At 44.1% G+C, this 144,179-nt stretch overlaps 2 protein-coding genes across 3 annotated transcripts in view; both read right to left on the minus strand.

Annotated features, from left to right (window-relative positions):
• Positions 1-1,046: 1,046 nt before the first annotated feature.
• On the minus strand, positions 1,047-99,399 carry TBC1D8B (TBC1 domain family member 8B). The gene is made up of 21 exons (XM_040323819.1): positions 99,209-99,399; positions 89,498-89,608; positions 74,057-74,175; positions 73,034-73,259; positions 68,573-68,813; positions 55,863-56,070; positions 52,895-53,059; positions 51,433-51,573; positions 50,747-50,897; positions 43,124-43,338; positions 33,605-33,722; positions 24,396-24,681; positions 20,884-21,013; positions 20,678-20,776; positions 18,997-19,065; positions 16,420-16,663; positions 16,258-16,323; positions 13,425-13,508; positions 8,578-8,634; positions 3,147-3,244; positions 1,047-2,776 (listed from the first exon to the last, which is right to left on the minus strand). Exons 1-21 carry the CDS (start codon positions 99,333-99,335, stop codon positions 2,378-2,380), a joined length of 3,354 nt encoding a protein of 1,117 aa, XP_040179753.1. The 5' UTR covers positions 99,336-99,399; the 3' UTR covers positions 1,047-2,377.
• A 21,710-nt stretch (positions 99,400-121,109) lies between these two features.
• Positions 121,110-144,179, minus strand: part of RNF128 (ring finger protein 128) — a 175,202-nt gene continuing 152,132 nt past the window's right edge. For both annotated transcript variants that reach the window (XM_040323821.1, XM_040323820.1), the window contains exons 4-7: positions 128,872-128,954; positions 126,691-126,787; positions 125,797-125,962; positions 121,110-121,779 (exon numbers count right to left, since the gene is read on the minus strand). In XM_040323821.1, coding sequence (XP_040179755.1) covers positions 121,658-121,779; positions 125,797-125,962; positions 126,691-126,787; positions 128,872-128,954 — 468 coding nt within the window. In that variant the 3' untranslated portion in view covers positions 121,110-121,657. The remainder of the gene's footprint in view (positions 121,780-125,796; positions 125,963-126,690; positions 126,788-128,871; positions 128,955-144,179) is intronic.

Genomic DNA, 144,179 nt, shown 5'->3' on the forward strand with positions numbered 1-144,179 from the left:
GTTTGATATCAGTACAATCACATCCCCCGCTGAGCTATTCTGTTTTGAAAGGGGGGGGCTGACTGATCCCCCTACCAGAAGACACCATCAGTTAATTCAGTGCCGAATGACAGACCTTTTTCGCTCATGCCCTTATAACAGAAGCCGGCCAAACAGCTGGCTTATGTCGAACCGGCTGCCGTAAACATGGGCCAAATGTCAGTGTGTATGGCCCTTTACAGTACCAGCAATATCTAAAAAAAAACAGCTGGCCAAAACATGCAGCATTCAGATACTGCTGTAAGTAAACTATTGAATCTTTTAAATAGAAAATCATATTGTATACTTGTATCTGTTCAGCCAAATCTATATAAGCAGTGAAACATATGTTAAAAACAAAGCAGAATAAAATACAATACATCACCAACACAAAGGCTGCACAAACAGGTCTAAAATCAACAGCAGCTCTGAATACTGGCAAAAATTGTCCTTTGCACTCAACATTCCACGTTATTAATATATGCTAGCTGTACACATAACAATATGTAATCAATCATATACACAACAAAGAGAAGATACATTTAGTTAAAGCGGTGGTTCACCCTCCATAGCAACATTTTAGCATAAAATTAGGCATAGTAGCGCGAGCTACAGTATGCCTGTCTTGATTTTTTTTAGCCCGGTACTCACAGTGCAATCGTACATTGAAGATTCCGACTCCCCGCGGGGAATGGGCGTTCCTATCCAGACGGAGGATGATTGACGGCCGGCTCTGGCACGTCACGCTCCCCGAAGACAGCCGGGGTAGGTCTCGGCTCTTCACGGCGCTATACGGCGCCTGCGCACAGACTATGCGCAGGCGCCGTGAAGAGCCAAGCCTATTTCGGCTATTTCCGGAGAAGCGTGACGTGCCAGAGCCGGCCGTCAATCATCCTCCGTCTGGATAGGAACACCCATTCCCCGCGGGGAGTCGGTATCTTCAATGTATGATTGCACTGTGAGTACCGGGCTAAAAAAATCAAGACAGGCATTCTGTAGCTCGCGCTACTATGCCTAATTTTATGCTAGAAGAATTTTTTTTTTGTTTATAGGGTGAACCCCCGCTTTAAGTTCAAATGGATTTTTTAAGTCTTTTGATCGAATAGATTTGATTGAAGTGCAACAGATTTGTAAAACATTCTAACAATTGTTATACTGAATAATTGTATTGTTATGTGTACAGGTAGCTTTACAAATACTGGAAAGAAAAAGTGTGAGTAGGATGTGGTCAATTTATGGGAATGATAATCCCAGTGTTCCTAGGGCTAAACCAGGCAGGTGTAAAAAAGGCTAATTTAATAACTGAAGGTTCAATAAACCCTTTGCAGATGTCCCATCAGTCTCTAGAACAATAAAGATACAAGGATTTTACGTATGATAAATGCCAGCTCATCACCATATGGCCTGCCATGACCTGACCCATTCAGTATACAATCCAAGATAAATTGTGCACAGAAAGCCCCAGCACATGGGGTAAAAGTTGAGAACAGGAAACTGCCACTGCAGTTCCTGTTTTTACCAAAATTATGCACCAGTGAACTGCCATTATTCACTATGATGTCTCTCTCTCTCTCTCTCTCTCTCTCTCTCTCTATGTCATGTGCAAAGCTTACTGTGAACTGAGTACAGTTAGGACTGAATTCACAGAAAAAATTATAATTTACCAACATGTAAGAGATGGAATCCTACTATCTGTATTGTAACTGAAACCCATGGGACAGCATTAGTGACGTTATTAAAAATGCACTTGGCCCTGAAAGCATAATAACACAAAACTTGCTAGCAAGACAGTGATATTATCATTATAGTGATATTTTGTACAGAGAATTCATTACCTATGTTTTTCCAGGTGTCCGAATTATCCAGTGCATCAAGTAATACATTACACTTGTTGCCCTCAGGGGAATGTAGACACCTCTAATACGTTTTCTACAGCAGGTAAAGGAATGCTCACATCAAATCACAATTCATGCATCTGCATTTCACCTTAACATCAAGCAGAATTCAGTATTTCCATCAAGACTATTGGCTATTTTCTGTCTTAATGTACAGCATTAATTGTGCCAAAAAGATTGGGAGTTAAACATGGTAATTTTTTTTTAAATAATCACTTTCCTATACAACAACAACATAATACAATATTAACATTATACTAGAATGCATCAATAAATTCCCTTTCTTGGAATGCAAATTTCTAGATATAGTGCATTGGAAGTGCAGGCTCCACCCAAGTAAATAAACTGCATTGTAGCCCTAAAAATGTAAAAAAGTGATTATGAACTTCAAAACATCTGAGAACAGAATGTAACAGGAAATGTGGCATCTTCATGTCTGTGTAACTGATCGACAGTCAAAATACTCACACTCGTTTGCTAGCTCGAATTTGTGAGGTCTTCGCAGATTGTAACTTGGCTTTCAGCTCAGTAGGTTTTTCAAAGAATCTAACAAGGGAAGGTTCATTTAGCAGTGAGGCAAGGATCTGTTCAAAAGCAAAAGACCATTCTGTGTTTTCTTTGGGAGGCTGGGAAATAGTGCTGTCCAATTGTTTTGGTGATCCATCACCCTGAGTGATGTCTTTTGTACTGGTCTCTGGCGATGGAGTCTTGACTGGAGATGTAGAGTTCTGCAGCTTCCTGCCCACTTCTTCCATTCGCAGGAGAAGGCTGGTCACAGCAGCAATGGCACGATACAACAGTTCTTCTTCAGGATCCCCATGAAATAAGTTGTATAAAGTCTTTGAAAATTGGATAAACTGGGACTGGGGAGAGATTTATAAGAACACAATAGTTCAATCACAGGGATTGATTTTTAGCAAAACAGATAAGCCTCCTCCTTAGTTTGGGTGGCCAAAATACTAATATAAATGAGTTCCCTGAAGTTCCCATGTGTGATTTTAATTGCTGGTAGTATAGTAAGAAATGTCGGCATACAACAAACTAAGGCATCTCCATATCAGATTTAGATGGACAAAGTCCTAAGTTATACTTTCTCATATCTCTCTGCATTGTACATCTATGTGCCAAAAAGGTTCAATTCAGTTCAGTCAAACGATGGACAATAAATAGTACATGTCAATCGATGGAAAGTAGTAGTATAACTATTTTCCACAAGGTTTGCACACTCCTTACCTGGTTCATTCTGGGCAAATCTTTAATGCTTTCCTCTTTACGCACCAGTTCATCTTGCCATTGCTTTAGATATGCCTGGATGTCAATTTTACCTTTTCCTTTAAATAAGAAATAAATGAAAACAAATATCAAAACTGCCAACTTGCTGCCCCTTAAAATCCCACACACTGGCCCAGATTCAAGAAGCAGTTGCGCGGCGCAATAGCTGTTTTGCTCCCGCGTAGCGAATGCCCCTGATTCAGGAACATCGCTACGCGGACTGCAGCCTAGGATATGACAGACATAAGCCTCCTTATGCCTTCATATCTCAGGCTGCATTCTTGCGTTGTCCGCTAGGGGGAGCGGCCATTGTGATCGGCGTATAGTATGCAAATTGCATACTACCACCGATTCACAAAAGTTGCGCGGGCCCTGCCCACGCAAGGTACGGAGTTTCCGTACGGCGACTTTAGCGCAAGGTTGCTCCTGCTATAGCAGGGGCAGCCAATGCTAAAGTATAGCCGCCCTTCCCGCTCGTGAAATTTAAATTTCACGTCGTTTACGTAAGTGATTCGTGAATGGCGCTGGACGCCATTCACGTTCACTTAGAAGCAAATGACGTCCTTGCGACGTCATTTGCCGCAATGCACGTCCGGAAAGTTTCCCGACGGAGCATGCGATGTTTTCTCGGCGCGGGAGCACGCCTAATTTAAATGATTCCCGCCCCCGGCGGGATCATTTACATTAGGCGCCCTTACGCCGGGCTATTTAGCATATCGCCCGCGCAATTTACGGAGCTACTGCTCCGTGAATCGCGGGCATATCAAAATATTTGCGTGGGCGCAGAGCAAAAATCGTTGCCCTTTGCCCACGCAAATATTGCGCGGATCTAGCTGAATCTGGCCCACTATTTTTTATGAAGTAACCACAGAAAAGTCTCTTTACTTGCACTGAAACTATCTGTATGTGAGGAATCCATGACATCAAGCCACTTCATAAATCAATGTTTTTACTGGATAGCAACTCCTAAATTGATTTTGTGTAAAGATGGAAATTATGCTTGTAAACTATAGTTTCATTTAATTTGAAAATGTAAATATGCACGTGGCTAAATCATTAAAAGAAGGTAATCGCTGCTGAATTGGATAATAATCTCAAGTCTATGGGCTCAAGCAGACCAGTACTCCAGTAAGTCAGCCAATTTCAAGGAAGAAAGATTGATTGGACAAACTGAAAAACAGTGGCCCAGATTCAGGTAGATTTGCCCATTAGTTGCACATGTGAAGAGCAGCTGATTTGCTCTGCGCTGGGGCAAATTGGAAAGATTGCCACCTGATTCAGGATTCCTTTTGTCTGCTAACTTGCTCCTTTGTAAGGCAAAAATCAGGGCGTAAGGCAGCGCAAGTGAAAGTGGGTGTGCCCTATGCAAATGATCTTTTTTCCACTCAGCAGTGGTTTGCTCTTATTTTCAGGGCAAATTTTGCCCACCTGCTTGCACTGAGCAAATAAATAGGGGCAGACCTGCGCAGGTCCTGTGCAAAATTACATCCTGCTTTTCCCACCACCCCCCCCCCCCCCCCCCCCGAGCAAGGTAATTTTGCCCTTTTTGCTGATATGGCACCTCCTCATGAAAAAAAAAAAAAAAAAAAGCTAATTTTATAGCTTCAGAGATGGAGATACTTCTTGCGGCACTCACGCGCCATAGTGATGTGCTGTATGGTGCCCAGCGGTAGCACTCCACTGTAGCCCAAAAGAGGGCTATCTATGATGGCATTACCCTGGACATAAATGCCCTGGGTAATGAAGAAAGGACGTGGGAGGACATTCAAAAGAAGTCGAATGACATGCGGCGTAGGGTCCGGGATAAGCTTGTGCTTATCCGTAAGCATATGAGTGGCACGGGAGGAGGACCACCCTGCAAGATCCGTCTAAATCCTGATGAGGAGGTGATCGCGCAAAGTCTAGCGCTGGAGCAGGTGGAGGGAGTCCCAGGCTACGACTCCACTGTTGGGGACTGGGAAGTTTTTTGTTTTCATATTTGCTGTGTATCATGGGAGGGGGTAGAAGTGAACATATGAGGGGGTAGAAGGGAAGATGTAAAAAGTTTTTATTTCTCATATTTGCTGTGTATCATGGGAGGGGGTAGAAGGGAACATATGAGGGGGTAGAAGGGAAGATGTAAAAAGTTTTTATTTCTCATATTTGCTGTGTATCATGGGAGGGGGTAGAAGGGAACATATGAGGGGGTAGAAGGGAAGATGTAAAAAGTTTTTATTTCTCATATTTGCTGTGTATCATGGGAGGGGTAGAAGGGAACATATGAGGGGGTAGAAGGGAACATGTAACAAGTTTTTGTTTCTCATATCTGCTGTGTATCATGGGAGGGGGTAGAAGGGAACATATGAGGGGGTAGAAGGGAAGATGTAAAAAGTTTTATTTCTCATATTTGCTGTGTATCATGGGAGGGGGTAGAAGGGAACATGTGATAAGTGTGTTGCTCCAGCAACATATTTTTTTTGTGTCATCCACAGATGTTGATGATGAGGCTGGGCCATCGTCGGCTGTAGGGCGACCCACGCGATCCCCAGAACATCATGGGGTCCAGTCAGGCCCCCTGCAGATACTGGGCATGTTGGTGGAGGAGGATATCGGCCAGAGTCCATCTAGGGAGGAGGAAGTGGTGGAGGAGTCCCTTATCCTCAACCTGGATGAATCTGTGTACCTCCAGGAGGATCCTACCATCCCTGACCTCCCCACCACCCCCCGACCATAACGTCATCCCCCTCCAGGGCAAGCCCCTCCAGTGTCCCCCCCTCCAGTGTCCCTCCCTCCAGTGTGGCCCACTCCCCTTCTTCTCCCTCAGTTCGTGCCCCAGCCTCTCCTCCAAGGAAGGCTCTATGTAAAACGAGGGGTGTACCCTCCAGCCTCCGTGAAGGTCTGCAGGAGGAGCAGGCCCGGCAGACCCGCCATATAGGGGACATGGTGGGAGACTTGAGGCGGGTGGCGGACAGCCTGGCATCCTCCTCCTCCTCTCTGCAGCAGGCCCTCACCCTGCATGCTGACCGGGGGATACGGGATACTGAGAGCTTGGAGGAAGTCAGTGCCAACTGTGGAGCCATGGTCACCTGCATGGTCGAGAAGCAGGGCGCCATCGCTTTGCTAACAGCGGAGGTGAGCAGGTTGGCAGGTGCGGTGGAGGCCAACACTGATGCTGTGCGGGAGGAGGGGAGATTAACCCGGCGGCAGCAGAGGACCAATACCACCCGGCAGATGCGGATGTTGGCCCAAACCAACAGCGTGCTCACCCGCCTGGCCAACGCCATGGAGGGCATGCAGGCACCACCTGCCAGGAGTGAGGAAGTAGGGGTTGATGCTCCTCCCCCCCCTCCATCCCCACCCCATGCTCCATCCCCACCACAGGCTCAACCACGCAGACTGAGGAGCCAGAGCCGGGGCACCCTTGGCACAAGGATGTCCAAAAAAAAATAATGATTTTCCTTTTATTTTTTGTATTTTTTACCTATCCCTTGGTGCTCAAATAATTAGCTTTTTCTATTTATTTTGATTATGCTTATATTTTCTTTTTTTGGGGATATTTTTTTTTTGCTCAGATTAGGAGCTTTTCTATATTTAGTTTATGCTCAAAGTTTTTTTTTTTTTTGTTTGTTTGTAGTCCCTACACACGGTGAGGAGTGCTGTAGTTGCTCTCCAGCTGACCTGTGGCCATCTGTTGCTAACTTGCCCCTGCTTTTATAAAGTGCAAATTTGCCCCGGCCAAACAGCTTGCGCGCTTTGGGAGCAAAATGCTCCTCACACACGCAAGTTTATGAATCAGTGGCAGTTCCTCATTTGCATATTTGCTGAGGGAAAACCATGAGAGCGCAAGTTGCTCCCTGAGCAAAATTGCCCCTTAATTGCGCCGGGGCAGAGAAACTGCCTCCGTGCAAAAATAGCACATTTCAGGCTTAGCTTGCTTTCTGGGTCACCCGCAAATTTGCCTGGGAGCAAATCCGTACTTGCGCGGCGCAAATCACACTTGCTCCCGCGCAAGTCGTACCTGAATCTGGGCCACTGTATCTAAAGATTTGCTGTGAAGGCTTCTGATTGTGCTCCCTGCTTGATTCACATCTGTTCACTTCAAAATACATCTGTTCACTTCCAAATGCTAACAAATTTTCTGCTCCCCTTCTACAATTTTCTCAGAAATAACATGAAACTGAAAATAGTAATTTGTATTCATTGTTTATTATATATTTATTAAAAATCTGATTTGCTTTTGATTTAACAGAATATTTTATATAATAAAACAAATGAATACTACATTGACAAAAATGACAGATCTGTTAACCTAATATTTTGTTGCACAACCTTTAGGCTCCATTCACACCTCAGCGTAGGTGATCTGCCGCGTATTGCGGCGACCTCAAATAGGCGTTTTGTCCCACGATTTGCGGCGACAAAACGCGACGTTTTAAACATTGTTTTTTGCTGGGGGGGTGATTTTTTACATGGTCGGCTATGCCCGAACGCCGAAGCCGCCCGAAAAAAAGGGTCCGGGACTTCTTTTGAGCTTCAGGCGTCTCGGCGTTCGGCGTGGAGATGTGAACCATCTCCATAGCCGACCATGTAAAATCACCCCTCCAGCGTATTAGGGGCGGCTGCGGCGTCGCGCTTCAGGCGTATATACGCCTAGGTGTGAATGCAGCCTTAGGGCCGATCTACACCAAAACGTGGTGCAGGACAGACATGTTCCATGTGCATTTCCCACACCATTCTGGAACACACTGCCTGTGCAATCTGCTGCAGGTGCCAATGTACTCCATTTAGGCTTTCGCGTCTTGAAGCAATGCCGGTGTAATCTTGAGGTCTATGAACCTTAAGTCATATCAAAGTTGGACCAAAGTAGTACGGGACTACTTTGAAGTCGTTGCAACCTAAAGACGCACATATATGAATGGTACTCATTGGAAATCATGGGGTACGACCTGTCATGCGACTTTGCAGTACAAATTTGCACGACAAGTCGCAAAAGTGTGAAAGGGGCCTTAGACAGATTGTGCCTTAAAGCGGAGCTCCACTCAAAAGGTACCTGCCCCCACTTTCACTTTCCGACTACCTAGAATATCAGAAGTTCTCCCCCCCCCTCCCTGCCTAAGTCTTCTGGGACACATGACAAGTCTCAGAAGACTGTGGGCCATTCACAGTGCGCAGCACCGCTCACGCATATGCAGTAGTCACCCAACTGTGAAGCTGCAAGCTGTCACAGCCGGGTGCCAATAGTAAAGATGCCGGCGAGAGAGGACACAGGGAGAAAATGGCTGGGATGGGTGAGTGGCTGTTTATTAAAAGTCAGCAGCTACAGCTATTGAGAGACTGGAACTGCTCTCTCATATTTTCCATGGCCAGCTTTAGACTTTCATGCTATACATGGATGGTACATGTACAAGCGTACCTTTTTCTGGGCTCTTTGTTTTGTCATCAGGACTGTGATTTTCTGTAGGAGAGGTTACTGTTAGGGAAAAAAACACAGAAAATGTTTTGGTACTTCATCTAGAAAATTCACAAAACTTTTTTGTAGTAGAGTGTCAATAGTTTTATTCATTGTCCTTTTAAATATCCATTTTGTATATAACAGCACTGTCCAAGTGTCTTTATAAAGATACACGGGCACTACCCAACATCAAAATATGGAGTGAAATTAGACTGTTCAACTGCAATATCTTTATTACTGATACATAAGCTACTAAACTAGTCCAAACACAGCCAATACATGACGGTTATAAAGCCAGTTCCAGCCAATGTCTTTTGTTTTGTATTAGATTTTTAATCAGGGCTGGAACTTTTCACAGGTTTTTACTGCCATTTTTGTCTACACTCGGGAGATTTTTCCTTTCTCCTATTAATGACAGAAGTACAGAGGAAAAAGAAGTTCTAAAAAGTCTACAAAATGAAAAAAATTCAGCATCAAAAAACTTTAGTGTGGGGGAAGCTTAGACGTTTTTATTGCTGCTGGTGCGATTATGTCCCAGTGACCCCAATTCCCTTTGTCCTAGTGTCATAAAGATAAAAACAAGAACAGCAATAAAACCAGACTTAAAGAGGTTCACTCTGTGTATGTTAATTGAATTAGGCTCCCTTCTCATGGGGCAGATTCCACCAAGAGTCTGCTTGCTCAGCGGGGAAACCTGTTTGTTGATCCCTGCTGAGCAGGAGGATGACTGTTCCGTGTCCGCTTCTCTTATGCAGAGCAGACACAGCCCCTTATACTCTATAGGTGGTGTTTAAATGCTGTCCATGTTTCTGTTCCTGTGCTACAGTAGGTGTTTGTGATATTGTGTTTTTAGCACGACAGCATCGCGCTGATTCTCGGCGACATGGTGCCGAGATCTCGCCGACATCTCGCACTCACTGGAATAGTGACAGCACATTCCAACGTGCGCGTCATAGAAGCGACGGGAGATCCGACTTGGATTCCCGCCAATTCTACACATGTGCAGCGTTTGTTATGAATCCTGAGGGGGGAAGTCCCCGCCGGATTTGAAATAAAAATTCGGCATGGGTTCCCCCCTCAGGAGCATACCGGGCCCTTAGGTCTGTTATGGGTTGTAAGGAGAGCCCCCCTACGCCGAAAAAAACGGCGTAGGGGGTCCCCCTACAATCCATACCAGACCCGTATGCAAAGCACGCTACCCGGCCGGTCAGGAAAGGAGTGGGGACGAGCGAGCGCCCCCCTCCTGAGCCGTACCAGGCTGCATGCCCTCAACATGGGGGGGTTGGGTGCTCTGGGGCAGGGGGGCGCACTGCGGGGCCCCCCCACCCCAGAGCACCCTGTCCCCATGTTGATGAGGACAGGGCCCCTTCCCGACAACCCTGGCCGTTGGTTGTCGGGGTATGCGGGCGGGAGGCTTATCGGAATCTGGGAGCCCCCTTTAATAAGGGGGCCCCCAGATACCGGCCCCCCACCCTAAGTGAATGGATATGGGGTACATCGTACCCCTACCCATTCACCTGGAGGAAAAGTGGTAAAAACACAAATAAAAAACACAGGGTATTAAAATATTTTATTAGTCTGCTCCGGAGGCTCCCCCTGTCTTCTTTAGCTCTTTTACCAGGGGGAGCTTCTTCTTCCGATTTCCGGGGGTCTTCTCCTGCTCTCCGGGGTCTTCACCGCTCTTCTGTGACGTCTTCTCCGCTCCGGGGGTCTTCTTCTATGTTCGCCGCTCTCCGCTCTTGACTCGGCGCACCCCGGTTCTTCCTCCCGCTGTCCGGTGCCTTCTCCTTCTTCCGCTGTTCTGTGACGTCTTCTACTTCTCCCTTCAGGCCGCTGTGCTGTGACGTCTTCTCTTCTTCTCTTCTCCCGATGCTGACACGTCGCCTCTTCTCGCTGCAATGGCGGGTGCGTGGCTTGCATCGGATTTATATAGGCCTCACAGTCCCATCATGCTCTGGTACCTACCCATGTGATACCTACCCACGTGGTACCTACCGGAGCATGATGGGACTGTGAGGCCTATATAAATCCGATGCAAGCCACGCACCCGCCATTGCAGCGAGAAGAGGCGACGTGTCAGCATCGGGAGAAGAGAAGACGTCACAGCACAGCGGCCTGAAGGGAGAAGTAGAAGACGTCACAGAACAGCGGAAGAAGAGTAGACGTCACAGAACAGCGGAAGAAGGAGAAGGCACCGGACAGCGGGAGGAAGAACCGGGGTGCGCCGAGTCAGGAGCGGGGAGCGGCGAACATAGAAGACGACCCCCGGAGTGGAGAAGTCGTCACAGAAGAGCGTTGAAGACCCCGGAGAGCAGGAGAAGACCCCCGGAAATCGGAAGAAGAAGCTCCCCCTGGTAAAAGAGCTAAAGAAGACAGGGGGAGCCTCCGGAGCAGACTAATAAAATATTTTAATACCCTGTGTTTTTTATTTGTGTTTTTACCACTTTTCCTCCAGGTGAATGGGTAGGGGTATGATGTACCCCATATCCATTCACTTAGGGTGGGGGGCCGGTATCTGGGGGCCCCCTTATTAAAGGGGGCTCCCAGATTCCGATAAGCCTCCCGCCCGCATACCCCGACAACCAACGGCCAGGGTTGTCGGGAAGGGGCCCTGTCCTCATCAACATGGGGACAGGGTGCTCTGGGGTGGGGGGGCCCCGCAGTGCGCCCCCCTGCCCCAGAGCACCCAACCCCCCCATGTTGAGGGCATGCAGCCCGGTACGGCTCAGGAGGGGGGGGCGCTCGCTCGTCCCCACTCCTTTCCTGACCGGCCGGGTAGCGTGCTTTGGATACGGGTCTGGTATGGATTGTAGGGGGACCCCCTACGCCGTTTTTTTCGGCGTAGGGGGGCTCTCCTTACAACCCATAACAGACCTAAGGGCCCGGTATGCTCCTGAGGGGGGAACCCATGCCAAATTTTTATTTAAAATCCGGCGGGGACTTCCCCCTCAGGATTCATAACAAACGCCGCACACGTGTAGAATTGGCGGGAATCCAAGTCGGATCTCCCGCCGCTTCTATGACGGCTCTGTCTCCATCGCGGCAAGCCAGCTCGGCGCTGGCTCCCGCGATGGGGCTCGTAGGTGCTCAATCTCGCCGAGAAAGGGAGCGAGATTGACACAATATCGCGTGCACCTACTGTATCAGTCTTTGAAGCTGCTGTCTGTTTGCAGTGACACCAAAGCCCCCCATGTTGTCACTTAACCCCTCCTACTATCCTCTGCCTTTGATTGGTGATGTGGTAGGAGGGAGTGAAGCACAATAGCAGAGCTCTGTATGATCTCTCATGTGAGGACTCAAAGAGACAGCGGTGTCAAAGGCTGATAGAAAAGTAACAGAAACACGGACAGCAGTCAAACTTTCAGGGGTGCATTTGGATAGGTACTAGAATTTCTTTGCTGTTTATAACTCAAATAATATGCACAGGGTAAACTTCCCCTAACTGCTAAACAAGCCCATATCTTTGTTTTTTTTTTTTTAATGCTCTAGTTAGGGTTGGACTTTCAATGCCCCACTACAAAAAACAAAAAATTGTGACTGAAGTGACCATCGCATTTTTCCCGGAGAAGCAGGTTACTTCTGGAGGCCTGTCCCGTGTTCAATGGTGTAGCAATGGTCACAAAAAGACTGATGCTAGATAGAATCAGCCAAATAGCAGAACTGTCCAAACATGGGTCTTACAGATGCCTGTGTCATATGACAGGTCTCCAGAGGAAAATACATTTTTCTTCCAACTAAAAGAACCAATTATAATAGAACTTCCCTTTTAAATGAAAGGGGTTGTAAATGTACATTTTTTTCCTTAAATAGCTTCTTTTTTCCTTAGTGCAGTCCTCCTGCACTTACCTCATCCTTCGATTTTGCTTTTAAATGTCCTTATTTCTTCTGAGAAATCCTCACTTCCTGTTCTTCTGTCTGTAACTACACACAGTAATGCAAGGCTTTCTCCCTGGTCGTGCTCCCCCTCCCTTGAGGGGGGAGGGGGCGAGCAGGAGAGTCAGGACCCTCTCTACGTTGCAGATAGAGAAAGGAGCTGTGTGTTAGTGGGCATCCTGACTCTCCTGCTCGTCCCCTCCCCCCTCAAAGGAGGGGGCGAGCACGACACTCCACACCAGGGAGAAAGCCTTGCATTACTGTGTGGAGTTACAGACAGAAGAACAGGAAGTGAGGATTTCTCAGAAGAAATAAGGACATTTAAAAGCAAAAGCGAAGGATGAGGTAAGTGAAGGAGCACTGCACTAAGGTAAAAGAAGCTATTTAAGGAAAAAAATGTTACCTTTACAAACCCTTTAATGCGGTTTTGGAGGTAAATTTCAAAATCAGAAAACCTTTGACCATATACCTCCGACATTTAAACTGGTAATAAACATAACTAGCATTAAACAGCCATATATTACATTTGTATAAAATAACTAAGGCACTAAAGCATATCCAAAATAAAATCAGCACAAGCTAATTAATTACTTTATGGTGGCATGGGCAGGCAAGTCACACTATGGTGGCATGGGCAGGCAAGTCACACTAAACTTAAAAGTTAAATTTGGAAGCTAACAATCAATATAAGTAGAATAGATTCACGGGACAAGTGAAGTAAAATGCAGATTTGATGACCAGTTTATTAAAATACAGAGATAAAGGGTTTCTCCAATTTGTCATTATATCTGTGTAGTGGCATTTTTTGGGTGTGTTCACACGCCATAGGCTTTTCAAAAAAAAAAAAAAAAAAAAATCTGTGTAGTGGCATCCTTTGACAAGGATAAGTACCTTAAAGCCTCATCTCCGCACCACAAGAATATAATTATATTTACCATGAAGGTGACTGAAATGCATAAGTTCTTCTTTGGAAAGCTTGGCTTCTTCTGAAGGGCTTAAAGTATTCACTTCAGTAAAAGCTAATACATGAAAATGCAGAGCAGAGAATAAAAAAAACATTACTGAAAATGCAACAGATTTTACAAAAAAGTAGAATGGTAAATGTATTGTCTAAACATTTGAAAGTATTTGTTACATAAGTAATAGTAAATAAAAAAAAACATATCCTTATTTACTTTGTAATGTTGCAAATAAAAAAAATAATAATAAAAGGCATTTTCTTACATATTTTATTATCTGTAATCTACTGTCCAAATACCAGATTTCCCCAAATGGAAGTGCTGTAGATGAGTGTTTTTTAATCGGGGTGCCATGGCAAAATAACATAAAACTGCCCCACCCCATAACAGTCTGATAAGAGCGACCTGTATTAACTCCTGTGTACAGACAGGAGAGAGAGAGCACAACGCACACCTCTTTCAGGCTCTCTCCTCCTGCCTGCTCCTATCTGTAATCCTGTCGGCAACTTAGGAAGCTGTGTGGGCCGCCCGCCTACGTCCTACAAACTTATGTCATCATTTACTAAGAACAGGTCAGGCAGCCCCGTACAGCTTCCCGAGTTGTTGACACGAGTACAAATAGGTGCAGAGTGCAGGAGAAAGCCTGGAGGCGGTGCGGGCTGTGCTCTGTCCCTCCTCTCTGTACACAAGAGTGAACATGGGATCACTCTCTGATCAGACTGTAGATTACCTTCCCCATCTCCTCCCCACACCGTTCCTGCTCCGGCAGTAGAAATTGTGAGTAGAGGGAAGTAATCAAACCCTGCAAAGTCCATGTTTAGCGTTATCTCAAGCATACAGACAGGTGGGAGAGGAGCTGGAAGAGAGGAAGGGGGAGGGGTGGGTGGGAAGCACAGCTGACTTCCCCAGGCTCACTCCTCCTATTTCCCACCATCACTACTACAGTAGTGATTAAAGGGATGTGGTGGGATGAGAGGTTTTGTGATAGGAGGGGGGGGATTTGGAGGTGGGAGGAGAAACATAATTTGAGCTAGGAGGGAGAATTTGGGAGGGGGTGAGAGGGGTGTATTTAAAACCGACAGACCACTTAACTCTGCCTTATAAGCTACATTTCAGGGAGTGCAGTGTGGTAACACGTGCAAAATCAGCCATTTACCCGCACAAACGTGCTACTTTTTGCAGACGTGGGCAGGTGCCAAAAATTCTTTATGGCACCCCCACACATCTAGCAAATATGCATACGATGCCACCCGCTAAAAGGTATGTACCCAAGTACCAGGAGTTAAAAAAACATGCCAGCAACTTTTTTTGCGCGATTCACAAGCATAGAGAAGCCCATTAAGAAACACGATGTGGGGAACATTAAAAAAAAAAAAAACATGTGTAGCGCCTGTGTACTTATCAGTACAGGTGCTATTTAAAATCTAGTGGGATGAGGGACTTACTTGCTCTCATCTGTGTTTGATTTAGTTAAATTTGGCTGTCGCCAACCCCGAGCTGTCCTGTGGGTCACTCTGTTCTCCAGAGGTGCGGTCTCATCTCTGGACGGTAGGTGGCGCCAGAGGGGTTCGGGCGGAGCCGCTTTTCCCCAGCAGCCAATTAGAGGAGTTTCCCTCGTGGAGCATGCTGGGGAAGAGTATTTCTGTGGCGGAGGCCTGGGCTAGGGGTTCTTCGCAAGTTCCGGGTGCGGCACCTACCTTTAGGGTGTGCGCACATAACGGGCCCCGGCGATATGACCTACCGGGCCGGGGCGCACGTGCTACGCGGAGTAACTGATGCTACAAAGGGGCCCCAGTGACTTACTGGGTCCCCCATCTCTATTGAGAAGATCCCAAGCTGGGTGCTGTTTCGGTGGGGGATCGGTCTGAGGAGAACCCGGAGGCAGGTGATCCAATAGGGCTTGAACTAACCACCGGGATCTGGGTGACCGGACACTGACAGGTTATATGCGGCAAACTGTCGGTCGGTAACCCTAAAAATATATACTGGGAGGATTTGCTCTACTATTTAAACTTTACACTAGGCCTGTGGCAGAGGTCTCATCTTTAAGTCTTATACTAGGCCTGTGGCAGAGGTCTCATCTTTAAACCTAAAATCCTATTAGAGCCAAGTCTGTGGCAGAGACTTGTTCCTTTCCCAGAAGTTTAAGTGGGGCTCTGGCTGCCAGGCCTGTGAGAGAGGTCTGTCCGGTGGCACTTTACCCACTCCGGCTGGAGTGGCGACGTGAGAAAGTATAGCTATTGAAGGCAGGATTGCTTTCCTCATCCAAGGCCTGAATCTGTGAAGTTCTTCTTCTTTCACCAACCTATACTGTCTTCCTCAAGTTGACTGTTGGTCGTGTTGACCAGGATTAATAAAAGCATTGAAAACGTCAGTCAACTGTTTGGACATTCTGTCATTGTTCTCACTACCGTCATCACCCCTAGACACATCACAGAGGTAACTTAAATACGCCGATCCCAAATCTAATCAGCGGCTCCTCCGGGGGTAGTGCTACACATGCTTGGATGCATCTCCTGATGTGATCAAGCCCTCAGACTAGTGAGAGCTCTGGGATTGAGCATAATTTTAAAGGGTGCCTTGACTGGGAAAAGGTTGAAAAGCACTGCTGTAGACCATATCTGTCATTCAATCTCAATAGTGGACCACAGAGCAGCAAAAATGAAAGACCAAAAGGCACCAACATTGGTAATTTAAGATGGCCATTAAACATGAAAACAAAAATGGGCAGACCCGATGGACTACTCGGTCTTTATTCTGCCATCACTTTTCTATGTTTTATGTAAACAGGATAGTTTAGTGAACTTACCTGGAGGTATGTGCAGTTTAAAAAGTAACTTGAGTCTGTCAGTAAAGCTGCCATTGAATATCACATCTAGGGCAATTAAATGAGAAATGCAGAGAATGATACCTTTGTACAATTTACTAAAAAGAGAATTATGTTGTAATAGATTATACATTATGCTCTCACCAAAAGCAAAAGCAAATTCCTTAAAATTGATGAGACCATCTGAGTTTTCATCCAACAGACGGAAAGTCCACAGTGCAAGAGAGTCTACACTAGGAGAATAAGCCCAGGGGCTGAGCAGATGGTAGAGGGTACGGAATTGTTGGCAGTCTATGTGATACTGTTCCAAATATGGCAGACTTGGGTCATGGTGACTAAGGGTTCTGCTGTTGTTAAAACTCCAGTAACAAGACAAGAAATGTTCCCTCTAATAGATAAAAGCATATAAAATGGTCATAGCAAAATATAAATCTGTATGTCGTTATTCAATTAAACATGAATGTGTATTAGTGGACAAAGATGTACTTTTTGATTTTAATAAAATACTAATTAATGTAAACTCATTCCCTTGTTACATTAAACAAAATAGAGCCAACATGGTGACCATTAGCCGTCGCTTTGAGCTTTAGTTAACCACGTGACCTCCAGAACATTCACCCTCTTCATGACCAGGCCACTTTTTGCGAATTGGCACTGCATTACTTTAACTGACAATTGCACGGCCGTGCGACACTGTACCCAAATAAAATTTGTATTTTTTTCCCACAAATAGAGCTTTCTTTTGGTGGTATTTGACCATATAAACATAAAAAGACCGAATATATATTATACATATACACACATTATATTATATTATATATATATAAAGATAAACACACACACATTTTTTTTTTTTTTTTTTACTTTCTGCTACTAAACATATCCAATAAAAAAAAGTTGAAAAAAATAGAATTTTTTCATAAATGTAGGCCAATATGTATTCTGCTAAAATTCCTAATAAACCTGTATGGATTGGTTTACAACATGTTATAGCGTCTAGAAATTATGGCATATATACTGGAATTTTTTTTATGTACTGGTAATGGCGGTGATCAGCGACTTATAGCAGGACTGCGATATTGCGGTGAACAATTAGACACTAACTGACACTTTCCGGCAACCAGTGAAACTAATACAGTGATCAGTGCCAAGAAATATCCACGGTCTCTGTCCTAATGATATTGCCTGGGAAGAGGTTAAACATCTAGGATGATCAAAGGGTTAACTGTGTGCCTAACCAGTGTTTGTGTTTACTAGGGGAAGAGATGGATCCGAGTCCCTGCTTTGCAGGAACACAGAATCCATCCCTTCCCCATCAGAACAGAACGGAACTCTGCCTTGTTTACATGGGCAGAACTCCGTTCTGAGTCTTAGCCCAATGATCATTGGGTGCCGACGGACATAGTGTCTATACCCGCAGATTGACTTCTTCTGCGCATGTGCCCCCTGCATGCGAAAGTGCAGGATTACGTATCTATACACGTGATCTGGAACACAGCTGCCACCCTGTAGCAGTAAAACTGCTATAGGGTGGGTAAAGTGACATTAAACACTGGTTTAATTTTTTTATTCTACACAAGTAGGTATTCTTAAATCAAAAGAGTTTTTTTTTCTGCTGATGGAGACTATGTTTGTTCTCCATGGTCCCACTGTATGTAGGAATATAGCTACCCTCTCTTGCTTGCTCTGAGATGTATTAGGGACTACGGGAAGTGTAGCGTGCATACAGCAGTGCACATGACCACAGCTAAAACACTACTGCTTTTTTTAAACTAACAGAAGTGAGGTGGGAAATGGAGGTGTGTGAGATCACAGGGGACATTACAAGGAGGCAGAAAAACACAGTAAGAAACAAGTTATTGGAAAATAGACTATAGGGCCATTAAGTAGTGGATGTGTATGTCTTTGAAAAATGTGGATATTAATTAGTGTAACTTTAATTAAAAGTTTTATATAAACAACAGATAAGTAAATTGATGTAGAGAAATCACACCTGATTACTTAAATTAATTTGGAAAAACACAGTCATCATTAATTAGCTAAATAGATTTGACCAAGCTGTTATGATGACGTACAAATACAAAAAAATATTTATTGATTGTAAGGTTTACTGCATGGCACAATATTTTGTGTCACCTTAGACCGTACATTCCAACTTTTTAAAATCACAGATTTGGAACAATTAGGCGGACGAACGGTCCGTTTTTTACAAGTCCGTTTGTAATGCTTCCCTATGGGATTGCAGACGTTAGCGGATGATGCATCCGCTAACGTCCGTAAAGATCCGCCTCCACAAAGATCCGCTTTTTCAGACGGAAGAAAACCCTATTTTTCTTCCGTCTGGCGGAACGGATCGGATGAATACGGACACACGGTCCGTATTCATCCGATTCCCCATAGGGGAGAGCGGAGGAAAGACAGGGCGGTCTCAGCACAGTGTGCGGGGCCCGCCCTGTCCGCCGACAGCTCAGCAGGGATTTACGGATGATCCACGCTGAGCAGACGGACACATGCGGGGCGGATCAATTCGGATCTGCTCCGTGTGAAAGAGCCCTTACCCTTATCCCAATTTCTCCAAAAAGCTCATCCTATTTCGACCATATTTGTACAATGCGTAGTTCTGAAAGACCTGTCTAAAATCTACAAAAAATGTCACCGTCATAAGAAGAACTGCTATTTTCCCTATTACACCATAAAAAAAATAAAAAAATCTGGAAATACCTTAAATAAATAATAGAGCTCCTCTAAGTCAGCAGAACTGAATTTGACATCCTGCAACACAACTCGAACCTATAGGGGGGGAAAAAAAATAAATCATGTTTTTTATACATATATGTTAAATTTATAATCAGTAATAGACTTTTCCTAAATAATAGGTCTAAGTAGTGTGGGCAACAAGAAATAAGTGCTTGCAGCAATTTTGCAGAAAGAAAACGTATGCTAAAAGGTCATACTTCATGGAAATGCCTTCCAGAATCACACAGGATATTGCTGTTCCAATGAAGGGGTGCTCCCAATTTTACATAAAGTGCAAACCCCTAATAAGTTGGCCACATACTCTTGCCGATACAGGGATTACAAACAGCATATGAATAAATCATCAAGTATACGCATTTACCTTGTTTTATTATGTTTTTTGCTACTCTGTATTCAATTTCCTCAACAACTGTTTAAAGGACAGTTCACCTTTAACCAGTTAAGGACCGCCTCCTGCACATTTACATCGGCAGAATGGCACGGCTGGGCACAGGCACATACCTGATCATCCCCTTTAAGTGCCCAGTCGAAAAAATCACTGAAAAAAACGCTGATTGCCGCCATTAGTAGTTAAAAAAAAAATAATAATTTGCGCAAACCAATCGTTAAACGCTTATTGCGAATTTCTTTTCCAAAAATATGTAGAAGACGTATCGGCCTAAACTGAAAAAAACAAATGTTTTTTATATATTTTTTGGGGGTAATTAATATAGCAAAAAGTAAAAAATATTGTTTTTTTTTCAAAATTGTCGCTCTATTTTTGTTTATATCGCAAAAAATAAAAACCGCAGAGGTGATCAAATACCACCAAAAGAAAGCTCTATTTGTGGGAAACAAAGGACGCCAATTTTGTTTGGGAGCCACATCGCACGACCACACAATTGTCAGTTAAAGCGACGCAGTGCTGAATCGCAAAAACTGCCCAGGTCCTTTACCTGTATAATGGTCCGGGTCTTAAGTGGTTAATGTGTTACATAATACACCTGTATTTAGGGTGTAATAGGTACATGTTACCAAAAAGGACCTGCCTGTGCCCCTCTTATCCCCTCCTATGACAGTGGGTGGTGGATTCTCTGCATCATTCATTTACAGTGATCTGTGAATGAATGAACTATGACTATCATCTGCCACCATGTCAGATGGATTGTAGTCAATGAGCACTCTCATAGTTCATTCCCCTTGTTTTATTCCACGACTAGGGCAGGCAGATAAGCAATCAGTGAGGAAAATAGAAAGGGTGTGTTTGTTTTGCTATAAAAGGCATATCACTTCTTAAGGAAGATTTAGATTCTTAAATATAATTATATATATATATATATATATATATATATATATATATATATATATATATATATATATATATATATATATATATATATATATATATACACACACACACACATACATATATTTAAAAAAAAATACTGTAAAAATTCTTAAAAATTACAAGATCTCCAGAACGAAAACCATGTAATAATTTACAAAAAAAAAATAAAAAATTCTAAAATATTTACAACACACATAGTAGACCTGAGTGTTTAACTTTAAAGGTGTAACTGAGTTTATGAACGCATTACCCAATTACATTGTTTAACACAAATGTACAACACTCTCTATTACATGTGCTAAGCTATACAGTACATACCACATTTTGTTTAGTTGTCATTTCTAAAGTCTGGATGACATATAGGCGGTTTCTGGTCCGCATGCTTTCTACATCCTCATAACGAATAGCTCCAAACCTCTACAAAAGTAAAACAAATTACCAATGGTCAAAACCATCCTGTTAATGGCATACCTTAATAAATGTACCAACAATGTTTGTTCAGCAATAAACTGAAGAAAACATACCTCGTTTGACTCCTTAATAAGATCCGTGATATCCACTTTCAAACTGTTGCCTTTTCGTTCACAGGCAGAAGACGCTTGCTGCACAGATGAAGGAAGAGGGCTGTCTTTGTTGACAACATTATCAAAAAACCTGCAGACAATTGTACGTTATTTCCATAAGCCATCCTACTTATCATATTCAAACATTCTAAATCAGTTTACCAGAGGCATTCCACATTTAGATCAAAATTATAAAAAGATGTTTCAACACTATGGCTTAACCACTTAAGGACCTTGCCTGTTTTTCAGATTTTGCTAGAAAGGGACTTAAAACCCCCAAACATTATATATATTTTTTTCTAACACCCTAGAGAATAAAATGGCGGTCATTGCAATACTTTGGTCACACCAGTCTTACAAGCGCACTTTTTTTAATTAAAAAATAAGACAACAGTAAAGTTAGCCCAATTTTTTTTTATATTGTGAAAGATAATGTTACGCCAAGTAAAATGATACCCAACATGTCACGCTTCAAAATTGCGCCTGCTTGTCAAACTTTTACCCTTAAAAATCTCCATAGACGAAGTTTAAAAAATTCTATAGGTTGCATCTTTTGAGGAGGGGGTCTATGGCTAGAATTATTGCTCTCGCTCTAACGATCGCGGTGATACCTCACTTGTGTGGTTTAAACACAGTTTTCATATGCGGGCGCTACTCACATATGCGTTCGCTTCTGCGCGCTAGCTTGTCGGGACGGAGCGCTTTAAAAACATTTTTTTGTTTGTTTTCTTATTTATTTTATGATTTTTTACACTAAAAATGGGTCACTTTGACCGCGAACGCAGGGTGGGATGGCATTTCCGGACTGCTACAAATATTATCTCGCCGCCCAGCTGGTTACGGCGGCTTGGTGGCTGCGGCCGGATGGTACGAACACCTCCACTGCCCTTGAGGCGTCGGTGGTGGGCTCGTTAGAGGCCCTTCAGTGTCTGCTGTTTCGGGGCCCCCGCGCGCCTTACCCTCTGACCCCCTCTATGCTCACCACCCTGCGGGCGTGGCGAACTGGCCTGGCCATTGAAAAATGTAAGCCCACCGAAATCTCACCAAATGCCCCGATCTGGAATAACCCTACCTTAGATCAAATATACAAACTGACGGATCCCCTTGCGTGGACAAAATACGGCGTGAAATTAATCTCCCATATTGTTTCGCAAAATGCGCTGAGGCCCTTCACTGAGCTATCGTCCGACTTTAATCTGCCCGTTCACTATTATTTCAGGTACCACCAACTGTCACATGCATTTTCGGCGCAGTTTCCTTTGTCCTCCTGTATTGTGGCCCAGTCGGAGTTGGAGAGGACACTCAGATTCCACTGTGATGTGAAGCCCACTTCGCACTTATACTCTTACCTACTCTTTGTGTCCCTCCCTCCCCTTGACGGGCTGCGGGCCAGGTGGCAAACTGACATTCCCACACTAGACGCAGACGACTGGGATGACGTATGGGACCTACCCTTCACTACGCTTGTGTCGGTTCGGGACAGACTGGTGCAATACAAAATAGTACACAGGGCATACTTCACCCCCTACAGGTTACACAAAATGAACCCCACACATTCACAGGAGTGCTGGCGGTGTGGCGACTCCCCGGGGGACTTTTCGCACATTTTCTGGCTGTGCCCAGGGGTGACACATTACTGGGAGGCGGTCCTAGAACTGACTAACAGAATTGCTGGGACTCACTTGCCTCTAACTATGGAGATATGCCTTTTGGGCATAATTGAAAACCTGGTTCGGACCTCAGCAAAACGCACTTTAGTTAGCCTACTACTTTTCTACGCCCGCAAGAATGTGGCCATGCATTGGAAAAAACCCTCGCCCCCATCCCTGGTGCAGTGGCGACGCCTGGTGAATACCAGTCTTCCCCTATATAAAGACACATACGCCAACCGTGGGTGTCCACAAAAATATGAAAAGATTTGGCGGGTCTGGGTGGAGGAACCAGAAACCGCTAGTTAAAACATGATCTCGGAGGTGACACCTCCCCATACCTTCCGGTCTCCCCCCCCCCCCATTCTGTTTGTATATGTTAGTCACCGCAGATCTTAACCAGACCTCGTATCTGCACTGCAGAAGTTGCTATCCTTGATGTATCAGCTTTTTTCTCCTGAAGTGTTTTAGGACGTTGAGCTGTTTTTTTGTCTAGTTCTGTCTAATTGTACTATGTACTGTGTTTGAAATCTTTCAATAAAAATATTTTTCAAAAAAAAAAAAAAAAAATGGGTCACTTTTATTCCTATTACAAAGAACGTAAACATCCGTTGTAATAGAAAAAAGCATGACAGGTCCTATGTAAAAAAAAAATGTCCCTTTAAGAAGCATGGGCGGACGTATTGACGTTGCTTCAGTCCTGCTATGCTATGGAGACAGGTAGGGACCATCTTGCCCTTACTCGTATCCCAGACGAGCCGGAGGAAGGACCCGATAGCCTCCGCCTCTGGCGACGGCGACGGCTCCGGCAAGCGGCGGAGGGCGTGGGAGAGAGGGCCCTCTACCACCGCCGATAACGGTGATCTTGTGGCGAATCCACCGCGGAGACCACCATTATCATTTAAAGGACTGTTGTGGCAGCGGCTTCTGACGTTACCAAGATATCCATCTTTAAAAAATGACGTATATATACAGTGAGCGGTCCTTAAGTGGTTAATAAAAACCACCACTAGGTGGAGATGGGGAGAAAAAAAAAAAAACAATAGGACCATATCAAGTCAGTCCCTGTGTGCAGTGGTCGCTCCCCTGACTCTTCACCTGTTCACTAGAGCACTGCACTGCCCTACTCCCTCTCTGGTCAACTAGCAAGGTATGACAAATGGACATGGGGAGATACTGACTAAATACAAAGAGCTGGGAATGGAGAATAACCCCCAGGTCCACAATTAGAAATGATATATAGAAAGCAAAAGGATCCGGGAACGTAGATTTAGGAAGGGGTGGTAATCAAGGTTTAGGGGTGGTAATCAAAGTTTAGGGGCCCCGGCTCTTCAGAAGACAAGAAGCTTCAACACTGAATGGCCAGGAAGGGCCTAACACAAACACACACAATTCCTCTTTGCGAAGAGTTTTGAATAGGCATTCTCCACCCCAGTGCTCCAGGGATCAGCACAATCCAGTAAGTCTTCTGACAATACCCCCAAGGCCGACATTCAAAATGATGGGCTGAAATTTTTTTAGGTCCAAATCAGATGCAGTAGCTGTATGGGTATTTTGACAGAATGTGGGCCCTGCTGTCAAAATACAATAGCCACAGCAGGAGATTCGTTCATCCGCATTGTATAGTGTGGCAGTTATTTTTTTCCATTTGGACTGCAGGCTGGATGAAAAAAAAAAACACCCAGCACTATCAGTGTATGGCTAGCTTAAACTTGAAAAATTCTAATTCATGCCCACATCCACAAGGACTGCTATGCTGCAATATATTAACATTTTTGTGTTTAGCTTTAGATATGCTTTAAGCATGATTTATGACATTCATACCGATTAAGTATAGTGACGGCCTCCGCATCATCTTTACAGACCAGCAGCTTGTCGATGTTAAAGTGCAGAACAGTCAGCCCCAGCTGAAGGATGGCTTTGATCCCATCATAAAAGAAACAGTCCACCACATTGACAGCACTCTCAATAGGTAGAACACTAATAAACAGGGTAAGAAACCATGAGAGGGACACAGATGAGAAAAAGGTCATGTCCATCATGTGATCAGTCAACTGGGGCAAATAATCCCTGATAAGTTCTTCAAATACTGCCTGATCCACCAAGGCACCTAGATAATAATGAACATTTGTTAATACTAGTTAAGAAAACAAAAGTAATAAAAACAGATACATTCTATGTTAGTATGGTCAACACAAACCTCACTAAAGTAAATCTGGAAGACTAAATGTTATGAAGTGGCTACCATATACATAAAAACTACAAGTTACATGTGTATGTAATGTAACCTGTGAAAATCTGTGAGGTTGATGCTACACAGGGATGCAAGCATCAGTCCCACAGATTTGATACAGGATACATTACCCACAAAAATGAAAAAGGGAATTCTCACTTAACTGTAAATTATTGTACAATACAGGAGCTAGGCTGGCTATTCATAGACCCTGGTTTATAGGCTGCTACCTTCTGGTGATTGGGAACAGGCAAAGCTTTCGAACATGCCCCCTTGGTGTACACCTATAACCTTACCCCACTCAGTGGGACCACAGTATTTTAGCAAGCAATGCAGAGTAACAGAAGGGAGGATGCCCTGTGTCCTGTCCTGTACTCAAGATATGCAACATACAGGCAAGTTAAAATTCCCTTTATCTTAAAAATACAGAACAGGACACAGGCTGGATATTGATAGACCCTGGGACATTCCCAAGCATTGAATCATAGGTATGGGCAAAAACAAGGCAAACGCAACTGTGACAGTGGCTCAACAAAGTAGGCAAGGGTCAAAGACCCGACTAACAGTGCTGCTGAAGGAACCTTGCATCAGAAGGCTGCCTTTACAGAATCCTGGACATCTGGAGATAGTATGAACTGAAGACCAGGTGGTAGCCTTACAAAGCTGCGTAACAGACACTTGATTTTGGAATTTCCAGGAAACTCCCAGCGATTTGATGAGCTGAGCATATACGAATACTGTAGGTACCTTATCTTTTGGAGTGCAAGCTCCTAAAACTAGTTGTCCTAGCCAGCTTGTAAAAATGGACTTGAAAGCAGGTTGTCCATTTCGAGATCCTGTTGGCAAAAAAGTGTATAGAGGCTGCCGCTTTCAAATAGTCCAGACAATGGAGAGCAATTTTTTCAGGATGCTTAGGAGCAGGGCACAAGGAAGGAAGGACAATGTCTTCATTGATGTAGAGAGCTGATACTAATCTAGGTTGAAAGGAGGGTCTTGTGAAGACTAAGGAATGGCTTCTTAAAAGAGAGTCGCTAGCTTTCAAAACATGTCCGACATACATGATGGCCACTTTGCAGTAAAAAGCATCCAAGGGGAGTTCCCTAATGAGTTCAAAGGGTGCTTTCTGCAGAGCAGAGAGAACCAAACACAGGGTGCTGCAATGGGGTTTGTTCCGTGAGAAATCTTAAAAAAAGGTTTGATTAAATGAACATGAAGCTCAAGGTTCCTGAAAGAGAATGGACAAGGCCCTTAGACGCACTTAAGGCTAAATATTGGTAAGTCCCAATCACATGAAGGCCAGAATATTAAGTACCAATTAATCTCTAGGGTTAAAATGCCTGTCTTAACACCAGGCAAAAAAAGAATTTCCAGGTACAGTAGTATCTGTAGTGAATCAGATATACCCTAATCCTTCAAAAAAATCTGGGTTTCGGAGGCGCATGCGTGAGGCTGACTAGGCAGATTATGGCCGCCTAGTGCTCCGCATCTACTGTAACTTGGCAGCCATGACACGACGAGTCAAAGCCGCAAACCACTTTAAAACGGTAACCAGCAGATAGATAACATTCCCAGGCTCAAAACTATATAATGTATAGTGGGAGGAAATCCAAGCTTAAATTGGTAAAGTGCCCTGAATGCAGACAAAAGCTGCAGCTAAGAGGGCCGCGGCTTCATCCTCCCGCTCTGCTTTACCTCACACACAGAAACAGAATAGAAATTCTCCATCTTATCAACAAAATGAGCCTGAATTTGATTATGTATTTGGGATGACTATGAATTTGAAATGACTCCCGGTATTTTACAGAATCTCCCACCAGGTACTGACCTTATTAATCAATTTGAAAGGGTCTTACAAAAAGCACTTCAAAATACCTCAGACACTATTACTGAGATGCTGATGCGGGAGATCCATAAAGTAGGCAGTCGCACATTAGTACTAGAACAAAGAATGGATGAACTGGATGGCATTACTACAAATCGTAATGACGAACTCGAAGCACTCAAAGAAAATTCTTCCCTCTACATCCGACTGCAGAAATTTATAAACAGAACCAGAAGATCTAATCTTCGTGGCCGTGGCATTCCTATAATGGAACTCCACTCCACCATTACGAAGGAACAATTAATGTAAGCAGCCCGCAATAAAGAGTCTTTGATCTTTCAGGGACATCGCTATTCGATCTTTGGAGACCTTTCACAGCAAACTCTTATCAAGAGGAAAATGATGAAACCACATCTATCGATCCTCCAACATAACCACATTTCATACCGCTGGGGTTTCCCCTTTGCCCTCCATTTTTCCTACAAAGATACCACATATACCTGCAAATCGGTGGACGTCCTCATTACCACAATCCATGATCTCTGCCTGAAAATACTACAGAAGGATCCAAACGTCGAGCTACATCTGGCTCCCTTACAAGCCAACAAGATGTTTCAACACTTCAAGCCCACTCTATCAACCATAAAAGCTGCTTTGCCTCTACACCACCAGTTATAGAAGACCAAATGGACTGATGTTCCTCCTATTGGTGATATGATGCCTTAAAGACTTCTATATTTAGACACTTCATATATAAAAATCCCCTAAATTTGTAACCCCCTAGGACAGACTCCCTCTCTGTCATAGGATGGGTTCCCCTTTATGTTGATTCTTTCACAGTTTAAGTTTAAAAAATGGCAAACTATCCCAAACAAATGGGTGTATGTTAACACATTTATCTATTCCCTGTCTGGTTAAGTAGTGTACTGAAACCTAGATATACTACAAACTAGGTTGTACAGATTTAAAGAAATTAAACGCAAAAATTAATCTCAAACTATTTATAGCCTCCTACAAATGAGCTAGATACTTCTTTTACTTTACCATATACTAGCAGACTTCTCATTCACACCCACCAATCCTCTTCTCCTAAATTTTACCTAGCTCACATGTAGGATGCTAAGCCACTACTCTAATACAGGTTATATTATATATTTTACTCTGTAGCTGTTTTACACATTAATACTTTCTTAGAGACTTGTTTAGTTTTATAAGTTTATATGTTTTAAGGTTTTTATAAAGCCTGTCAACGTCTCGTATTGTTTACCAGACATCCTTTGGACAAAATTGTACCCACTGGCTTGTGATTATTCACCACACCTTGGACACTAGCTCCACATATGAGATAATCTTACTACTCTTCAGCATAAGCTTCTCTTTTTCCTAAGGCCCCATACACACGGGAGGATTTATCCGCGGATACGGTCCAGCGGACCGTTTCCGCGGATAAATCCTCTCGAGGATTTCAGCAGATTTTAATGCGATGGAGTGTACTCACCATCGCATTGAAATCCGCGCCGAAATCCTCTGGCGATGGCGAGTCGCGCTGCGATTATGACGCGGCGACGTGCGCGACGCTGTCATATAAGGAATTCCACGCATGCGTCGAATCATTACGACGCATGCGGGGGATCCCTTCGGACGGATGGATCCGGTGAGTCTATACAGACCAGTGGATCCATCCGTTGGGATGGACTCCAGCAGATGGATATGTTCTGCATGTCAGCGAATATTCGATCTGCTGGAATCCATCCCAGGGGAGATATATGGCGTGTACACACCATAGGATCTATCCGCTGAAACCCATTTGCTGGGATTTATCTGCGGATGGATTCTATGGTGTGTACGGGGCCTAAGTCTTTAGATTTTATTTTCTCTTCCCAATCCTCATCTGAACTGCCCTTGGTATTCTTATCCCCCTTCTATTCATCTCACCAATTCCTCATTTCTCCAGAACACAATCACAAATGCCCACTATCAAATTCTAAACCTTCTGACTACCATTATACATAACCATGACTTCCCTGAATGTACTGACACTCAATGTACAAGGACTCAATTCACCCCCAAAATGAACAAAAGCTTTCCACTCCTTTTCTTCTCTCTCAGCACATGTGGTGTGCTTACAAGAAATGCATTTTACTACTCAATCCTCCCCTAAATTTTGTAGCTGCCAATATCCTCAAGTATTTAAAGCCTCCACCAAACAAAGAGGAGTCCTGATTGCATTTCACCACACTACACCTTTTATACTCCATGCGGAGATCAAGGATCCGAAAGGTCGATACCTATTACTTAAAGGTTTATTATTAGATACTGAAATCACTGTTGTCTCCTACTATGCCCCCAACAAAAATCCACTTTCTTTCCTCTCTCACCTGTTTACCATAGTGGATTCTCACAAAAAAGGCACCCTCATAATGCGTGGGGACTCTAATCAAGTACTTTACCCAATCTTAGACAAATCCCCTACACCCTCAACGCCTCACCTCCTCAACCAACATTCCCTTCTTGACACATGGCGTGAACAACACCCTAGGAAAAAACAATACACTCACTATTCCCACCCTCACAAGCAATTTTCCTGTATTGATCATCTGCTCGCAAATATCAACTCCTCACCCCTCATACTTAATTCACAAATTATCCCATGTGCTTGGTCTGACCACAATGCAATATTGACAACCTTCTCTTCCCTATCCCAAAACCCAATTACCAAATCTGGAACATAAATGACAGCTTATTAGCAATTCCGACTTATAAACAAGACACAGAAAAAGCCATTTGAGAATATATAACAAATAATACCTCAACAGACATAAGCCCCATGACACTTTGGGAAGCCCTCAAACCATCCATAAGAGGAGTTTGTATCAGCCAGACTGCCTACCATTGAAAACAAAACAAACTAATTCAAAAACAATTTGATGAAGCATTCTATAATACTTCAGAACATTTTTAAACTACGCCCTCCCCAACAAATAAACTAGCATATGATGACGCAAAATTAGAACTAGACCTTTTTCTAACAGAGTCAGCGGAAAAAAATATTCACAAAACTAAATACACTCTATACACGAAAGCAAATAAGCCAACCTCTTCTTTAGCCTTGACACTACGTAGGACCGATCATCTACGTAAACGAATCAGATTACAAATCACAAAAAATACTTATTCTAGTAATCCACAAAAGATCGTAAATGAATTTTGCATAAAACTCCCATATGCGCATGCTCGAAATTAATCAGCAACAAGCCAATGCTTACGACGTGAACGTCATTCTATGCAAAGCCCTATTCGCAAACGACTTACGCAAACGACGCAAAATTTTCAAACCTCGACGCGGGAACGACGTCCATACTTAACAATGAGTACGCCTCATATAGCAGGGGTAACTTTACGCCGAAAAAAGCCTTACGGAAACGACGTAAAATAAATGCGCCGGCCGGACGTACGTTTGTGGATTTGCGTATCTAACTAATTTGCATACTCAACGCGGAATTCTGCGGAAGCGCCACCTAGCGGCCAGCGTAAATATGCACCTTAGATCCGACGGCGTACTAAGACGTACGCCAGTCGGATCTAGCCCAGCTTCAGGCGTATCTTGTTTTGTGGATACAAAACAAAGATACGCCGGAGCAAAATAGAAGTTACGCGGCGTATCAATAGATACGCCGTTGTAACTTCTTTGTGGATCTGCCTCCTAGTTTATAATATAAAATAAACTTTCTGACAGTTGGTGTACCTATTTTCATCTCCAGGATATGCCAAGTCACATAGCTGGATCTTGGCCCCTGTTAAAAGGTATATGGACCCCAATTGTCCCGTGATTATTATAATTTACCTCCTTTTCACCCAACCCTTTATCTTAAGTATATAAGGCACAGATGAACATGTATTAATTAAAAACCATTTACAGTACTTTTATTTTTAGTTCTACAGATTTTAGAGAAGACGCAAAGTCTATATATATATATATATATATATATATATATTTATCTGTATTACATTTCAAAACTTTGTATAACTAAAATTTACTGTATTATATTTAATAAATTATTTGAAAAGGAAAACCTGGGTTTCAACAGCAATGCTGTTAATGCCAGTGACTAAGAAGCTGAATGTAGCAGGGGGCCTTAAAACAACAGGTCTGCCTGTTTGAAAGAGGCATAGGGTCACCTGCTAGAAGTTTGAGTATGTCTGTGTATCAGGTTCCTCTGGGCCAGTTTGATGTATTGAGAATCACCGTACATTAACCCTACCGAAGTCCAGGAAATTACCAGAGCATCCAATGCCAGTCGTGGACACAAGCTGGGTTAAAGGGCATACAAGTGAGGTATCTTTTACAAGCAGCTGTAGCTGACCAGACTTTTAACCATAATATTCTGTGCATATGGACAGAAATTTGTATCATGACTTGTTCTAGGGCAGTGGTTCTCAACCTTGTCCTCAAGTACCCACAACAGGCCATGTTTTGGGAATTTCTCTTAGATAAAGTAGCTGTCCAAGATATCAAGCCATTGACTCTGATTTAAAGCACCTGTGCAAGATGAAAGAAAACCTGCAAATATGGCCTGTTGGGTGTACTTGAGCACAGGGTTGACAACCACTTCTCTAGGGCAATAACACAGAAAAGTGAGGTACAAGTCATATCTGTAAGAGTTTCACCAGGGCTTGTTCCTGAAAAACAGGATCCTGTTGATTGTTTATTGCCTTAGTCAAATTAGCTGCAGACTGACAAACAGAAATTGCAGAAACAGCTGGCTAAAAGGCTGGACCTGCAATTGTAAAGAAAGCCTTTAATAAATAAGTTCACCTTCTGAAGCATGTCATCTATATTTGGAGTGTAATGTGAAACATGCTCCAGACCCTACCCCCCCACTAGATATAGCTCGGCAATGATCCTCGGAGGCATGCAAATCTTTTTAGGAGAACCCAAAACATCATAAATTGCCCATTCTATATTTAATGAAGGGGAAAGGTCTTTTTTAGACTTTGCATATCTCTTAGTAGACAGAGGGGTATGGTAAGCCAGAGGAGAATCTAGAGGAACCATACCAAGACTTGTATGTACAGCAGAAGTAATTAAATCTACATTGGCGTGCATATTTTGTAAAGCCATAGCAACGGGTGTATAGGAGCCCGGGGTTGATGCATCTTCTGCGGTCTTCTCCAACACCGTCTCCAGGTCTTCTTCAATATTTATTATGTCTACCTCTTCAAGAGCAGGTAGTTCCACTTATAACTCAGGTAGAGAAGGTAGGGTTGGAGAATAAGCCTGGTACTTTTGAGCTCTGGAAAGGGATGGGTGTATTCAAATTGTTAGCGGTCTGAGAAAATCGGATATAATTGCAGAAAGTTCTCCGTGGTCAGGTAAGGTAATTGTAGCGTGTCCGAGATCGGCTAGAAACAGCTTCTGAGACTGGTATTAAAGTGGTTGTAAAGTGCTGCTACCCCTACTGCGGGCATATACACAGGGATAAAGCCTGCTCCTGCCCTCCTCCTCCACGCCCACTAAACAGCTCTACACTATGGAGCGGGATATTACATTGTGATTAATGGAGACATCGCCCTGTAATTCAAAGTACATAAACACAACAGACTAAAAGCCCATACACACGATCTGACTTTTTGACAACACCGGTCTGACGTACGTGTTTTATCGGACAATCCAACTATCTGTATGCTCCATCTGACAATTGTTTTCGGTTTTTCATCGGACAAATGTTCGCTGTGAATGCTCTCAAACTTTCTGACAACAAATGTTCGATGCAAAATTATCCGGACTAAAATCCAAAGTTCAAACAAGCATGCTCAGAACCAATGCTAAACTTTAGAAAACAATAGCAGAAGTTGCCCAAAGGGTGGCAGTAAAGAGATGAAAAATCACATGGTTTGGTGAACGTTGGCTGAAAAAGTTCTGCCGTGTGTATGCAGAACAAGTTCAACGCCAACGACCCTTTAGACAAAAATCCATGGAAGAGTCAGATGGAAGTCCGATCGTGTGTATGAGGCTTAAGGCTGGAGGGGCATGGAGCAGGCGGAAACTATCAGAACCTCCCCCTAGATATCATTACAGTATACCTTTGTTAACTCAATAGAAGCTTCTCCTGCTGTTGCTTCCCTGAAGAACAGAAAAAGCCAAGGAAAGTCACGTGTCTGCTGTATATTGTAAAAAGGTACTTCGATATCTTTTTTTTTTAAACACAGTGGCATCATCCATAAATGTAATTAGAAGAGATAATGCATATTAAATTGTCTGTGTTTAGTATCACTTTAAATTATATACAGCACTTGATGTGGCATGTGTACTGCAGCTTTCTATCGTCTAATGCAGCCACTCTCTACCAAGGATCTGTGGAACCATGGGGTTCCTCCAGAGGTTAAAGGTTCCTTGAGCTATAGCTGAATGAACTCCTATTTGATAATGCCTGCATAGTTCCAGGGCCAATACCAGTAGGCAGAGACAGAAGCATGACACCAATGATCTTTAAGGGTGGCATTCTTACCACCACTGTAAGCATTTAATTCTCCTGTTCACCAGTGTAAGACATTTTCCTATTTGGTCCCTCAATTAAATGGATTTGGTAAGGATTTGGAGACCTGAAAATTGTTTTAGGCGTTCCTCTGTGATAGAATGGTTGACAAAGGCTTTTATAATGCTTCAGCCCAGCAGAAGGTCTAGTGCTCATTCAGGACAAACCCAAGGTACTGGTAGGTGGTACTGGATGCTACCCACAGTCCTGTTTACATGTTGCCATTTGATCACATACACAGGAGCTTCCAGCTGAAAGGCTCCTCTCCTTCTACTGCATAGAATGATGAGCGCTGTCTTCGCTGTGGTGATATGTCTTAAAATCTGCAGAAATCAATTACTTCTATGTGATAATATAAAACCTTTTCAGCAACACTTTCCCAGCTTTGCACCAGACATAGAAAATGATCTGCTCACACACAACACACAAAGACAAAGCTCACCTATAATTCTCCTGTTGAAGTAATCTGGCAGCATTCGTTCACACACAGCCACTAGCAGCCAAAATGCCTCCTCCTCTTTGGCATACAGAAGTAGGACAGAAGTGAGGATATTCATTGCCTGGGAAAATAAGCAAAGATAAAATAATCATGTTTTACATTTGCTGCCAATTGTTCCGACAATCCGGCTGACAAGCATCAGCTGAAGAAAAATGTAACTCAATCTGTCGGGGATGTAACCTAATCTAAATATGTGAGCAATCATCATTGGAAATTAATAGAGGTGGCTGATATCTCAATATACTGTTCTGAATGATCGAGCTGGATTCAAAAATAGAAAAAAAGAAGACGCAACAACTTAGAAGCATTTACGGGACAGGGCAGGACACCATATATTCTGATAAACATAAATACCAAACAAACAAGCTAAGAGGCAGGACTAAATCTCCAAAGCATAGAAATAAATCCTAAAAATAAATAATGTGTCATAAATAAATGGTGCATTTAGTGTAATGCATGTGCAATATACAAAGAGTGCATCAAAATATAATAAAAAAATAAAACAGCACAAAGGTGCCAATAAAGCTCCAAATAGCAAGAAAGTTAAAATGTTTTAAAGGGGTTGTAAAGGTAAAAAATGTTTCCCCTAAATAGCTTCCTTTACCTTAGTGAAGTCCTCCTTCACTTACCTCATCCTTCGATTTTGCTTTTAAATGTCCTTATTTCTTCTGAGAAATCCTCACTTCCTGTTCTCCACACAGTAATGCAAGGCTTTCTCCCTGGTGTGGAGTGTCGTGCTTGTCAGGGCGCCCACCAACACACAGCTCCTTTCTCTATCTGCAACATAGAGAGCGTCCTGACTCTCCTGCTCGCACCCCTCCCCCCTCAAGGGAGTGGGCGAGAACAACACTCCACACCAGGGAGAAAGCCTTGCATTACTGTGTGGAGTTGCAGACAGAAGAACAGGAAGTGAGGATTTCTCAGAAGACATAAGGACATTTAAAAGCACAAAAGGTAAAGGAAGCGATTTAGGGGATTTTTTTTTTTTTTACCTTTACAACCCCTTTAAAGTTCAGGTTGTGCGTTTGCATAAGTGGCAAAGTTGAAAGATAAGTCCATACCGTCTGTGAAAATACTGATCCAACATAAAATATTCCAAGCAATCCTCTCCCATTGTAAAGTGATCCAAAATGCCCCCCGTGGAAAGACGCTTACACCAGCGCCATGACCTCGATTACAGAGTGTTATAAGCATTTTTGAATCTGTCATACAGTGTAACTCCTCACTGGTACTTCAGATGTTTATCTCCAACTCTCATTTATGGCAACCATATATGGGTAAAGAAAACAAACCTGCAATAGTTTAAATCTGCAAAAATACTTTATTAATAAAAGCAATTAAAAATAAAAAACACTCACATTTAAAAGGCATTTCCAAGTGCTTCACAAGAGTATAAACCAGCTGTGGTTCCAATTGGCAAAGTCGACATGCATGACAACGTCATCAAGTCCTGGCCCCACCCTAAGCGTTTAGTCAGCAGTAACACTAGACGCACAGTTTATTTATAACACATTATTGATTTTTAGGATTTATTTTTATCCTTTGGAGATTTATCGCTGACTCTTATCTTGTTTATCAATCTAAATTATCAGTACTGAAAAAAAAATGGCAGCAACTGAGCAGCTACTACAACTAATCTGCAAAAAGGTATGACTGGCCTTATTGCAAGGTAGGTTAAGCTTTATGATGCTTTAAAGATAAATTACAGATACATACTAAAAAAAAGGGATTTTTAATACAGCTTACCTGTAAAATCCTTTTCTTGGAGTACATCACGGGACACAGAGCGGCATATTCATTACTATGTGGGTTATATGGAGTACCTTCAGGTGATGGACACTGGCAATCTCAAACAGGAAGTGCCCCTCCCTATATAACCCCCTCCCATAGGAGGAGTACCTCAGTTTTGTAGCAAGCAGTATGCCTCCCAAAATGGTCCCCATAAGAGGGGTGGGAGCTCTGTGTCCCGTGATGTACTCCAAGAAAAGGATTTTACAGGTAAGCTGTATTAAAAATCCCTTTTTCTTTCTCGTACATCACGGGACACAGAGCGGCATATTTATTACTATGTGGGATGTCCCAAAGCAATGCTTACAATGAGGGGAGGGAGAACATCTTCCCAAGACAAAAGGATTTCATTTAGAGATACTTAAATCATAATAAATCCAACTTAGTTGAGAAAAAAATAATTTTTTAATTTTACTCAAAAGGGAGCCCCCCGGAATCCGAGGGTCTCAAACTGCAGCCTGCAGCACTGCCTGCCCAAAGGCTGTATCAGTATTCCTTCTTACGTCCAACTGGTAGAACTTTGTAAACGTGTGGACCGAAGACCAGGTTGCCGCCTTGCAAACTTGAGCCATAGAGATCTGGTGGTGTGCTGCCCAGGAGGCGCACATGGCCCTAGTAGAATGAGCCTTTAATAACGGAGGAGGCAACCCTTTCAAGCCGTAGGCCTGAGTGATTAACTGTTTAATCCACCTCGAGATGGTGGATTTTGCAGCTGCCTGCCCCTTTTTGGGCCCATCCGGTAAAATGAACAACACGTCTGTTTTCCGGATCTTCTCTGTAGCTTTAATATAGGCCTTCATGGCCCTGACAATATCCAAGGTATGCAGCAACCCTTCCTTTCTGGAAGTAGGTTTAGGAAAGAAGGATGGTAATACCAAATCCTGGTTTAGATGAAAACTGGATATAACCTTTGGTAGGAAGGAAGGATGAGGGCGGAGAACGACCTTGTCCTTATGAAAAATAAGATATGGTTCCTTACAGGATAAGGCTGCCAGTTCCGATACTCTTCTGGCGGAAACTATGGCGACCAAAAATACTAACTTCCTTGTCAGTAAAACCAAAGGAATTTCAGCCAACGGCTCAAAAGGTTGTTTCTGTAAACTTGACAGAACAAGATTTAAATCCCACGGACAAAGCGGGGATTTAACTGGAGGATTAATACATAAGACCCCTTGAATGAAGGTCTTAACCAGGGAGTGGGTGGCCAGCGGCCGCTGAAACCACACTGACAAAGCTGAAATCTGTCCCTTGATTGTGCTTAATGCCAGTCCTTTATCCACTCCTAGCTGGAGAAAACGTAATACTCTATCGATGGTAAATTTGCGAGAAAGCCATCGCTTGGACTCACACCAGCCTACATAAGCCTTCCAGACCCTGTAATAAATCACCCTAGAGACCGGTTTCCTGGCTCTGATTAGGGTAGAGATTACTTTCTGAGACAGACCTCTACCCCTGAGAATCAGGGATTCAGCTTCCAGGCCGTCAAATTTAGATGCCGTAAGGCAGGGTGGAGGATCGGACCTTGCGATAGCAGGTCTGGCCATAGAGGAAGAGTCCAAGGGTCTCCCACTACCATCTTCAGGATTAGTGAATACCATGCCCTTCTGGGCCATGCTGGAGCTACCAGGATAACTGGTATGTGCTCCACCCTGATCCTGCGCAGCAGGCGGGGTAGTAACTGGAGCGGGGGAAATGCATAAAGAAGTTTGAACTGATGCCAAGGGCAAACTAACGCATCAGTTCCGCAGGCCCTGGGATCCCTTGTGCGGGACATGAACCTGTCTAGCTTCTTGTTCAGTCTCGATGCCATGATATCCACGTCCGGCACTCCCCATTTCTGGCAGAGTGTCTGAAAAACTTGTGGATGCAGAGACCACTCCCCCGGCAACAGAGTCTGGCGACTCAAGAAGTCCGCCTGTAGGTTGTCCACTCCGGGAATGAATATAGCCGATATGCAGGGCACATGGGCTTCTGCCCACAAGAGAATTAAGCTCACTTCTCTCTGAGCGGCTAGACTCTTGGTTCCCCCTTGGTGATTTATATACGCCACCGCCGTGGCATTGTCCGATTGTATTCTCACCGGGAACCCCTGTAGTTTGGACGTCCAAGCCCTGAGGGCCAGTCGAGCAGCTCTGAGCTCCAAGATATTGATGGGCAACTGCTTCTCTGCCGCTGCCCAAGTGCCCTGGCGAGTGCAACCATCCAAAATTGCTCCCCAGCCCATCAGGCTGGCGTCTGTGGTTACTATCTTCCAGGTCACAGGACTGAAAGTCTTTCCCTTCAGGAGATTCTGAGGGTTTAACCACCAAGATAGACTTTGTCGCACCCTTGGTGAGAGTGGCAAAGGAATATCTAAGGCCTGAGGCCTCTTGCTCCATGCTGACAGGATGGCTGCCTGCAGGATGCGAGTGTGGCTTTGAGCGTATGGAACCGCCTCGAATGTGGCCACCATCTTGCCTAGTAGCCGCATACATAGGCGAACAGTTGGCCTTCTCTTGCTTAGAACTATTTGTATTAGCTCCTTGATGGCCTTGACCTTTAATAAGGGCAGAAACACCTTCTGTTGTTCTGTATTCAATCTCATACGGAGGTATTCCAGCTGCCTTGTGGGCAGGAATGCTGACTTGTCTCGATTTAGGACCCAGCCGAACCTTTCGAGGTACTGAACTGTGAGGGCCACTGCTCGCTCCAGGCCAGGAGAGGAGTGGTCTACGACCAAGAGGTCGTCCAGGTAAGCCAGGACCGTGACCCCTTGGGTCCTTAGATTGGCTAGGATTGGAGCTAGGACCTTCGTGAATACCCGGGGGGCCGTAGCCAACCCGAAGGGGAGCGACACAAATTGGAAATGACGTTGAGCCACCGAGAAGCGTAGAAATACTTGATGTGGCTGAAAAATTGGCACATGAAGGTAAGCATCCTTTATGTCTATGGACGCCATGAAGTCGTCCTTCTGGAGCACGGCGACAGCTGACTGAATAGTTTCCATCCGGAATGAGCGGACCTTTAGGTACGCATTTACTCCCTTTAAGTCCAAAATTGGCCTGACATCGCCGTTGGGCTTTGGGATGATAAACAGGTTGGAGTAGAACCCCAATCCCTGTTCCCGGACTGGTACTTCTACTATCACCTTCTGGCATAGCAGATGATTCAATGCCGCTATCAATGCGGCTTTTTTCACAGGGTCGCCTGGTACTCTTGACTCCTGGTAATGAGGAGGGATTTTTAGAAACTCTAGTCTGTAACCTGCGGCCACAGTAGACCGGACCCATTCGTCGGGGATGTTGGCTTCCCAAACCTCTGCAAAGAGGTGAAGCCTTCCCCCCACCCTCATGGGTGGGGGCGCCCCTTCATAAGGCAGACTTAGGGGCTGGCTTAGCTGGTTTGCGATACCAAGGCTTCTTGCCGCCAGAGGCCTGTCCCTGCGATTTGCTGTTAAAGTTTGATCGTACAGGAGGCCGTCGGTACTGCCTGGAATTTGAGGGCCCCGGAGCCGGAGAAAGCTGCCTTTTAAACGTAGGCCCCCGAAACTTCTTTTTGACTGGTAAAAGCGTACTCTTACCACTCGAAATAGTCTGAATGTATTTATCCAGATCTTCTCCGAAGAGTCGTCCTCCATGGAAGGGAAAACCTGCCAGAAGCCTTTTGCATGGGGGCTCGGCCGCCCAGTTCTTTAACCATAAGAGTCTTCTCATATGCACTAAAAATAGTGATAAACGAGACGCCTGCTGAATAGAGTCTTTTATAGCATCCACCGCAAAGCATAGAGCTCTGGGTATATCAGATAGCTCCTCTGCCTGCTGGGCAGGGATGTCCTTAAGCATCTGTTTAGTCTGGTCTTTTAAAGCTTGACAGACTCCAATAGCAGCAACTGCTGGCTGTACCACTGCCCCTGCCGTAGCAAAGGAAGCTTTTAAAAGAGTTTCCAAACGTTTATCAACCGGGTCTTTAAACATTTGTATGTTTTCTACCGGGCAAGTTAGTGATTTATTCACACAAGAGATGGCAGCATCCACAGCTGGGAGCGCCCATCTTTTGGCAAACTTCTCTTCCAACGGGTAGATAACATAACATTTTTTAGGCGGCAGAAAAATTCTGTCTGGTCGTACCCAATCTTGGAAAATTAATTCCTCCAATAGAGGATGGACCGGAAAAACTGCGTTGTTCAAGGGCGCCTTTAAGGAGCCCAAAGAGGAAACTGCCGGACCCCGGAGCTCCGGTAAAGGCAACTTAAATGCTGAGTGAACCATGTCTGTCAAAGACTGGACCCACAGACTCTCCGCTTGGGATCTAGTCCGTTTCTTGCCTGGTAAAGACTTAACGAACATAGCCGCCAATCTTTTCTCTAGCCCTCCTAAAGAGGCAGCTAGCATTTCCTCTGTGACAAACACAGGGTTGGGTGGATCTGGGCCAGCCGCCGCACCAGACCCCCCTACTGGCTCAACCAAGGCGGCCACAACTTGGTTAATAGGTGGGGAGAGTACTGGCATAGCCTGACTCGTATCCTCAGAATCCGAGGGGGAGCCCTTTTGTTTTTTGGCATTTTTTGTCCCCCTTGATCCTGAGCCTTTGGGAGCCATGGTACAATAACGAGGTACCCCTGCATGCAACAACTGACTGTTTGCAGCTAGGAATAGTTAAGAGGTTTAGGGAACAGCAGGATTACTAGTGTCCAAAAACCCCTGGTGAGGCCGGGTATGTTTATCAAAATAAAGGAAAAAATAAAAATCCCCTTTTTTTTTTTCAATATGATATCTTTTTTTTTTTTTCAATATGATATCCTTTTTTTTTTTTTTTTTTTTTTTTACAACATACGGCCCCATCAAATCTCTTTGCCAGCCTCCAACCTGCTGCAAAGGGGAATTTTTTGGCTTAATAGAAAAAAATAGGCCAAGCCTAGGATGTACTACCCCTTTCTTGCCACCGGGGGTCACCGGAGTGCCGCTCTGCGTCCTCTCTCCTCCAGGTCAGCTCAGACTGAGCCAGAACGTAGCCTGTCTGTTCTTTAACAGAGGCGAAGGCACGCCTCTTCCTGCGCGCTATACCGCCCCCCCCCCCTCCCGGACGGCGCGAAAAACTTTCTATTTTGGCGCGCACGCGCGCGCGCGCCTGTCAGGGGAGAGAGACACATGAGACGCGCCCCAGGCGGCCCACAGAAGCAGGGAGAGAGGATCGTGCCGACGGCTGCAGGGCGGCAAATTTGAACCCCCTGACAGGTAGGACACAACAGAGACTCTCAGGACTCAACTAAAGTTTTTTAGTCCAGAATAGGTCTGCAAAAACGACCCTATCTGACCAGCAGGGCAGCAGGTAGCCAGCAAAGGATTCACTTGGACAGGGGAACCAGAGATGGGGGGGGGGGAAATCAGATCATCCTGTCTACACACAGACATAGTGACCAAGGTGCCCATGCAGAGCATACTCAGGCTACCCCCCTTTTTTGATCACCCCTGGGGAGCCCGCTGTCGAACCAAGTTCCGCAGGCTCCCCACTTACCTGCTCCATGCCGCAGGACGTTTGCAAGCAAACACAGTCCAATCTTCTCCCATCTCCGTGGGTAGTGTAGTAGACCATCAGGCACTGGGGTCCTGGAAGGAACCGCTGTCCTGGACCTATATAGCACCCCGGCAAACAGGGTACTTTTGGCTTTGGAAAAAAAAGCTCCAAGTCCTGGGCCCAGGGTCCAGCCCTCCAGAGAGGGCCTTATAGGCGAAACCCCACGGATTTTGGGGCCCGGGTACTGTCCACTTCGGCACTGAGGCACTCTGGACAGATCCGGTTAGCCTGCCAAAATCCTAAGGATATGGAGGCAAGCTATTCCGTGACCAACACCTAAGACACTGGCGAAAAAACTGAGGTACTCCTCCTATGGGAGGGGGTTATATAGGGAGGGGCACTTCCTGTTTGAGATTGCCAGTGTCCATCACCTGAAGGTACTCCATATAACCCACATAGTAATGAATATGCCGCTCTGTGTCCCGTGATGTACGAGAAAGAAAATAAGATTTCTTTTTAAATCCAAACATATATTGACTAAAATTTACAAATAATATACCGTATTTACTTGAGTATAAGCCCACCCAAATATAAGCCGAGGCACCTAATTTTACCACCAAAAAATGGGAAAACCTATTGAGTCGAGTATAAGCCTAGGGTGTCCATCTGCATGCCTCACTGTGTCCATGTTCATGCCTCACTGTGCCCATGCCTCACTGTGCCCATGACTAGACTGAAGTTTAACATGGGAGTCTATGGAAGTGGTGCCCGGGTTTGAAAAATTGGTGCTTCCCGGCCGTAGGTTCCCTGGTCAACAAACTTTGCACACTTGTAGAGGAAGAGTGGGGCTACGTGTGTGCAAAGTTTGGAGTCCATGGGACCTACGGCTGGCCAGTACCGGGGTCCCCAAAGTCTGGGAGATCAGGCGCAAAAAGGTGACTCGTGTATAAGCCGAGGGGGGCATTTTCAGCACAAAAAAATGTGCTGAAAAACTCGGCTTATACTTGAGTATATACGGTATATATTTTTACATAAAAGAAGTATAAGTAATTGTACATGTTATCTTTTTAGTTTCCCACCCCTTTAGAGCACCTGTATCCTTATAAAAAATGTAATATACTTACCCTATTTCTAGAGTGTCTGGTGACATCACAAGTCCTCTTCACTCTTCTTGCTCCTGGAGTGGCCGAATCCTAAATGCTGCAGAAATTAGTGCAATGCATTGATGGTGCTGCTCTCTGCAACATTTGCCTGTTAAGTCCAGAGTGGGTCCTTGACTCTCTGTGCTCACAGGAAATGGGTTGAATGACACTAGGCATAAATCAGCCAAGAATTGAACATTAAAATGGCTAGCCATTTCATTTAAAACAGCAGTGCAGCCAAAACGTGTGTGTATCTGCAATGATTTTTTGAAGAGCACTAGAAATAAAATACAAGTACATGCCATGTTCCTGCACCTTCCGCCTCCACTTTATAAACAATTCATAAGAAACAACACACCTTAAAGCGGGGGTTCACCCTGTTAAAAAAAAAAAAAATGTTTTTTTTTATTAGACCATTACATTCGGCATCGTAGCGCGAGCTACGGTATGCCGGTCTTACATTTTTTATCCCCGTACTCACTGTGCTATGGCTCATTGAAGATTCCGGGGAATGGGCGTTCCTATGGTGAGAGAAGGTGATTGACGGCCGGCCCTGGCACGTCACGCTTCTCCGGAAATAGCCGAAATAGGCTTGGCTATTCACGGCGCCTGCGCATAGCCTGTGCGCAGGCGCCGTGAAGAACCGAGACCTACTCCGGCTGTCTTCGGGGAGCGTGACGTGCCAGAGCCGGCCGTCAATCATCCTCCCTCTCCATAGGCACGCCCATTCCCCGCGGGAGTCGGATTCTTCAATGAGCGATAGCACAGTGAGTACGGGGATTAAAAATTTAAGACCGGCATACCGTAGCTCGCGCTACGATGCCGAATGTAATGGTCTAATGATGTGAAGGAGGGTGAACCACCGCTTTAAAACTGGAGACTTTAGTACTTGTTGGCAGACATATACAGAATTAGCACACAAACAAATGAGCTTCATAGCACATAGTAAATTAGCCTTAAAGAGAAACACAAACAATACTTCTGCAATAAAATGTCCCTTTTACACAACTCAAGAGAATATAAGGGAAAATAAGCTAACCTGACAATATCCAATTTTGGGGTTTCTGTATGCATATGCTGTCAGCACTCTTCTCAATGCAGAGATGCCTGTGTCACTTTGAAACGCTGGATGTTCTGGAAGTGATCTACGCAAGTCTCGCTCAATTTCATCAGTTGCCAAAGTGCATGTGCCAAGAGACTTCTCCACAATTTCTGGGTAGTAGCCTGGGTTATCTGCCATGTCATTAACTGCACCTGCCAATAAGTAATATTAACACAGCTTTCAGTGCACAAGGTGGAAGCAGCTATACGATAGGTAGAATTAATACTGAGAATCTTGTGTATGTGATTATCTGCGCACAGTGTGATAATAATTGGTTTGGATTAGATTACAATTACTTTTGGTTTGGGGGAGGGGGGCAATTCTTTAGACAAATTACTGATGTGGCGATAGGCACAAAATTTAGCTTCTGTGGTTCTCCAAGAGTTAGAATCCGGCTGATTGAGTGGAACTTTACTCTCCAATTCAACATTGATTATCTTTACTCCTCATGCTGCTATCGTTAGTAAATAGGCAGGAAAATATATAAAATATCCAGGGCCGATCCGCCCTATAGGCTCACTATGCAAGGCGCTTAGGGCCCCGCAAAGCTGCGAAGGGCCCCCCAAATTACTAGAGGCCCCGCCTGGTGAGAAGTAATTTTCGCCCCCTCACCCCACTTCTCAACTCGCTGGCTGCATGGGAGAAGAGGTAAGAAGTCAGCACCCCAATTTAATGTAAGATGTAATTTCCGACAGCAGAACACCCGCTTCCGACAGCAGAACACCCGCTTCTCAACTTTCTTTAATGTGACATGTCACTGTCATCAGCGCCCCCCGCTTCTCATTTTTAATCTGCCATGTCATTTTGCTTAGGGGCCCAGGGAGGTCAGGATCGTCACTGCATATATCCCAGGAGTCTTCAGGAGGGGAGGAGAGGAAGAGGGGTTTTCTCAGCTAAGCACACTCTCCTGCATGCATGCTTGAGCTAAGGGCAGATGGATTTCAGGAAGAAAAAGCAACATTAATTATTTTCCCTTACTCAAGATGGCCATGACTAAAAATGCTAAGGGGTTGTTTTTCAAAGCATAGAAACATGGATGAATGGGGGAATTTTCTTTAAATATTAAAAATGTATTCAAGTAGTGTTTTTGGTTTGTGGTGCCCAGATGCAGTAAATATCTCTTTTAAGAAGGAAAGACGCTCTTATTGACCTTGTTATGGGGTCAATATAGAGGTAAGAGCTTGTTCATAAGGGTTTCACCAGGGTGGAGGTGTTTCTGCTTGCAAGTCTTTGCAGCACTTACTTGGGAGTGATATATATCACAAGTTATATGGGACTATTACATTCATGATTATATGGACTGTTGCTGTTTTATTGTTTTTATTTTTTTTGATGATCGCTGAGAATAAATAGAACAAAATTATAAATATTGGTTATTATTCATAGATAAAGTATTGGAGTAAGGGTGCATTTTTTCAAAATCACCACTTATCAATACTAATGCATTCACTGATTGTTTTTCAAGATTTCAATTATTTCCAATTAGCTCTCATATTTACAGTATGTTTCAAAACAAAAAAAAAGCTTCAAGGGATTCTTCGCTTTTAACAAGAAGTTTGAAAACCCTACCTGTGACACTCTGGTGGGGCAATAGCTTGAACTTGAATTATCTATGAACCCCTCCCATTCAGGAAGTACCTCAGTTTTGTAGCAAAGCAATATATGTATCCCATTAAGAGGGGCGGGACCTCTGTGTCCCGTGATGTACTCCAAGAAAAGGATTTTACAGGTAAGCTGTTATAAATATCCTATATTATTTATCGTACATCACAGGACACAGACGTCTTACATCCACTTGATAGAATCGAGTGAATGTCTGCACTGACGACCAAGTTGCGGCCTTAAAAATCTGAGTCAGAGGTTTGGTGATGCACTGCCCATGAAGCACTTACTGCCCTGGTAGTAACTTGAAAAGTCAGAACCTTTCTTTTCAAACCATACCTGAAGAATCCACATTGAAATAGTTAATTTTGAAGCTGCCTGCCCATTCCTGGGGCCCTCCCCTCTCTTCAGCCTGTTCTTGGCTCTTCATTGGAGATTGATAGTAGAGCAGCCATTGGCTCCCGCTGCTGTTAATCTATTCAATGATGCGACAGGCTGGGGGGGGGGGGCAGACCGAGTGATACAGCCGGCGGCTATAGTCGCCGGCTGTATCACGGGATCACGCACGCAAGCTAACCCCCTTCGGAGAGTGCTTCACATGAAGGGGGTTAGCTCTTGCAGGGAGGAGCCGAGACAGACGCCGAGGGACCCCAGATGACCAGGATCGGGGCCACTCTGTGCAAAACGAGCTGCACAGTGGAGGTATGACATGTTTGTTATTTTTTTTTTATATTTGAACCTTTACAACCCCTTTAACCGCTCTCACTACATCTAGAGAGTGCAACAATTTCTCCTCTGCAGAACGTGGTTCTGGAAAAAGGGAAGGTAGGGAAAAATCTTAATTCAGATGAAAACTTAAAACTATGTCAGGCAAAAGGTTGGGTGAGCCGCAAGACCACCCTATCCTTTTGAATAATCAAGTATGGCTCTATACAAGAGAAAGCTACAAACTCTGAAACTCTTCTTGCTGAGGTTTTACTGCAACCAAGAACACCAATTTCCTTGTCAAAAGGATCAAGGGAATATGGTGCATCGGCTCAAAAGGCTGTCCTTGTAAAGCGGACAACACTAGATTCAGATCCCACAGGCACAAGGGTGACCTAACTGGCGGATTTATACGCGTTACTCCTAAAGCCTGGACCAGAGAATGTGAAGCAAGCGGCCTTTGGAAAAATACAGATAAAGCCGATCTGACCCTTGATTGTACTCAAGGCTAGCTTAATTTCTACTCCTAATTGTAGGAAAGTCATAATTCTTCTTATGGCATACTCCCGAGGATGCCATCTTTTGGCTTTACACCAGGAAACATAGGCCTTCCAGATCCTATAATAAATGGTCCTAGAGACCGGCTTTCTTGCATTAATCAGGGTAGTTAACACTGAACCTGAAAGCCCCCAACTCCTTAGAATGTGGGCCTATATAGCCAAACCGTCAAATTTAGCATTTGTAAGGCAGGATGGAATACCGGCCCCTGCGCAAGCAGGTCTGGATGAGATGGAAGCGTCCATGGGACCCCTACTGCCATCCTTACAATCTCTGCATACCAGGATCCTCTGGGCCACACCGGGGCTACCAAGATCACCATAATAAAGCAAAAGTAAGCCACGCAAATAACGTGATGGTTCTAGAATGAAATCAACTAGCATACGTGATATTGTTTAGATTGAAATCACTAGAAATGAATAGGTTGCCCTATTCACAATATATTTTAATGAGTCCCAGTGAAAAAAGATGAAAAAAATCAATCAATGTCTTATATTCAAACAAAGGGCCCATCAGATGGTGGTCTGGTGGCTGAAAATACTGTTCTCCTTCAGATACAATGGTGACATCAAACCAAAAGGAACCATAGAACAGTGAAGAGATGGAAAGGAAATCCTCCACCTTCTAAACAAACTGCCTCTTACCGAAGGGGAAGATCCAAACCAGAGATCTTCTGTTGGCGTGTGGCTTTTCTACCCAGCCTAGGGGTCTATGCAGCAAGATATCATGTATCCAATAGATCTCCCACCGTTCACAGATGATCAATAGTGATTAGAACCAAGGTGAGGAAGGAAAGAAGGCTGATATAGCATAATCCAGTAAAACAATTTAATATAAAAAAGGGTTTAAAATCGCACTTACAATAAATAGATAAAAATTTGCATGTGAAATATGTAGCCGGCCGGCTAACACAGCCCCTTCACTCCGGGACACTGTATGTAGTGATGACGTCAGCACGCCGCTACCCTACGCCGTTTCGTCACAATTGACTTAGTCCTAGGGCACGAGCGGCATGCTGACTCACCACTATTTATATCTCTTATACACAAACGGTACCGCCCCCATCTGAGCTCCCAGCATCTCGGAAGCTGTGGTGGCCATCTTGGATGAGGGATAAAATTAGTACTGATATGGGTAAAAAGATTTTCTGACTACATCCTCCCATCCAATCCTTATGGCTAAGGAGTCAGTGTTATGTAAATGTGAAATAAAAAAATTAAAAAGATTTACTCACATTCCGCTATAAGGATTTTCTATCTGTTTGAAAAGAAATTGGGAAGCATGCTCATCAGTAGCCATCCTATCATATGCCAGGGCTTGCCTATTGCCATGATCCTCTGCTCCATGTCCCTTGATATCAAACTAGGATGGATCTGTTTGCCATCCCTAGGGAGGAGCTGCACTGTGTCACACTTATGGCCAATAACAGACCATCCAGAGCCCCCAGCGCTCTGTTGTGGGGCGGCCGGTCACCTGACCATGTGGCTCCTCCCATATTGATCAGCTGCGCCATAGGCTGGTAGTTCTATTGTAGTTAGTGGGCAAGATTGCCCATACTGTGAATGGAACACCTAGTGTGTGGAGCGCGCGTCCCGCCGTGATGACGCATACTCTGGGCCCCACCGCGGTGACGCACACTACCCATCACAGTATCCGCCCACGTGCGTCCGCGTCATATGACGCTGACGTCCCACCCGGAGAAATGACTACCAAGATTACCGGCATCCGATCCCCCTTGATCCTGTGTAGGAGCCGTGGTAGTGGCGGCACTGGGGGGAAATTCATAGATCAGTGAAAACTGATCCCACAGGGTCACTAACGCATCTGTCCTGTATGCAAGTAAATCATTGTCCTTGACACAAAGCTTTCCAACTTCTTGTTGAACTTGGACAATAGATCTAAGTCTGGGGTGCCCCATCTCTGGCAGATGGTCTAAAAAATGTCAGGATGCAGAGATCATTCTCCCGGGAGGAATTGTCGGCGGCTCAAGAAATCCACCTGCCAATTCTCTACTCCCGGAATGAAGACTGCAGATAGGCAAAGAAAATGCTATTCTGCCCAGGCCAGAATATGGTTCACCTCTGGGCTGTACGACTTCTGGTGCCATCCTGGTGATCGATGTAGGCTGCTGTGGCGTTGTCGGATTAAATCCTGACAGGACATTTCCGTAATTTGAACGTCCAGGCCCCTAGAGCCAGACATGCTGCCCGAATGCCTAGAATGTTGATGGGCCAGCTCTTCTCAGATTCTGACCACTTCCCTTGGATAGTGGTTCTTTCTAGGACTGCTTCCCAGCCCAAGAGGCTGGCATCCGTCGTCACTAGCTTCTGGTAAGAAGGATTTCCCCTTCTGCAGGTTCTGGGTTATCAACCACCATCTGAGGCTCTGGCGTACCCTTGGAACCAGGTTCATAGGGTAATCCAAGGCCTGGATCTTCTTGTTCCAGGCAGACAGGATACTGTTCGGTAACAGTCTTGACTGGGCACAGGGAACAGCTTTGAATGAAGCCACAATTTTCCCTAGCAACATCATGCAAAGGCGAAAGGAAGGGCTCTTCTTTGCCCTGACTACATGAACCAGCTCTTTTATGGCACTGATCTTTGTGTGAGGCAAGAACACTCTTTTTTGGGCTGTGTCTATAACCAGACCCAAATACTGCAGCCTCCTTACTGTTTGCAAGGCTGATTTCTCTAGGATGAGAATCCAACCTAGGCGTTCCAGATACTCGACTGTACTGGTGACACTCTGGTTTAACTGTGCCATGAATTGATCTAAAACCAATAGGTCATCTAGGTATGCCATTACCGATATGCCCCTGGCCCTTAGACCTGCCAGAAGCAGGGCCAAGACCCTTGTAAATACTCGGGGCACAGTAGCCAATCCGAAGGGCAAAACCACAAACTGAAAGTGGCGCTGTTCTACTGCGAATTGCAGGAACCTCTGGTGAACTGGGAAAATTGGCACATGTAGAGATGCATCTGTAATGTCAACTGATGCTAGAAGTTCTCCTCCCCGCAGGGTGGATACTACTGACCGGATTGATTCCATGCGAAAAGAGCTGATGTTTAGGACCTGATTGAGGTCTCTGAGATCTAGAATGGGTTTGACATCTCCATTCCATCTAGGTGCCATGAAGAGATTATAATAAACCCCATGCCCTGCTCTTCTGAAAACCCTGAGACATCAAATCGGTCCAGTGCCTGGATTAAAGATCCTCCTTTCACTGGGTCCTTGGGAACGTTTGATCTTAGAAAGCAAAATGGTGGAAACTCTCGCAGCTCTAGTTTTGTTACCCCAGAGATACTGTGGAAATTACCCAATTGTCCTGAATCTCTCCCTGCCAAGCCCCTGCATGTTGCAGGAGCCTTCCCCCCACTCGATCGTGTGGGAAGCCTCTTCACAGGGAGGCCTTGGGATTCTGCTTTGCAGACTTCTGCCCCCAGGGCTTCTTCTGTCCTTGGGCTTGGCCTTAAAGGGGTTGTAAAGGTAAAAAAAAATTCCCTAAAAAGCTTCCTTTACCTTAGTGCAGTCCTCCTTCACTTACCTCATCCTTCGATTTTGCTTTTAAATGTCCTTATTTCTTCTGAGAAATCCTCACTTCCTGTTCTTCTGTCTGACTCCACACAGTAATGCAAGGCTTTCTCCCTGGTGTGGAGTGTCGTGCTCGCCCCCTCCCTTGAGGGGGGAGGGGGCAAGCAGGAGAGTCAGGACGCCCACTAACACACAGCTCCTTTCTCTATCTGTAAATGTAGAGAGCGTCCCGACTCTCCTGCTCGCCCCCTCCCTCCTCAAGGGAGGGGGCGAGCAGGACACTCCACACCAGGGAGAAAGCCTTGCATTACTGTGTGGATTTACAGGCAGAAGAACAGGAAATGAGGATTTCTCAGAAGAAATAAGGACATTTAAAAGCAAAATCGAAGGATGAGGTAAGTGAAGGAGGACTGAACTAAGGTAAAGGAAGCTATTTAGGGAAAAAATGTTTTACCTTTACAACCCATTTAAGGCTTAGCTCTTGAGCCTGACGGCGGAGGCTGTCGTGACTGCCTAGAGGCTGTCGGCCCTGACGTTGGAGAGGCAGAACATTTGAAGGAAGGACGTCTACTCCTTTTCTTAACTGGCAGAAGGGTACGCTTACTACCTGAAATTTTTGGGATATATTTAATCAAATCATCCTCGAACTACCGTTCCCCATGAAAACGGGAAACCAACCAATAGCTTCTTGCATGGTAACTCAGCTGACCAATGCCACAGAATTCTATGCATATGCACCAGCAGGAGAGTAAGACTGCATGGCCCCACTGATTCTGTGGAGCTCTCTTAGCACTTCTTAACCGTGACCAACACCTTAGACACTGGCCAAAAAAAACTGAGGTACTTCCTGTATGGGAGGGGTTATATAGAGGGGAACTTCCTGTCTTTAATTATGCCAGTGTCCAATCACCTGAAGGTGGCCTATAACCCACATAGTAATTACTATGGCTGCTCTGTGTCCCATGATGTATGATAAAGAAAGGCTCTTTCACATCTAATGTATTGCACATGCAATAATTCTCATTAAAAGAATATCTATGGTAATTACAAGTTAATTACATACATTTTCACAATTTTCAGCAAAAAATTAAGCAATATTAATAAAATCATGTATAGTTCTAAACAGCTAACACATTAAAGTGACATTTAAAAGGTAAACTTTACCTGAGAAAAGTAACCAAAGTTCTCCTCTCAAAGTTTCAGGAATCCCCCTAACAACTAGATTTCTAGTTCTTTTTGTACGAAACATGCTAATGCCACGACCACATTCTGAGAACAGAATATTCCAAGACTGCTCCTTCATTTTTTCTTTTAGCTGCAAAAAAATATATAATTATATACATTATTTTTGATTCAGTTTCTGAGCAGCATCCATATCACTAATATTTCTGAAAGAAGAATCCCAAACTATAATTTTTTGCATACACATAGTGATTTCAAGTACAGAGTCTAGACAAAAATATGTGAATATTAGCATATAGTCAAATATTTTCTATAATTCCAAAAACAAATGCATAAATAACTGGCCATGGGTGTAAAGAAATAAATAGAAAATCTGCAGGTAGACATCTTATACGGCCAGTGTTCAAAAGAATACTTTTCAGACCATGTAACATTTGTTGCAAGTGGAAAGTCAAATATCCTTTAAAAAAAAAAATGGATATTCATAGCAGGTCTAGTTTTGTCATCCCTAACTAGCAGTGATATCTATAAAAGTTGTTTTACGGTAATCATGCTACAAACCCTGTGAATATACTCCATCGTATGCAACCAATTTACTGGTAAAGAAGAGGCCAAGTAATGTTGTACAATATTGGTGAGAAAAACAGGTAATGTAAATGTTTCCATACCATTATTGGATCAAGGTTCTCTGCATCCTGAGGATGAAACACAGTCATTAACGCTTCTGTGCTCACAGTCTTGCTGGTGCCTTTTGGACCCACCATTGGATGCTCTTCTGGGAACTCTGCTGCATTGTGGCTGTAGCTAGTCTGAAAAATGACACTGTATATATACTTATATTGAAACAATCATAAAACATACCATGTGTCATTGAGTCACAGTCAAGCAAGTTCTACATGCTACAAAAATACATTCAGTACTATAACAATGTGCTACTAAAAACACTGCCCTCTCAGATGAAGGTGGCATTAAAACTACACTGAAAATATTCAGCCTTGAAACACACACTAGTTCCTAGTTCAGTTTTTTTTTTTTTTTTTTTTACGAAACATTGCTATACTGCACTAATCCATCCTTTTTGTCTGATCCTGGAACACACCTCCTGGTGAGGTATAAAAAAAATGATGGCTCTAAGAAGTTCCTAGAGAAAGAAAGAAAGAAAAAAGGAGGGTGCACCGACCTAGTGCATTACCACTTAAAAGTTTTATTAAAAATAGAATAAAAGCAATGATCCTACTCACAAAAGGAGCTTAGGTAAGCGCTTTTCAGACAGTTAAGCTGGATCTCATGGCACCCGATAGTAAAACTTGATAACAAGGAGGATCAAATGATACCTCAAACGTCTGGACGGCTAAAGTGTTTCTGGGGCTTGCCCCTTTCTTCAGAGCCTAGGTGGTCCATAAATGGAAAAAGAAAACTAGTCAGCTATGATTAAGCACTAATTTATAGTGCGAAACGGGTCAGCTGTTTTACTTTGTGTAGTGTGCTGTGACTTGTAGTGCATTTTTCCTTCTTTTTAAAAAGACAACCATCAAGGTTTTTTGGAGTGCGGCTGTCCATATTCTCTTTTTCCATTTGTTGCCTTGTGCATTGCCAGCACCCTTGATTTCCTGAGACCATACTGATCATCCTAACACAATCCACCTGGAGCGGTAACTTTCTTTCTTCCTAGGTGGTCCATGGAAGAAGTAAAAAGTTTCTCACAGCCACCAATCAGAATCAAAACTTGCATTGGAAGTTTGAACAGGCGACCTGAACTTTCCAGCAAGGTTGCTGCGTTAGCATTAGTAAAATATTGTTTTACTTGCTGCCTGAAATTGTTCTGGGTGTCCAGTAATAAAGTATTTTTTGCAAGAACTAATGACTGGGACTGACAGAGAATGAGGTTTCAAAATCTTTTACTCAAGGGAAACCATGCACCATGTGCAAAACGTTTGTACAGTTGCCACCCTGAACAAGTGTTAAGATCATAATTAGTTTTACCAGCCCCAATCTTCTGGTTAGTGCGTTCCATCTACTTTTTAACAACACACTATCTTCATACATCATTATTTATTACAATACCAACACTTAATTAATGCTTCTTAGAACAAAAATAGTGCGAGTTGTATTTTATTTTTTTAAGCTTACCTCTGTGTAAATTGTGTGCTGGGGACTTGTTATCGCACATCTGGATCTCAATCTTAACACCAAGGATTCAAAGTCTCGAACATCAGTGAACCGAAATATGTTCTTCCCTTTTGTGCTAATGGTAATGCCCCTTGATATCACATCAGACTTTTCTAATCCAATAATCTGCAAATATAAGTGCAATCTTTAACGTAAAACAATCAAGATAAACAATAAGACAGCACAATGGCACAAAACTTTAAATGTACTTAAAGCCTTTTAGTTTAAAGTAATGGCAAAAACCCCAGACAAGTTACTTCATTGGGGAGATAAGGGAAATCCACTCTAGAGCTGCACATACGTTTGAATGTTGGCCAAATCAAAAGAATTGGTTGAAATTCTAATAGTGGGTGACCCTGCCGGCTCAACAAAAGTCAAATACTCAATCGACTTTTGTCAAAGAAAGCGGACCAAAAACAGCTGCAGGCACTGTTGGGGCATTCTGACAGCCAGCATTAGCAGCTGTCAGAATACAATAGCCAGACAGAGGGGATTTATCCATCCATGTTGTTTGTGTGGATGGTGGAGTCTTATTTCTTTTGTTTAACCAGCAAGCTGTATAAAAAAAAAAAAAGTCTAGTAATATATGGCCAGCTTTAGAACCCACTTGATATACACCTTATATAGTCATAAGCAGTTTAGATTTGATGTAAACAAGCCATAGTGGCTGTGTAAAAAGCTTATGTAAATCAGTCATAAACCTGGGTAATAAAAACAATGAAGTTACTGTCAGACAGAGAAAAAGCATATAGAAAAAATCAGTACATCAGATATGGGCAACTGAACTGGTATGTAGAGTTGAGCGGACACCTGGATGTTCGGGTCCGAACCCGAACTTTAAAAAAAAAAAAGTTTGGGTTCAGGAACCCGAACCCGAACTCCAAACCCCATTGTAGTCAATGAGACACGGACTTTTAGAAAAAAAATGTGCGGAGGTCCCCGTAAATTCAATAACCAGACCCTTTAGATCTGGTATGGATATTATGGGGAACCCCGCCGTCAATTCAAAAAAAAAAAACGACGTGCGGTTCCCCCTAAATATCCATAACCAGACCCTTCAGGTCTGGTTATGGATATTAAGGGGAACCCTGCCATCAATTTAAAAAAAAAAAGACGACGTGCGGTTCCCCCTAAATATCCATAACCAGACCCGTTATCCGAGCACGTTGACCTGGCCGGCCGCAGAAAAGAGGGGGGGACAGAGTGCACCCCCCCTCTCCTGAACCGCACCAGGCCACATGCCCTCAACATTGGGAGGGTGCTTTGGGGTGCCCCCCAAATCACCTTGTCCCCATGTTGATGGGGACAAGGGTTTCATCCCCACAACCCTTGCCCGGTGGTTGTGGGGGTATGCGGGCGGGAGGCTTATCAGAATCTGGAAGACCCCTTAAACAAAGGGGACCCCCAGATCCTGACCCCCCCCCTGTGTGAAATGGTAATGGGGTACACTGTACCCCTACCATTTCACGAAGGAAGTGTAAATTATTGTAAAAAAAAAAAAAAACACAATGTAGAATAAAGTCTCCCTCTTCCTGGGCTTCCCCAGTGACGTAGCAGAGGGTACGTCAGAGGGTGCAGGGTCACGTGACGGGTGGCCCTGCCTCCCCTATATAAGTAATGTCACAGCTTCAGCGCGTCATTCGCTGGGCTGTGTCCAGCAGTGAGAGGAGGTCGGCAATGCTGCTCTCTGGATGGATGGATCTTCTCACCGCTGGAGATCACCCGCACCCGTCGCTCGATCAGGACAACGTTGGAGCAGGAAGCCGGGAACGAGTGGATTATCACCGCTGGAGTTTTTTTCTTTTTATTAATAAAGGACTTTATTCTACGGTGTGTGTTTTTTTTTTTACAAGAATTTACACTTCCTTTGTGAAATGGTAGGGGTACAGTGTACCCCATTACCATTTCACACAGGGGGGGCAGGATCTGGGGGTCCCCTTTGTTAAAGGGGTCTTCCAGATTCTGATAAGTCTCCCGCCCGCATACCCCCACAACCACCGGGCAAGGGTTGTGGGGATGAGACCCTTGTCCCCATCAACATGGGGACGAGGTGCTTTGGGGGGCACCCCAAAGCACCCTCCCAATGTTGAGGGCATGTGGCCTGGTGCGGTTCAGGAGAGGGGGGGGCCGCACTCTGTCCCCCCCTTTTTTCTGCAGCCGGCCAGGTCAACGTGCTCGGATAATGGGTCTGGTTATGGATATTTAGGGGGAACCGCATGTCATTTTTTTTTTTTAAATTGACGGCGGGGTTCCCCTTAATATCCATACCAGACCTAAAGGGTCTGGTTATTGAATTTGCGGGGACCTCCGCGCATTTTTTTTCCCGAACTCCGAACCCGGACCCAAACTTTTTCCAATTATTCGGGTTCGGGAAAAACCCAAAGTCTGTACCAAACCCGAACTTTACAGTTCGGGTTCGCTCAATTCTACTGTTATGCAAATCCTGACTTTTCCTGTAATAGCCACACTTAGTCCTGCCCCCTCACCAATCCGCTCAATTGGTCAATTATTGTTATGGGCAGCCTCTTTACCCAAGAAAAGTTGAGATTTACATACAACTATATTTTTTTAGAAATGCAGGTTTCCTATTGCATTATTATTCACATTCATTTTATATTGCCCAAGACTGCAACAGGTTTGCTTTAAACCCTTGAATATATCAATAGCACTCAGGCATTACCACAGGATTGTGTTCATTTATTAGTCTTCTTAAATGACAGCATTTAGAAGCATTATTAAAATGCTACTAGCATGATGTCATGAAGAGTTTCAAAAGGCTTGCATTTAGTGAAAAAAAAAATGAAATATGTATCCAATGGAAAAACCTTACCTGCATATGTAGGATTTAAAAAAAAATAATTAATGACCGTTTTATACATTATAGTTTTTATTTTATCACTGTAGAAAGATTTCTGAAAATTGATATTACCTCTCGTAAAGGTATGATTGTGCTATAAAGGCTGCCATCGTGGCTAGCGAAGCAAATGTAGTTCTCGGAAACACATATCTTCCCCACAGTATTTAGGTGGCTGAACGGTATCCATAAGAAACATTCATGTACTTCTTTCAATGTCTCTTCTTTTGGCAGTCGAAAGTATGTAGTAAAATGCTCACTGTGTGCACGGCTTTCCAGACCTCTAGTGGGGAATATCAAAAAAGAGTGCGTTATATGATCATTCAGGTTAGTAGGTAGATAAGGCTCTCCTTGCCTACAATGGATAAACACAAATATGTTTTTATGATACTGACAGACATGATTTTACTGTCTTTCTTTCTAGTAAGATAACATATTTGCAGAGGTGAAACTTTTTTTTTTAATAGAGGAATGGTTGGAACAAAAAGTATCTGTGTACGATTAGGTGGAGTCCACCTGGTCTCAGTACTGCACCAAGCTCAAATCACTTGAAGATTAAGGCATCCCATAGAGGAGTCCATTTTTTTTCAACCAACAGGTTGAGCGGAAAACAAAACAAAAACAAAACCTCCCTGCTAAGATATTGTATTCTGTTAAATATCTGGGAGTTCAGATCACAGCTAGGCCACGGGACTTTATCCATCTAAATATCTCCCCCCTATTACTAAGGTTCAGGGACAAGATTAAAACCTGGAAGGCTCTCCTCCTGTCTATGGCAGGCAGGGTGAACTTAATAAAAATGATACTTATGCCACAACTATTATACTTTCTCCACAATACCCCTATGGTCGTACCCCTGAAAATTGTCCGCACGGTGAACAGTATTTTTCGCAGCCTCATATGGAAAGATAGGCCCCCTAGGATTAAATTGGAGCATCTCCAGCGGCCCAAGGACGACGGGGGCTTGGCATTGCCGAACCCCTGGTTGTACTATATAGCAGCCCAGCTACAGCACTTAATTGGTATGTTCCCACCGGCGGGGGAGGGGGCTCTGGTGGCCCAATCTTCGGCTCAGAGGCTTTTGCTTCACACGGTGGGTCGGACCCAGATTCCCGAGGCTTGGCTTTTGCTAAACCACATAAAAAGTATCCCACATATAGCTTAATTCAGAAGGTGTGGAACAAAGCTAAATACATCCAGAATGCGGACGGGTATACCAAATATAGTCCTATATGGCAGAATGGAACGTACACTGAGCTGGCCAAGCTACAGTCGGGGGCTAGATGGAGGAGGTACGGGATTACACATTTGAAACATATATTCCGCCACGGAGTACTTCGCCCGTTTACTGATCTGAGGGAGGCATTTGGCCTTCCGCAGTCGATGCATTATTTGTACATACAGCTGCTTCACGCTGTGGTCGCACAGGGTCGCTCCTTGGAGTGGCACTTGTCGACTGCCCCTGTGTTGGAGCTTCTGGGGGATGCTGAGACGTCAAAAGGCTTTATTTCCCAGTGCTATGCCATTCTGTTACAGTCTGTGATGAAACAGCATCCCCTGAGGATAAGGGAAAAATGGGAGGCGGACGTTGGCCAATTGGATGGAGAACAGTGGGAGGAGATATTACAGGCAGTGGGTAGGTGCTCATTGAATGTTTCCCAAAGGCTCACCCAGTTGTATATAGTTTTGAGAACCTACTATACTCCTCATAGGCTGCATCGGATAAACGCACTACTTGACCCTACCTGTACGAGGTGAAAAAGAGATCACGGAGACTTGATCCATATGCTGTGGAGATGTCCCAAGCTCCACATGTATTGGGCGAGTGTGGTGGCTCAGATCAACGCTGTATTTGATGTTTCTCTCCCACAGGACCCGAGGGCTTGTCTCTTGGGTGCTCTGGAGGAGTATGAGTGGGAGGAGGATGTCAGAGAGGCTATACATAGAGTTCTGTTCCAGGCGCGGAAGCTGATTATGGTTCACTGGAAGGATGAGAATCCCCCGACCATAACAGAATGGGTTACCAATATTGGAGCGGTATTAAGAATGGAAAGGTTGATATACCAACATAGGGGTAATGCATACAAATTCGAGAGGATTTGGGCAAGGTGGCTGGATGTGCTGGGATTGGCCCCGGTGGACTTAGTGACCGATAGACTGCTGGGCATTAATGTTGGGTAAGAAATGGTTTTCATGCTCGGTCAAATGGGAGGAGGTGGAGGAGACAGGGGGGTGGGATGGCCCTGTGGTTAGATGTATTTTGACCTGCATGTGTAAGCTACTGATCGGTTGCTCTCTGTCTTTCCCCGCACTGTTAGGGGGAATAAGTATGACGTGTACCTCTGAGAAACCTAATAAAATTTTGTTGGATAAAAAAAAAAAAAAGATATTGTATTCTGACAGCAGGGAGACTTCCCCAACATCAGAAAACACAGATCATCATTGCAGCACTAATCAAGCAGGGAAAATGTGACAGGGCAGTTGTACAGAAGTGGATCAGTAGGTCAACTTCTGTAAAACCTCCCTGTCCACGATTGGTTTGGAAAATCAGCCAGTGCCTAAACCATTTGAATTTTGATCCATGTATGGCCGTCTTTAGTCTTATCTGCTGTTGCAGGAATCACTGGCCATTATCATGACTTTTAGTAAACTTTAATAGTTTTAACAGAAAAATTTGAGTCTGCAGCTGCTAATGCAGCAATATTTTCTTTCACCAGGAAGGACGGTAAAGAATTATCCAACCAAATCAAAAGACCCAAGGGGTTTGTTTTGGTGTGCATGTGCATTTTGTTTATGCCCAGAAGATACAATTATCCTGGCCACATCTATGTTTACATAAGACAAGGTTTTACACTCTGTGGTGTATGTAAACCATCACTGCACCATAAGTGAAGTACTGCCACAAATGTTTATGCGAGTGCTATAATGCTAGGACCATAATTCAAGGTTAATGCTAAAATGATGAGCTGTAAAAGCTTTTAAAATGTCACTTATGGGGAATTTTGGGTACCATAGTTTTTTGACGATTTCACGGGTGCACGCAAATTTAAGACTTGACATGTCTGGTTTCTATTTGAGCAACTGAACCCCATCTTTTATATTTTGCCAAAAACTGGGTAATACCGTGCCTTAAAAAAGTATTCTTACCACTTGAAATGTTCCACATTTTGTCATGTTACAACAAAAAAAAGGGATTTTTAATACAGCTTACCTGTAAAATCCTTTTCTTGGAGTACATCACGGGACACAGAGCGGCATATTCATTACTATGTGGGTTATATGGAGTACCTTCAGGTGATGGACACTGGCAATCTCAAACAGGAAGTGCCCCTCCCTATATAACCCCCTCCCATAGGAGGAGTACCTCAGTTTTGTAGCAAGCAGTATGCCTCCCAAAATGGTCCCCATAAGAGGGGTGGGAGCTCTGTGTCCTGTGATGTACTCCAAGAAAAGGATTTTACAGGTAAGCTGTATTAAAAATTCCTTTTTCTTTCTCGTACATCACGGGACACAGAGCGGCATATTCATTACTATGTGGGATGTCCCAAAGCAATGCTTACAATGAGGGGAGGGAGACATCTTCCCAAGACAAAAGGATTTAATTTAGAGATATACTTAAATCATAATAAATCCAACTTAGTTGAGAAAAAAATAATTTTAAATTTTACTCAAAAGGGAGCCCCCGGAATCCGAGGGTCTCAAACTGCAGCCCGCAGCACTGCCTGCCCAAAGGCTGTATCAGTATTCCTTCTTACGTCCAACTGGTAGAACTTTGTAAACGTGTGGACAGAAGACCAGGTTGCCGGCTTGCAAACTTGAGCCATAGAGACCTGGTGGTGTGCTGCCCAGGAGGCGCCCATGGCCCTAGTAGAATGAGCCTTTAATGATAACGGAGGAGGCAACCCTTTCAAGCCGTAGGCCTGAATGATTAACTGTTTAATCCACCTCGAGATGGTGGATTTTGCAGCTGCCTGCCCCTTCTTGGGCCCATCCGGTAAAATGAACAACACATCTGTTTTCCGGATCTTCTCTGTAGCTTTAAGATAGGCCTTCATGGCCCTGACAATATCCAAGGTATGCAGCAACCCTTCCTTTCTGGAAGTAGGTTTAGGAAAGAAGGATGGTAATACCAAATCCTGGTTTAGATGAAAACTGGATATAACCTTTGGTAGGAAGGAAGGATGAGGGCGGAGAACGACCTTGTCCTTATGTAAAATAAGATATGGTTCCTTACAGGATAAGGCTGCCAGTTCCGATACTCTTCTGGCGGAAACTATGGCGACCAAAAATACTAACTTCCTTGTCAGTAAAACCAAAGGAATTTCAGCCAACGGCTCAAAAGGTTGTTTCTGTAAACTTGACAGAACAAGATTTAAATCCCACGGGCAAAGCTGGGATTTAACTGGAGGATTAATACGTAAGACCCCCTGCATGAAGGTCTTAACCAGCGAGTGGGTGGCCAGCGGCCGCTGAAACCATACTGACAAAGCTGAAATCTGTCCTTTGATTGTGCTTAATGCCAGTCCTTTATCCACTCCTAGCTGGAGAAAACTTAATACTCTATCGATGGTAAATTTGCGAGAAAGCCATCGCTTGGACTCACACCAGCCTACATAGGCCTTCCAGACCCTTTAATAAATCACCCTAGAGACCGGTTTCCTGGCTCTGATTAGGGTAGAGATTACCTTCTGAGACAGACCTCTACCCCTGAGAATCAGGGATTCAGCTTCCAGGCCGTCAAATTTAGATGCCGTAAGGCAGGGTGGAGGATCGGACCTTGCGATAGCAGGTCTGGCCGTAGAGGAAGAGTCCAAGGGTCTCCCACTACCATCTTCAGGATTAGTGAATACCATGCCCTTCTGGGCCATGCTGGAGCTACCAGGATAACTGGTATGTGCTCCACCCTGATCCTGCGCAGCAGGCGGGGTAGTAACTGGAGCGGGGGAAAAGCATAAAGAAGTTTGAACTGATGCCAAGGGCAAACTAACGCATCGGTTCCGCAGGCCCTGGGATCCCTTGTGCGGGACATGAACCTGTCTAGCTTCTTGTTCAGTCTCGATGCCATGATATCCACGTCCGGCACTCCCCATTTCTGGCAGAGTGTCTGAAAGACCTGTGGATGCAGAGACCACTCCCCCCGGCAACAGAGTCTGGCGACTTAAGAAGTCCGCCTGTAGGTTGTCCACTCCGGGAATGAATATAGCCGATATGCAGGGCACATGGGCTTCTGCCCACAAGAAAATCAAGCTCACTTCTTTCTGAGCGGCTCGACTCTTGGTTCCCCCTTGGTGATTTATATATGCCACCGCCGTGGCATTGTCCGATTGTATTCTCACCGGGAACCCCTGTAGTTTGGACGTCCAAGCCCTGAGGGCTAGTCGAGCAGCTCTGAGCTCCAAGATATTGATGGGCAACTGCTTCTCTGCCGCTGCCCAAGTGCCCTGGCGAGTGCAACCATCCAAAATTGCTCCCCAGCACATCAGGCTGGCGTCTGTGGTTACTATCTTCCAGGTCACAGGACTGAAAGTCTTTCCCTTCAGGAGATTCTGAGGGTTTAACCACCAAGATAGACTTTGCCGCACTCTTGGTGAGAGTGGCAAAGGAATTTCTAAGGCCTGAGGCCTCTTGCTCCATGCTGACAGGATGGCTGCCTGCAGGATGCGAGTGTGGCTCTGAGCGTACGGAACCGCCTCGAATGTGGCCACCATCTTGCCTAGTAGTCGCATACATAGGCGAACAGTTGGCCCTTTCTTTCTTAGAACTATTTGTATTAGCTCCTTGATGGCCTTGACCCTTAATAGGGGTAGGAACACCTTTTGTTGTTCTGTATCCAATCTCATGGCGAGATATTCCAGCTGCCTTGTGGGCAGGAATGCTGACTTGTCTCGATTTAGGACCCAGCCGAACCTCTCGAGGTACTGAACCGTGAGGGCCACTGCTCGTTCCAGGCCAGGAGACGAGTGGTCTACGACCAAGAGGTCGTCCAGGTAAGCCAGGACCGTGACCCCTTGGGTCCTTAGATTGGCTAGGATTGGGGCTAGGACCTTCGTGAATACCCGGGGGGCCGTAGCCAACCCGAAGGGGAGCGCCACAAATTGGAAATGACGCTGAGCCACCGCGAAGCGTAGAAATACTTGATGTGGCTGAAAAATTGGCACATGAAGGTAAGCATCCTTTATGTCTATGGACGCCATGAAGTCGTCCTTCTGGAGCACGGCGACAGCTGACCGAATAGTTTCCATCCGGAATGAGCGGACCTTTAGGTACGCATTTACTCCCTTTAAGTCCAAGATTGGCCTGACATCGCCGTTGGGCTTTGGGATAATAAACAGGTTGGAGTAGAACCCCAATCCCTGTTCCCGGACTGGTACTTCTACTATCACCTTCTGGCATAGCAGATGATTCAATGCCGCCATCAATGCGGCTCTTTTCACAGGGTCGCCTGGTACTCTTGACTCCTGGTAATGAGGAGGAGGGAATTTTAGAAATTCTAGTTTGTAGCCCGTGGTCACGGAAGACCGTACCCAGCAGTCGGGAATGCTGGCCTCCCAAACCTCTGCAAAGAGACGCAGCCTTCCCCCCACCATCGTGGGTGGGGCGCCCCTTCATAAGGCCGAATTGGGGGCTGGCTTCGCAGGCTTGCGGTACCACTGCTTCTTGCCCCCGTGGCTTGGCCCTGCGGCTTATTGTTAAATCCTGATCTTGCAGGAGGCCGTCGATACTGCTTGGTATTAGAGGGCCCCTGCCCCGGGGAGGGCTGGCGCTTAAATGCGGGCCCTCGGGCCTTCTTCTTGACTGGCAAGAGAGTGCTTTTGCCGCTTGATATAGTCTGAATATATCTATCCAGATCTTCTCCGAAGAGACGTCCTCCATGGAAGGGAAACCCTACCAGGAGTTTTTTGCACGGGGGCTCAGCCTCCCAATTCTTCAACCATAAGAGCCTTCTCATATGGATTAGAAATAAGGATAAACGTGACGCCTGCTGGATGGAGTCCTTGATAGCATCCACCGTAAAGCGTATAGCCCTGGGTATATCCGAAAATTCCTCTGCCTGTTGGGCAGGGATCAGTTTAAGCATTTGCTTAGTCTTATCTGATAATGCTTGGGCAACTCCAATAGCAGCCACAGCGGGCTGAACTATCGCCCCTGCTGAAGTAAAGGAGGCCTTAAGTAATGTTTCCAAGCGTTTATCAACCGGATCCTTAAACACCTGTAAGTTTTCTACAGGGCAAGTTAAAGATCTGTTCACACAGGAGATGGCTGCGTCCACCGCCGGGGGCGCCCACCTTTTGGAGAATTTCTCCTCCATAGGATATAAAACAGAGAATTTTTTTTAGGTGGTAAAAAGACTATCTGGCTTGATCCAATCCTGAAATATGACATCCTCGAGTAGAGGATGGACCGGAAAAACTGCGTTGCTTTGAGGCGCTCTTAATGAGCCTAAAGCTGAAACCGCCGATTCTTGAGGTTCTGGTATGGGTAACTTAAATGCCTCATGGACCATGTCCGTTAAAGCTTGAACCCACAAACTTTCCCCTTGGGAGGTTGAACTAGACTCCTCAGTATCCGGATCCTCGATCTCTGAACCACCCTGGTCCAAAACGTCAGGATTATCCAATTCCCCTAGGGAAAGGATCTCTGAGTCTGAGGGTTCCTGCTCGGGTGACGGAGACCTAGTCCGCTTTCTACCCGATATAGCCTTAGCTATTCTTTTTGCCATTCTTTTCTCTAGTTCTCCTAAAGAAACAGCAAGCACCCTCTCAGTGACAAAGCCGGGGTTGGACTGAACTGGACCAGCCCCAGCACCAGATCCCCCAGGTCCCATCAGGGCGTGCCCTGATATGTCCTGTGGGGAGAGCAGCGGCATAGCCGTGTCTGAGCCCTCGGATTTTGCGGGGGAATCCCCACCCTTTGTACCCTCTGACCCAGAAGCCATGGTACAATACCGAGGCACACCTGCTATCACCCAGCCACAGACGTAGCTAAGGGGATCTGCCGGTTTGGGAACGATAGAGACTAACGCCCAAACTGAGAAGGGAGATCAGAAGTACTTTCCCCTTTTTCTTCTTCTTTTTTCTTTTTTTTTTTATATCTTTTTTTTTTTTTTTGAAGAGGAAAATAAAAATACTCTGTCTCCTAATAAGTATTGCCAATAGCCATCTGCTGAAAAAAAGGAAAAGGAAACCTATCTGTAGGTTTGACAGTCTATTCTTTAGAAAACGACTGTAATCTTTCCTTCCGCCACTGGGTGTCCTCAGCGAGCTCCGCTCTGCGTCCTCCTCCTCTGTAACTCAGGAAGACACTGAGCTTTTGGCAGCTACTGGAAGGGCCTCCCCTTCCTATATGTAAATCGCCGCCCACAGGGATGCGCCCCCACCCCAGCCAATGGCGCGAAAAACATTCATATCTCGGGCACGCCCGTCGGCGGGGGCCATCGCACATGGAGGAGGACGGAGCGGCGCAGCACCCAGGCAGGTAAGCCCTCAGGTAGGTCACAGACCTCCTCTTAGCATGGGAAACACGGCTCCTGTATTTCACAGAGATCCCACACCTAGCGCAGCAGACCCAGCTAAACAACACTTACCAGGGAGGACACCTATCACTGGGGGAAAAAGATTTGAATCATCCTGTCTCTGACCATAGACATAGTGATTCCTTGCCAATGCAGAGCATACCCAGGCATGACCCCCTGTGCACCTCCCTCCAGGGAATCTGCTAAGAACCAAGTTCCGCAGGCTCCCCAATACTTACCTGCTCCATGCCGCAGGACTTTTGCACAGCAAGAGGTCCAATCTTCCCCCATCTCCGTGGGTGGCGTCTAGACCTTCAGGCCCTGGGTTCCTATGAAGGAGCCACTGTCCTGGGCCCATATAGCACCCTGGCAAACAGGAGCTTTAGATGCCCAAGGTTCTAAGTCCTGGGCCCAGGGTCCAGCTCTCTAAAAAGAGAAGCGTTATGGGCAAACCCCATGGCTTTGGGGTCCGGATACTGTCCACTTTAGCACTGAGGCCGTTGGACAGATCCGGTTAGCCTGCCTTGATCCCAAGGATGTGGAGGCAAAGCTAAACCATGACCAACACCTAAGACACTGGCGAAAAAACTGAGGTACTCCTCCTATGGGAGGGGGTTATATAGGGAGGGGCACTTCCTGTTTGAGATTGCCAGTGTCCATCACCTGAAGGTACTCCATATAACCCACATAGTAATGAATATGCCGCTCTGTGTCCCGTGATGTACGAGAAAGAAACATAAATTTAGTTTAATGGGACTTTATGTGATAGAGTCTATCAGATAGACCAACACAAAGTGACACATAATTGTGAAGTGGAAGGAAAATGATAAATGGTTTTCAGCATTTTGTTGCAAATAATAATGTGAAAAGTGTGGTGTGCATTTGTATTCAGCACCCCTGAGTCAATACTTTATAGAACCACCTTTCACTGCAATTACAGCTGCAAGTCTTTTTGGGGATGTCTCTACCAGCTTTGCACATCTAGAGTGACATATTTGCCCATACTTTGCAAAAGAGCTCAAGCTCTGTCAGATAGGATGGAGAGAGTCTATGAACAGCAATTCTCAAGTGTTGTTACAAATTTACAACTGGATTTAGAATTCGACTTTGACTGGGCCATTCTAACACATTAATATGCTTTGATCTAAACCAGGGATCAAACTACGGCCCTCCAGCTGTTGCAGAACTACACATCCCATGAGGCATTGTAAAACTCCGACATTCACAGACATGACTAGGCATGATGGGAATTGTAGTTCCTAAACAACTAGAGGGCCATAGTTTGGAGACCCCTGATCCAAACCTATAGCTCTGGCTGTAGGTTTAGGGTCGTTGTCCTGCTGCAAGGTGAACCTCTGCCCCAGTCTCAAGTCTTTTGCAGACTCTTAACAGGTTTTCTTCCAAGATTTCCCTGTATTTGGCTCCATCCATCTTCCCATCAACTCTGACCAGCTTTCATGTCCCTGCTGAAGAAAAGCATCCCCACAACATAATGCTGCCACCACCATGTTTCAAAGTGGGAATGGTGTGTTCAGGGTGATGTGCAGTGTTAGCGTTTTGCTTTTAGGGTAAAAAGGAAATATTTTGGTCTCTTCTGACCAGAGCACCACATGTTTGCCATGACCCCCACATGGCTTCTTGCAAACTGCAAATAGGACTTCTTAATTCTTTCAACAATGGCTTTCTTCTTGCCACTCTTACATAAAGGCCAGATTTGTGGAGTGCACGACTTATGCTGCGTACACACGATAATTTTTCAGGTTCTAGAAAAAACGAAGTTTGTTTCAACTTCATCATCAAAACGGCGTTGCCTACACACGATCGTTAAAAAAAAAAAATGCTCTAGCAAAGAGCGGTGATGGACAACACGTACAACAGCACTATAAAGGGGAAGTTCCATGCGGATGGCGCCACCCTTGGAGCTGCTTTAGCTGATTTTGTGTTAGTAAAAGACGATTCGCGCTTTTCTGTCTGTTACAGCGTGATGAATGTGCTTACTCCATTACGAACGGTAGTTTTACCAGAACGAAAGCTCCCGTCTCATAACTTGCTTCTGAGCATGCGCAGATTTTTCACGTCGTTACAGCCCACACACGACCATTTTTTACAACTCGAAAACCGACAACGTTTAAAACAACGTTAAAAAATAGAGCATGTTCGAAAAAAAAATTGCCCGTTTTTCAGAACCCGAAAAATGCTCTGAAGCCCACACACGATCGTATTAAATGACATTTTTAAAAAACTGTGTTTTTTACAACCCGAAAAATGATCGTGTGTACGCGGCATAATAGTTGCCCTGTGGACAGATTCTCCCACCTGAGCTCTGGATGTCTGCAGCTACTCCAGAGTTACCATGGGCCTCTTGGCTGCTTCTCTGATTAATGCTCTCCTTCCCCCGGCAGGTGAGTTCCCTGGCCTTCAGGATGCCGTTTGTTCGCTAAGGTTCTCTAACAAACTTCTGAGGGCTTCACAGAATAGCTGTATTTATACTGAGATTAAATTACAAACAGGTGGACTCTATTTGCAAATTAGATGACTTCTGAAGGCAATTGGTTCCACTATATTTTAGTTGGGGGGTAGCAGAGTAAAGGGGGCTGAATACAAATGCACACCACACTTTTTACATATTTATTTGTAAAAAAATAGAAAACCATTCATCATTTTCCTTCCACTTCACAATGATGTGCCACTTTGTGTTGGTCTATCAGATACAATCCTAATAAAATACATTTATGTTTTTGGTTGTAACATGACAAAATGTGGAAAATTTCAAGGGGCATGAATACTTTTTCAAGGCACTGTATATTGTGTGCGTTTGATAAACAGTTTCATAAATATTGTGTGACATACAATAAAAATTCTTATTTTACTCTACAAGCCCTCAGCTTTAAGATAATATATCATCTTATGAGGGTTTTAAGTAATTGACCACTTTTATTTTAGGAGTTATGGAATATAAATGAAAGTTAAAGCGGAACTTCTCCGAAGAGGGGAATTTCCGCTTGTTTTTGGGGGGAGTGGGACAGGTACCTGGTTTTGACAGGTATCCGCTCCTACATCTGGTCAGATTCGCTGCGGCAATCTAAGACAGATGTTGGCTACCCACCCTTCCTTCTTTGCAGTCTTTTAGGACACATCAGAGATCCCAGAAGACTACAGGAGCATTCACAAAGGGCACGTGCATTAGGAAACTTCCTGTTCTCTTTACTTACGATGCCAGCGCCTGGACATGAAGCCGATTGAAGCATTGGCTCGGGTGAGGACATCGTTGGATTCTGCACATAAACGTTTATTACCTTAAAGTGGCCAGGACCCTGTATTCATTATATCTGGTCTCCCACACTACACAGAACATGGAAATGCAATTATTTTAGTAAATATAAACTGCCAAATACCCTTTCTCATCAGCAACATATAGCAGTCTTTTTCTATAAGTACCTGGCTGAGGACTGGTTAAAGCTTGTAGGAGGAGTTTTCCTTCTCCACTGACTGTCCTATGAGGTTGCATGACCCCTAACCCTTTGTCCGGACAGTGCCGATCACACGCACCCTCCCAAATAAAAATAATACTTTCTAGCAATACACACCAAACTGAGAATGTACAGAGTGCCTCCAAGGCTCTGTACTATCAGCAGATGGATTGGGCACAGTAAAAGAAGGGGAGGATCACACAGCCTTTTTTTACAAGGCGGCGGATTAACCTCTTAGGTTCCACAGTGAGTATAACAAGCATGCTTTACTGTATATGCAGACTGATTTGACTGTTGTGGGTTTAGTAACACTGTAGAGCCTCATGCACACTGGACGTTATATTTACGTTATAAAAACGGCATTAGCTTTGCAGCGAGTTTTTCAACGTTTTTGCACTAGCATTTTTTTAGGGCTTTTCTTTGTTTTTTATTTTTTTAATGGATCAAAAATGCTGGTGAGCTGATGACGTTAGAGCGTTCTTACAGCTGAAAAACGCCTCTCAGAACCCACTAGATTTGGGGGGTTTGCAGACAAACGCCCCAGACAAAAACAGTTCATAACAGCCTGTACACATAGGATAACATTCTCTAGAGTTTATTGACTGTAGGAAAAAAAAAAAAAACACCTGAAGCTAAAAACAGCAGCTGTAAAAACTTCCAATGTGCATGAGGCCCAATTCTCTCATTCCAAGATTATGATCAAACAATGCAACACTGCAAACAATAGGATGAAGGAATTAGGAATGCAAATCTAGCCTAAAAGTTACAGGTCTCCATGTAGATAATTTAATGGAAAGGCTTACCTTTTTGTGATTTGCAGGGGATCATTCAGTATTGGATCATTTTCAAATGTGTCTTTATCAAAAAGTCTTCGCATAGCATAGCTGGCCAGTTGTTCCATTAGGAGGAATGTTTCATTAATGTGCAAAAGCATAGAGAAATAATGGTCCTCCCCCTGAGAGCAAACATGGATACTCTCTGTGAGCAGAACTGTAGAGGTCTTCTCCAGTCTGGAGATCTCATCCCATGATATGATCAGTTTAACTGGAGTAGAACAATACACATAAATATGAACAGCTTACATTTTTTTGCATATACAATAGTCATTATTATGGATTTTTTTGTGTTTTCCCAAAAAGTATATATTTTTAGATCAGACAGAAGATATCACACCACACAGCGTAATATGTACTTAGCAGGAAACACATTACAGCATGATTGAATATAAAATGGCATCAGTATGGTTACAAGTGTCTAATTTTTTGCAAGATGAAAATGGAATGCACTCAGTAACTTAAAGTGATTGTAAACTTAAAAAAAAAATCCTCCTCTTCTCAGGTCACCTGCTCCTGGTTCCTCCCCCCTGCCAAGTGCCCACCATAGCAAGCCATCATTACACAGCTTGGCCCTGCCCCCCACTGGCTGTGATTGACAGCAGTAGAAGCCAATAGCTCTGGCTGCTGTCTCTGAGCCTATGAGGAGGGAGAGAGATGCTGCTTCCGTGAACAACGATGGATCACGATTGGGTTTAGGTATGTATAAGTGGGGGACTGTGGAAGGGCAACTGCATTCAGAAGGTTTTTTACCTTAATGCAGAGAATGTATTAAAGTGGAGTTCCACCCAAAAGTGGAACTTCTGCTTTAAGTACTCCTCGCCCCCTTACATGCCATTTTTTGGGGGGGGGGGGGTTCTTAGTTTTGAAGGGGACTTCCTGTCCCACTTCCTCCTTCTAACTTTCACACAGACCAAAAAAAATCCACCGATTTGGGTAATTTTTTACCAAAGACTGTATACATTTTGGCCAAAATGTATGAAGAACAATGACTAATTTGCTAAATTGTATAACAAACAAACAAAAATGCATTTTTTCAGTCTTTTTTCATTTATAGCGCTAAAAATAAAAGGCTCGGTGGGGATTAAATACCACCAAAAGAAAGCTCCATTTGTGTGAAAAAAGTACAGTGTTGCGTGACTGAGTAATTGTCATTCAAAACTTGAGAGCATTTAGCCTAGGTTCCCACTAGCGTGATCTTAGCCATCAGATGTGATTTATACCCGTGCTGCAGGTGCTGATCTCATGCGATGTCTGTGAGATGCGAGTTCAGCCATAAACTTGTATGGCTGAACCCGCATTAAATTTGCAGGTAAAAATGTGCAGGCACTTTTTTTTCCCCCCCGCACTGAAATCAGATCGCATGGATGTTCTCACCTATGCGATCTGATTCATGTGCGAGTTCACAGTTCGCAATGCGATCTGTGAATCGATCTGTGGGTGTCATTAACAATGTATTGACACCCATAGCAGTTCACAGAAGGCAGTTCGAACTGCCAGCGGGAGAGGAGCGATGCTAGTCTGAACATAAGCCGAATGCTAAAAAATTGGCCTGGTTAGGAAGGGGGTTAAAGGTGCCCAGTGGGCAAGTGGTTAAACGAATATAAAACAACTACATGTGTATTGAAAGGCCAAACACAATTTTTGTAGGGATTAGAATCCAAACTATGGAGAATCACCCTTTCTATCTATCCTGTTGACCGCTATATCCAAAACAGAAAGTCAGGAAACATCCAACATTTTCAGCTGTCACCAGAACAGGAATCAACTGCATAACTGTTTGGAAAGTATTATTCTCACACCTTGTTGTACGTACAGGGCAGAAAGTGAAGAGTAATCTCACTACTAGGACACAGCGGTATTAAAAAAAACTTGACAGGGATTTTTTTCATTCGCTACACCAGTGTTTTTCAACCAGGGTGCCTTGAGGCTTCTTCAGGGGTGCTTGGCAAAATGTCAAAAAAAAGTTATAAAAAATGGTATACAAGCCAGCAGGTGGATAAAGCCTGCCTTTTAGTTACACAAAGTCACAGGTTTTTATTATGTACCATTAGGACTTTCTAGACACTGGCATCCCAACAACCAATGTCATCAGTTGATAAGGGAGGATGTCTGTCGCCTCCATATCATCCTTGTTTGACCCCCCTCTGCCTCTCTCCCTCAGCAATTAGGTCACATTAGTTGACTGATGAAGAGAAATTGGGGAAGAGGAGAAACATTGGTATACTAGTCAGTACCAGTGTGCAAAAGTGAATTTGGTTTGGAAGAAAAAAAATCATCTGTAATATTGGGTGTACTACGTGTGGCTGTTGCTGAATTATGTAAAATTATTAGAACATTTTTTTACATTTTAGAATGGGGTGCCTTGAGACTGTCCATAATTTTAAAAGGTGCCTTGAGATTGTCTATGATTTTTAAATGGTGCCTTGACTGATAAAAGGTTATCCAAGGAGAAAAAAGTAAAAGTTTGAACTTTAGATACACATGTGTTTTTCTTTCAAGAACTTGATCCATCTCTGATAAAGTAATTTCTGTAATAATTGATCCTGTAATACAATTCCACCCCCATCTCCAGGATCATTGTAATGATTATTATTAGAACATTTCCCCCAGAGATAAAAGCTGGGACAACAGCTGCAATACACATTCATAGCACTTCTCAGTCAAACAAGTTGGGGAAACAACTTTGGCTCAAGGTTTTTTACATTCATGCATTCTCTTCTTTGTGCAGAAGCCCCCCTAACACATACCTGAGCCCCATCGTGATCCAGTTATGTGCACGAGAGCCTCGGCTCTCCATGGACTCTCCCTCCTCATTGGCTGAGGCTCAATCACAGCCAGTGAGCCAATGAGGAGAGAGAGGGGGCTGAGCCGTGGCCCTGTGTGTAAATGGATACGTATAGCAGCGGCTTTGGAGCAGTCCTGCTTGGGTGCACCCATTTCAAAATGCTTGCTCTGGGGGCAGGAGGGGGTGCCAGGAGTGCCGATGGGGGACCGGAGAAAAGGGGGATCAGGGCTGCTTTGTGCAAAACTGCTGCGCAGAGCAGGTAAGTAGAACAAGTTTGTTATTTGAAAAACAAAAGGCAAAACATTAAAACCGTCCGTCTCCCCCCCCACCCCCACCCCAATTATAATTTGTACATACGTCGGAAAACTTATGTACAAGCTTTTAATCTGTAACTGATACAGCAGAACATCAGGGAAATAAGGAAATACACAGTTTAAATAAATATATTAAGCCTGGTCTAGAATCAGCTCCAGCCTCACTTTGCTCTTTCCACCTCTTGGGACACTCTCAATTGGACTGCACTATGCAAAACAGCAGGCCAAGATTTACAGTGTTCTTTCCTCTCCTAGTATTAATATTACTGTGCAAATTATCACAGGGTGCAAAATAACGAGAAATATGTTTTTTAGAATTAAACATTTAAATTAAACTGGACTAAAGAGTATTTTATTTTTTTTATCTGCTCTGAACTTGGCTTTAAACAACCAAGATCTGTCATGTTGTCTAGAAATATTTATGAATGCTTTACCCCACATAGCAACAGGTTGTATTTATTTCCCAGACACTTCCACCATCCCAGCCACATACAGTACATACTTATCAGCAGCACATACTCGCCCTTTCCACTGAATGGAGTAGGAAAGTTTGCCACTGCTCTCCACAATCTTCCTCAATGGTACTTTGATATTAGGTTACCAGGATCAAACAACCTCCATGGCTCCATACAAGCAAGTTGCTGCTCCCCAGTCTGTCCTGCACAGAGATTTGGTTCCAGGGTGGAGCCATTGAAGAGGATCATGGGGAGCAGTGGTGGCCTGGATTAATGATGCACTTAAGTTGAGGTTGTTTTTGGCTTTTTGTTAATAATGATTTAATGGCATTAATGTCCCCATTCTCATGTTGATGGGGACAAGGGTCTCTTCCTCACAACTCTGGGTAGTGGTTGTGGGGGTCTGCAGGCAGGGGCCTTATCAGAATCTGGAAGCTCCCTTTAACAAGGGGGCCCTTAGGTCCTAGCCCTCCCCTATGTGAATGAGTATGGGGTACATAGTGGCCCCACCCCTTGTGACGGCACACAGAAGGTTTCCACCTTAATGCAGAATTGTTAAAAAAAATAAAAAATCTATCTTTATAACCACTTTAGGTGTTAACAAAATTATAAAAAACTTTCAGAATTAAAATTGCTCTAAAAACAGTTCTATCTTCTCTTTAACTGAATAAGTACAGCAGGTGAGGATCCCACTGGGGAAATCTAAGCCTACAGCACAGTAATTCTACAAAAATGACCTTTTTCTAGAACCATTATTAATTTTATGAGCTATCTAGCTTATAAACTCGTTGCTACTGCACACATACTACAAGCTTCCCAACAAATACACACAAATTCAGTTAGCAGCTTGTTCTTTCTCAGTGCGAGTACTTACTTTCGGATCCAAGCAGAAAGGAGTAGAAGCTTAGGAAGTTGGTACTGAGGTATAACCATCCCTGACAAGGTACTCTCCCTCTCCAGTAACTGCAAGAATAGTAAGTCACCAGCTTCTCTTGGTCTGGCAATCCAAAGCATTTTTCAAACTTCATCAGCACTTCCCGAAATTTTTCAGGATCCTCTTCTTTTACAAATGAGCTCTTTCCTTCTTCAGCAATGAGCCCCTGGAGGATAAACAGTAAATTGCATTTGTTAATTTCCCAGAATTTGAAAGCCTATTTTTACCTTCTCTAAATCCTATTTTTGTCAAAATATTTTTTCTAATACATGCACATTGCCCTTATTGAAAGTAAACTTTTCCGTTCCATAAAACTTGTAAACATAGTGGAACTTTCGTAATCTGCTCTATCAGATTTTTCATGTGCATCCCTTTCCCCAAAATATTCAACAGGCTTTAATGGGCAACAGCAGCATTCTTTTGACATTGTTTTGAGAGACATCAGTTCACTTACATATTGAATATATAGCAGATGCATTTGGCCTGAAATTGACCTGCATTTGGCCTGCTTCAAGCTAATTTTCTATAGACTTTTAGGGGGAGACAGCGAAAGCCCATCAACAATGATCCTTACTAATATGCAAATATTGACTCCCTCACTCCCAGCTCTAAACACTATCCTTGGTTGATGATGTATGCAGAAGGTAGTAAAGCATGAGTGCCATAGTAAAGAGTCATTGAAGTGTGGTCTATGATTGATTGCCCGATTTTATTGTCTTCATGCTATGTGAAAGGTAAGATGGTGGCACTCAACGGTAAAGGAAAGGGTTGCTTTAAATTCACTGTAAACTCTTATTGAGGTTATTTGCAAAAGGTTATCGGGGTAATATTGCAAGAGATACTCAAACTCAAAACAAAAGCATAATTATTCGACTTTATTGTGATCTGTACTGTGTGATACATATGCCATCAGTAACCTCTAGTAATTGTAATGGAACAAATATGAATTAAAACTATACCTACCCTGATTTTGCCTTGCACAAAACTGGTTACGTCATCACTTGAGTCAAATACTGACAACGTCTTCATAACAGTCTGTTCCAGCCATTGCCAGTGTTTTAAAATCTCATCTCGGCTAGCCCCTTGAAAAAAAAAAGAACGATGTTGCCAAAAATGAATTTATATTCGGCTGCAATAAATCGGTACATAAAATCCTGCAATGTTTGGTGTCCTGACATACCTAGATAGTTACAGTTATTATTACAAGGGTGTGTGGTGTCTTTTTTTTAATTCTCAATTGTTTTTGTGAATGAGAAACAAAGGATACACATTCACGTGTGGGGAGATACCTAGGCCCCCCTATCTTTAGAGGGGGCTTCCAGATTATAACATTTAACAGGGTAGACTGGGATTATGTGGATTGGACTACGCTCCTTGGACATCTGCTCTCAGATATTATACCTGTATGCCTCTCCGCATTCCAAAGTAAGAGTCAATGGCCACTTGTCAGATGCCTTCTGTATCTGTAATGTAACAAGACAACGTGCCTCTTATTGCCCATTATATATATTATTATGTTGGAACCCTTTCTCAGGAAACTCGCAGCCAATCCGGCGGTCAAGAGGGTTCGAATGAAGGGGAAAGATTGTGGATTTGGGGCTTTCATGAGCTGTAGGCCATAATCATCACAATTATGACAAATCATGGCTTGAACTATGTTGCTTTGCATGTAATGAGTCTATCTCATATATTAGTTTCACCTTTTAAGTTGCATTAGTGAAATAAATGAACTTTTGCACGATATTCACATTTTTGGAGTTTCACCTGTATAAGTTGTCAGCCTTTGCTGACAGGGTTTTGCTGTCCTTGACTAAACTGCGGTCATCACTGCTGGCTTTATTGGACTATTTCAAGTCCCTTTCCAATTTAAAGGTTAACTACTCTCCAAATCAAACACACTCAATATATCTTTGCCATTCAATGAGGTGTCTTATTGTAAGCGTCAGCATCCCTTTTCCAGGAAAGAAGACACCATTGCTTATTTGAGGATCCAGCTACTATCTGCTCAGTCAAACCTATACTGTCGCAACTACCAACCCCTGCTAGCCCGAATTAATAAAGATCTTAAAGCCTGGGACAAAGTGTGTTATTCTTGGCTTGGAAGAGCAGCCATATTAAAAATGAATCTATTGTTTTAACAGGTATACATACTCCAAACGGTCCCTGTATCTCTGTCAAGTTAAAACCCACAGACTCTGCTTTGCCCACCTGGCTTTCTCTAAAACGCAAAGAGGGTATTGACCTCCCAAATATCAAACAGTACTATTGGGCCTGTTTTCTGTCTAGAATTGTTGACTGGTCTGTCCACAAATTAGTGAAGGATATTGTGTTGGTGGAACAAATGTGCTCTGTTCCTCTGGATATTGGGAAATTAGTGATGTTGCAGGCATGTGCAGGTAACGTAAGGTGCCTGCACTTTATACTTGCTAGCAGCTTACCCTTTTTAAGATGAAAGTCACTTTAAGTTCGAATTTCTGAGTGCAGTAACCTATAGCAACTAACCAGCCCATGTTTTACTTGTTTGGTTTTGGAAGGCTGGATGCTACTCAAGTATAAAAACATTATAATAAATAAATAAAACTAAACATATCGATTACTGTCAATTTAAACCCATAGTCACTCTCTAGAGAGGATGCTGTTGTCGCTGAATGTAAATAAGGCTTTCAACACCATGTCATGGCCTTATCTTAGGACTGTAGTCCATCACTATGGTTTTGATACCTAATTTTAAGCTGGCTGGCAGCACTATACGATGCCCCCAGGCTAAAATAAAATATTATGGTTTTAATCTTCTATCTTCCCGATAAGGAGTGGCACTCAACAGGCCTGCCCACTTTCGCCCGCTCCCATTTGCCTTGGCTATGGAGCCTTTGGCAGAGGTGATTTGTTCACATCCAGATATAAAAGGCATAGAGGTTGCGGGTTCTGCCCATAAGATCTCCTTATTTGCAGATGACATTCTGCTGACTCTGCCAACACCCAGAATCTTGTTGCCCAACTTATTACCCCTTTTGGATGCTTTTGCATCTCTTTCGGTCCTGAATGTTAATCCTACTGAGTGTAAGGCGATGTCAGTAAATCTTTCCCCTTCTGAACTGGCTTCTCTAAAAACAACCTTTCCGTTTCAATGGCTTTCCTCATTGCCTTATCTGGGTATCTGACTTACCCCCAAGTATGAAGGGCTATGCCAGGCCAAGTTCCCCCTCTTTTTAGAAAACTTACTGACATGCTCTCCTCCTGGTCTCACTTTCTGTTATCCAGGTTTGGCAGGATATCTGCAGTTCTTGGGCCAGATTCACGTAGCGCAGCGGATCTATAGATCCGCTCGTTCTACGTGAATTAAGATCCGCTCCCGCAAGTTTAGGAGGCAAGTGGCTAATTCACAAACAACTTGCCTCCAAACTTGCGACGGCGGATCCTAAATCCCCCGGCGGAATTCAAATTCCGCGGCTAGGGGAGTGTACTATTTAAATCAGGCGCGTTCCCGCACCGATTTAAATGCGCAGGCGCCGTCCGCGAAATTTCCCGGCGTGCATTGCTCCCACTGACGTCGCTAGGACGTCAGTGGTTGCGACGCTTACGTAAACGACGTCCGTCCGTATTCGAGAACGACTTACGCAAACGACGTTAAAAAATTTAAATTCGACGCGGGAACGTCGGCTATACTTAACATTGGCTGCGCCTGATGAAAGCAGGGGTAAGTATACGACGGGTACGCCGCTACGGAAACGTCGTAAGAAGACTGCGTCGGGTCCGCGTACGTTCGTGAATTTGCGTATCTCGCTGATTTACATATAATTTATCGTAAATCAGCGGGAACGCCCCCGGCGCCATTTTTAAATTGAAAAAAAGATCCGACAGTGTAACACATTGTAACACTGTCGGATCTAGCCCTATCTATGCGTAACTGATTCTATGAATCAGGCGCATAGATAGGACCCGTTTACGTCAGAGATACGATGGTGTATCTGTAGATACACCGTCGTATCTCTTTGTGAATCTGGCCCCTTATGTCTTATCTTTCAAAACTGCTATATTTCTATAAAGTATTGCCAGTCCCAATTACCTTGTATATTTTGCAAATTCAAATACAAACTCTTGAAATTTATCTAGGGCCCAACTTGGCCCGAATCAATAAACGGGTCTTTTATGCTTGGCGGATCAATGGGGGCTTTTCGGTCCCCAATCTCCAACCATAATATACGGCAGCGAACATAGCCCCATTATCTCACCTCAATGACACATACCAAATGCCACTATGGGCCACTATTGACTTAGTTGAATTCCACCCTAATCCCGTTTCTTCTTTACCCTGGCTCCTCCCCTATATATCACCCCGACCAGGTTCAGGCTGCGTTTGACCTGTTCTCTCAGCCTGTGGGACTCCAGTAAATTTTCGACAGGTTTAATTTCCCCCCACTTACCATTACTGTGCCTTACTCATTGCCCGCTACTTCCTCCCGGTTGTGAAAACTCTAAGCAATTCTCGTGGTGGACAGATAATGGGTTTACTGACATATATTCTCTGTTCACCCCTATGAAAATATTAACTTTTGAAACCCTTAGATCTTTCCATGATTTTCCCTTACGGGAACATTATAGTTACCTACAAATTAGACACTTCCTCAAACCACTTATTAAAGCCCGACCCACTCCATATACATTGACCCCTTTTGAAAGCCTCTGCAGGGCACAACCCCATTCTCCAGGATTAATATCTTTACTTCACTCATCAATTATTTCATTCAGGAAACCCCCAGTGAAATCTTACCACCTGGGAGAAGGATTTGGGAAGACAATTAGATCCAGAGGATTTGAAGATCATGACAATAGCCTTTTCTAAGAGCTCCAAGAATGTCCTCATTTTGGAGAATGCCTACAAGGTGTTCTATAGATGGTTCTATACACCAGCTAGACTAGCTCACTTCATTCCATCCTATCCCCCTCTTTGTTTCCAGGGTTGCTCACAGGAGAGAACTATGGCCCTTATTTGGTGGGTAATGTCCTAAGGTACGTAGACTATTGGTCAGGGTTTATACCCTTCTTCGTAACATATTTTATTCCATGTATTGCTCTGCACCTTTTTACCGCAACTAAGTTGACCATTGCGAGAGCTTGGAAAACTCCTGTGCTTAGCTTTGAAGCAGTTAAAAATCACATAAATGACATCATGATGGCCCTTGCCTCATACATTTCTCAGGGTTTGGCAGCCGTGGATAATATGCAACCAACCATGTTCAATAATATACAGTACTTCTTTCAATAGTCTTCTACTGCACCCCCCGTTGGACTCCTCCCCTCTCTTTCTCCTTTTTCTTTTCTCTCTTCTTTCCCTCTTATTTCCCACCTTTTGTTCAAACACTTTTCTTTTTATGCATAATTGTCTATATGACACTCCTGGCCTCCATGGGTTGGTCTAGTGAACATGGTTACAGTGAGTAAAATTTTGCAACTTGTATACAGTTCATCTATGTACGTATGCCCCCTCTTTTTATCACTAAAGCCTCGTACACACGATCTGAAAATCGTACGAAAAATGCCGCTTTCGAAACAATCGTACAATAATCGGATCGTTAGTACAGAGCTTCCGAGAGCCGATCAGGACAGTTCATGCGATTTTATTCTATCGGACATGCACGGAAATTTTTTCCGTACGATGCCAGATCGTACGATTTTCGTTAAATCAGTACAGCTGTCGAAAATGCAATACAAATGCATTACAACACATGACATCACTTCCAATTTTTTATTCTGCCGTCCGAGAATTTTTGTGACTTTAGTAAACTCATCAGATTCGACGTGAGATTAGCATACAAAAAAAAAAAAAAACGACCATCATTCGTCCGATAATCGGATCGTGTGTACCGGGCATTAGCGTCTCTAGGTTTTAGTCCACCATAAAGGTATAGTTCAAAGCATTGAATGTTCATTATGGACTTAAAATGACAATTTCGATTGTATTGGAGAACTATGCACCATTTTTATTGTATCCCTCTGTTGAGATCTTTTCCCTTATGTTACGTATGATGTAATCATCACAATGTCAAGCTAATCTGTTGAATTATTTTTTTTTCTGCTAATAAAATACATTTTGTAAAAGACGTTGGCAAGGGGCTAAAAATAATTAAAATACATACAGCGATTGACTGGCTTATACAAAATATACAATACTACACATTTAAAGAACACTGATAAGATTACTTAAATTAAGTTAATCTTATTCACAGGTACAGTATATCAGAAAACATTTAGTAATTAGAATATAGATTCCTTACAGGTGGTGACAGGTACTTTTATTTGAGATATCAATATTAACAGATCCATGATGCCTGCACTGTGCCCTGTAGATGGAGACAGGTGACAAGAGTTGCTGATCCCTAGCTAGCTAAGAACAGGCATTCTGATCTTTTACCAACAGACGCTCAGTATTGAGTAAATCCTGGTTCAGTTCATTCAGAAGATTAGTAAACTAGAGTTCACCAAGTCTCCTTTACTGGCCGGATAAATTCATGATTGCACTACTGAGTGGCAGACAGGCTGCAGTGTTAAGAAGCTTTCCAGATTATGCAATTAAACTGTTAGTGGATATAGATAACTCCTTTAGTAGTTCACTCTGGGAGTGGGGTTAAAGAGTATATAACTAAATTACAATAGCAAAGATAAAGGACAAGGTTCACGTTTCAATTTACACGCAGCTGATCTGATACCTGTGCACCTTTGACACTTAATTAACCAGCACTCTCATATAATTGATTAAAACAGATAGCCAATCATTGTCATATTAGTACTTATTACTAATAAGTATTTCTGAATTCCAAATGGTGCCATTTGTTAAAAGGGAAACTGTAATGGAGATAATTATATGTATATATACTGTAGCAGGGTGACCCTGTGCTACTCTGTAAAGTGGTGGTTTACGCCAGGTTTTCTGGGTAGCAAGTCCATGAGGCACAGAACAGCTAGTAATCTGCAAGTAAGATGCAGAGCTGAGGTGCAGAATCTGTGCATAAACACTGGGACGTTTTTCATTGTCAGGAGGACTAAAAAGGTACCGATGTTCGGGGGGACCCTGAAGAGGCTACCACAGGAGTGTCAGGAGGCTGAATGTTATGTTTTTGCAGTGATGGTGAGGAACCCCTTGTGTTGGAAGAAATACCTGTGTGAGTTTTGATGTTCGTTTAAATAAAAATACTTGATTTTTCTGTGCTTTTACTTGCATTTGTTTAAATTTGGTGTCAGGGTCTCTTGTGTGCCAGAATTATAACGTGTGCGTCTGTTTATATATTTATAGATTTTACAAATATACATTTAATATAGAGTTCACCCTTGGCAAAGGATTCCCATGGGAAAGCACACAAGAAAAAGTCGCCTTAAAGTTACTGTCTCTGATTAAAACCTCAGATGATGCATTATGCGTAACTAAAAATATATAGATTTTTAGTAAACAGAGCCTCACATATGTTACCAAATATAGGAAAAATTTACAAAAAACTTTCAAGAATAGGTAAAAACCACTGATCAGTCCAATCCTTCAGATCATAGTGGAGAATTTGCCAATATTTAAATATGCACACATCACAGACAAGTAGACATGAAGATCCCTTAAAGTAAATTGTCTTTAAAGGGATAACAGGGCATTTAAAAAAGAAGTATGGACTTTCCAAAAAAAAAAGAAAGAAAACCATTTATACTCACCTAGGTGGATGCAGCATCGATCCGATGCTCCATCTGTCCCCTGCCGGCTCTGCACTGAGAACTGAGCAATCAAAGACTGCTGATCGCTCAAGTCTCAGCATTCTGTGACCAGAGAGCCGGGACTGTCAGCCACCAGCTCTTTGCTCTGCCACCCCTGTGTTTACTAAAGCTCTGAGTTGTGGAGGGGCTGGCTCAGGCTCTCGGCAAATTGCTGAGAGGCTGTGCTAGCTGTCGGTCCAGGCTTATGGGTGGATCCAGACCTTATGGTTGGATCTTTTCAGAGCCTGAACCAGCTCTGTGACATCAGTCGACAGCAGGCTTCAACCCGCTGTCTGTTAAAAACGGATCACAGGAGTGCAGAACAAACTGTACTCCTGTCATCTATAGGAGAAGTATAGCCAAAATAGCTTATGCTATACTTCTGCTTTAACTGAACAGTAAAGAAATGTAAATTATAAGCTATTTCACCTTATCTATAATATCAGCATTTATGCAGACATACCTGTGAATTGTATTAATAAAACATACACTTAAAAGTAACCTGTAAAGTTACCGACCCTTTAAACCTGTTACTGAGTAAGGGTGTCCAGCCTAATGTAAAGTGGCTCATATTGTACCCCATATAAATAGACTGTAAATCAAGCTGAAACAAACAAGGATACTACAGGGAAGATTCATTTCAGCATTCCCTTATTAGAGGAAACCCCCGCCCACTCACGTCTAAGAAGATGCTTTTCCACAGCAAGCAGGACTAGATGCTGCAATGTGTGGGTGAGTTCTGCGGAGGGAAGACCAGTGCAAGTGCCAAGAATTATATGAAGAATTTCTTCTATACTGTAAGAGCATCCCAGAAATAATTCAATAATTCAACTGTAGACTGAAATTGATTCCTCTGAAGGGGAGACGTGAAATGATGCTGTGACAAACAGGAATAAATCATTCAGTGTATATTCTCCCTGCGCTGCAGAGGCCTTCTCCTTTCACAAAGGTCATGGCAAGAGCACTTTAAAAAATCTGCAGCAGTATTTATTACAGGGCGTGTTCAGAATAGTAACCACTTTAACTTTCACACCTGTACCAAAACTATGGACTAGAGCAGGGGTCTCCAAACTTTTCAAACAAAGGGCCACTTTATTGTCCTTCAGAATTTAGAAAGGGCCGGATTGTGGCCAGTGGGTGCAGAAAATGTCCCGGGCCCAGCACCAGTAAGAATAAATGTGGCCTCAGGGTTGGTGGTCAGTAGGAGGAGGAGTAGGGCCCCTATCAGTAGGAGGAATAGTACCAGTGATGATACCCATCATTGGTATCAGAGGAAGAAATAGTGTCTCCTTGTTGGTGTCAGTGGAAGGAATAGTGCCTCATATCAGTTGTACCAAGGGCCGCATATAGGCTAGCAAAGGGCCACGTCTGGCCCTCGGGCCACAGTTTGGAGACCCCTGGACTAGAGCAACTCCATTGCTGTTATGGGTCTATTGATTGATTTGCAACAACTTTGTCAAATCTTATGAAAAAGTAATATTTATATGTCTTTTTTAGGACAAAAAAAAAGCTCTTCTTTTGGTGATATTGTCTTGCAATAACTATTTAATATGCAATCCAGAAACAACAAAAAAAGTTTGTATTTTTATCATTTTTAGTTTATAGCACTGTAGCATTGCTGTAGATAAAAGTACATTTAAAAAAGACACTGGAATTACAATTCTGGTACATGGTGTTGCAAAGTTATTTACAAAATAAATACCCCCCAATTTTAAGCTTTTTTAACCACTTTCCCTTCATGACCAGGCCATTTTTTGTGTTACGGCACTGCGTTGCTTTAATTGCCAATTGCATGGTGATGCACCGCGTTACCCAAACATAATGTATGTCCTTTTTTCCCCCACAAATAAGAGCTTTCTTTTGGTGGTATTTGATCACCACTGATTTTTTTTTGTGCGCTATAAAAAAAAGACTAACAATAATTTTTATGTTCTGCTATAAAAACGCATCCAAATAAAATAAAATCCCATTAAACGTATATTGATTGGTTTGCGCAACAAGGCCCAGATTCACAAAGCACTTATGCCGACGTATAACAAGTTACGCCGACGTAAGTGCAAATGTGCGCCGTCGTATCTGTGCGCCAGACCCACAAATTATTATGCGCCTAAAAACAGGCTAGACCCTGACGACGATTCACCAACGTGCGTGTGCCCGGCGCATGCTACGCGAGATGCGCGTAAGTTGTACGTCCGGCATTAAGTTATTCCCCATAAAGGAGGTGCAACCCAGCAACAGACATGTTCAGGTCTGCACCAGGGAACACAAGCCGGCATATTGTGCGTTGGACGTGTGGGCTTGGCGTACGTTACGTTCATGGCGTACACAGTAATCCAGCGTAGCTTAGGCAGTTTTGCCGGCGTGGTTGTGAGCAGGCACATAGGGGTGCGTCCACGTCACGGCGCATGCCCAGTTTGTGATACGTACCTGTCTGGCGCTTGGCCCAGCATTTGCATGGGGTCACGCCTCATTTGCATGGGTCACGCCCACTTCCACCTACGCCGGCGTACCGCCTTCGAAACCCACGCCATGCTGGCGCAGCTTTGGGAGCACTGGATTGCTGAATGCAATGCTTGCCTCTCTGCGCTGCGTTGGCGTAGCGTACGGTGGTTACTCTACGGCGGTGTAATGTGCGCCTTGCTTTCTGTGAATCTGGGCCCAAGTGTCTACAAACCATGGGATATATACTGAATATTATTAATTTTTTAACTAGTAATGATGGCAATCAGCAACCTATAGCAGGACTGGGATATTGCTGCGCAAATTTGGACACTAGTGATCAGTAATAAAAAATATGCACTGTCACTGTACTGTTGACACTGGCTGGGAAGGGGTTAAACATCTAGGGCAATCAAGGATTAAATGTGTGCCTAGCCAGTATTTTGGTGTACTGTGCAAGGTGCTTTTACAAAGGCAAGTAAAAGATTTAATTCTTTAATTTGTGGGTAAAGGAAATCCATTACTTGCCTGCTGACAGGGCAGGGCTCTGCCTTGTTTACATAGGCAAGACTCTGTCCTCTGTATGTAAAATCTGGACGATCGGCGGGTGCCCACTGTGTTTAATCACAGTATGGCTGGGTCGTTGGTGGTGCGTGCCCCCTACCTGGAAGTGTCAGATCACATACCTGGTACATGATCTGGCGCGGCAGAGTCACCTTGTCGCCGTGTATCTGTATTATACAATCAGCAAGTGGTTAATGTCACACTGATAAAATCAAGGAATAACAACTATAAAAACGTTTAATTATTCCCAAACACAGCACTCCCTGTCTGGAGTTTGCATGTTTGCCTGTGTGGGTTTCCTCTGGGTACTCCTGTTTCCTCCCACACTCCATAGACATGCCGATAGGTTAATTGGCTTTGGTCTAAATTGGCCCTAGTATGTGTATGTATGAATGTGAGTTAGGGACTTTAGGCTGTAAGCTCCTTGAGGGCAGGGACTAATGTGAATGTATAATAAATATGTAAAGTGCTGCATAAATTTACAGCACTATATAAGTTAGAGTAATAAATAAATAAAAATGAGAAAAATTTACATTTAAATAACATCTGCAGGAAAATAAATAGTTAAGGAGAGGAGGAGGATGGAGTTTTATCTTTTTTTGTTAGGTTGCTTTACCTGAAATCATTTGCAGATTACCTAAAATCATTTGCAGATCAAAGCTCATCCATTTGATCTGCAGATAAATGGAACTGAATAGCTACAAAAGAAACAATCTTAACTTTATATCTCTCTATCTTGCCTCAGTATAAAAAGGTTATTACTATTACAGCTGCTATATTTATGTAACAACTCTGACTCATTTTGACAGTTGTAAATAGTTGATGAGTGTAAAGGGGAGAAAGGGGATAAGGGGTGAGCAGCAGAAGGAGAGAACATACTTTACATGTCCTGTGTGCTTTGATAACATTGTTTTGGATGCCTGTGGTATGTCCAGTGCCCAAAACAGGTTAAATCTCTCCATAATACATATTCATCTGTGGTGTCTTCCAGGGGGTATACCTGTCACATGGTAATCATCTGAACCATTTTGAAATGTGTATTCTGTAATACAACATTATAGGGACCATGCATGCATCTACTCTAACAAGTAAACATTTATTTTAATTGTGAACTTACAAACAGTTTTAAAAGGTGCTGTGTGCCTGAGCGTAATGGCACATACCGGGTAGAGCAGGAAAACACTAAGCACATACTCATTAAAAAAAAAAGGGAGAGGCGAATTACAAAAATAATAAGGAATGTTTGTGAGACATTATGTGTCCTTCATCAACTCTTGTCAGTTCAGCATAAATTAAACTGTTCCCCTAATCCAGGGGTGCCCAAACTTTTGAAGAGCAAGGGCCACTTAAGCAACTTGGTAACCAATCGCGGGCCATTATGAGCGGAGCAGGCAGATGACAGGTCACGGCTACTCTATAGGCTCTCCGATCCACCCAGATGGAAGGGGACAAATTCCCTTCTGTTTTTTGGATTGGAGGTAGGTGGGCATAAAACAGACACCTGTAGCTCTATAGAGGTGAATTGAAGGACCCATTTGGTCGGGCTGATGAAAAGGGCCTAAGACTGCTTTCACACTGATATGCTGCGGTTTACCCACACTGCGGGTGCATTGTAGTGCACCTGTGTCTATCCTGCGGGTTAGCTGCACTTTGCCATAGACTCCCCCTGTGGCAAAATCTGGCGCTGTAGAGGAAGCATCGGCTTATGGCGCTTTGCTCCGCAGCCACTTTCTTCCCCTACCACCGGCTTCATTCACAACACTGATGCTGTGGTATGGCACGTTGACAACCTGCGATCTGGGCTTGCCAAACCGCCATTCCAGAGCAAGAGGTCGCGGGCCACATCAGAGGGCTCCGCGGGCCACATGTGGCCCCCGAGCCACTGGTTGGCCACCCCTGCCCTAATCTAACAGTTCAATTCTAGATAAAGTTTCCTTTAAGGCCTCATGCACATAGGAAGTTTTTACAGCTGCTCCTAGGGGCGTCCAGCGTTTTTTTTCCCTGCCTCTAAATACCCCTGCATGTTAGCCTATATGTCCATGCACACATAGACTTTTAGCAGCTCTTAGTGGCAGGAGAGTTTTGAAGTAGGAAAAAAATCCCACTGCCAGTGTGTCCAGGAGCAGCAGAGTTTAGGCAGAAAAAAATGCTCGACACTACCAAAAGCTGCTAAAAGGTGCATTTAGCGCTTGAGCATTAATTCATGTATGCCCCTGTTGAAGTCTTTTCAGGCGAAACTGGTCGGCACATACATTGTTTTCACACCACTTCCATACTGCGCAAATAGTGTATGAATTGATGACATTTACCTTTATTTTTGGATGCAGTGTTTTAAGATGAGATTTTTTATAATTTATTTTTAATTTGACATTTTTCTGATTTAATGTCTGGACTTTTGTATTTCAAGAATTACATTTTAAGCTTTTTTTACACTATGATGAGTCGTTCTCCTAGTTTTTCCTATTTTTCCCTCATGCTTGGAGTCCATCGGGTCTATTACTAGCTGATTTTGCTTTACCCACTATTCTCACCTGGAGTTGGAGCGGAGTGAGTCACCTGGAACTTGATTCATACAGTCTTCTGTCGAGAAGATCACCAGTCCAATAGAAGCAGTGAGCGTTACAACAGAAGTGACCAGATCGGGCAATCTGCCCTCCACGCATGTATGACCCACCACCGTACGGTGTAGTTTGGGTCCACCCTATTCGGTAAGGGTATTCCATCTGATTGTTTGTCTCTGGAGGGATCATGTTTCCTTGAAGGGAAAATTTCTATATTGATTCTACAAAGATTACTCACTGACACAGATCACTTGAGAGTGGAAGAAAAAGTCCTTATTGCTTTTTTATTATGTGTCTGTTGTTCTGTTCTTTTTTTTGTAGGTTTTGGATAGAGCGGAAAAGGATTACAACACCTCTCAGTTTTTAAAAATGCTGTGTCCCGGTTAGGGGTATTCTCTCTTTATATTTGTCCTGTTCACTGCAATCATCGAAAGTGAAAGTAAAAAATTCCCAAATTTTGGGTTGACATTAGAACAGTAATAGAGGGAAAATCTTCCAGTTCTGGTGACCTTGGTGGGACACTGGGACTCCCTCTCGCTTTTTGTTTTAGCTATGGGACAGGAAGCGAAGGGATATCCCCAATGGTACACAGATGTCAAAAAGAAAAAAAAACTGTCAGGGGTTATAACCCTCCATTACTCTATCCAAAATGAAAACAGATATGTTTTGCCATTACACTTGAAGCCACAGGGTAAAGTGCAATCAAGCAAATATCAGATCAGAAAAAAATTGCAATGGCAACCCCCATGTTCATGGCAGGACTAATTTCCTTCAAACTCTGGGCAGCTAAAAAAAAAAATGTTGTAGCATCCCCCCTGACCCCACCCCCACCATTAGTTGAGTCCTATGAGTTCCTCTTTAAGAACTGAGCCATGATCTTTATGCAATACAGTGGGTTTTTTTTTCTGGTAATGGGATATCCATTAGAAGACACGCCTCTGTGTTACAGAACAAAGAGGTCAGAGGGCTGTGATAAAAAAAGCTTTTTTATATACAATTGTGTTTTAAGATCATCATATCTTTGCCGTTCAGGTGCCACATCATGATTACTATAATGCTAAACTTTTTTTCTACCAAATAGAAAGGAAACCTGTCATGAAAACTTGCTGGCTGCCATTGGGTGCTCTGCCCAATCTTCCAAGTTACTGGAGAGTCTCACTGCCCCCTCTTAAAAGTATCATTTATTTTACTTCTAAAGAGAATTGAAATTCTCCCTGCTACAGAATCACACAGTGGCATCAAACATTAATAATGTATAAAAGCTGCAAAGGCTTTTCCAATATTTACTGAGAGTGACTCAACTATTCAACAGAAACACAATCTGTTATGTCTGCTGTGTACTTTACAGGAGAAGGAAGTACTGTGTTAGTTAGTTAAGTAAACCTAGCATTAACTGACAGTCAAAATTAACTGTCATCAATGCTGTTGCTTTCATGTAACAAAAGGAAGAAAACTCCAAATAAACATAATTTAGAAATAATTAAAGCCGATCCTTGGGGGGAGGCAGCGTTACTTACCTGATCCGTCACTCCCACAGGCTCGGCTGTGCTTTGGCGGTTCCTATGATGTCATCAAGACCAATGCCGGTGACTTGTCCTTAAGGTTCCCCTAACGGCAAAGTTCCATCAAGGACTGCGCAGGCGCAAACTTGCCGATGGAAATCACCGAACCTTGCCCGGCATCCAGGCTCATTCTTTAGCATCCCCGTGGATTGGAGGATGTTAAAAAAAGAGCCAGGAGTCCGAGCGAGCGGAGCGAGCCATCCGAGCGAAGCGAGGACGTGAGGCCGACTGGCCACTTTCCTCGAAATCCACGTCGCCCTGGATGCCGGCCAAGGTTCGGAGATTTCCGTCGGCAAGTTTCCGCCTGCGCAGTCCTTAAAGGAACTTTCTCGTTAGCCGGAACCATATCGGCAGATCAGATTGCGCCTGCGCAGGAACTTTCACGATAGCCGGAACCATATCGGCAGATCACCGGGACCGTAGACTTCCATGAACGGGGGGGGGGGGGACACACCGAGGGACAGTCCTTTTCTGGAGAAGACAGGAGAACCATTTGTTGGGGGAGTGGGGGATCAGGTGAGTAAAAGTGCGCTTATGTCTCCCCAAACTAAACAAGCAATTAAACCTTGAAGTGTGGGAGCAGCCGCACAGCAAGGGGGGACTTTTAGTTTGTCTGCCTATATTAGAGAATGTTTTTTGGATGCACCATTAAAGGGGTTATAAAGGTAGCATTTTTTTTCCTAAATAGCTTCCTTTACCTTAGTGCAGTCCTCCTTCACTTACCTCATCCTTCAATTTTGCTTTTAAATTTCCTTATTTCTTCTGAGAAATCCTCACTTCCTGTTCTTCTGTCTGTAACTCCACACAGTAATGCAAGGCTTTCTCCCTGGTGTGGAGTGTCGTGCTCGCCCCCTGCCTTGGACTATAGGAGAGTCAGGACGCCCACTAACACACAGCTCCTTTCTCTATCTGCAACGCAGAGAGCGTCCTGACTCTCCTGTAAGTTAAGTAAGTTATGGCGAATACAAACGCATCATCAGCACACATTATTCCCTTGGGTACTCTTCTTACATCTTTCGCCCAACAAGATCCAAAGCAGACCCAACTCAGGGCATCCTAGCTGGAGCACATACTAGTCCCAAGGAGCCAGCAGACAATAACAAACAATAGCTAATTCAATAAGAGGACAGAGACAAGTGAAAATAGAAAAGAAAAAAAAAGAAAAAGAGAAGAAAAGAGAAGGAAGAAGAAGGGGTGCACCCCTACCTCAACAAAGATCTCCTAATGTTAGCCCAGATCAGTATGTTGTCGTAAGATAAGTGATCCAGGGGTCTCACACTTTACTAAACACAGTGACCTTGTCATTTTGCGAAATCCTTTTTAAACTTAAGTCACTGACCTGAAACAAACATGCAGCAAGTGAAGTGAAAACCCCACATCTGCAAATTTATTCATGGTCAGTGACTCAAGATATTTGAGAAAGAGACTCGAAGGTTATTCAGCCAGGGGTCAACAGGACAGCTAGGCAACCAGCCTTTATAGAAAGAAGTCAGTGATTGCAGTCTTCATACTTCTCTCCTGACATGACGCAGACATGTACTCACCACAAGCAATGGACCAGTAGACCTGAGAGTCGGGGGTTTGGTGAAGAATCCTGAATGGTGCTACTTTAGCAGTTGAATCTAAAACTGCATCAAGAGTTCCCACAAGAAGACCTAGGTGGATGAAAAAAAAGCAACCTATTAATTCTTAGAGCTAGTCAGAACCACGTTAAAAGATTAAACTAAAAACTGCTTCAAGTATAAACATCATTTCATGAAAGGGTGTACCTAAAAGTATATTTATAAGAAAAGTGCAGGGTTTAAAAAAAAACAAAAAAAAAAAAAAAACACACATACCCACCTAGGGGGATGTAGCATCAACCGCTCTGTGCTCTGCCCCCCCCCCCCCCACTAGACTGCCAGCCTGTAAACGGGCTGGAAGCAGCTGGCTCAGGTTTTTCGAGTCGCACTAAGGGGCCGAGCCAGCTGCTGGTCAGGCATCTGGGTGGATCCCAACATGATTGTCAGGATCCCTGCAGAGCCTGGACCAGCTCTCTTCTAAAGCTCGCTGTTGGCCGAGTCACAGCAGTGCAGAACTAAGTGAACCCCCTTTACTCACAGGAAAAGTATGGCCAAATGAGTTTCATCCCTACTTTGCCTTTAAAGTGGTAGTAAACTCTTTTTTGTTATGTTTACCTACAGGTAAGATTAGAATAAAGCTCACCTCTAAGTAAAATGAATATCTCCTAAATGTGAACAGTTTCGGAGCTATTCTAGCAAGCAGCAGCCGGTTACGTCACGATCGCATGCGCTTCGAAGGAACAGCCTACCCGTGCTGCTCCTTCGGAGTTATGGGCTGCAGCTATGACTTCCGCGCATGCTGTCATCGTGGCTTGGCCAATCAAAAGGCCAGAGTCCCCAAACCCAGAAGAAAGACCGGGTGAAGATGGAAAAAAAATATGCAGAGGTGACAGCAGGCCGTTGGAAGGGCTTCGTTTTAAGGCAAGTCTTTCACAATGTGCTAGTATGCAGTGCATACTAGCACATAATGATATTGCTTTGCAGGTGGAAACTTTTTTTTTCTTAAAATTTTACTACCGTTTTAAAGGACCAGTAACAATAAAACAACTTTTATTATGTAGAAAAGTTACCAAAGAACATTCAATTATTATTGTTTTTATAAAAAGTACACATAACTGTAAAAAGGGGTTCCTATAACAATTTTATATAACTTAGTTTACAATAAACATTTACTGCAGGGTTATTACTTGACAGATTTTTGGTTGGCATCTAATAAGAAGGACTGGCCCTGCCTGCATTATAGTAAACCATTTCTAAATGAAACGCATACAGACCATATGAGCTAGCAGATGAAGAAAGGCCTGTCCCTCTTCTGATTCATTTAGCTGTGTGAATACACCTGAATAGTAAGAGGGTGAATTAGACCTGCTACTCAATTAATGGTATAGCAGTAAATCACTTAACAAATTTGGAGTAATTTGTGTTATTTGATTGAAAAAAAAATATATATATATTTATTTTATTTTATTCTAAACTTGTTTAACAAAAAGAAAGTTTATTAAAAATATATATATTGTTCCCTTTGAACATTGTATTTAAACTTGTAGCACAATCTACTGGTGCTCACAGATATAAGATGCATTCCTATCAGCCCATCACGATTAGGACTTGGCCAATAGCAAAGTGCAGAAGCAGGATAAGGCAGGCATGCTTGAACCCAATAAAAATATATTTTCAGCTCAGCACTGTCTTGAAGTCAGGGAAATATACCTGATGCCTCGTACACACGACCAGTTTTCCTGTCGGGAAAACCGCTGGGAATCCTGGCGGGAAATCCATGGCAGTTTTCCAGACAGGAAAACCGCTGAGAATCCTGGCGGGAAAAATGAGAACATTTTTTCCTGCTGGGATTCCCAGCGTTTTTTAAGCTGGCAGTTTTTCTATGGGGAAAGCCTGCGGTGGCGCATACACACGGCCGGGTTTCCCGACCTAAGCTCTCATGGCAGTTTTCCTGCCATGAAAACGGCCGTGTGTAGGGGGAAAAAGCTACCGAGCAGGTTCTCGGTTTTCCCGGCAGACTTTTTACCGTCGGGAAAACCGATCGTGTGTACAAGGCATGATCGTTGTGCACACAGCTTCATTTTTACTTTTTTTTTTTTTTTTAAGATTTTCTCTATGAAATGTTCTCTTCTGCTATTAGCTATATAATTAAATTTTTCAAAAAAAACACTCCACTCCCCCAGAAAAACACAAATAAATTGATGGCTTTTCCCAGACGTCTGTACAGAGCTTGAAAGACAGTTACTGACATCCCCTACAACAGCAAAGGATTACAGATCCTTATTAAAAAACTAAAAAAACAAAAGCAGACTGCTTTCCACAGCCAAATGGCAACATTGTATCATAACACTAAAGGTGGAGATCACTACTTTTGTAACAAATATTCTGTATACTCTGTCCTGTGATGCTGGGGCTGTATACTCTTGTCCTGTGATCCTGGGGCTGTATACTCTGTCCTGTGATGCTGGGGCTGTATACTCTGTCCTGTGATGCTGGGGCTGTATACTCTGTCCTGTGATGCTGGGGCTGTATACTCCTGACACTATGGGTGGAAGCTAGTGGCATACAGGGAACAGGGTGGGGCTTATGAGAACTGAGAGTAGTCAAAAAGAAGGGGCGGGTTCTGCCCCCCCATCCTAAAACTTCACCAGCTGCCACTGAGAGAAATACTACAAAGTGCGGCAATTTAAAAAGTTATTTTGCCAATTTTTACAGCTAGAACTTTCAATGTAGTTAAGCGGCATTGTAACGGCAGGAAAGAAATGTGTTCTCTAACAGAGAGGCATTTAATACAAATGAGTCAATTTTGTATTAAAAAAAATATGCCACAGCAAAGCTGGCACGCCATCTTTTCATGCCTGCCAAACACCACCAGAGCCCTACTGTTTCTGTATCTCTGTAGACACAACACATGCCAGCCTGTACTCTAAACATGAACCACCCACCCATCTTACAATGGAAATAAAGACACCCCCATGTGTCGGCTGGGATGAGAAAATATCACAAGCATCCCTTGTCACTATTTTGTGATAAAGTAATCATAATCACATGCAATCATGAATATCTTTGCATGTTCACAGTAATTCACGCTGTTTCCTTATTTTTCTCACTTTCAAATGCTACTTTGTGAAGTGCAATACCACCATAATTTACATAAAAGATAAAATAAGTAAAAAACATAACTCAAGCTCAACCCACTTCCATTCCGAGGCGCTCGGGAACAGAAGTTTTCCCACCTCCCTGAAGTCTCCTGGAACACCCAGAAGACTGCATTCACTTTTCACGATGTGCAGTGGGCATCTGGCTGTGAAGCCGGAAGCTGCCACAGCCGGGTGACCGAAGACAGCGGGTGAGAACGACTGGGGTAAGCACACCACTGGATCCTGGGACAGGTGACTGGCTGTTTTTTAAAAGTCAGCAGCTACAGTTTTTGTTGCTGCTGACTTTTATTTTTTCCATAAGTGACTTGAAATCAGTCCTCTTTAACATCATATTCCTTATAGTGACACTGAAAAAATACAAATTCTATTCAAGTGTGTGTTCTTAACTCAAAGTACCTTTTATTGCTCTCAGCTGCCTTCAAATCTCTTTTGTTGTTACTGTTCTAATCTGACTTAATGTTAAAGTAATATTAAAGCTTCATTATTTTCAAAATTCAACATAGAGCCACGGCTCGGGTTCACCTCCCGCTCTCTCCTCATTGGCTCACTGGCTGAGATTGACAGGGAGCCAATGGACTACCACTCCTGTCTCAGCTAATGAGGAGGGAGAGTGTCTATACAGCCAAGGCTATCATGAACATTGCGGGATTGGAGGGGGCTCAGGTAAGGATGGGGGGGGGGGCTGGGGCTGCTGCGCATAGTTTTTTTTACCTTCATACCTTCAGCACCTTTTTAAGAGGGTGGCTGCATTTGTTCTCCATGATCCCACTGTATGTAGAAATGTAGACACCCTCTCTTCTAGGATGGCATATGAGATTTTTAATGTGTATAGAGAAGTACACATGACCACAACTAACATGTACTGCTTGTTCCAAAAAAAAATGAGGAATTGAAGGGAACAAGTTCAGGAGCTCATGGAGATGAAAACAGTAAATAACTAGTTCATGAAAAATAGATTACAGGACTATTAACCACTTCCCGACGGCCGTACGAATATGTGCGGCCGCAGGGTGGTTCTAAATCTCTAACAGGACGCATATATGCGTCCTCCGCTCTTCCAGGCCACTAGAGGGCGCGCGCGTGCCGCCGGCGGCGCGCGCGTGCCCGCCGCATTCCTGAGATACCGATGCGCGTGCCTGGCGGCCGCGATGTCCGCCAGGCACTCGCGATCGGCGGCTACAGGGACAAGACGTGGAGCTCTGTGTGTAAAGAGAGGAGACCGATCTGTGTCTCTTGTACAGAGGGACACAGCATCGGTCACCTCCCCCAGTCACCCCCCACAGTTAGAACACACCCAGGGAATACATTTAACCCCTTCCATGCCCCCCTAGTGTTAACCCCTTCACTGCCAGTCACATTTATACAGTAATCGGTGCATTTTTATAGCACTGATCGCAGTATAAATGTGAATGGCGCCAAAAATGTGTCAAAAGTGTCCGCCATAACGTCGCAGTCCCAATAAAAATCGCAGATCGCCGCCATTACTAGTAAAAAAAAAATTATAATAAAAATGAATAATAATTCTGTCCCCTATTTTGTAAGCGCTATAACTTTTGCGCAAACCAGTCGCTTATTGCGATTTTTTTTTTTTACCAAAAATATGTAGAAGAATTCGTATCGGCCTAAACTGAGAAAAAAAATGGAATATTTATTATAGTAACAAGTAAAAAATATTGACTTTTTTTCAAAATTGTCACTCTTTTTTTGTTTATGGCGCAAAAAATAAAAACCGCAGAGGTGATCAAATACCACCAAAAGAAAGCTCTATTTGTGGGGAAAAAAGGACGCCAATTTTGTTTGGGAGCCACATCGCACGACCGCGCAATTGTCAGTTAAAGCGACGCAGTGCCAGAAGCTGAAATTTCACCTGGTCAGGAAGGGGTATACGTGCCCAGTAAGGAAGTGGTTAAAGGGATATTAAAGGCTTACTATTTTTCTTTTAAAATACTGTAACAAACATGTTATACTTACCTGCTTTGTGCATTTGGTTTTGCCAGCAGCACTTCTAGCCTCTCCATCCTGCAAGAAGCTTGCTATGGGGGCACCAGCGCAGACTCACTCCTGAGCTGCTGCTCCGTCTGTCCATTCAGACAAAGAGTGCGGCTCAGCACCGCCCCAGCTCTCTCCTCATTGTCACACTGGCTGCGATTGACAGTAGTGGGAGCTAACGCAGAAGGTTCACCTTGTTGCATAAAATGCATGAAGGTAAAACACATTGAGCCTTTACAACCACTTTAAAGTAGTGGATGTGTATGGATTGCTTTTGGAGAATATAGATATTGTTTAGTATCAATTTAACATGCAACATTAAAGTTGTTGCAAAGGCAGAAGGTTTTTTATCTTAATGCATTCTATGCATTAAGATAAAAAAACTTTCTGCGTGCAGCAGCCCCCCCTAGCACCCCTTAATACTTACCTGAGCTCCCTCTCTATCCAGTGATTTCCACAAGTGCGTTAGCCGTCTGGGACTCTCCCTCCTGATTGACTGAGACACAGCAGCAGCGCCCTTGGCTCCCACTGCTATCAAATTAAGTTAGCCAATCAGAAGAGAGGGGGCGGGGGCCAAACTGGGGCTCCGTGTCTGAATGTACACACGAAGCTGCAGCTCGGCTCGGGTGCCCCCTTAGAAAGCTTCTCATTGTGTGGGGCACTCGACAGGAGGGAGAGGCCAGGAGCACCGAAGAGGAGGAGGATCCAGGCTGCTCTGTGCAAAACCACTGCAACAGAGGAGTTAAGTATAACGTGTGTTATTTTTAAGCAAAGAATAAAAACAAACAAAAAAAGAAGACTAGCATCCCTTTAAGAACAATATTTCCCAAACCCAAAAATAAATACAAATATAATAGTCTCTTCCACCATACAAATATTCATTAAAAAACTGTTTCTCCAAATGGTTATGTATGTGTCCAGCTGCAACATTAGTAGCAATCTTCTCAAATTAAATGCAACATAAAATGTTTGCAATTCTTCAAAAAGAAGTGTGGGGTTTACACAAAAAACAAAATGTACACTCCTAGATGAGTCGGGTATCTCTTTTCTCCTCTCTGCTGGCCCCGTTCACATAACCAATAGGGAGGGGAAAATCGTTTTCACAACGTGATTTTCAAAGTACGATTTTCACGTGATTCTGCATGTCGCAGGGCCAGCCAATTCATACCACACTTCATACGGTTTTTAAAGGCGCGGTTTTCCACGTGATCCTGTCCTGTCACGTGACAACCAATATAATGGCATCCAAACATGCACTTTGCAGCGATTGACATGCAATTTCACACTTAAGCAATTTAAAGCTTCACCAGAAGTACATCACAATATCAGGATTTCCATTATATTTAATTGTGCGCGCTCACGCCTGAATCATGTAAAAATGCCTGTATGAACTCTCAAACAAAAGTCCCTCAAATGACCAAAAAAACACTCCATTCAAGTGTGACTGGGGCCTTAGTTTATCCTCTTCAAGCGATGACAGGTCTATGTTTTCCGTTACCACCTCTGCCATCTGCGCAGCTTCTTATTTTGCATCTGATGTCTTCCCTTTCCACCATTGCTACTTATACATGCGGGTCCCTATGGTATCCTGATATTCAGCTTTATTTTCAGTATCTTACAGCTGGGAGTGGCCTGAAAATGTACACTGCAGGCTGTGCACCAAAAAAATGCTATAAGAAAGTAGGAGATTATATATATATATATATATATATATATATATAAAGCTTCTTCTACTAAAATAAATTGAAGCAACACTACATACTGTACTGGCAATTGTGTTTACTTCAATCCAACTGTAACACAGCCATGAAAGCCGTTAATAAGACTGAGCGACTAAAATGACAGTCTATTACGTATTTACAAGCCCTTCCGGCAACAGACTCTGTAATACCTGTTTTTTTTAACCCTTTTCACACCCTGTGCTATGAAAACATTAAGGCCCCATTTACACTTGCAAAGTCCTCGGAAGAGCCAACCACATTGAAACACTCTTCGGGTGGTGAGGAGTCACTATAGTGCCTCTTGACCACCTGTTTTAACCCTTTCAACCTCATAGCATAATTTTTGCAATGCATTGCAACATATGTATATGTATCCTCTCCTCCACTGCCTTTGCAGCTTAAAACAGGTACTGCCCCCCCCCCCCCCAAAAGGTGGCAACAGAGGGGGAGGAAGCAAACAAGCGGAGCTTCTACTTTTGGGTGGAACTCCGCTTTACCAGACAAGTTAGTTGGGAGGTAGAAGCCGACTGGCTACCATGCACAGCTGCACCAGATTTTACACTCTCCAGTTTTAATAAACCAACCCCCACGTTGTGTATGGAATTACTCTGCCACTCTGGAAGCTGCTGGTTATTTGTGTTGATGTAAGTGAGGATATGTTTACAAATAACATTTGTTACAGTGTACAAATTCAGGGCTCTGTTTACCTTTTACAAGCTGCTTTGGATCCTTCCCAGATCTCTGAATTACAGTGCAACCTTCTCTAACTTGATGCCTTACACTCACCATTGCTTGGACTTGCTTTAGAGCAGGGGTGTTCAAACTTTTTTCAGAGGGCCAGATTTGATAAAGTGAACGTATAACATGCACCTTCACTTTAAGAGCGAAGTTTCAGGAAAAAAATAATCAAATAAAGAACTGTGATGCAAAATAAGGGTCAGTGCCCATTTGCAGCCTCACAAGTACCCATCTGCAGACCCACCATTGCCATGAATGCAGCACCCACCATTACCAAGAATACACTCACCATTGCCAGGAATGCAGCACCCACCATTGCCAGGAATGCAGCACCCACCATTGCCAGGAATGCAGCACCCACCATTGCCAAGAATACACTCACCATTGCCAGGAATGCAGCACTCACCATTGCCAGGAATGCAGCACCCACCATTGCCAGGAATGCAGCACCCACCATTGCCAAGAATACACTCACCATTGCCAGGAATGCAGCACTCACCATTGCCAGGAATGCAGCACCCACCATTGCCAGGAATGCAGCACCCACCATTGCCAGGAATGCAAAACTCACAATTGCCAGGAATGCAGCACCCACCATTGCCAGGAATGCAGCACCCACCATTGCCAGGAATACACTCACCATTGCCAGGAATGCACTCACGAGCGCCAAAGATTACCTACAGGAGAATCTCCTGTTTACACAGCGGCCTCTTTAATAGAAAGTCCCGTCTCTTTTGATGGACAGAACAGCTGTCCAACGGCAGCGCCGGAGACGGAACTTCCTAATACAGAGGCTGAGCATAAACAGAAAATTCTCCTGTGTGCATATACATCTTTTGTGGCCCTGGGAGATCATCTGGGGGCCACAAATGATACATATGTCCAAATAACCAGGTGGGCCATTCAAACCCGGAACACGGGCCGCGATTGGCCCGCGGGCCAGACTTTGGACATGCCTGCTTTAAAGAGTTTGTTACCATAACACTTCATACTCCTAAAATATGTGCCTGCTATACTTGTATGAGAAAGCATCCCGTTCCCTTTGTATGGCTTCCTTAATGTTAAATTATTGGTGTTCTGCCAGCCCCTTTGCTTTCCTAGTAAAAACTGGCCACACTAAGCAGGAGAGCACACTATGGACAGTTCTCTAGCTATGCTGGGAACTCAGTGTGCTCTCCTTCAATGATCACACTTCTCGATACGCCCCGATGCACAGCCATTTACTGGGAAGCTCAGTGTCCTGCTGCTTCTCCTCCCCCAACTCTTATGAAGCTGAAAACAGGGAATGTGATCACTTATAAAAAAAAAAAAAGTGTGTGGGGGGGGGGGGAGTAATTATAATGACTTTTTAAATCTATACAAAAATGTTTTTCCTTTTATTTCTATTTTAAACTGAATGGGTTGTTTTACAAGGTTATTGTTTACAATCACTAAATGCAAGTTCCTGTAAGTGCGGTTTTATTTAGCTACAAACTGACATTTCCCAATTGCTTGGCCACTTTGCGCTGCTGATCCCCTTCCCGGGATTTACTGACACTTCATTGCCAACTAGATTGTGTTCTCTCTGTGCAGCCACAAATCTGACAGTTATGGGCTGATCAAATATTTACATTAAACTGCGGATCGCCTGCCGCAGGTCTACTGCCACTTCATTGCCAGTTGCATGGCGTTCCCTCTATACAGTATTTGTGTAGCTGAGCAGAGAACATATGTTCCTTTGGTTACATATTTGCATGTCAGCTTTGTCATAAAGTTCTGGCTGATCGGTGAGTGATTGTGACTGGATCCCCCTCCCCCATCCTCATGCTGGTTGTGGGTCAGTGACACTGCAGGTAACCAGAATGATGGGGAGGGAAGGGTGCAATGTCAGTCCCTATCCCTCCCCCCACAGGAAGAGTCATACAAGGCCATGCATAATACACACTATGGTGGTCACATGAATAGAATGAGGACTATATGATGACATGGACAGTCAGGTGTGTGCTGGAAACCAACTTCCAATGGGCGGTAATGAGAGACGTGCACAGCTCAGTCACCACGTCAGCAGCCGGTCACCCAGCCCGCCAGATGTGGAGATGGAGTACCTGTGAGCCCCCCTCCGTCCTCCCCGTAGCCCCGTCTCCTCTGCAGCACGAAGTACGGGTTGGAGGTCTCGGTCACCCACAGCTTCCAGGCGTTCTTCAGCAGAACCTCCTCCGGTCTCAGCCACATCTTGCCTGTACTGTACGTAGCAACTACTTCCAACACCTGACGTCACGGTCATGTGACCCGACCATCGCCGTGCCACGTGACCGTCCGCCGAGAACTGTCAGCGAGCCGAGGAATTCAATGGAGCCGTGCGGGAGCTGGGGGCGGGGCCGTGCGGGAGGGGGCGGGGCAGGGAACACCACCACACAGATGTATAGGAAGCTGGGACAGTCAGGTGCTATATATATATAATATGGGGGTGTATGGATAGAGAGTTGGTCCACATCACTGAGAACGTCTGTCTGCTATTAGTGGGTGTGTCTGAAGCCATTCACTCTTCTTGGCATGTCACCCCCCTTCCTGTAGCATGGCGTATCAGGCTTGTCCTGCACAGCTATTCACTGGGAAGATCAGTGTGATGCTGTTTCTTCCCCCAGCTCTTATGCAGCGGTTATATGATCACTTATGCATGCATTCATATGAGTGTAATGACTTGATTTTTCACTTTTAGAATTGTTCTAATTAAAGCGTAGTGTGTATTGTGTAATGAAATCAGAGATCCAAATCACACTGATGAATGAATGACTTGTATAGCGCAACGCATGCGAACTGAATCGCCTCTGGGCGCTTTTTCCAGCCAGTATCTGCTTGGTTGGTGCGGTAATTTTTACCCCGTAGGATCATGACACGCTAGGGACACACAGTCATACACACATATATACTGGGCCAATTTTGGATGAGATCCAATTTACCTACCAGCATGTCTTTGGAGTGTGGGAGGATACCGGAGTACCCTGAGGAAACCCACACAGACACAGGGAGAACATGCAAACTCCAGGCAGATGGTGTCGTGGTTGGGATTCGAACCAGCGAACCTTTTGCTGCTAGGCGAAAGTGCTACTCACTGCACCACTGATCTGTGGCTTTAAAATCGTGCTGAAGTATCTATAGACAGGCGCATTTTTTTACGTCATTTACGTAAGGCTTTTTTCGGCGTAACGTTTCCCCTGGGTCTATGAGGCGTACGCAATGTTAAGTATGGACGTCGGGATAGCGTAAAATTTTCCGTCGTTTGCGTAAAACGTTCGCGAATAGGGCTTTGCGTAAATTACGTTCACGTCGAAAGCGTTGACTATTTGCAACGTGATTTCGAGCATGCGCACTGGGATACCCCCACGGACGGCGCATCCGCCGTTCAAAAAAAAACTAATTTACGTGTGGTCAAGATGAATTGACATAAAACACGCCCACATCTTAGTCATTTGAATTGCGCGCCCTTACGCCAACACATTTACACTATGCTGCCGTAACTTACGGCGCAAATTCTTTCTGGATACGGAAACTACGCTCTAAGTTACGGCGGCGTAGTGTATCTGAGATACGCTACGCCTGCCTAAAGATAGGCAGGTCTTTGTGGATCTGGCCCAATATTGCTGTTCAGGTTACGACATGGGGGGGGGGGCCCGGGGGGGGCAATTCACTAAGAGATAACGACCACATGAATTTTTGGGTTCCAAAAATGAAACTTCTGCTTTTCGTAACCCTCCCCCCTCCGGTGTCACATTTGGCACCTTTCAGGGGGGAGGGGGTGCACCAACTTCCGGGCATAGACTCCCATGGGAGTCATGCCACTCCTAAACCCCCCCGCTGTGTCCTGGGAAACACACTGGTCCCAGGAGAGACCGGGGACCAGTGAGGGCACGCCACACTACTCGTGCATGCGCAGTAGGGAACCGGGCAGTGAAGCCATAACGCTTCACTTCCTGATTCCCTCACCGAGGATGGCGGCGGGGGCAGCCAAGAGACAAGCGATTGCTCGGCCTCGGCTGCCAACATCGCGGGCGCGCTGGACAGGCAAGTGTCCATTTTTTTAAAAGTCAGCATCTGCAGTATTTGTAGCTGCTGGCTTTTAAAAAAAAATAAAAATTTGGGTGGACCTCGGCTTTAAAAGAAAACCTCACCATTAAGACCCAGTTCACACTGGTGCAACGCGTCATGTGACAGTTTAGAATCGTCTAACAAGTCACACGCTATTTGTGCTTATGGAACCATTCAAATTGGTGCGACTCTGACATGCACTGATTTTTAAAAGGCTCTTGCCCTATTTTTGGTGATATCATGTGCGACTTGCATAGACCCCTGTGCATGAAGTCACACAGAGGTCGGCAAGCCGCACATGAAATCTCACTGACCGGCGGCTTTGAAATTGCGTTGACAATCCTGTGATTTTAAAGCCACATGCAGTGTGAACCAAGGCTCAAAAACATGCATTATTTGCCGAATGCGTTCAATATTTATGTTTTGTGATATTTATCACTTTCATTTAGTTTTATTTTAGGCTTCTTTTTTTTTTTCATGCTAGCGCTGCACCAGAGGGAGATAGTTCTGTAAATAAAGAAACGCAGAAATATTATGAAACTGTGAAAACATTTTACACATTGGCAGAGCAAAGTAGGACTGGCCATAAGAGGAATTACTTTGACATAGTTGGCCAATTATAAAACAGATGGTGCAGCGCTAGAAAATCAAGTCCATATTATAAGCAATATAACGCCCTCCGTGGGATCTTCAGTGCAAACAATAGAACATGCAGAGATCTTCGTGATTTGTGAAGCACCTCCCCCAATATGAATCAAATGGCCGCTCACCTCACAGCATGGACCCCACAAAAGAAAGGGTAAAATACTGCCTTCCCTTTGCAGGTATAAAGGGTGATGTGGGGATGCCAAATCCTTATAAGGTAGCCAGCGATAGTGGAGCGGGGACTTCTTGAGCGGATACCTCCAGTGGTATCCGCTAAAGAAGTCCCCGCCCACAGGCATGTAACACGTACGGAGCTTAGGATAGCGTAGTGACGTCACCCGCGACCATCGCTCATCTGTTTGTATATATAATTTAAGCTAGCACTGGCCGAGGGCTTTGTTTGTAAGTTTTTTTACCATTTTATCTATTAAATCATCTTTCGTTTCGGAGAGTACTATGGTATTGTTATTTGTTGTTACATGATCCATGCCATATTGAGAGATTTTCATCGTCTGTGACATCGCTGGCTACCTTATAAGGATTTGAAGTCCCCACATCACCCTTTATACCCGCAAGGGAAGGCTGTATTTGACCCTTTCTTTTGTGGGGTCCATGCTGTGAGGTGCGCGGCCATTTGATTCATATTGGGGGAGGTGTTTCACGTATCACGAAGATCTCTGCATGTTCTATTGTTTGCACTGAAGATCCCACGGAGGGTGTTATATTGCTTGTGATACATTTGCCTATATGTCTCAGTTTAATTCTCCCTGCTTGCCATTGTGATTACCATCCGGTTATTGAAGTGCTAATGTCCCCTCACTATTTCTAAAGGTTAATTGATCTATTGTGTTGTGTGAAGGAGATCTGTGTTTAAGTGGCTTGTGTTAATTATTCTGATTGCTTCATTGTGGTAATTTTCTCTCTATATGAGGGGTCGAGTTGTCTAGTTAATGTATTCAGTACTCAGCGTCATTGATGTCATTGTCTAAAGAAAATGTGTTTTCAGACTCGGCTCCGTCGTGTCTGCCTATAATCTGTATGGAAGCCCCAGTGTGAGGGGGGCGGAGATTTGTCATTGTAACAGTTTTGGAAATGACATATAAGCTGTGTGATATAACATTAAACTCTGTCTTGTTCTAGCAGTAAGCCTGGACTAATGTGTGGCTTAATGGGCGATCTCAGGAATATCCCTCCTAGTGGAATATTGGGGTGATGTTCTTATGGAAGAAGGGAATCTTTGACGGGGATATCATACCGATACCGTCACAATTGGTTGGCAGCAGTGGGATTTTCCCTTCTACTCTCCTTTACACCCGGGATTCCAAGCAGACACTGGAAGAACTACTGGAAGTTCGTGGAAGGATTGCTAGCAACAAAACAGAACGGGTCATCATAGCAGAATCAATGGAGATAGACCAGGAGAACGGGATTGCAGCAACGCCAGCGGTACAAGAGATGGAGACACCAGTGATTCAGGAGGAGGAATCGCCAGCCAACAAGCTAATGAGAGAGAAGCTAGCATGGTTCGGCCCGAACCCAACGGCAGATGTGGTGCTGAGAGTGATGGAGCTACAGGAGGCTAAAGAAATAAGGGACGCAGAACTACAGTTAAAACTGGCAGCAGTCCAACAAGCAGCCGCACCTTCTCCGAACAGTGAGTACAGCACAGCAGACGCAAGGAAGATTCCGTTTAGCGCTTTTAAAGCTTTTGATGAAAAGGACTGTGAGATTGATAACTACCTGGCGGATTTTGAGCGACAATGTAACCTGCACCGAATAGCTAGAAGAGAGTGGGTTGCAATATTGTCAGGCAAACTGTCAGGCAAAGCTTCTGATGCTTTCCGGACCGTGCCAGATCAGGATATCCATAGCTACGCCAGGGTTAAAGAAGTGCTCCTGGCTCGTTATGCAGTAACCCCAGAGTCCCACCGACAGAAGTTCAGGGACTCACGCAAAACCACGAAAGACTCTTACGCGGAATGGGCATGCCAGTTGTCCCTGTCGGCCTCTAACTGGGTTAACAGCAGCCAGGCCACCACCGCAGAGGACATTTTGCAACTAATGCTCCTGGAGCAATTTTACAATCACATCCAGACGGACGTCAAAGATTGGGTGAGCGATCGCAGGCCCATGACTCTACCAGAGGCCGCGAAGTTGGCGGATGAATATGCGGATACTCGCAAGACAAACCAGGTCACACCACGGGTACAACCTCCACGACCAACAGTGCCCTCACACCCACCAGCCGCTAGATACCAACCTCCTAACAGACCGATGACATCTAGCCCTCGCTACCCACGCCAGGAGGACAACGAACAACGCTGCTTCTGGTGCAAACAGTTGGGTCACTTCAAGCAGAATTGCCCCATGAATGACAACACCAGGTCAAATTGGTCTCAACCTGGGTACCGCCCACCAGCAGCAGCCCATTGTGTAGACTCGGCTTGGGATCCCCAGGAGCTGGGTCAGGAAGAACCATTGGGCACCCCTTACGAAGCCCTCATGGTACAATCTGTTATTACGGACAACAGGGAACACCATTGTCAGCTGGTCATGGGCGACAGCCATGAGCCGGAGGGGCCTTGGAGGGAGCTGGGCAGCAAGAGGCACCGCCAGCTACCCTCCAAGAAGAAGAGGTCCTGGAAGTCATATAACCAGCGGACCTGGGAGGAGAAGAAGCGACTGGAGGAGATGGAATCGCAGCGGGCGCCCCAGATGCGGGCCGAGATGTTCGCCAAGGGCCCACCGGTGGCCCCTTACACCACCACCCAGTTCCTGATGATGAAGGACCACGTGGAAAGCCTGCAGGACATGAGCAAGCAGGATCTGATCCGTGAGTACATAGAGCTGGAGGAGTGCATAAGCCGCATGGAGGAGGAGAACAACCACCTGAGGTCACAGCGGGCTGACCCCCCCAGGCTCCATGAACTGGAGATGGAGCTGGAGAAGCTCAAAGAGGAGAACCGGCGGCTGCGGAGGGAGCAGGGGGTGGCTGACCTTATGGGGCTCTGAGTCCCCTTCCCCCCCCGGACTCTGAGCACCAGTGCTACAGCATTTCAACAAATATAACTTTTATTTTTATGAATCTCCTGTGATTGTCACTTCAGAGCCATAACCTGCCCCCTCCCATAGCGGGACACCTAGATGGCGGCGCACAGACCCATTCGCCGTCTTCACACTGACTTCTGGTGACTTTGCAGATCGCACAAAGACTTGGGGACTGACCGGCGTGTGATCTGACGACCCGGTGGCATACCTGAGTCTGAAGCAGTTGCCAAGGGAGGTCAGTCATGCCAAACGGAGTTAACCTCGGACTAAAAGCTCTAAACCCGTCAACCCTACTGGACCAGGGAAGGTCCAACCGGGTTTTCCGGAGCAGGGAGAAAAAGGGGGGCCATTGTGATACATTTGCCTATATGTCTCAGTTTAATTCTCCCTGCTTGCCATTGTGATTACCATCCGGTTATTGAAGTGCTAATGTCCCCTCACTATTTCTAAAGGTTAATTGATCTATTGTGTTGTGTGAAGGAGATCTGTGTTTAAGTGGCTTGTGTTAATTATTCTGATTGCTTCATTGTGGTAATTATCTCTCTATATGAGGGGTCGAGTTGTCTAGTTAATGTATTCAGTACTCAGCGTCATTGATGTCATTGTCTAAAGAAAATGTGTTTTCAGACTCGGCTCCGTCGTGTCTGCCTATAATCTGTATGGAAGCCCCAGTGTGAGGGGGGCAGAGATTTGTCATTGTAACAGTTTTGGAAATGACATATAAGCTGTGTGATATAACATTAAACTCTGTCTTGTTCTAGCAGTAAGCCTGGACTAATGTGTGGCTTAATGGGCGATCTCAGGAATATCCCTCCTAGTGGAATATTGGGGTGATGTTCTTATGGAAGAAGGGAATCTTTGACGGGGATATCATACCGATACCGTCACATTGCTTATAACAGTGGTCTCCAAACTGCGGCCCGAGGGCCAGATGTGGCCCTTTGGTAGCCTTTATCTGGCTCTTGGGGCACTATTCCTCACTGACACCAACAATGGGGCATTATTTATTCTATGGATAACAATGATGGGATACTATTCCTCCTACTAATAGGGGGACCACTCCTCCTATTGACCACCAACCCTGAGGCCATATTTATTCTCACTGATGGCCCCGTGACATTTTCTGCCCCTGTTGGCCACAATCCGGCCCCTCTAAAGTCTGAAGGAAAATAAACTGGCCCTTTGTTTGAAAAGTTTGGCGACCCCTGGCTTATAATATGGATTTTCTAGCGCTGCACCATCTGTTTTATATTTGTTTTGAGGGATTTGAAATTTGACCCTGGTGTTCTGCAGCTTTTATTTGGGTCTTTTGTCATTTTGCGCTGATTTGTTATTCTTTTATTATTTTATACATAGTTGGCCAATTGGTTAAACATGTATTGCAATATGTGTGAACCAAAATCCTTGTTCATTGCAAAGTTGGCTAGAAAGGGTATATAGCAGTGTGCAGAGGGATACATTATAGTATGTTTTCATTCACATAATGATCTCCCCCAGGTGAAATGTTACATTGTACAATTCCTGGCCAGTGCAGCGTTCCCCCCATTGTTAATATGTACCAAAATACCAACTGCCAGGTGATAAATAACGAAGGTGTGTGTTCTTTAGTGAATTGACTTTAATGAATTATCTCATTTTTTATTTATTTTTTGCGGTATTTATTTTACTGTGATGACTTTCTTGTTATCCAATAAAAAAAAAAAAAAAAATGAGTCACGTGACCTTCATATCGCATGAGGAATCCTTTAGGGAATCTTAATGTCACTGCAATCTGTTATAAGTACTGTATATAACCATTGATTGTCGACTTCATAAAGAATCTTAAAAAACAGGCTGCTATATCTTAGGAAGAATATTGGCATTGCTGTACAGCTGGCATTGGAACATAGATTTTATTTTGGCCGTGGTATTTTTGCACATCATTTAATGCCTTTTTTTAACCACTTTTATCCCCTTCCTTACCAAGCCAATTTTCAGCTTTCAGCACTGTCGCAATTTGAATGACAATTGCGCGGTCATGCTACACTGTACTCATATGACATTTTTTACCCTTTTCCCCTCACAAATTGAGCTTTCTGTTGGTGGTATTTGATCACCACTGGCTTGTTTATTTTTTGCACTACAAATAAAAAAGCCTGAAAATTTAGAAAAAACAAAACAAAAATGTTTTTCTTTGTTTCTGTTATAAAATGTTGTAAAGAAGTAAGATTTCTCCTTCACTGATGGGCACTGATATGCACTGATAAGTGGGACTATTAGGTGGCACTGATATGCGGCGCTGATGGGCAGCAATGATGGGCAGCACTGATGAGGAGGTACTGATGGGCACTGACTGGCATTACTAATGAGCACTGATTGACATCTTTTATGGTCACTAATGAGCACTGATTGACATCTTTTATGGTCACTAATTGGCATAAAATGTGGGTACAAGTGGGCACTGATTGACATCGCATGTGAGTACAGGTAGGCATCACTGGTGGGGCACTGATGGGCATTGCTGATGGGTCTGCACTGATTATAAGCGCAGACCCCCATGTCAGGAGAGCCCCACTAATCGGCTCTCCTCTACCCACACCTTGTCAGAGCAAATGGAGGAAAGCTAATTAACGTCACTTCCGGGTTGCCATGTGATCAGCTTTTATTAGACACAGCTGATCACATGATAAAGAGCCTACGTCATAGGCTCTTTACCTAGATCAGAGATGCAGTGTGTCATATCGACACACCGTACCACCTAGTGTGTCATATCGACACACCGTACCACCTATCACCTATGCATGCCCCATGAGGGCATGCATGAACGGCTTACCCTGTTGGACATTATATGACGCCTATGGATGGGCGAACGGTTCGGCCCGAGCATAAGTTCAGGCCGAATTTTGGTTATTCGGATGTCCTGGCAAGCACCAAACAATATGCTGATTTTAATAATGCTTAAAGTGACCCCTATGCCATTTTCTGTAAAAAAAAATGTGCAGGGTTCCCCTTAATATCCATATCAGACATGAAGGGTCTGGTATGGTATTTGGGAGGACCACCACACAATTTTTATTATTTTTTTGGTTTGTGGTTCTCCTTAATAATTATACCAAACCCAAAGGGCCTGGTAATGGACTGGGGGGGACCCCATGTCGTTTTTTTCAATGACTTTTACAGCCGCGAGTAGTTTTAAATTACTTTTTTTCCTTTAGAAATTTAATTTTGCTGCAGGGACTGTTCTAAACACAGAAAAAACTTTTATTGTTTCACTTTAAGCATTATTAAAATCACTGCTCCTGAAAAAACTGCAGTTTTTAAAACTTTTTTTGCATTGATGCATGTCCCCTAGGGCAGGACCCGGGCCCCAAAACACCTTTAAAGGGATGGTTCCCCTAAAGATAAACTTTTGACATTGCATTTGCTACAATAATTACAATTAGAATCGGCTGGTTTTATTTAAAAAATACCTCCGTACGTAGCGTTTGCTATATTCGTTCCCACCGCCACTTCCGGGTACGATGCTGGCGGTGGGCGTTCCTAATTGATGGACAGGCATCCGACCGACGCATCCATCGCGTCACGAGATGCCGGAAGAAGCCGAACGTCGGTGCGCATGCGCCGTATAGAGCCGCACCGACGTTCGGCTTCTTTCGGCATCTCGTGACGCGATGGATGCGTCGGTCGGATGCCTGTCCATCAATTAGGAATGCCCACCGCCAGCATCGTACCCGGAAGTGGCGGTGGGAACGAATATAGCAAACGCTACGTACGGAGGTATTTTTTAAATAAAACCAGCCGATTCTAATTGTAATTATTGTAGCAAATGCAATGTCAAAAGTTTATTTTTAGGGGAACCACCCCTTTAATGACAATACCATGCATATAAACCTTTAAAATGAACACTTTTTGATTTTTAATGTTTGTGTCCCATAGACTTTAACGGTGCTCGCGTGTTCGAACAATTTGTTTGCCTGTTCGGCAAGTTCTGGTGCAAACTGGGTGTTTGGCTCATCCTTAATGACGCCCAGGCGGAATAACAGAACCATCCTGTGGCCGTCATTCTGAATACAGTTGGCAGGAAGTGGTTAAGGAACTTTGGTCTAAAACCAAAACATTTTGTTTTACAGATAAATAACTTAATATCTAAATAACTTAATATCATGGAATATAACCAGTTTTCAATGTTCTTACACTTTCCTTGCAATGGCAAGTGAATACTTTCACAGTGATGTTTTGTGGCATGTTTTCATAGTGATTTTTCGTATTTCCATTATATTTGTAAATTCTCCCTATTACATGTCAGAGAATATAATCAGTTTTGAGACAAGAAATATTGCAGTAACTCACTGATTTTTAAAGTCAATATTTGCATGTTATTTCAGCTCCCTGTGTCTCCTACATCTGTTGAACTTTTGCTGTTTGGCCTGTCCTCCACAAAATTTAATAAGTGAGCAAAAAAACAGCCTAACAAATAAAATAAAAAAGAACACATTTGTGGTCAGTAAGCATAAAGTAACTGAGGTGTTGGTGACAGAGAAAATAATCTATAGTTTTTAATCCTTAAAGCGGAGTTCCGGCCACAATTTCACTTTTTAAATATAAATACCCTTGTAATACACAAGCTTAATGTATTCTAGTAAAGTTAGTCTGTAAACTAAGGTCCGTTTTGTTAGGTTGTTACAGCATTTAGACACTTTATAAAATAGAAATTGACTGGGGCCATCTTAAGTGTGGGCATCACGAAGCCAGACTGTATGACTTCCTGGATTTCAGCCTTGCAGATCTCGCACATGCTCAGTGCTGCACAAGCAGTGTAATAGGTTTCAGATCAGCTTTCAGCACCTGTACTGTCCAAGTCACATGATTCTTCGAGACTGGGGAGTGCACAGACTCCTGGACAGTTACACCCACTACATTCCCAGGAGTCTGTGCGGTGTAGGTTAGGAAGCTTAAGCACCTAGGTGCAGGAAGAGGGAAGATTAACTATTCTGCCTAGCAACAACACTTTGAAGGCATCTAAAAAAAAAAAAAAAAATTCTTAAAGGACTAATGACATTTTTTTAAAACTACTGATGTAATGTTATATTTATGGGTGGAACTCCACTTTAATATGTATATGGGAGGTAGATCAAACTGCGTTTGATGGGCACAGTGGCTGCGATTGATGGGGCACAGTGGGAGCGTTTGATGGGGCACAGTGGCGGTGTTTGATGGGCACAGTGATGGCAATTGATGGGGACAGTGGCTGCGTTTGATGGGGACAGTGGCTGCGTTTGATGGGGACAGTGGCTGCGTTTGATGTCACAGTGAGGCTGCAATTGATGTGTTTTTTTTCCCCCAAATTTTTCAGTTTGCGCCCCCCCCAAAAAATTGTGAGCATCAGCCGCCACTGGCCCCATCAAATGCTCCCACTGTGCTCCATCAAATGCAGCCACAGTGCAAGTCAATTACAGCCTCACTGTGCCCGTCAAATGTAGACCCACCATGCCCCAGCCATGTTCATTGCACGGACTTACAGGGTAGTTGTGGTGCATTCTATTCATGGTGAAATGCCATTTAATTTTTGCGTGTGTCAGGCAGTGATTGGAATGGTCAGATCTGACACCAGAGGATGCAGGATATGTGAGCAGTGAAGATATATGTGAGGGAGAGAAAACAGCAGAACGTGAAGGAGGATAAGAGGGGGAGAGGGAGCAGTGTGACAGGGAATATCTACACACTTGCAGTACATGAGAGAGGGGGAGTAAAGTTGGAGGTGTTGCTGTAGCATAACAGTGACAATAGCTTCCCCCCTTCCCCTCCCCCCAGTCCTGACCCTCTGTGTACTGTACCTTCTCTGTGTTCAGTGTGCACTGCTGGCTGTCACATGGAGATGGATGGAGGACTGCTTCTTCTCCTGCCGATTGCCTCAGCACTTACCTGCTGAAGGAGGCAGGCAGTGTGAGCCGAGTCAGGCAAATGCAGCCACATAGGAGCAGAAATAAAAAAAAAATAGTCCCTCCAGCTACAGTCTTCCCGACTTCACTAAAACAGAAAGTGAAAGTAACACGGCCCAGGTCCTACAGCGGGTGCCAACTAATGGTCAGATACAAAGACAGGCAGAAGTCTGACCAATGAGAGTGCTGTGGCTATTACCTCTGCGTCTCGAAGCAACACAAAACCCTGCAAATGTATCGTCTCGCCTGCAATCACGGGATTGCAGTGGCATGACGCTCCCATAGTGCACTGGGGCCGGCGCCTGAGCAGAGTGAACTTAAAGAACTTTCAAAAAAAATAAAAACATTTTTAAAAAGGGACCTTTTTTTTTTTTCCAATAGCTTTGGGGGGGCGGCGCCCATGCGCCCCCTATGGACGGGCCGCCACTGGTTGAGTCTCTTCAGCGTAGGAGTGGTAGAGCAGGTCCTGTTTGCAGATGATTTTGAGGAGTGGGTAGATGTTGAAGAGCACGGGCGACAGGGGTGATCCTTGAGGGACTCTGCATGTGACTGTGCGCGCTTCCAACATGAAGGCTCCCAGTTTCACTGTCTGGGATTGCTTCTCTAGGAATGATGTGAACCAGGGTAGATCTGAGTCTGCGACTCCGACTACTTCTGTGAGACGAATGAGCAGAATTTTGTGGTCTACTGTGTCAAAAGCTACACTGAGGTCCAGCAGCACCAGGAGACACGATTCTCCATTGTCTGCTGCTTCGAGGGTGTCATCCCATATTTCGAGAAGTGCCGTTTCTGTCCTGTGGCCTGGGCAGAAACCTGATTGAAGTGGGTCCAAGAGTTTGTGGGTGTCCAAGTGGAGTTGTAGTTATTGTACTACTGCTTTCTCAATGATCTTGGAGATGGTGCTGAGGCTTGTCACCGGTATGCGGTAGTTTGGGTCTTTACGGTCGAGGTTGGGTTTCTTTAGGAGGGGTATGCCTTTCTTGAGGGAAGTCGGAAAAATACCTTCTTTGAACGATTGATTTATGAGATGCGTTATGGTAAGTGCCACAATTTCAGTAAATTCTTTCAGTAGGTTTTGTCGAAATAATGTCGTGATGTACTGTCTCAGAGATTTCTGATAATGCTTTTGGTGGTGTCGATGGTAAATGGGGCCAAAGTAAAATTCTTTGGTTATAGAGTGTTTATATTGACATTTTCTCTTAGCTTTGTCCGAGGGAGGTTAGTTTTTTTCTGCTGAATTATTTCCCGGATGTTTTTGTCAATAAAGAAATCAGATAGCTCGTTGCAGAATTCTTGTGTTTCGTTTGCTGGAGGCTCTAGACAAGTGGGGGCCGGTTTAGGGCTTTTGAGATGGTGTTAGCAAAGTGCTATTTTTTTGCTTTGAAGATTGCTTTGTGGTATTTCTTGTTGAGTAATTTGTAGTTTGAGTGGTTTTCCTTTGTTGAGTTTCTTCTCCAGGCTCCTTCCGCCCATCTGCATTCTTGCTTCAGTAGTGTGAGAGTGTCATTGACCCAGCCGAATATATTTTTCGGATGCGTCCTCTGTATCTTGGAGCGACTGCGTCTACTGTCTGTAGTAATGCTTTGTTAAGGGAGTTGAGTGTTTCTTCCGTTGAGTGGTTTTGATCTAGCATTGTTATTTTATTCGATAGTGTGGTTTTGAAGAGTTCTGAGTGTAATTTCTTTTGTGATCTTGTCCAGTGTGTTATTGAATATGTAGGTTTTTGGAGGATGGTTTTGACGATTATTTTAAATTTGATAGCGTGGTGGTCCATCCATGGTAGAAGCGTGTTGATGTCCATATTCTGTTTGAAGATAAGGTCGAGAGTGTGCCCCGAAACATACGGAGGCATTTATCAGTGGCTGAAGACCTAGTTCTTCCAGTTGGTTGATGCAGACCGTGGCGTTGGGGTCCTGGGTGGAATTAGCCCAGAGGTCAAATCCCCAAGTAGCAGGAGGTGTTTGGTTTTTAAGGTGTATGTCGAGGTGAATTAGGTGAGAGGTGTGTCTTTGGTCCCGGTGGTCTGTAGCATAGCAGTATGTAGATGGTGTCCTGGGGTGTTTGGAGTTGTAGAGAGAGTGTTTCCATGAAAGGCAAGGAGTTCTGTAGAGTTGGTTTGGTAAAAGAGAGGTGCGATTTGTAGATAACTGCTAGGCCTCCTCCTCTTTGCCCTATTCTATGCTCGGTTAGGATGCAATAGTTCTCAGTCACTAATTATGCTAGGATGGTGTTGCAGTCCGGTGTCAGCCAGCTTTCCGTTATAAAGAGGCAATCTGTGTTGCGTTGGGTGATAAAGTCATGAATTTCCTGTCTGTGCTTGACTGCTGAACTGGTGTTGATCAGGGCGCATGATAGGTGCACCGATTACTGTAAAAATGTCACTGGAAGGGAAGGGGTTAACACTAGGGAGTGATCAAGGGGTTCTGTTCCCTCTCTGCATTTTCTAACTGTAGGGGGATGGGACTGACCTAGAAAAAATTACAGATCATGGCTCCTAGCTAGCTATATAGGAACTCACAATCTGCCTTTCCTCACAGAACAGAACAGGGATTTCTGTGTTTACGGTCATGAGCATCGGCACCCTCGCAACACAGCGGGCGTGCGCGCACACCTGCTAGCACGCTTAAAGTAACCAACGATGGTTCTTGCAGCGGAGCCAGCCTGCTGCAGTATAACTGCGGCGGTTGGTCCATAAGCAGTTAAGGCCACAGCATCTCAATCTGATTTAAGTCTTTGACTAGTCCACTCCAAAACCTTAATTTTTTTTCTTTCGAGCCATTCAGAGGCAAACCTGCTGGTGTGTTTCGGATCAATGTCGTGCTGCATAACCCAAGTGCTCTTAAAGTGGAAGTAAACCCTGATGGGTTTTACTGCCTTTTTTGTTCCCTGCAAAGTAAAAGCATAATGTGCCACCAGTCACGGCACTCACAAGTGAAGAAGCAGCCTGGAGGGCCGTTTCTTCACAGCGCCGATGATATCATCAGCGCAGTACAAAGTAAAGATCTTCTAAATGGTGCATGTTTAGGAGGTATTTACTGTACCTATAGGTAAGCCTTATTATAGGCTCACCTATAGGTAAAACTTGAAAATGAAGGTTTACAACCTCTTTACGCTTGAGGTCATGAACTGATTGCCAGATATTCTCCTTCAGGATTTTCTGGTACCGCACAGAATTTACAGTTCCATTAATTATGGCAAGTTTTCCAGGTCCTGAAGCTGCAAAGCAGCCCCAGAGCATCACACTACCACCACCATGTTTGACTGTTGGTATGATGTTCTTTTTATGAAATGCTGTATTAGTTTTACGTTAGATGTAACGAGACACACACCTTCCAAAAAGTTTAACTTTTGTCTCATCAATCCACAGAATATTTGCCCAAAAGTCTTGGGGATAATCAAGATGTTTTTGGGCAAATGTGAGACAAGCATTTGTGTTCTTTTTGGTCAGTAGTGGCTTTCGCCTTGGAACTCTCCCATGGATGCCATTTGAAATTTTTAAATTCTTGGGCTGCCTTGCACGAACTGCTCGTTTGAGATCTTTCCAGAGTGGCGCAATGATGTTGAGGCCAGGAGACTGAGATGGCCACTCCAGAACCTTCACTTTATTCTGCTGTAGCCAATGACAGGTTGACTTGGCCTTGTGTTTTGGATCATTGTCATGTTGGAATGTCCAAGTATGTCCCATGAGCTGCTTCTCAGCTCATGAATGCAAATGTTTCTCCAGTATTTTTTGATAACATATTGCATTCATCTTGCCGACAATTTTGACCAAGTTTCCTGAACTTTTGTAGCTCACACATCCCCAAAACATCAGTGATCCACCTCTGTGTTTCACAGTAGGAATAGTGTACCTTTCATCTTAGGCCTTGTTGACACTTCAAATGTAGCGTTTATGGCCAAAAAGCTCAATTTTGGTCTCATCACTCCAAATGACTGTGCCAGAAGGTTTGAGGTTTGTGGCGTTTGGCATATTGTAAGAGAGATACTGTGTGGCATTTGCATAGTAATGGCTTTCTTCTCGCGACTCGACCATGGAGTTCATCTTTCTTCAAGTGACTCCTTACTGTGTATCCTGGCAGTTGTGGCTGAAATTTTAGTTGGTCTACCCGACAGTGGTTTGGTTTCAACAGAACCCCTAATTTTCCACTTCTTGATTAAAAGTTTGAACACTGCCGATTGGCATTCTCAAATCCTTGGATATCTTTTTTATATCCCTTCCGTGTTTTATACAGTTGAATTACCTTTCCCCACAGATCCTTTGACAATTCTTTTGCTTTCACCATGACCCAGAAATGTCAGTGCAGCACTGAATGAAAGATGCAAGGGTCTGTCAGGAGTCCAGAAACACAATGACCCTTTTATACATACATATACACACACTAAAATTACAAGCAAACCGATCACAGGCTTTATGTTGGGTTCATACCTGCATCCAATTTGCATAGCAGGGGAATGTGACAGTCTCTCTAAGGAACCGGTTCACATATCTTCGCAGCAGGTCCGGTATGATTTGCTGAAAAAAAGGTGTGCTTTTTTGGTCCGTTTCAGACCTGAAATCAGACCTGAAACAGTGAACCAGCACGCACCGGACCCCTGCTGTGCTACGGATCCAGCGATGGTGTGAACCCAGCCCTAATAGCTATTCAAACAACTTTGTGTCAACTTGTGTGCATGTCATCGGGCCAAAATCACCAGGGTATGTAAACTTTTGATCAGGGTCACTTGGGTAGTTTCTGTTATTATGAGTTAAAAATAGTAAACGCAGTAGAGTGATAATAAATGGCTTCAGCTAAACACTAACCATGAGTGAAAAAGGTTTTTGAGTTATCATTTATATCTAAAAAAAGGGCAAGAAATCAAATTCTACCAGGATATGTAAACATAGGAGTATATATATATATATATATATATATATATATATATATATATATATATATATATATATATATATATATATATCTATATATATATATATATATATATATATATATATATATAAAAAAATATATATCTCACACAATTTAAGTTCCACCACCTCTGGCCCAGATCCTTGGGGGGAGGGGGGGGTGCTCACCACAATCACTTGTAAACACACTGCACTGTGTGTAACCCTGCTGAACTGTGCTCTCTATGTAATGCAATCTTGGTATTTAATGCCCCTTTAAGACCCTCTTACTGTTTGTGAAATATGACTGACCACACCCACTATTTGGTGTGGGTGGAAGGGTTTTTTTGGGGGGGGGGGGGGCGTGGTTGAGTTCCAGCACCTTGTTTGAGGGGGAAAAAAAAGCTATCTATATATAAATAAAATAAAAAATGTGTATGGGATTTTGTTGCAATAGTTTTCTGTGGATCATGAATTACCAGATACAACACAACACCACTAGTTGAATACATTTATTTACACAATTTATTAAAACAATCATGAATCTATTTACAGTATTTTAACATTTCCCAGATACAGTTTTGCTGGATTAAAATAAGTAATTCAGTATATGCCTTGGTGCAGCACACAGTAGCTTTGTTCCAGCCATAGAACCACTTGATCTCATCGATACCCTGTGATCCTTTTTTCAATGTCTCCTAACAGCATGGCTCCTTTAGAAGAAAGTAACGCTATCTGCAACACAGGTTTTAAATCTCAATAGTAGGATTCCAAAAGTAATTAAGAAGACTACTTGTTTTAAATCTGCTACTGCGTCCCAAAATTCCTGTAGCTGGCCAGCAGCTGAAGACCTAGGCAGCTGTGTAGTGTGCAAATCTCACTGCAGAGGTCAGACATGCCCCCCATTAAAGATAGAGCTCACCAATCAGCAGATAACATAAGAATATGGCCTTTGCTAATTAGAAAGTTCTAGCTCTGAAAGCGGAGGGACATGTCAGATCACTGCAGCCAAACCCACACACAGTACAGTAGTCTGGCTTTGCAGCCGTTAAATTACATGCTTACATGCTGAATTACATGCTTCATTTTATTTCTCTCGGGGTACAGTTGGGCTTTAATTTTTTATTTTTATTTTTTAAAGGATGCTGCTGAAACGGATACCTGTGTGCCACACATGTGCATATGCCACTTTTATCTTTCATTTATACATTTCTATTCACACAATTAAATATGAGGTTACTGCTTTATAACACAAATAAAGTGCTTCTTTTTCTTTGAATTATACAAAAAGGGAAAGATCTAAGAATACATTAAGCTTTGGTGAAGTAAACCTGGAAGCAGTGAAAATTATACACGTAAAACATTATGTATAACAGGAATCTTTTGCTACCTTGTCATACCAGTTTATTCCCATCTGTTTTCTTGCAATTCATAAAAAATTAATTCTCCATATAGTAGCTGGTGTACATGTGCTGCAGTTAGAGTGTTTTTAAAAAGGGAAAAACGGTGAGAGCTTTTTGACTTCCACGTTTGTGCATTACACTACTCTCTGCAACTTTCCTAATTAGGTGTAATTAGGTCTTTATGGAAAACCTGTAGTGAGCAAATACTGAGGCTGCCATTTCTGCTCTACTAGTAGTTGCTTGGCTTGTCTCTTGCTTCTATATTTTCTAAGTCAATGACATGGAACAAGAATGCCATCTAAAAAGACAAAAAGTCCAGATCTGCATACCTGTTCCAGGTCAATGACTTACAAAGTACTGACGTAATTTAAACAGCCTAGGAGCCGGGAAGCTAGCATGTTCTTTAAAATTTGAAACCAGTAATGGCAGCCTCCAAAATCTCCTAGTAGAGTTTTTCCTTTAACTGTGCCTATATGTTGCCACAATGTGCCATAGGAGCCCCTAAAAACCCTATGCAAATACAAACCTTGTGAAAGTTAGGGCCAAGAACACCTCCTCTTCTTACTCAGACAACTCTTACAACTGACAATTCTTAGGCCAAGTTCACATATATCCGATTCCTGCATGCCACGTTTGGGTACACAGGCCCATTCATTTGGCATTTATGAATCTCCACAGGATAGTATTAAAATCCCTGTTGGGGCCTATTCGGACTACTGTGTTGCAGTAATGCATGTTAGAAACAAGTTACTTAACATGTCTCAATGCATGCCTTTAAGCGTGGTCTGTTATAGTTCATTATGAATGGCACCCTATTGCACCCAAATTTCAGAGAATCACAATGCACATGCCATGTGTTGCAGTGTTCTGCATCCATAACCAAAAAAGAATCCTCACGTGCATTTCTACATCATTTATAATGAATTGGTGGCCTTACTGCACATCAACACGCAACATAACAGGTTACTGCACATGCGACGACACACCACAGTGCAAATGTGTGATTTTAGCCTTAAGGCATGACAGGGTGCCCGCTATGCAGAATATGTTATTTGATTACTTTGCACTGCTTACATAGAAGGCGAAAGCAATGGCAATAACCCATAACAACCAGCTATTGTCCTTAACTGATTAAATATAAATGCTCAAACAGATCTACATTTACAGCAGTCGCAGATTTATAATTACAATGGGTCACTGCACTTTGCTTATCACCATTGCATTTTGGACTGCCTTGTTAAAAAAAATTCTGCAAATTTCATACTACTGCAGTGGGATATTTCTTCTCTAGTTTCCCAATTTGCAACATCAAAGTTAGTGCTAGATTGAATTGGATGCTATGGGCATTAAAACCACCACTTTTTGGGGGGGGGGGTTCTATACACATAAGCCCCAGTGTTTACACACACACCCATGATGAAGGTTTATCTATGATGCATGTAGGATTTCCTTCACCTGAGTAGGAAAAACCCAATTTAAGCAAAACATGTCATACAGATGCCGACAAACCTGAATGATACAATTTCCCCCATATAATGACACGTATTAAGACATTTTCAACAGATTGCAATATATAAATTCCATTGACATGTTGTATTTACTTTAAGACACTGAATATTTTAATAGGTGGGCAATTTTCTGGCAATGGTTTGGTTCTGAAATCTGGTTGGCTGTAAAGGACAATACTTAAGTGACAACCTAGCCAACTAAATATCTGTCACTGTGTCATCTAAGGGATAGGCCACCAGGCAGCAAGGTCTCCGATGACCAGTCAGGCTTTAAACCACGCCTGCTGCTGAAAATTATTGTGAATCTAGCATCATTTACTCAAAAAATCTTAAAAATTTTAATTACAGGCAAGTGTATTGGAGGAATAAAGGGTGAAGCTGTGTATTGTTTACTATAGAGTGTTCATCAAATGTTTATTACAAAAGTGAAAGTAAAGTGTGGAAACCTTTAAAAAATAACTGAAAAAAAAAGTCCACATGAATATAAAATAAATCCACCACAACGAATTACCCAAGATCCAGTCATGTAGCTTTTGGAAGTGCATGTGTTAAATAGATCATTCACCCTGTAGATTATCTCTTGAACAAGTTCCAATTATTTTTGCAGCGTTTACATTATTTTACATTGGAATTGCTTCTATTAGGAAGCAGCTTTTTTTTGGAGGTCCCAGTACTACAGAAAACTAACCTCTTTAGTCCCACTGTAAAGTCTTCAGCACCACATTGATATTAAAATATACGATCCTGTCAAATGATCATAAAATTAATAATTTCTAATATGAATTAAAATGATAGTAGTGAGGGCAGAGATAATTTGGAAGATATACGACAAGCAAAAAACATATTCCTTGATTTATTGATTGGAAGAGTGAGTTGGCTTCCTCCCCACCAGTACAAATTATTGCGTTTGGAAGTACGGGAGGTAGATTTTGCTTTTGGGAGCATCTAAGTATACAAGAAAATGGCTGTTGTGCCTACTCAGAAATGCAAATATGTGAATCACATGTCAAGGGACATTTACAATAATCTTTGGAATACAATAATCTGTTTATTTTTACACTATAACACTGCACACAAAGAAAGTACTTTTTTTTGTGTGTTTTTAAAAATGGACTAAATCTTATGCTAATTTTTTTTTTTATAATCATTAGATCTCCCTTACAAATCAGATTTTGTTTTTCAATCCCTGCTTTTATTAATATGAAAATGATTTTGCTTTGCCAATTGTGTATTAATAAAACAAGCCCACTACTTTGGGTGCCATAATAGAATGCATAATGGTCACGAAAGAGGAAAATTCCAAGGTAGACTTGCTCCTCACCCTTCTGGCATTTCACATGCCACCATGCTCATAGTAGAAATGTCAGGTATACCTTTTTAAAGGATCAAATTATATGACGATAATTTGTAAAGCTGACCTCTTGGAACATTGTAAGCACCAAGATAAGGGTTATGTGTGCCAGTAAAACTCTACATTTAGTGCTTCTGGGTCATGAAAACCAACAGGACAAAAGTTATATGGCTACCTTTGTGTAAAGAAGAGTTAAAAATCCCAATATCTCATGGCAACCAACTGACAATTGTTGTCCAATGCCATTTCTGTCCTTAGGTGAAATCTCTTGTCATGTAGGATTACTGAATTTTAGATCTTAATGTTGCCTATTGCCCAGCTTTATAATATAAGCCCACTGGGGCATACTAAGATGATCCACAATTAGAAGATCAGGGGTATTTGTCATCTAGCATTCGCAAATGCCTTGTCATGTCGTCTACTCTTTGGTGGAGTTCTTTGCCACGATGGAGGTACAAAAATTAAAAGATATTTCCATTATTGTGACTCAAAATAGAAATGATTTGACACTGCATAACAGGACCAGCAACTTGTGGCTCTCCAAGAGCAGTGCAGGTGCAAGTAGAAGTTGGAGAGTCACAGGTTACCATACCCTGCTGTCTACCATTCACAGTATAATAAGAAGAGCAAGCTGCCTTTGTGGCAATGGTTAGCAAACTGCAGACTAATGCGTTTGTTTTATAGTTACCCATTTAAAGTGGAGGTTCACCCAAAAAAAACAATTTTTAACATTAGATTGAGGCCAATTGTGGGAAGCAGAATCGGGTGTTTTTTTAAAAAAAATCAATGCAGTACTTACCGTTTTAGAGATAGATGTTCTCCGTGGCTTGCGGGACTGGGCATTCCTATTTGATTGACAGCCTTCCGACTGTCGCATACAGCGCGTCACGAGTTCCCGAAAGAAGCCGAACGTCTGTGCGCAGGCGCCGTATAGAGCCGCACCGACGTTCGGCAACTCGTGATGCGCTGTATGCGACCATCGGAAGGCTGTCAATCAAATAGGAACGCCCAGTCCCGAAGATCATACCCGGAAGCCACCGAGAACATCTATCTCTAAAACGGTAAGTACTGCATTGATTTAAAAAAAACACCCAATTCTGCTTCCCACAATTAGCCTTAAACTAATGTTAAAACATTTTTTTCGGGTGAACCCCCGCTTTAATGAAGAAACATTAAAGCGAAAAGTAGATTACATTAAATTACAGTCCTATGTCTAAGATAGTGTCAGCAATGATTTTTTGCACTCAATGTTGACTAATCATATTCATTAACATAGTATAGCCAAGGAAATTAAAAATTAAGGTTGGTTATGGTTACTGCACTTTGCTGTTTACATTATTAAAGAGGCCTCATTGAGGTTTCTACTGCTTCAAAAACTGATATTATAAAAGACAAATATATATGTATTTTTAATTAAATATAAACTATTTAGTGTGAATATATTAAAATACAACTCTGATAGGATTTTGTTTTTTCTGAGCTATATAAACCCGAGTTAAAATATGTAGGGACAAAAAAAAAAAAAAAAACGAACAAAAAAATTAAATATATGTTATGATTTTCCAGCTTCTGCATTCTTCAAGTCGGTTACTGTGATTAAAACATGGTTTACAAATCAACTTTTTTGCTTTGCTGTTAAAAAAAAAGCTGTGCGACTAAAACTCTGTATTCACTTAGGCTAGACAAGCCAGGTTCTTCATGTCCTTCAGTTTATGACTTTACATTGTGCACGTGGGAGGGGTTTTCACTTTCAAATGTTGGGTTGTCTGCATGTGGAAGAACTTCAGTTGCGATTGCTGAGGAGTCGTTGCTAACAAGCTCAGCATTCTCATCTGTGAAAGAAATAGACAAGCTTGATAAATAAGCAGATATTACATAGCAGAACAGAAAATTGCAATTATTATTTGCTAACAAATCTTGTTTTCTCTAAACTTTTTTAAACACTTTTAAAAATTTAAAGGAACACTTTTTATTCAGAGTATAGCATCAAGTCAATTAAGCTCCTGGGATATTTATCTGGTCAGTTAAGTAGCAGAGCGGGTTGTTAATCAGTTTCAGCTGCTTTGGTGTTAAGGAAATTAACAACAGGTGAACTAGATGGTCAACAATGAGACAACCTCCAAATCAGGAATGTTTTTTCAGGTAGAGGCCACTGACATTTTTTTTCCCCTACTCAACTTTTCTGACTGTTTTTCACTAGTTTTGCATTTGGCTAGGGTCAGTGTCACTACTGGTAGCACAAGGCGATACTTGGACCCTAGAAAGTTTGCACAGGCAGTCCAACTCCCCCAGGATGGTACATCAATATGTGCCATTGTTAGAAGGTTTGCTGCGTCTCCCAGCACAGTCTCAAGAGCATGGAGGCGATTCCAGGAGACAGGCAGTTACTCTAGGAGAGCTGGACAGGGCCGTAGAAGGTTCTTAACCCATTAGCGGGACCGGCATATGCTCCTTTGTGCAAGGAGGAACAGGATGAGTACTGCCAGAGCTCTACAAAATGACCTCCAGCAGGCCACTGGCGTGAATTTGTCTGACCAAACAATCAGAAACGGACTGAGGTCCCGTCGTCCTCTTGTAGGCCCTATGGAGCTTGATTGGCATTTGCCATTAAATGCCAGAATTGACAGGCCCACCCCGTCGCCCTGTGCTTTCCACAGATGCCAGCAACTCACCTTGGGCACGTGACAGGCGTGAAAGGGTCTGGAGAAGCCGTGGAGAATTTTGTGCTGCCTGCAACATCGTTCAGCACGAGCTGTTTGGTGGTGGGGTCAGTGATGGTCTGGGGAGGCATAATCATGGAGAGACGCACAGCTCGCTTCAATTTAGACAATGGCACCCTGACTGCCATTAGGTATCGGGTGAAATCCTTGGACCCATTATCAGACCTACGCTGGTGCACAACAATGTCTGGCCTCGTGTGGTGAGAGTATACAGCCAATTCCGATGATGAAGGAATGGATATCACTCGCCTGACCTAAATCCAATAGAACACCTCGGGTCTATCCGACGCCACCAGGTTGCACCTCACTCTGTTCAGCTCTGTGTTGCCCTGAGAGGAAATACCCCACTACACAATCCTTTGTCTCATTAGGAACATGCCCCAACGTTGGCATACAAGCATGTGGGGGGCCATACAATCTACCGAGTACCATTTTGAGTTGCTGCAATGAAATTTCAGCAAAATAAAACTAGCCTGCTGCATTATTTTTTCACTTTGATTTTTGGGGTGTCTTTGCATTCAGCCCACTGTAGGTTGATAATTGTCATCAAACGATGTGGCACCCTTTCAGTCCTAACACATTACCCGGTCCATATCAGTATAGATGTCCAGCATGATATTGTTTCCCTGTTGAGATCTGATGTGTTTTCAAAGTGTTCCTTTAATTTGCAGTGGGGTGACCGTGCTCTTCCCCCAACTTACAATGGATGTCTTATGTTGTCACCCAGTCACATGCACTTCTACACTAGACTAAGTGGCCTTGCTAACACACAAGGCAGACGTGGTCCACTTATCACAGGAAGGTCACGCTGAGATATCCAATGCTTGGAGTACATGCATGTGAACTGAAAATACAGGCAATACATACCGCTCCTTCACCACTCCAAAGATGCAGCTAGCAGGACTTTTTTTCCCCGTCCTGCCAGCGCACCGCTCCAGTGTGAAAGCCTGAGGGCTTTCACACTGAAGAAACAGCAGCCGCTGTTTAAGGTCGGTTTGCAGGTGCTATTTTTAGTGCAATAGTGCCTGCAAACTGCCCTAGTATGAAAGGGGTCTAAATGTCATTGAGTTAATGTTTGCATCTATTTTTTTTTTATAATCAACATTTTTTATTATCATCAACAACATTCCATACATTATACTTTATGTTCCATCATTTACATAATAAACAACCTTACATTGCAAGAGAAAAACAGAATTGTCTTATCAAAAGCAATATCGATTATTCTACCCCCCCCCCCCAAACAAACAAAACAAAAAAAATTAAAGACAAAGTTAAAAAAAGGGATAAATTAAAATTCACCTCCCCTCCCCTCCTCCACATCTCCCCTAGCTATGGTGGAGTATGTCTGTTCTGACCCTACACACTATACCCCGAGAGAAAAGGAAAAAGGCAAGAGAGAGGGAGAGATAGGGAAAAAAAAAAAAAGGGAAAGAAACCTCCACCATCCTATTATCAAAGAGGCCTCTAGTGGCCATTGTGTCTGATCTTTTTGTGTGAAAAGAGAAAAAAAAAAAAAAAAAAGACCCCCCATCCTTCTTCCAAGGAGGCCACTAATGGCCATTGTGTCTACTTTCTTTTTTTATCACATAAAAAGATTATTCAAACACTATTAAAATATTGGTTAAAAAAATAAATAATTGATTCAAATTGTGCCTCGTGTTTGACTATTGATCGCCCATGATTATATGTGTCGGCCCTCATGGCCTATTTCAAAAACTGGAATTACACCACGCAAATTTGGAGAGGAAAGAAAATTAATAAAAATTAATAAATAAATAAAAAAAATAAAAAAAAAGTGGATAAAATATCCAAAAAGAAGGAGGGGAAAATCCCCTTGCCTACTTCCATGTGATTTGTCATACCCCCCCTCCACCACAACCTCGTAGGAGGCCACTAATGGCCATATATATTTATAGCTTATGATGGAAATATCTTCACCCGTGTTTACCTTCTGACCTACTTCCCCTCCCACTTTAAGTGACATGCCCATCTCCATAATCCCCCCTCCCATATAGTAATGGTTAAAGAAATATATATAAAAAAAAAAACACACACAATATCCTCTTGGTGACAGTGTTCAACCTCTATCCTAATTCTACTTCAAATCCCTCTTCTCTGTGTATGTTTGCATCTATGTTAAGCTCTACAGGCTGCATGCCCGTCAGCAGATTTAGTTATTCTTCGTGGGTGACAAATACAAAAGAATGTTTCTTCTTTCAACCTTCAACTAGGCATTGACTGAATATTGCATGTTTTCTCAGCTCCGTTTTATTTGTCCCGCAGTAAACAGAACGGCCCTGATCTGGACCATGAGAGTGTGGAAAGCAGACAAGGTCCTTGTTACTACGGAGCTCTTTTCTGTAGCAGGTACGACTGTGGTTTGACCCACAGCCAATGAATGTAAAAAGATCCGACCACCTGTAATAGGATCGGCTTAGGAAAGGATCGCAGATGAAGAGGGAGAAGCTTTCTAATCATTATGTTTTTGTGTAATGGACAAAAAAATGTATATAATAATAAAAAAAAAAAAAAAAAAAAAAAAATAATAGGAAAAAAGAAAGAGGTTTCTGTGTTAAAGGGGTTTTCCACCCATTTTTTTTATTTATTAAAAGTCAGCAGCTACAAAAAGTGTAGCTGCTGGCTTTTAATAAACTGACACTTACCTGTTCCAGCGACGCGCCAGCCGGGGCTCCGCTCTTCTCCCCCCCCTCCCCGGCCGGCGTCTTCATTGTCACTGTGGGCACCCGGCCGTGACAGCTTTCGGCTTCACGGCCGGGCACCCACTGCGCATGCGCGTGCGGCGCGGCGCCGTCTGATTGGACAAGCGCTCGCCTACAGGGAGGGGCTGTGAAAAGGCGATTAAGCTAATCGCCTTTCCAGCCCCTCGGCGGAAGGAGGAAGTGGGACAGGAAGTCCCCTTCTCCTGAAGCCCCCACTCCCCCCCCAAAAAAAAATTACATGCCAAATGTGGCATGTAAGGGGGCGAGGAGTGGGTTAAGAGGAAGTTCAATTTTTAGGTGGAACTCCTCTTTAATCACATTAAAATATGTGTTTGGGTGTTTAAGGCTATAATGCAACCCATGAATGTTTCAATGCGTCATTGGCAGTATTCTACATTACACTCACATATGTTTTCAGGGTCTTCTACTGGCTCATCAGCACCTCGAACAGAGGCATATCCAGATGATGCGTTATCACTGCGGGTCTCATCATCTACCTGTACAGCGCTCCTCTGCAGCTCATTGGACACAGAGGCAATCACCATAGCATTATCCGATTCGTCTTCTTCAGCCTTAAAACAGTAACACATTGGAGAGATTAGAATACCAAACTATGTATATGAATGTCGGCTATTTGTTATAAAAATAGGTACAATTCTGGTATGCTGATCTGTTGCACAAAGGGGGATTTTCCTTATTTATTATGACATCTGAACTGCATCTTTTTAAATCCAAAGCAGTTCTACCAATTGAACAGTAGGAGGCAATGTTGCATTGTTAAATATGCAGTGGGTACAATAAAGTAGTTTGCATTTCGAAAAACTACTCTTCATTTATCAGGTATAAATAAAACAACGTATTTTAAAAGTAGAAAGATTGTTTTTTTTTTAAATAATAAAAGTAACTTACACGAGTTACATTTATAATATCACTCTTGCAGAAAAAGTGAAAAATTGGATGCGGCACAACATGAGAATCTTCAGCATCTGACACTTCTGTGTGCATCGGATGCCTGCGCCTCATTGCTGCATGCTGTGGCTCTGTAGGGACACACGCTAGTTACATAGCAGCTAGCAGGTAGAACCACAGCAGCCAATGGGAGAAGGAGGCATCCCACACCTGAAGTTTTGAATGCTATATATCCTAGCGACACTTCTATTTCTGCTAGAGAATGAAGAATGGATTTGCCAGAGGCCATATTGCCACATATACTGTATTGGGATACATGTGTACTAACAACGGTGTCTCTTTAAATATGATACAAGGCAGCTAGAAGAATAATTCAGGAAATGGGACTTACCGCAATTCCCAATGATTTCAGAATATCACACTTGCACATAGGGCATGTTCTGTGCTCAAGCAGCCAGGGATCAATGCAGTTTTTATGGAAGAAGTGGCTGTGAAGTATAACAAAAATGGACAGTAAGAAAAGAGGTTTGTCGGAATACAAAACACTGATTTTCTACATGAAGGTAGTGACCCAGGATATGTAAAATGCAGTCACTCTGGCTCTGTATTATGGCCTAAGCCCAAGCATGCAAGTTAACCGCTTGAAGTGGAGGTTCACACTAAAAACGTACAATAGTTAGGACATTTCATTTTGGCAGTTTTTTTTTCTTTTTTGCTCTGTACTTACCTTTATATCAGGATTTTGTCCAGGGCTTGCGCGTTCTGACGACTCCGGGACTGGGCGTTCCTACCCCAGCTTCAGGGTTCCGATGACTGCGTGACTGGGTGTTCCTATTTTTCCGTTCGATGATTGACGTCTTGTGAAACAGGTGACCTGTTGCACAACGCGCGTCATCAGATTTCCTGAAATACCTGAGCTAAGAGTCGGCACTTTACTGCGCCTGCGGCCGCCGTGTAGAGCTGACTGCGCAGGCGCCGTATAGTGCCGACTCGCAGCTCGGCTCTTTCCCGGCATCTGGTGACGCACGTTGTGCGACAGGTCACCTGTTTCACAAGACGTCAATCATCGAACGGAAGGATAGGAACGCCCAGTCATGCAGTCATCGGAACCCGGAAGCCCTGGACAACATCAGGATATAAAGGTATGTACCGAGAAAAAAAAAAAAAAAATGCCGAAACGTATTGTCCTTCGTATGCTGGATCTGCTAGATGCAATTTAACATTTATTTTTTTGGGTGAATCCTCGCTTTAAGGACCAGCGCACGACTATAAACATCGGCACAATGGCACGGCCGGGGCAGATGGACGTACCTGTACGTCCCCTTTAAGATGCGGCATTGTGGGCGCGCGCCCGCCATGAGCTCCATGAGTCCGACCGAGGGTACCCGCGATCGTCTCACGGAGAGGAAGAACGGGGAAATGCTGATGTAAACAAGCATTTCCCCATTCTTCCTAGTGACAGCTCCTTTCGCTATCTGCAATGTAGAGAGCGTCCTGACTCTCCGGTAGTCCAAGGGAGGGGGCGAGCATGACACTCCACACCAGGGAGAAAGCTTCACATTACTGTGTATAGTTACTGACAGAAGAACAGGAAGTGAGGATTTCTCAGAAGAAATAAGGTAATTTAAAGCGGTTGTAAACCACATAAACTTTTTTTTTTTTCCCCCAAACCTGCAATGCAAAAGGCATAATAGGCTAGTATGCACCGCATACTAGCCTATTATGAAATACTTACCTCGGAACGAGGTGTGTACCACTTACCTGGTCCACGCCGAGCAGGATGTCAACTTGCTCCGGCGTGTCTTCCGGGTATCGCCGCTCCAGCGCTGTGATTGGCTGGAGCGGCGATGACGTCACTCCCGCGCGTGCGCGCGGGAGATTTAAAAGCGGCAGGGTCCGGCGGATGCCGGTCCTTCAGCCGTGGATTCCCCCCAGCGCATGCGCCGCCCGCATTGCGGGGGGAATATCTCCTAAACCGTGCAGGTTTAGGAGATATTCTCCTTACCTACAGGTAAGCCTTATTATAGGCTTACCTGTAGGTAAAAGTCCAAATAGTGGGTTTACAACCACTTTAAAAGCAAAATGGAAGGATGAGCTAAGTGAAGAAGGACTGCACTAAGGTAAAGGAAGCTATTTAGGAAAAAAAAAAAAAAATAATTGTACCTTTAAGAGAAAAAAAATTGTATTCATATCAGAGTATCACTAGTAGCAGTATAAGTCATTTGTATGACAAATCAAATAGAAACTTGCAATTTAGCACAGCGATTATTTATTGCACAGCATTACTCTAATCTTCCTCTTATCCAGGCAAACAAGTTACTTAGCATCAACTAAGATGAAAATAACATTTAATCGGCAGTAAAGCTCTAGAGTTTTAAAGTCTTTTGTGTCAGCCATCAAAGGACATCAGTGTGTTTTTTTTTTTCTCCTGCAGAACAACAACAGCGCATTGATAAGTGTAAGTTTATGTCACAGTAACACAATTTGTAAAGCTAAAACACTGGTTATTGAAGCATGCACCTGATGTACAGTACATTCACTAATATAGGTTATGATTGTACAAAATACTTACTTGCATGTTAAAACACGCACAACATCATTTGCTTTGTATGTTTCAATGCACACAGCACAGCTATCTCCATCCGGTCCAAGTACCTAGGGGACAGTTAAAACGTAGTCAGACACTGAAAAAGAAAAAACACACACACACACACACACACACACACACACACACGGCATTGCCAAACGGTTAGAATAGGTTTAATTGTATAAAGAAAAATGTAATGGATTATCCTGTTCAACAGGTTCTCCCCAAGACTTTTCTTTGCAAATACTTGTATAGACAACTGCCAAATTCCTGAGAGCTTATTAAACAGGACATGGATGAAGTTCAGAATAATAAATAGGGTGAAAGGAATGATAAACAAAATTCTGGACTGCTAAAAATTATTTTCCAGAAATTGAGATTTATTGATAGCAGTTTATAGTGGTTTCAAAACACTAAAGTTGTAAGCTCCTGTGAACAGGATACTAGACTTCACCAAGTAGGGCCTGCCAGCTGACTGCATGCTTAAATGTGTTTTGCACTGCGTTTTCATACAGTTGCAGTGCATTTTTCTATCCATTTTTGGGCTTGACTTAAAAGGTGTGGTGCATTTGGAGCGTGGAAAAATGCAGCATGCTCTACTTTTTTTTTGAACTGTTAAAAACTGCAATGATGTGAACTATGCCCATAGGATTACCGTATTTATCGGCGTATACCGCGCACTATTTTGCCCTGAAAATCAGGGCAAAATCGTGGGTGCGCGATATACGCCGATACCCGCTTTCCCGCGCCGAGTTTGAATACTGTGCCGACATATACCGAGCGCAGTACACTCGTGTATAGTCAGGCAGTCTCGGCTACACTCGCGCTCACGTCCTGTACATCAGCGCGAGCATTGCCGACTATACGCGAGTGTACTGCGCTCGGTATATGCCGGCGCAGTATTCAAACTTGCCGCGGGAAAGCGGGAAACTAGCGAGGACGCCGCAGAAGGACGCCGGACCCGACGAAGAGGACACCCGAAGCCGCAGACGGACCCGACGAGGCCGCCGATGGACGCAGTGCAAGACACCAAACTAAGTACAAAAATCTTTTTTTCACAGGAATTTCAGGGCAACTTTAGGGGTGCGCTCTATACGCGGGAGCGCGCTATACCCCAATAAATTGTGCAACTTGATTTTGGTCTGTCAAGGCAGTTGAAAATGCATCCATTTGCATTACAGTTAGGACCCCATTCCCACCAGATTCAGTGGGATGCATTTTTGACTACAGTCCAACTGCATAGACAGGTTATCATAGGGGAAAAGTTCACATTATTGAAGCACAGTGGAAAAAAAAAAAAAAAGTACAGCATGCTGCATGGGAGATGGGAGCAGATGGTCAGTGACCTGTCACTAGAAAGAATGGGGAGATGTGTTTGCACTGACATCTCCCCATTCTTCAGCCCAGTGACACGATCGCGAGACACCGGCAGACATAAAGTCCGCCGGCACGATCATGGAGCTAGCGACCACGCGGCGGCAAATTTAGAGGGACGTACCTGTACGCCCATTTGCCTGTCCGTGCCATTCTTTTGACAAGCGGTTAAGACCAGTCACTGCTTTGTGTATAGTGACTGGTCTCGTCTCCGCCCTCTCCTGTACCTTTTTCTGCAGGCAGCGTGTAGTGAGTGGAGTCCGCTGGGATCCTCCCACAGCTCTGCACAGGCTGTGATGACAATTGCAAAGGAATTTGGTGCATGCATCACTTGCGGCTATTGAGGAGTATTTTTGAATAGATTTTGAACATGGGATTCAACATTGTTCTGTCATCAAGCTGCTTAGAGTACTCTGGTTTAAACAAAAAAGGGCTTGCTTTATACACAAACAGCAACATTTCAGGCATTGGGCATGGGGGGGGGGCTCAAGCCAACACAGAGAATTCAGAAAGGTTTAAAAGAGTGCAATCTAATAATCCCTTTAGGGTAGATCTTTTACTAGTGTTTTGCATTTCTGAGGACAACTACCCCCATTTGTTGTACAAGTGTCACAAACATTGAATGGAAAAATACCAATGGAGTGTCAAAAAAAAAAAAAAAGTTACAAAAATGAAAAATACATTGAGCTATACTTTGGCTTTAATAGTAAGAATATAGTATAGAATAACACTGCAGTAACTCTAAAAATAATGGACTCAGAGTACTTTTCCTTCAACACAAAAAGCTGCCGATTATATGTTTTTTCAGGCGATCAGGTTTTCGGTTATCACGGTTCACGGAACAGCAGTGAGATATTACCAAACAATAATAAAAATGAAGGCTTTATCAATAATCTGCTGAAACAGCATTATCTCTATAGGCAAAGTTTTTCATGCAGCATGTGAACAGGTCTTGAACAACAACAAGTGGCCCTATGTGAATTGAAGAGATGGAAATCGCTCCAGGGATCTATTGCTGAGGTCATACAGGAGGAAAGCCGACAAGTGGAGAGGAACTTTTCCTGCTGTGACTCACAGATCTGCTCCCTCTAGAAAAGACGTGTTGTTTACAATGTAGATTTATGAACTTCTGGGTCATTAAAAAAAAAAAAAAAATAATAATAAAAAATAAAAACAATTACATCTTCCACTTTATTTTCATCCTCTAGGGATTATTACTTTTGTGAAGATAAGGTACTGCATGAATTATTGTACCACCAATTAATAATGTACATTTATTTTAACAAACAAAAACTTTCAGGTTTGCATTAAAAGCGATTGTAAACCTTTACATATACGCAGTAAAGCGACTGGCCTCAGGGGATACACAGAGCTAAAACAAATCCTACTATATAAGCCCTCTTCTCTTCTCCACAGCCATTCAAAGTGCTGAACTTTTAAAGTCTGTCTGAGTTCAGGGGAAAAAAAAAAAAAAAAAAAGGGCTGAAACTACACTCTGCAGAGCTCAGCGATTTGAGTCCGACAGCTGATTGGAGGGGAGGGAAAGGAAAGGACACCCCCTCTTCAGGAACAGATCTGAGGCTGTCAATCAGCTGGAGATCCCTCCCTGTCATTTTTCTCCTTTTGTCAGGAAAACTTGTCAGAAGCGATTCATGCGGATAGCAGAGGAACAGACAGAAATGACACTTGGTGCTCTTAATTGAGACAAGTACACACTATAGAGGGACATGCTTTGCTCATATTTCATGTCTGAAGTTTACAACCAGTTTAAACTATTAGGTTATAAAGCACATAACCATACAGAGACTGTACAGCATGCAGAGCCTGTGTAATGACATTCCCAGGACGCACTGCTCTCACATACACCTGCCCATTGAGATGCATCAGAACAGAAGGTTGTATGTGGTCGTGTAGTGAGGATTGCATAATGCACCCGCATGGGCACTGACGTATATGCTGAATGCACACTATCTGCGCGTGGATCATACGCAGGACCGTTTGAAGGAATTTGGGGGCCCCAAGCAAGAAGCGGGGGACGGGGTGTTGCTGAGCTTCAAGTTGGTTTGGTGGGGGGCGGATGCAGCTGCTGCCGGACACCGAGAAGTACTTCACCTCTTCGGTCATTGCAAGTTGATAAGCAAAGGGGGGGTGGGGGTTCGGGGGGTTGTCACTGTGCAAGCATTAACCGGGAAGTTCTGATAAGCGGGGGGGGGGGGGGGATGCGCTGCCGCCGTCGACCGGGTAGTACTACTTATGATAAGCGTCGGGGAGTACTTCTAACTGTCACCCCCCCTTACTCCCCCTCTCCCTACCACATAGCAAGAGATTCAGTTTGCTGTTCCTGGCCGGACTGAATAGAAGTGAGCACTGAGTGTGTGCATTTCCTGTCAGTCTGGCCGGGAACAGAAAACTGAATCTCCTGTCCGGTTACGGTACCTGGCCGGACTGCAGGAGGAACTAGGAAGATGAGCTCGGCCATGCTACAGGCTGCAGCCCTGCTGGGGCCCCAGGCCAGCTCGGGGACCCAAGCAGATGCTTGTTTTGCCTGTCTTGTTCCGATGGGCCTGATCATATGTCCAGGGCTGATGTGGGGGGAGTTCATACAGATGTAGGGGGTCCGGGCCACGACCAGGGCGGGACTGATTATTAAGGCACTTGAGCACTGGCCACTAGAGTTTTCTTATACTTCTGTCCCGGCTAATCAGTGGTAAAACATCGGAGTCCAGTGGCAGAACAAGTTCTGAGCTCCAGCGCATCCCAGGACACCTACCCCACAAGGTGCTTGGGGTCCCACACGCGGTAATAGCCCCTCTGTGGCAGGCTGGCAGCCAACACAATCATCTCTCCCTGCCGACAGCCTGCATGGCTCACAGAAGAGAACTGTGCTCATGCACACAGGTAGGAGGGAGAGGGAGACGGCACTGCTAGAGCCATGCTGAGGTATGTGTATATTTTATGGATGGATACAGTAACCAGGAGGTGGGGGCAGGTAACGAGGATGAACACATGGAAGAGTGACAGAGTGTCCAATTCCTGCTAAGACTACATGTGTACACCACTGGCCAGTGGGCGGATCCTTTGGGGTGGCGAGTGGGTGGGCCCCTAGGGGAATATTGGTGGTCAGGCCCGGTGGAGGGGCTCAGGCCTAAAGCTGTGTAAGGGGCCACAAAATCTGACGGCTTCCCTGAATACATCAGTGTACATGCAGATGCTTTACACAGCCCTCATCACGCAATCGTGTACAACCACCTCTAATGAGGCTGTACGCAGTGGCAGTGAGTTCTGGGAACGTCATTGTGCTGGCTCTGTAGATGCAAAGTACAAATATGTTTTTGTAACCTGTCCCCTCTGTCGCAGCATTCGTTTGGTCTAGTGCACAGCGCATGGTAATGCGCTGGCTCTGCATGCCGTACGGTCATTTGCATGAAGCCTAAACTGTAGGTAGACCCAAATTCTTTTTTTTGGTATGTTTGGCAATGTGGTCCGGTCCCACTGTATACAGTTTTCCTAAGAAAATCATGTGTTTGTGAACTTATTTTTAATACCTATTTTCATATTGTAGGCAAATGTTTGCCAGTGTTTTATACACTTGCTTTCGGTCGTGTCAAAAAAAAGTACATAACATTTTTAGACAACATTACCATGCGTTGCGCAATAGACCAAACGAATGCTGCGACAGAGGGGACAAGTTACAAAAACATATTTGTACTTTGCATCTACAGTATAGTTTTATTACTAGGGTTGTCCCGATACCACTTTTTTAGGACCGAGTACAAGTACCGATACTTTTTTTCAAGTAGTCGCCGATACCGAATACCGATACTTTTTTTAAATGTGTCCCCAAATGCAGCCGTGTCCCCCACATATGCAGCCATGTCCCTCTAGCCATGTCCCTCACATATGCAGCCATGTCCCTCACATATGCAGCCATGTCCCTCACATATGCAGCCATGTCCCCCACATATGCAGCCATACATATGCAGCCATGTCCCTCACATATGCAGCCATGTCCCTCTAGCCATGTCCCTCACATATGCAGCCATGTCCCTCTAGCCATGTCCCTCACATATGCAGCCATGTCCCTCTAGCCATGTCCCTCACATATGCAGCCATGTCCCTCTAGCCATGTCCCCCCCATATGCAGCCATGTCCCCCACATATGCAGCCATGTCCCTCTAGCCATGTCCCTCACATATGCAGCCATGTCCCTCTAGCCATGTCCCTCACATATGCAGCAATGTCCCTCTAGCCATGTCCCTCACATATGCAGCAATGTCCCTCTAGCCATGTCCCTCACATATGCAGCAATGTCCCTCTAGCCATGTCCCTCACATATGCAGCAATGTCCCTCTAGCCATGTCCCTCACATATGCAGCAATGTCCCTCTAGCCATGTCCCTCACATATGCAGCCATGTCCCTCACATATGCAGCAATGTCCCTCTAGCCATGTCCCTCACATATGCAGCAATGTCCCTCTAGCCATGTCCCTCACATATGCAGCCATGTCCCTCACATATGCAGCAATGTCCCTCTAGCCATGTCCCTCACATATGCAGCAATGTCCCTCTAGCCATGTCCCTCACATATGCAGCCATGTCCCTCACATATGCAGCAATGTCCCTCTAGCCATGTCCCTCACATATGCAGCAATGTCCCTCTAGCCATGTCCCTCGATGCGGCGGCGCGATGCAGCGGGGGGGGGGGAAGGGGGGGAAGTATTCTATTTAGGTATCGGGGGTATTTGCGCGAGTACGAGTACTCCCCCAAATACTCGGTATCGGTCCCGATACCGATACTGGTATCGGTATCTGGACAACCCTATTTATTACCTTAGCAAACTAAAAAGATTGCATGTTTCTGCTATTCACTTTTTTTGCATTGGAAATACATAATACATTTTAAGATTTTGGAATGAATATTTCTATAGCTGAAATTATGGAAAATGTTTAGGTCCATATAGGGCAAGCAACTGTACGATTTATAGTGATAGTAAAGCTGAACTCTGGTCACCTTGCAGCAAAACTAAATCCTCAATCAACATTCCCCATTTTAAATCCTTATTATTTAAAAAAGTCACTTATATAATCGCCGTCAATTTACACAGCCCTTTACATACACGTTGTACATTCACATGAGTTCCTACCCTCAAGGAGCTTACAATCGGAAAAGGTCCCCAATTCACATTCATATACTGGGGCCAATTTAGACAGAAGCCAATTAACCTACCAGCATGTCTTTGGAGTAAATCCTTATGCTGTTAGGCTTAGTAAATGGACAGAAAGTGCACCAAAGCTGCATAATATAATTGAAAGTGATAAAGTATTTTTTGTTGTTTAAAAACAACAAACCACAAATGTTATACTTGTCTGTTGCACAGAGCAGCAAACATCCTCCGCTACTCGGGTTCTTTGCCGGCGCTCCTGGCCCCTCCCCCATGCTGAGTGCCCCCAGAGCAAGCAACTCCATTCAGACATGGGGGCCGTGGCTCAACCCCATCCCCCCTCTCTCCCCTCATTGGTTCACGGACTTTGACAGCAATGGGAGCCAATGGCGCTTGCTGCTGTGTCTTCGTCAATCAGGAGGGAGAGTCCCGGACAGCCAAGGCTTTCGTGCAACACTGGACCAGAATGGGGTTGATGTAAAATTTAGGGGGCTGCAGCACACAGAGGGTTTTTTATATTACTGCATAGAAAGCATTAGGATATAAAAAAAACAATGCCTTTAGAACCATATGAAATCTATGGCTAAGTGCAGCAAACCCACAGGAAAGCTGTAGATACACTACATTACACCCACAGTTTGGGTAAACCACAGCACATCAGTGTGAAAGCAGCCCATACTATTATAAGAAGATCTCTTTCCTGCTGCTGGAACCACTCTGGAGACCGCTAGCCAGGATAAGAGAAATAAAGGATTGCCACTCTCCAATCCTCCGAACCTTCACAAAAATCTCCCGCCCTACTATGAACTCACAGGTGCTGGCTTTGCACAAGTTAGTAGAAGGAAAAAAATCTTGGACTTCCGCACACCGTTTAAAGGCATCTTTATTGTTGAAATAAATTAAAATCCAAGGCAATACAGTTCAAGTCATATGTGGAAAAAACAGGAACAGGTGACCAACGCGTTTCACATCATTTGATGCTTACTTATAGCCAAGTAAGCATCAAATGATGTGAAACGCATTAGCCACCTGTTCCTGTTTTTTGCACATATGACTTGAACTGTATTGCCTCAGATTTTAAATTTCTACAATAAAGACGGTTTTGAATGGTGTGCGGCAGTCCAGGATGTTTTTCCTTCTAGCCAGGAGAATAGGTGGAATGCAGCTGGTATCACTCTGCATGGGACAGGAGCCAACACTACAGAGGCGGCATAGCCTTATGCAGCTCTTGCTCTTTACTACAGCTCTAACTTTACAAGTAGTCCCTCTGCTTGCTGCCCCGCCATCGCAGGGCATCAGACTGATCTACCAGCTACCTGGCCACGATCAACTGGTAGATCGCAATCTACTGGTTGCTGACCTCCGCCCTAGAGTAAACAAGCATTATAGCCTTAATATATGGTAAAGTGGCTGCTAAATGTCATTAGTATATTCTCCTAGAAGGCAGCAGTGCATAGGAAACCATACAATGAGGAAATGTATCAACCATATGTCCCACACTTTGGCCAAAGCACGAGGACATGCAGTAAACCATTCTAGAACTAGGTAAGGCTGTAAATGAACTTGTTTTAATAATGTGAAGAACGTAAGATTAGTCATATCCTCTATCCAATTTCACTGCTCAGAGATTAGTGTGATATCCTCTGTCCAATTTCACTGCCGAAATCACTTTAATCCACCGATTTGTAAGTAGGTGCTTGGATTACAACCTCCTCAGCCATTGCATTGTCAGAAGGTAGTTATTTATTCTGAATTCCTTAAGAATGGTTGAAAAATAGCACTTTGAAGGCTGCGATCCAGTGTGCAATTAAAACACAAAAAAAAAAAAAAACGCAACCACCACCACACAGCACAAGGGACATTACATGCCTTCAGTGAAAGGTGTCCCTTGTACTCCTTTGTCCTTTCTGCTCTAATGCCATTCCCCCTGCAAATCTTCCAGTGCATGGGGGGAGGGCAGATAAATGAACCAAGGGGCTGTGATGGGCACTACGCCTGCCCTTTCCACCCAGGTGCCTTATTCATAGCAGCTGAACTACAATTGTGATCCTTGAAAGAAGGGTGGGTGAATGATTGAAAGATCGACCCCTTTATTCATGGGCCAGTTTCATTCATAAAGGCTGTTGTATGGCTGAATGGAGCAGCTGGGCAGAAAGAAAGTACATGGATGAGAACGCTTGATGAGTGCCTGTCACAACCAATTTGTGCTAATAACCCCTGCTGCACCACAAGATTGTGGGGGGGGCATCGGAGGAAAAAGATTTTGGCCAAAAAGGGGGACACAGTAGCACAAGGCACACATCTCATTGAAGGTAATGTCCCTTGTGCTGATTTGTTTTAGGTAAACAGCCTTAAAAGAAAATTCTCTAACAACAAATCTGCCAGCAGGTAGGGTCTTCTGGTAGAAGACAATTTCATTCTCTTCTGGACGGAGGATGCCTGTACCTGTAGAATGAATAAAGAGGGCACAATATGAGCCCACTTTCTTGGGACTGCGGCTCCCTCAGCCCTGCTAGGCAGGTAAGGGTTAAGGGTCTTAATGACAGCACCTGGCCGGCTAAGGAGCTCGGCAGGCCCGGTGGGATTAGCCAATAGGGTACGGTGGAAGCTGCTGGAAGAGCCTGGAGGCTATTTAAGGACCAGCAGTTTCCGGTGGTCTTCCTCTGGCCCTGTGGAAGCAAGCAGCGCGGACCCCACGGACTCCTGTTTGCAACGTCCTACCTGCCCAGATGGAAGACTTGTTGAAGCAGCTCATCGAGAAGGCGGGCGGAGCCGGAGGAGAAGCGTGGCTGCGTCAATGCCTATCGGCTGGGACGGAGAGGGAGGCGCGGCTCGGCGAGGAGGAAGAAGAAGGCGTGTCATGGGGCGGTGAGCTAAGTGTGATGGACAGCTCTGTGCTATCGCCTGCTCACGCCCCATCCCCTCGTTCAAGACGGAGTTCCCCGCCGGAGAGAGCGAGTGCCCCGCCAGTGGCTGAAGCTGGGATGTCAGCGCAGCAGTCGGAGGACGAGGCCGGGGGCGTGGCGACCAGGAGCTCGGGTGGAAGTAGGAAGAAGCGTGCGGCTTCACAGTCCCCCGCGAAGAAGGGGGGTCGCCGGGGTCAAGCAGAGAAGACTCCTCCAAAGGTCAGCAGAGGTAGACAGCCGGCGGCGCAGGCCCTCAGGCAGCAACAAGGTCCACCACAGGCAGGCGCTCAGCACCCAGGGGCGCCACAACAGGCACCTGGTTTACAAGGGAGACAGCAAGGCCCTGCAGCGCTGCTGGAGCAAGCGGCTCAGCAGCAGGGCATCCAGCCCCCAGCAGTGGGTGAGTTAAGCCAGCTATCTTTATTATCTGGGCTTGTGGGTTCATTGTCAGTACTTATCCAATCTTTGAATGCAAAAATACCTGTCAGTCAGAATGAAATCTTAACCCCTCACAACATATCAGGTAACCCTGCTGTTAACCCCATTGCTGCTCCTGTGTTTACTACTCAGTTAGCTACTGCTAGTGGTTCAGGCTCTGTTGAAAGTTGCAAGGAGACTCCTAAAGTCTGCGTACCAGAGAGGTTTATGAAGGAGGCATTGCCTTGTGAGGTGTCTCCTTTGGGTTACCATCTGAGCCTGGCTTTAAAAGAAAAGATCTGGAATGGAGATTATGTAGACTTGCTTTCATTACTACCTGCAAATAAGGAGGCTGTCAGCAAGCGGGAAGAAAGAGAGGATGAGAGGCGCAGGGCAATACCTAGGTCTTTCAACAACTGGCTCCAGGCCTTTTGCATATTTGCAGGTGTGCTTGGAGAGAAACACCCGGAGCAGTGCGGTGGGCTTTTCCAGCAGTTGGACCACGTGTTGGAGGCTTACAAAAATTTTGGCGGCATGGGTTGGTTCTTCTATGATGAGTCATACCGTCAAAAATTATCAATCCATCCGTCCCTTAGATGGGGTATGAAAGATGTAGGCCTGTGGTTGAATTTGATGGCCCCCATGAAGCCGCCAGCTCCTAGGCAGCCCCCAGGAGCTACTCCCGCAGCGGCTCTCAGAAAAGGCTGTTGTTTTGCCTTTAACGAGAGCCAATGCCGTTGGAACAGTGCTTGCAAGTATAGGCACGAATGCTCTATATGCGCTGGCGGGCATCCAGCGATAAAATGCTTTAAGAGAAATGCTGTGGCCGTTCCTTCGCAGGCGCAGCATATTTTTCCAAAAAGCCTGCACACCAGTGAGGCTGGAAAGTCTGCGCCCGTGGCTGGACAGGTACCCAGACAGGGAGAAGGCATGTTTACTTGAGGAAGGTTTTGATCAGGGTTTTCCGCTACCTGCTTTTTCAGGGGAAGGTTGCAGGCTAGCGGGTAATTTGAAGTCAGTCGAGCGTTTCCCTCAGGTGGTAAGGGACAAGCTGTGCAAAGAATTGAGAGAGGGAAGAATAGCGGGGCCTTTTGACCAACCCCCCTTTCGGAATTTTAGGGTCTCACCGTTAGGCGTAGTACCGAAGCGGGAACCCAACGAATATAGGATAATCCATCATTTGTCCTTTCCCAAAGGAGAATCGTTGAATGACGACATTGCGGATGAGGTATGTAGAGTATCTTACGCCACTTTAGAAGATGCGATTTTAAAAATAAAGTTGCATGGTTCGGGGGCGCTACTGGCGAAGGCGGACATAAAGGCTGCCTTCAGGTTATTGCCAGTCTCGCCAAGAGCTTTCGACTCTCTCGGTTTTTACTTTGAAGGGCAGTATTTTTTCGACAGATGCCTACCAATGGGGTGCTCGCTGTCATGCGCATATTTTGAGGCATTTGCAACTTTTCTTCACTGGGTTCTCAGTGTGCAGTCAGGAGTGGACAGCATAGTCCACTACCTGGACGATTTTTTGTTCATAGGACCGCCCGATTCCGTTTTATGCGCGGAGCTTTTGTTAAATTTTCAGTCGATGGCGCAAGATTTCGGTGTTCCGCTCGCGGAGGACAAAACGCGTCGGCCCGGTACGTCGCTCGATTTTTTGGGCATCGAATTGGACACCGTAAGCATGGAGTGCCGTCTGCCAATGGCGAAAGTACTAAAGTTGAAAGTTTTAATTGCGTCGGTTCTCCGGAAGAGAAAAGTTCTCCTGAAAGAGATGCAATCGTTGCTAGGCGTGCTGGCGTTTGCGTGCAGGATAATGCCGGTCGGCAGAGTTTTTTCTCGACGCTTGCATCTCTCCATTGCAGGAAAGAAATCGCCATTTGATCATATTAGGGTGACCACCCCTTTGAAAGAGGACCTTTCAGTGTGGGCAAGATTTTTGGAGTGCTACAATGGCAGGTCTTTCTTCCAAGCAGATTTTGTCGTCGCCAGCGATTTTCGTTTGTTTACAGATGCAGCGGGTTCGAAAGGTTTCGGTGCTATATGGAAAACACACTGGTGTTGCGCAGTTTGGCCAGAATCTTGGGTGATTTCGGGAGCGACCAAAAACGTGGTCCTTTTGGAATTATTTCCAATATTAGTGGCTTTGGAGATATGGGGAGCTGATTTTGCTAACAGGCGAATTTTAGTTGAGACAGACAACAAAGGGGTACTTTATGCTGTCAATTGCTTATCATCGAAGTCGTTGCCAGTTATAAGGATCCTAAGGCAAGTTGTTTTCAGGTGCCTCAAATTCAACATCTGGCTGAAGGCCAAGTATGTCCCAGGGGTGTTGAATAATCTGGCCGATTCTCTGTCTCGCCTGCAGGAGGAGCGTTTTCGGAGTCTTTTTCCGGAGGCGGATGTGCTCGGTTTTCCTTGCCCGGCCTACCTGTGGGAGATGATCTAGAGGAAGTATCGGCGGCAATTTCGAGGTCTCTGGCACCCAAAACATGGGCTTGTTACACTGCAGCCTGGAGCAGCTGGATAGCTTTTGCAGGCCAAGAGGGTCATGCGTTTAGTCAGCCTTCTGAGGGCGCGATCTTAGCTTTTTTGTCAAATTTAATGCGGCAACAGTTGTCCTGCAGTCACATTACTAAGGTGTTGGCCGGCATTTCCTTTCATTTCCGTTTATTAGGTTTGAAGCCGTGTTCTTATTATTTTACAGTAAAACAGGCCCTAAAGGGATACAGAAGATCTAATCCGGTGTCGGATGGGAGGAGACCAATCTCGCTGGAAATCCTAAAAGGGCTGTGTAAGGCTACAGAGGCGGTATGTTTTTCGAGATACGAGGCACTACTTTTCAAGACAGCTTTTGTGCTGGCCTTTTTTGGTGCTTTCCGTGTTTCGGAACTGATACCGGCCAGCAAGAAAGGTGGTTCTGGTCTACGGCCAGAACAGGTGTTGGTGGAACAAGTTGGCGTGCGTATATGGCTGCAGCACTCCAAGACGGACCAGGTTGGTAAAGGTAGATGGGTAAATTTAAAAATGCAGAATGAGTTATCTATTTGCCCTGTAGCAGTGGTGAAACATTTCCTAAGTTTCAGACCGCCCGGGGGGGAGTATTTTTTGGCCCATGTTGATTCTCTTCCCCTTACTAAATATCAATTTGACTCAATACTTAAGAGGTGTCTGGCTAATTTGGGTTTGGAAGATTTCAAATTTTCATCCCACTCTTTTAGGATCGGGGCAGCCTCAGAGGCCGCACGGTCCGGCGTCCCGGAAGATGATATTAAAGCGTTAGGTGGGTGGAGATCAAAATGTTTTCAGTTATATGTTCGCCCTAATTTGTTCGTTTAATTTTAGGTACCCAGCTCACAGTGTGGATTCTGGGGCACTCCTTTGTATATTGGGCTCAGAAAAGAGCGAATCAGCGTGTGTACTCGTCCAATTTGTCATTGCACCCGGACATTTTCAGTGTGTCATGGAGAGGTATAAAAGGTCTGCAATGGGCCCAATTGAATTTTCAACTATCTAAACTTTGTCAAATATGGCCACAGCCATCGGTATTGGTAATCCATTTGGGTGGAAATGACCTAGGTAAGGTCAAAACTTTAGATTTAATTTTTGCAATAAGAAATGATCTGCAGCGTTTCAGCTCAGCCTTCCCGGATACGATAGTGGTATTCTCTGAGATAGTCCCTCGGCTCGCATGGCTCTCCTCTGAGCAGAGGAGGGTCATGGAGAAAATGAGGAAGAGGGTTAACAGGGCGTTGGAGAAGTTCATGCCACAGCTAGGGGGCTTCTCCTATCGTCATGTGGATTTAGAGGGTGGCTACCCGGGTTTGTACAGGAGGGATGGGATCCATCTGTCGGAGGTTGGTTTGGACATTTTTAATTTAGGATTACAGAATATGATTGAGAAGGCCGCGACGCTTGGGGGGGGCCGGGCTTGAGGGCAAGCCCGCCTGGTGGGGACGTTATTTGTAAATAAAAGAAAATTGTTGGAGTACTGCTCGAGTTTTCAGAACTGAGCAGGTTTTTTCAGCTACATGGTATATGACGATTTATGTTTGAACGATTTATTTAAAGTTATGGAAATTTATTGGTAAATCAATAAAGGTGTCGCGGCCAAATATTTGCCACTTAAAGTTGTGTCAAGTGTACTAATTTTAGTTATATCCGGGTAGGTTTTGGGCGGGTGGGGCCTGCAGTTCCATGAATAAAGAGGGCACAATATGAGCCCACTTTCTTGGGACTGCGGCTCCCTCAGCCCTGCTAGGCAGGTAAGGGTTAAGGGTCTTAATGACAGCACCTGGCCGGCTAAGGAGCTCGGCAGGCCCGGTGGGATTAGCCAATAGGGTACGGTGGAAGCTGCTGGAAGAGCCTGGAGGCTATTTAAGGACCAGCAGTTTCCGGTGGTCTTCCTCTGGCCCTGTGGAAGCAAGCAGCGCGGACCCCCTCCCTCCCGCCCCAGTCGCGACTACTTTATGTGATGGGTCACCCTGGTATCCAGGGGGGACGTTATTTGTAAATAAAAGAAAATTGTTGGAGTACTGCTCGAGTTTTCAGAACTGAGCAGGTTTTTTCAGCTACATGGTATATGACGATTTATGTTTGAACGATTTATTTAAAGTTATGGAAATTTATTGGTAAATCAATAAAGGTGTCGCGGCCAAATATTTGCCACTTAAAGTTGTGTCAAGTGTACTAATTTTAGTTATATCCGGGTAGGTTTTGGGCGGGTGGGGCCTGCAGTTCCATATGGCAAATACTTGTACAGTTTAATTTCACTTTAATATCCATATCCAAATAGCCGTTTGCCAACTTTTACATGGACCTTGGCCTCACAACTTTCTATGTCACTAAGCCGGAACTAGTAAGTAGATCAGGAGTGTCAGAGAAAAGTCAGGAAATCTTTATCTGCATACTTAGATACAAGTCACTATCTCAAAGATTGAAATAAGTGTGAGACTTGCATGACAGCCAGGCAATCAGCATTTACAGAAGGAGGGGGTCCAGAAATGGCAGATTCTGCATTTCTTTGATGACCTACAGTAATTCCTTAAATCCAACAAGTAATTCCCATGATCAAAGCTGAACTCCAGACTGATCAAAAAAAAACACACACACACACATTTAGGGCTCGCCTAAGACATTGTGCTGCCTGGGTCCAAGAATGAACCCAGGCATACAAATTGAAAGTGTTTAGGTTTGACCTCATATTATATGGTGTTGGTAAATCTAAAAGGAAAAAGAAATCTAAAAGAAAACTGTATACTGTGTGTCCAGCTTTAGACTGTGTGAACACCCTCGCGCCCGGCAACTATGGAGTACATGTGTTTAGGGCAGCCTTTTTACAGGGCAGCGGAGCGGCCCAGAGGGCAGTTGTCACCCAGCACACCCTGGCCCAGTCTGCCCCTGGATGACACACAAACCCCCTTTTAAAGTGCCGCCT

This window comes from Rana temporaria, chromosome 9 (genome assembly GCF_905171775.1).
Source record: "Rana temporaria chromosome 9, aRanTem1.1, whole genome shotgun sequence".
NCBI classification, from domain to species: domain Eukaryota; kingdom Metazoa; phylum Chordata; class Amphibia; order Anura; family Ranidae; genus Rana; species Rana temporaria.

Excerpts from the sequence above, each read along its gene's own strand:
- TBC1D8B (XM_040323819.1), bottom strand. The coding sequence starts at position 99,335 with ATGTGGCTGAGACCGGAGGAGGTTCTGCTGAAGAACGCCTGGAAGCTG. Across the intron at positions 89,609-99,208 it reads GGACGGAGGGGGGCTCACAG|GTCTTCTTGTGGGAACTCTT; the intron begins GTACTCCATCTC and ends TCATCCACCTAG. Across the intron at positions 74,176-89,497 it reads CTACTGGTCCATTGCTTGTG|GGGCTAGCCGAGATGAGATT; the intron begins GTGAGTACATGT and ends TTTTTTTTCAAG.